Here is a 143389-nt window from a genome sequence, read left to right on the forward strand (position 1 = left end):
CTTCATTGATGAATCAGAAGGTATCTGAGCGTCTTAGGGTTCTGGGGTTCAGCATTCAGAACATCAAGCGTTACAGATGATAGATTCTTGGAAGCGCTGGCAAACCAAAACAAAAAAGTGGTTAATAACGATTTTGCATAACAGAAATTTTGACTCCTAAGAAATAGACCAAAGAAAGGTGAGCACTTGGGGCGCTGGGTGGCTTAGTCGGTTGAGTGTCCGACTCTTGATCTCATCTGAGCTCCTGATCTCATAGTTGTGGGCTCAAGCCCCACGTAGGGTGTGGAGACTGCTTAAAATAGGGGGGAGAAAAAGTTGCACACTTACCAGCATCAAACCCAGACTTCTCTCCTGTATTCTAGGTACATCTATCCAACTGCCTACTAACGTCTACACTTGGATATCTAGCAGGCATCTCAAACCTGACGTGCCCCCAAATGAATTCCTGATCCCCCCAGCCCTCGAAATCCATTTCTTCCACCAGTGTTCCCAGTCTGTGTCCTAACAAGTCTGTCCTTCGGGATGAACCCCAAGCCTTCCTTTCTAATCCAAGCCCTCAGAAAATTAGGCTGACTTTATTATCAAAATGCATTCAGAGTGCAAGCAATGCTCTCTGTCTCCTCATCCGGCATCTGGTCCTGATGCTGATCCTGGCCTGGACAGGACCCCTGGCTTCTGTCTTTCCCTCTGCTCAATCCTCAACATAGCAGACACGGTGATCCTTTAAATACATAAGTCAGATCATGTCACGCCTCTGCTCGAAATCTTGCACTGGCTCCCATTTCGCTCAAAGTTGTTACAATGGTATAAAAGGACTTGATGTGATCTGCTCCTGTCCCTTCCTGGGCTTCTTCTCCTACTCCAGACCTCTTGTTCATCTACTTCTAGTACAGGGGTGTCTTTGCTGCTCCTTGATGTTCCAGGCACCCCCTCCCGTCTCCTTGAGAATTTGCTCTAACTTTGCTCAACTGGGGACACTCTTCCCCAGAGACCTACTTGGTTAACTCCCTTACCTCCTTCAGGTCTTTGCTGAAAGTAGGTCTTCTCCAAGGGGGACACCCTAACCACACTACATGATTATATGGTGGTGCAAACTGCCTTCTCTCTGCCCCTGGCAAGCTCAGACTTCTTTGCTCTTTGTCTTTAAAAGGGTGGGGGGGCACCTGAGTGGCTCAGTGGGTTAAGCCTCTACCTTCGGCTCAGGTCATGTTCTCTGGGTCCTGGGATCGAGTCCCGCATTGGGCTCTCTGCTCAGCAGGGAGCCTGCTTCGCCCTCTCCCTGCCTCTCTGTCTACTTGTGATCTCTCTGTCAAATAAATAAATAAAATTAAAAAAAAATATATATAAAATATATATATACACACATAAACACACACATAAATTTATAAATATGAGTATATATAAATATATACCATGACTATCATCTTCCATCACATTTTATCATCTATCTATGATATGTATCATCTGAACTCCCCTCCTAGAAAGTAAGCTTCACAAGGACTGACATCTTTGTTTTATTTACTCCTGGATCCCAAGTCCCCAGGGCAGTGCCCAGCACGAAGGAGACATGCAATACATATTTGTAGAACAGATGAATGCAAGTCCCAAAGACGGGCCAGTCCCCCAACCCATCCACCTAACTCTGAGTTCGACGCATTTATTTGTTTAACTGGGAAAGCCTGTCACCATCCTGGATAAAGAGAGAGACAATAGGATTTCATTTTTTCCCAGTTAGTTTCTGCTGATTGCATGCAAGCTAGAGATCTTGAATGCCATACCACCGACAACCCCGGGAGCTGGAAAGAAAGTAGCCCTCGGCAGTTAAAAATTCACAGCATGTCCAGGACAATCTTCCAATATGGGCAGCAGCTGGTTTGTCCCACAGGCCAATCCTTCCAGAGAGCACAGTTGCAACCCACATCATTTTCAGAGGACTTCTAATGTGGTTAGAAACCCTGATAAGATGTTGCCTTTTACATCTTGTTTTTATTCCCTTCCCAGAGAGGGAGAGCCTGACATTTTTGTGGCTAACCTTGTCCTGAAACAAAATTTATGCACCATTCTGTGTTCAAGTGAATGAGAAAGTAACAAAAGGTATTGTGACTATCTCCTGGGCAGGTTAAGAGGGAATAGAACGCTATGCACAAGATTAGGAGTGTCTTTTGCGGGTATCGCCGTCTGTCCTACGTGATCATTGGAAGCAGGAAGGTGGGAAAGTGGTCCAGCCACAGGCAGGGCTGATAGCGGGAAGACAAGGTGAAAATGTATCAGTCATTGTCTTGCAGGACAGAAAAGTGAGCTCTTGGTGAAGCCCAGGAGGTGCGCCCTACTGGGTTCAAGGTCCGTGCAGGTGTAAAGTCATCTGTGTAAACCATCTATTAGAGCAACTTTGTTTAAAAAAATAATAATAAATAAATAAATAATAAAAATAAACAACAAAAATAAAGCAAAAACCACAAAAAATCAAAAAAAATAAAAAAATAAAAAACAAAGAAATATATTAATGCCTAGAAAAGAAAATTAAAATGCTAATAGCTTCAAAAATAGTCTTTGGGTGGCTCAGTGGGTTAAAGCCTCAAGGTCATGATCCCAGGGTCCTGGGATCAAGCGCCCCACTGGGCTTTCCGCTCAGAAGGGAGCCTGCTTCCTCCTCTCTCTCTGCCTGTCTCTTTGCCTACTTTGTAATCTCTGTCTGTCAAATAAATAAAAATCTTTTTTAAAAAACCCTATTTCAGGAACCCACTGCTTTGGGGCACCTGGATGGCTCAGTGGGTTAAGCCTCTGCCTTCGGCTCAGGTCATGATATCGGGGTCCTGGGATCAGGCCCCACAGCAGGCTCTCTGCTCAGCAGGGAGCCTCCTCCCCCCCCCCTCTCTCTTCATCCCTCTCTGCCTACTGGTGATCTCTCTGTCAAATAAATAAATAAAATCTTTAAAAAAAATAGTCTTCATAAAAATACTCTGTCCACCCATATCAAACTGAGTTTTTCATTCCCTGGCTTGATTTTTCTTGGTGTCTCAGAGGGCCTTGAGAAAGAATGCTTAGTGATGGTGCTGTTCCCATCATCTTACGTCTGATGTGTAGAACAACCCCAGATCCCAGGATTCCTGCTGAAATAGGAAGTCTATGAAAGACAATCATGTCAGCACGAGCTGTCGACACAGCCTGGAGAGCGCCCAGAGTCTTTGATCCGCTCTGACCTCCCCCAGATCTTCAAACAAACAGGTGTTAATTCTAAAACCACTGCATGGACGCTAACCAAGAATGGAAAATGGTTTCCATGCCCAGTGGTGACAGGACAGTGAATTAACGGGGATTCACAAGGGCAGCGGTCACGCACAGGGGTGTGTGTGTATGTGTGTGTGTGTGTGTGTGTGTGTGTGACACTTGGGTACGTGGATATTTAGAGTACCCTCGCTTTCCAAGAATAGACAAAATGGGAAGAACCTCAAAAGTCAGAAGTAGGAGTATGGCTACTGAATCTGGTGCGTACTTAAGATAGAATAATAGGCAACTGCTAAGAATAAGAAGGTCAGGGCGCCTGGGTGGCTCAGTTGGTTAAGCAACTGCCTTCGGCTCAGGTCATGATCCTGGAGTCCCCGGGATCGAGGCCTGCATTGGGCTCCCTGCTCAGTGAGGAGTCTGCTTCTTCTTCTGACCCTCCCACCTCTCATGCTCTCTCATTCTCTCTCTCAAATAAATATATTTTAAAAACTTTAAAAACGGGGGCACCTGGGTGGCTCAGTGGGTTAAGCCGCTGCCTTCGGCTCAGGTCATGATCTCAGGGTCCTGGGATTGAGTCCCGCATCGGGCTCTCTGCTCAGCAGGGAGCCTGCTTCCCTCTCTCTCTCTCTGCCTGCCTCTCCATCTACCTGTGATCTCTCTCTGTCAAATAAATAAATAAAATCTTTAAAAAAAAAACTTTAAAAACAGCAGAATAATAAGGTCAGTATACATGTACAAACATGGGAAGATATCCACGTATGTAAACATCATGGAGGGTAGGCTTTTTTCCCCTTGTTTTGTTCACTGACACAGCATCCACATCTAGGATAGTACCAAGACATAGTAGATGTGCAGTGAACAGCTTCTGAATAATAAATCTATTTCTTAGCCAAAAAAAAAAACCAAAAAACAAAAACCGGACCACAAAAGAACGCATACATTACAGTCAATTTGTGTGTGTGTGGGTGTGTGTGCATGTGTATAAACACTACACTCTATTAGGATAGGCTGGCTATGTTCCTCTATGTTATTGCCTAACAGACAACCCCTGAATGAAACAATTTGTGTTGTTCCTCACTCTGAGTTGTCTGGGAGCTGTGCTATGTATCACCTTCTGTCTGGTACTCGGTTGTTAAACCAGCTACTAACTGGAACATTGGTAGCTGACAAAGGCCCTGGAGGAATTAAATACTCGTGACTCATTGGGAAGAACTAGTCACGTGGCCTAACCCAACCATCCGCTAGCCAGCAGGTGCGGTCCTACTACGTGCCTGGGAAACTGGCTGGAACTCTCCAGCAGAGACCACAAACGACCCATCAGAAATACCCATGGAAGTGTTCAAACATAGTTACAACTGAAGTAAGAGAATTAGAGAAGGGTGGAGGGGTTAACTTTGAATTTTCATTTGGTATACATTATTTTTTTTTTACATTTTGCGACGAATTCGCTTTCTAGTGGAATATTTTTACAAGGGGGTGATAAATTTTTAAAGCATACATTAATACGATGAAATAGGCAGCAGCCCTAGAAATGTTGAGGACGTGTTTTTATAACGTGCAGAAATTTTTATGGTGTGATGTGAAGTGCGGAAGGTAATAGAAGCCTTCTTTATGTGGTTTCATTTCAATTGTCGAAAGAAACGCTTAGAGAAAGAAATGCTAGGAAAAGGTATGCCAAAATAGTAGTACTTCATTTGGGTATTTTTGGGTGGTGCGATTATGCCTGTTTTCTTTTCCTTTTCTATAATACTTCCTTAGACTCTGCAAGTTCGCCACAGTGATTAAATGTTGCTATTATAAAAAGAAAAGAGCATACACTTTAAAAAGGCTGATCTCCAGGGAAAGGATGACCTGATATGTCAACTTTAACTTCTAAAACATAAATGAACAAATGTGCTCATTACCAGAACTCTTCAGAGGAAAAAAAAGTTAGTAATAAGTGGACATTGCCTGTCCCAGAAAACCCTTGTGCTAGATGATTTTGCCCAAACCTTGCAAATAGGCATGGGATTATAGCACAAATCGTTTCTCTCCGGGGCTGTTCTTTTAATATAAAATGGGGAGAAAAATGAGTTTTTACAAGGATTGCTTTCCATTTCTGTTCTAAAGTAAGATTTCTACAAAACTTCGAATAACAAACAAGTGAATTTTCCGTGTTGCCAACTTAGATCATTGTTTTTGACTGGTCTTCCCGAGAACACTCAGAAACAGTGTCTGTGTCCTACTTGTCTCATATATGTGGGTGTAGCTACTTCACATATGTTGAATCAGAGAATTTTAAAACCGACAAGGCTCCCAGAAACAAAGCTCTGATTGAAGTGGGAGCTCGAAGAGATAGGAAATTGTACTAGGAAGCATGCATTGGGCACTTGCTATAGGTCATATGCCCACATAGTGGGAGGTATCACCTTTGGAACTATTGATATTGGAGTCTAGATGGTTCTTTGTTCTTGGGGGGGGGGGCTGTTCTCTGTTCAATTAGGGTGTTTTCGTAGCATCCCTGGCTTCTACTGACTGGATGCCGGTTGTATACCCCCTCAGTCATGACAACCAAAATCATCTCTAGAGGTGGCCACCTGTCTGCTTGGTGACCTTTGCGAACCAGTGCTGTCCAACACTTTTAAAAATCCCCAACAACAAAGGAGACGTTACGATGGCCATCTTAGAGAGATGAAGTGCGTGCTTCTAGATGACAAGCAAGTTAAGTACCAGAACCAGGGTTTAAATCCAGATTCCCCACAACTCCATGGGGTAGTAACTGGCCATGAGTAAACCTTTACCCTTGTCAAGCATGGCACAAAGCTCTTTACTCATACAAATGGTCCCCGACTTAGCCAGTGCGGCTTAACTATTTTTTGACTTTATAATGTCAAAGTCAAAGTGTGAAAGTAAGATGCGTTCAGTGGAAACTGGGCTCAGAATTTTGAATTTGGATCTTTCCCCGGGGTAGGGACACACTATAGGATCCTCTCTCGTAATCCTCAGTCCCTGGTCAGTGACACGATCAGGAGGGTAAACAGCCGATGAGCTGATGACCCTTCTGTCTGTTGACCGTAACCATTCTGTTTTTCACTTTCGGTGCTATATTCAATGCACAACCTATGTTATTTAACCGTTGCGTGTGAAATAGGCTTTGTGCTGGATGATTTTGCCCAACTGTAGGCTAATGCATGCGTTCTAAGCACACGTAAGGTCGGGACGAGGCTAAGCTCTGCCACTCAGGGCACGCATTTTTGACTTCATGAAATGATATATTCAGCTTATGATGGGCTTATCCAGATGTCACCCCATCAGAAGCTGAGGGGGATCTCTCCATCCTTGTGGATCCAGATAGCGATGGGCAGCGGTGGACGCAGGTAGGATTCCTGTTCTGTCATAGGAGCAGGCTAGGCTCGGCAAGTTCGTACAACTTGGTCCAGTTCACTGAGCTAAGAAGCTGCAAATTCAAACTAGAATGAAGCACGGTTTGACGTCACAGTGCACACTCTCGACCTTCTGCGGGAGCTTCTATTCTAGGACACGTGCTGCCCAGAGGGGGTGGGGGAATGGACAAAATATGATTCAAAAAAGTTTTTTAGGATTTATTTATTTATTTGAGAGAGAGAGAGAAAGACAATGGTGGAGGGGCAGAAGAAGAAGGAGAGAATCTCAAGCATACTCTGCCCCCCCCCCTCAGCTGAGCGTGGAGTCCCAATGGGGGCTCCATCTCACGACCCGGAGATCATGACCTGAGCCGAAACCAAGAGTGGAATGCTTAACCAACTGAGCCTCCCAGGCACCCTGAGAAAATATGATTTTAAAAGTAAGGCTTGCTGGGGCATCTGGGTGGCTCAGTCATTAAGCATCTGCCTTTGGCTCAGGTCGTTGTCCCAGGGTCCTGGGATCGAGTCCCGCATCAGGTTCCTTGCTCAGCAGGGAGCCTGCTTCTCCCTCCCTGCCCCCACCCCCACCCCCGCTTGTGTTCCCTCTCTCGCTGTGTCTCTCTCTGTCAAATAAATAAAAAATAAATAAATAAAATAAAAGCAAGGCTTGCTGTAATTAAGCTCACTGATTGTCCATTCATTCATTCATTCATTCACACATGCATACACCATATATGCCCAAACCTTGGGGTAGCTGTATAGCATAGTCCTAAAGAGCAGGGTCTCAAATCCTGCTCTACCAATTCCTAACTCTATGGCCTCGGGCGTTTCGCTAAAGTTCTCTGAGCGGCAAACCCCAATTTCTTCATCTTTAAAATTAGGGTAAGTGCCTACCTTTTAGGATTATTACAGAGACAGAATGAAGCAATGTGTGGAAAATGCAGAGCATGGCATGATGGGTATAATTTTTTAATAAACATTATTATTGTTGTTACTTCCCAGAAGGGATTGAGCTGGCAAAGGTCTACATGTGTGCAGGGTTGAATAATATGAAAACAGCCAAAGAAAAATCATCACGCAAGGGAAAGGCATTGGAAATGCCAAAACAGTCCTGAAGCAATCTAATATAATAGCATTTACCTGCTGTTGTATAGCTTAGGTTTGGGAAAAAACAAAAACAAAAACAAAAACACATTAACCCAAGTTTGGCATTAAAATTACAAAAAAAAAAAAAAAAAGATTTTGACTTTGTGTTAGCAAATGCAACGAGATATCCTTATAACACAATTCCACTCTAAAGAAACAAAAATAATTCTATAATTTTCTAAATATCTTATCATCGTTTTGCCTGTTTCTAGCTTGAGAATTTGGGGGCGAAAAAGAAAACAAACTTCTGTTGCTAGGAACATTCCAATAAATGAAGATATTCTCTGCCCACATAGATGCCCCCTGAACCAGTTCTCCTGTTCTCCCCCAAACCAAATTACACACAGATGTATGGTTATGTCTGAGGATGTTTATTAAACCTAGTCATTTCAGTTCTGAATTTAGTTACAGATTCAAGACACCACATGGGAGGGGAGAAAGGAATGGAGAAGTAATGTCGGTGATTTCTCCCAAGGAACCTGTGCTCTATCTGCTTTGAATCTAATTGTCTGTTCTATTTTATTTTATCCTTATGTAAATTGGTTGGATGTTCTAAAAATCATATGAGAAGGCCAAGTCTAATAGCTAGGGGTCAGGATTTCACACTGGAAGTCTGGTGGTTATTAGTCTTTCTCAAGGTACCCCTAACTAAAATCCATGCAACTAGTTCATTTATCCACCCTGGATCTTTCTGTTTCCAACTTGGGAGATTAAATTTAAAAGGATAATACATAAAGAAGAAAACACACTAGAGTCCATGTTAGAATAACCAGATTAATCTTTCTGAGGTATAACCAGGTTAGTTTGTCTGGGAAGGCAGTAAAATAGTGGTTAACTGTGGGGACATTCAGAGTCTGAAAAGACCGACTTCAGATCCTAGTTCTGCTACTTACTTGCTTTGACAGGCCAGGTCGGTAATGTCCTTCAAGGAGTCTTACCACCTGGCGTTCATGTCCCTGTGTAACTCTCTTCCTCTGGGTATGGACTGGTCTGGTGACTTGCTTCCAACCAACAGAATATTGCCAAAGTAACAGGATGCCACTTCTCTGATGAGGCAATGAACTCTGAGTTCTGTCTCACTAGAAGATTCTCTCCTTCACTGGCTTTGATATTATGAGCTGCTGTGTTGGAGAGGACATGTGCCAAAGGACTGAGGGCAACCCCAGCAGGGAACTGAGGCCCTCCGACCAACAAGCAACCATGTAAGAGCTTGGCAGCAGACCTTCCCCAGTCGAGTCTTGAGATGAAACCCCAGTCCTGATGGCACTGGGTGGCAGTCTGTGACAGCCCAGGTGCAGGGTTCCTAGCCAAGCTGAGTCCAGACTTCTGACCCTTGTTAAATATATGTTAAATAATATATAGTTGTTTTTTTAAGCTGCTAAGCATAGGGTAATTTGTTACATAGCCATAAATACTTAATATGGGGCTATCCCATCTTGGGTTAGCTATTAAACCTTTCTGAGCCCAAGACCCTCAACTATAAATCGGGGATGCCAATATCTATTTCTCAGGTTGGCTGTGAAGATTCCATAGGCTAAATGTTTAATATTATAGCTGGTACCTTGTGAGCTTATTTTAAAGTTTACTTTTATTTTATTGACAACGTTGTTTTTTTTTTTTTAAGATTTTATTTATTTATTTATTTAGAGAGAGAGAGACAGAGTGTTAGTGGGGGGAGGAGCAGAAGGAGAGGGAGAGAGAGTATCTCAAGGGACTCTGTGCTGAGCACAGAGCCCGACAGGGGTCTCGATCTCATGACCCTGAGATCCTGACCTGGGCTGACATTCAGAGTCGGACGCTCAACCGACTGTGCCACCCAGGCACCCCTATTGACAACATTTTTATATTCACCATGCACACCAATCTCGGAAATTAATTAATGCAAGGTACAGGAGATTAAAATAGCTAAGTCGATTTTTTTCATAGAAATCACACATCAAGAAATTCTGTTACAGTTGACATGGAAGAAAGCATCGTTCAGATTTCTTCCTCCTGAATCTTGGGCAGTGAGGGGTGGGGGACGCACTTGGGTATCCGTATGCCAGAGGAAAGAAGACCCCAAAGGAAGAAAACTGGAAACAAAAGTTCCATAGAAAAATCTAAAAAAGATGAGCACATACATACTTAATATGAGTGACATGATCTATCCATGGTTTTGTCTGGCAATTGTCAGGGAAGCTGGGGAGTCTCGTACAGAAGGCACTCTGAGAAACCCCATCAACGTTTCACATGCGTGTACTCTTTAGTCTATTGGCTCCATTTCTAGGAATTTATTCTGAAGAAATTATCGGGAGAAGTGTACCAATATCGTTGCAGCATTGCCGATAAATATTAGGTTGAAACATTAAAAATTGATGATATTTAACCATTTTGATGTATGAAAACAGCAATTTCACAGAGTTCTATTGAGAAGGAGAGAATGAAACCACCCCAGAACAGAACCCAAATGGAATAGTGGAACAATGGAGTTTTATACACACACAAACACACACTCTCTGTGCATGAGGGCGTCAACATAGTGAGTGAAGAAAGCAGCTTACAAAACAGCAGATCCCCCCATGACTCACCCCGAGTATTTTCATGGAGCTCTGAGGGTAGTGGAAAAGGCTCATAAACAAGCATATGAATGCTAATATTTTGTGCCCTTGCCCCCCCCCCCACCATGTTTCCTGGTGGAGGGACTTCCTGACTCTTCTCCATCCGACCCCTTATAACAGGCCAGGGGAGGAGGAAGGATTTCTCGGATTGGTCACTTGTCAAGGATGAACTGGGCATGCATAGTGGGCACTTTGTCTTCCTGGGTCAGCCTGGCTCCAGAGCTGGCCTCCTGTTATCTGCTCCCCACTAAGCCAGGCAAGGTTAGGGGAGCTGGTTCTGCAGGGAGATGTTGATCGTTGTCGAGCTAAGCAATGACGGGGTGAGCGAGTACATCTCATTCAGAGGCAGAAAGCATTAGAAAGCCCACTTGGTTACCTACATCAGCCATGTCTTCCAGATTTGCTTTGATCAGTGGGAAGAAATCGATTGATCTCCTTATGTATCCAATAAAATATCCTTACATACCTAACAAAGAAGATATTTCTTGGACACCCCCCCCGCGCCCGCAAATACCGAACACACACCATTCCCGTAAGCCTTATAAAGTTGAGCTGTATCTACATCAGTATTAATATCTATATATCTAAAACTGTTTGCTATAGGGATGTCTAGGAAGGATAGCAGTGCAGAAACGCTCATCTTCTCTTCATTGCTTTGCCGTTTTGTAAAGACCATAGCTCTATTAGGTAGTTGGACTTTTCCTGGGAAATTAAAGAGGGGCCGTAAATCTCACAGCTTACCATCTCTGTCCTCCATAACACTGGACTATCCAGGGAACAGACGAAACGTGTGAATAGAACAGCAGCCAAAAAGGGTCATCATGGGAGAAAAAAATTCCCTCACTTTCCACTTGTTCAAAAACTAATTCATTATCTCCCCACTGCCTGGAAAATTGGCTCTCGCCTCCAACTAACCTGTTTTTGAAAGCAGAATCCCCCCCCTTTTTTTTTTCCTATTTGCTCAGACTAGAAACCCAAACCTTTGATTTCTGCCTTAGAGTCCCTGTGTTCAACCCATCGCTGGGTTCTTTCTTTCACAGCATCTCTGTCCTACATTTTTTTTTCCTTTTCCATTCTGACTGCCAGAACTTTCTGCCTAGCCATTTCCAATTTATAGTGCTCTCTTCACATCCAGTTCCTTCCAACCAAAACCATAGTCTGCCCGTCTGTCTTACAGCAACTCGTCCGCTTCGTGTTCAAGGTTTTCCCCAATTTGCTTCTACCTGACCAGTCTTTCTCCAAACTGCCCCTTCCACAGATGTATACCCCCCTCTCTTCCTCCCCTCCCATGGTTTGTAACCCACGCTCACCTCTAGGGGGAGCCCAAGACTCTCCTCCCTCACCTCCCTTTGATTTTGTTGCCCAAAGCCAAGAAGGCCACCTTAAAGGGTGAAGTTTTAAGCTTTGGCACAAAATCAGAATTAAATTCTGACTCCTCCTCTCAGAAGCATCCTGGCCAACTTCAATCACTATGAATACTGACAACAGGGACAGTCATGACAGATACCATTTCTTGGAGAGCCAGTCCCATAACAGTTGGGGTGTTTTTCCTGCAGTGCCTCCCCCAAACTCTATGAAGTATTCCATTTTCAAAATGAGGACACTGTGGCTCCGTGGACCCTAGGGGACTTGCCTGAGGTCGTATGGCAAGTCAGTGATGGAGCTGAGATGCTAATCAGGTCTGTCTCCTCCTGTGCCCAAGCTTCTCAATCTGCCCACGGTGCTTTCCTACAGCCCCTGGGATAGATGATGGTGACTGGGCCCATGTCTAACTTCTCTGTGTCTTTCTGACTTCTTCTGTCTTCTCATTGCCAAATGGCAGTAGTGCAAATCTGTATTCGTTTTCTAGGGCTGCCATAACAAATTACTACCAACTGGGTAGCTTAAAACAACAGAAATAGAGGGGCATCTGGGTGGCTCAGTTGGTTGGGCATCTGACTCTTGACTTATTTGAGAGAGAGAGAGAGAGAGTATGTGAGCTTGAGCTTGGCAGCGGGGTTGGGGGGGGGTGTCAGAAGGACAAGCAGATTCCCCACGGCATGCAGAGCCCAACATGGGGCTCTATCCCAGGACCCCAAGATCATGACCGGAGCCCAAATCAAGAGTCGGACACTTAACCGACTGAGCCACCCAGGCATCCCCCCAGGACACTTTCAAGACCAATTCTCAGGCTTCAACCAAGACTTATCCAATCAGACACTCCAGGGCAAGTCTGGGAATGGGTTCTTAAAAAGCCCCCTGGGGCACCAACGCTGGTCAGATTCAGACTCCTGTATAGTCAGTGGGAAACAGAGCATTGTTACGACAGACATTAGCACACACAGGATTCCACTCACTCCAATGGTGCCCGGCAGGATAAAAGGCGGAAAAACAAAATGAGGGCAGAGGAAAGGACAGGTGTCGACAGTGTTTTCCGAAGACTTTACATTTGGTCCTGAGCCTCCAGGGGCAGAAACGTTATCTGGACAGGGCCAGGAACCACTTTGCAGTGACATTGCATGGACACATTATACATTAAAGAAAAGCAGCAGGGGGAGAGGCAGAGGTGGAAGTAGGTAGAACTCTGTTGTTGTTGCCATCACTTCCGGCCAACCAACCCAATACGAAGACACATGGATCAATAACAGAATTGGAAATCTGCCTTCAGGACAGTCAACGTTCGTAAGTTTAATTGAGAAGCAAGTTTGATTCAATTCAACACGTATCGGTTGAAGGCTTCCTGTGTTTTTTGGTCCTGTTCTGGATACTTGGTTTATCCCACTGAAGATACATACTCGAAGATACATAAACTCCCTTGGGGAGTTTACAGCTCTGTGTTGGTTCCCAATCCTCTGGCGAGCTTCCAGGGTGTAATCTGAAACTGGCCACCGTTCTCAAGGCTATGCTCTTGGAGCAGCCTCTGAGAGTAGGAAAGGCAAGCAGAACCAGCATTCTAAGGACAGGCAGCAAGTGAGAAGCGTCCAAGTGCCTCGGTCTAGCTCATGGGTCAGCTAGCAGTCACATTGTTTTGATGACATCCGCCATAGATGCAAGGAGATCAGATTGTATGCACACTGTATCATTGAGCTGCAAGGTTTGGAGCTTTCAGGAGAGCACTAATTCTTTTTTTTTTTTTTTTTTTAAGATTTTATTTATTTATTTGTGAGAGAGAGGGATTTAGATAATGAGTGGGAGGAGGGGCAGAGGGAGAAGGAGACTCCTCGCAGGGCAGGAAGCCTAATGCAAGACTCCATCCCAGGCCCTTGGACCATAACATGAGCCAAAGGCAGATGCTTAACCCACTGAACCATTCAGATTCCCGGGAGAATGCTAATTCTTGCTGAGAAAGGGAAAAAAGGATCTTTCACGGCACCAAGTAATTGTGAAATACTTAAATGGTTCAGGAGGCTGAGTTCATGATACAGTTGAATAAAATGAAGATTGGAAAGGAAGAGTAAGCCCCTACAATCAGGCCAGAAGATTATTTACAAGGAATGTGAAGCCATGTAGGGGAGATTAAAAAAAAAAGAAGAAGAAGAAAAAAGAAAAGAAAATGGAAGAACAAAAGCTTAAATGAGAAAATTAAATTCGAGCGTTCGGGTAAAAAAAAAAAACTGGAGTAATTAGTATTAGCTGCTTCAAAGGCCAAGAATTTTATTATAGTAGTTTGGGACACTTCTGGCTGTTCATGTTCTACATGCGCATCATGGCAGGTGGGCAGAAAAACACAAGGAATGGGGTAGGGTTCATCAGCTTAGAGTTCCTCCTGAAGGTTCTGAAGCAGTGCTGTCTGTTAGAAATTTCTACAATGATGGAAATGCTTCTGTGCTCGCCTAGCCCTAGCCAGAGATGATGCCCAGTTCAATGTGAATTCAGAGAGACAACATTTGACTTTTTTCTTGTAAGGATGCTGGGATAGGGGCACCTGGGTGGCTCAGTGGGTTAAAGCTTCTGCCTTCAGCTCAGGTCATGATCTCAGGGTCATGGGATCGAGTCCCGCAATCGGGCTCTCTGCTCAGCAGGAAGCCTGCTTCCTCCTCTCTCTCTGCCTGCTTCTCTGCCTACTTGTGATCTCTGTTTGTCAAATAAATAAATAAAATCTAAAAAAAAAAAAAGGATGGTGGGACATACTTTATCAGAAATTCAGATTGGACAGTGTGTCTTGCTCACATGTGACTACTGAGCACTTGAAATATGCCTCGTGTACCTGCAGAACTCTCATGGAAATGTTATTTAATTTTGATTAATGGATGTAGTTGCATGTGGCTAGTGGCTACCATAATGGCCAGCTTGATTTGAAGAAATAGGGTACATGAGAGGAACTTTGCCAGCATGAGATTTCCCTAGGGATGGCATTTGTACTCAAATTCCTCATTCTGGGTTCTACACATCAGGAAGTCCCACCTCGGTGTCCAAGAAGCACCCCCAAGGGTCCTGCCATGCTGGGAAATCTTCAGGAGTGTATCGAGAGAGTGGTGACCATAATAAGAACAAACTATTTATTGAGCAATTATTATGTGCCGTGAGACATACTTTAAATATGCTACGTCCCTGATTCCTGACAACAACTCTGCAGGTGAACATGATTACATTTACTGCACAGGTGAGGAACACGTATGTGGCTCAGAGAGGTTAAGTGACTTGCCTAAGGTCACAGAGCTGCTAGTAGAATGAGTTTACATTCAGGTTACATGACTGAACAGGGTAAAAGATGGCATCCAACAAAGACTCGTCAAACCAAATGGTAGACAGCAAGGAGTATTGGCACCAAATGGACATGGAAATTGACCATGATTGGCAGGAAGAGGCGTGCAGGCTTTGGTATTTTGGTAAACGGTGAGATGACTCTGGGCGTGTTACGTGGCTTCCTTGAAGTTCCATTGTCTCATTTTTAAAATGAGGCGAGACTATTTTATTTGAGGGATAACAGCAGAGATTATGTGTAACGACCTGGTAGGCACTCATAAATGATCAGTATACATGGTAACGTACATAACAGTTATATTTTCTTTCTGATAACGAAAACACGATCTATGAGCTATGTGGCTTACCCAAAAGAGTTGTGATGATGTCTAAAAGGTCTCAAGGACATGATTTAATTGTTTTTTTTTAAAGATTTATTTATTTATTTGACAGAGAGAGATTACAAGTAGGCAGAGAGGCAGGCAGAGAGAGAGAGGACATGATTTAATTTTTATGCTGGAGAACACAGGTACACCTGCAACATTTCAGAAATTCTCTAATACCTCGAAAAGGGAGAAATTGTGCAAGTTCTGTTAATATCAAGCCTGTGACAACTGTGAGGTCAATAAATTAAAAACAACAACAACACACTGACTTTGGAGGTCTGAAGGACACGTGGTATGTTGACCAGGTCCAACCTATTTATTCCGTTTTTTAAAAATGATAAACTACATAAAATTGACATCTTCATGGATTGCCCTTCACCTTGACCCCATTTCTTAGTCTATCACTCCTGAGTCCCTCCTGAAGAAGTTCAGGTCAGGAGTGGGTAAAAGTGAGGGGTACCTGGTGCTCACGTTGCTGAGTCATAATAGTGTGCCTCACATTTCCACATATCTCAAATGTGCTGCACTAGGATACTCTCCATCCTTCCAGAATGATGATACCAGCCTGAATTAAAGCGTCACTCTGGGACTTTAACACTTCCCAAAAAGACCTCTGACAATCTGTGTGAGTCAGGGTTCTCCAGAGGAACAGAAGCAAAAATGTGTAGATGTAGAGAAAGAGATTTATTTTAAGGCATTGGCTCACAGAGTTATGGGAGCTGGCAAGTCCAAAATCTGGAAGGTGAGCCAGCAGGCTGCAGAATTAGGAAGAGCTGGTGCTACAGTTGAAACTCAAAGGCCATCCGCTGGCTGAATACCCTCATGCTTGAGGAATCACTCTTTTGTTCTATTCAGATCTTCACCTGATTTGATGAGGCCCACCCACATTGCAGAGACTCATGGGCTCTCTTCAAAGTCCACCAATCTAAAGAACGCTCTCACAGAAACACATAGCATAATGCTTGACTAAATATCTTGACACCAGGGGCCAGCCAATAGGACATAAAACTTCACATCACACAGTCCGACCAGAAATGACTACATCAAGCCCAGGCACTTTCCTCCAAATGAGGCATTGAGCCCTTATGCCAAGACTACTGGCTCAAATCTGTAAATCAACCTGGCTCTTAATCCTAACAACCTTTGTCATCTGGTTTCCCAAACGTGGGCAAACAAGAAACAAGAGAAGGAGGTAGAGTGAAGACTCGCCACAGGCACATTCTAGAAACAGGCAGAAGTGAAAGCACACAGCCTGACAGTGAGGAGGCGATGGAAGATCTCTAAAAAGTAGATGGAAGAACAATAAAAGCTCAGCGGCACAGGGCCTTTGAGTGTTAAGACACATTGTTCTACTTGCTTCATGGAGTGAGGCTACAATAGAGCCTAGTACAGCAACTGATAATCTTCATTATATACCTGGGTCTCTAAGTAACAACACATTTGGATTAGCTGTTACAAGGGGTAAGATGGAAGGAATAGGGCCATTTTTAAAGGGTGGGGAGGAGGCATGGTAGTCACTGGCTGATATGCTCTCCCATTCTCACTCCCAACCCTCACCTGTGCCTGGGGAATACAGTGGATTCTCTGTTGGCTCTTTAAAAAAATTAGCCATTCTCCCTGTCTCAGGACAACTGGGGCATCCAGATCTCATTTTAAGAGAACTATGCTCTTTATCCCCAGACAGGTGGTTTGAGTGATATGGATAGCGCTTCTCAAGGGGTGATCCTTCTAGCTTCAGCCAGTCTAAGCATACCGTTTATCTTCTGACCTTGCTTCAAGAAGGAGCACATATTCAAACTGGCATTGCAGTGATGCAAATGGATGTTTGTCAGGGAGCTTTTGAGAAAAAGAATTTTTACACCTTCTCCTCTCTAGTGGTATCTCATGAGGGTGTGGTCTAGAACGATTGTAGTCATTCTGTTCCTATGAAGGGGGAACCTGGAGCTTTCAAGTGATGTGAAGGATTCCTCTACATGGAGACTGAAGGTAAAGCCAAAATTATACAAGGCAGAGAGTATAAATGGAGAAAGTTGGATTCTTATAACATCCTATGAGCAGCTTGATCAAACCTTACCTGAAGCTGATAGGGTTTTTAATTTATATACGCCAATGGATTCCTTTTTTGATTGAGCCAATTTGAACCGATTTTGAGTTATTTACTAGTACATGATACCTTACCGATAGAACATCTAGTCTTGAGAAGAGAATTTTGACTAGAAAAGAATGAGTTGAAGGGATAGTCTGAAAATAATAATAACAATATCGACTCAGAAAAAAAATGTACCAGGCATCTCGTATGTTCCAGAAACTGCCCAGAGCTTCACTGACTTTGCACAAAAGCAAATGAGGTTGGTGCTATGATAATCTCATTTTAAATGAAGATGTTAAAGCTCAGAAAGATTACATGACTTGCTCAAGGTTTGCACAGAAGGGAAATGGACTGAACAGGTCCAGCAGAGCATGTCCTACTGTCTAAGAATATGCTCTTCTCATGCTGCCAGGCAGAGAGCTGCACAAAAGAGAGTATGAGCTGCAAGAGCACGGTCAGAGGAGAATGGAACCACCAATCTGTACAGTGATAGGGGAAGATGGGGCAGGCAATGAGGCTGAGAGTTTGCTGGGACCCAGTGGTGGACAGGTCTGGTTCCCGCTGTTATTATCATTCAGTGATTCCTGTGTAGTTCTGAAGTTACTCATCATCATTACCAACAGAGCTATGCCCAACCACTGCCCAGGTTCAAATCAGGGTTATATGGTCAAGATAGCCATAATCCATTTATTCATGCAGCAGCCACAGGGGTGTCTATGCCTTAAGCACACTGCCTAGTGAGGAAGACAGTCGGGAAAGACATCAGGAAACAAATAATGACACCTGAAACAAACAAGTACACCTGTAAATAATCACCATGTGTGATGATAGCACCAACTGTGCAAAGGGCTACCTATAAGAGACAAAAACAGAGTGTTATAAAAAGAACGAGAATACCTGGTTTAAATAGGAAGAGTATGTCCAAGTGTGGGGGGGTAAAGCCTCTCCTTGGAAATGTGATTAAGCAGAGGCTTTGATGTTTAAATGGGCACATGCATCCTAAGCAGAAAGAACCACTTGTGCAAAAAGGGAACTTGATTTGCATGTTTAAGGAATCAAAAGAGGACAGTTACTGGGTGAGAGAGAGGTGGTGGTGGTGGGGTGTCTTGCAGGGTCTTGAGGCTCCCACTGGCACTTTTAATTCTTACTTTGTCTATCCCTCTTCTCTGTTTCCTGAGAATCCTCCCCAGGGCCAGATTATATGCAGGGAATAGGGATATGGTGATTAATAGTGATGATAATAATAATGCTTAATGCTCATTCGTTATTAGAACTCTTGTCCAAGATTGGAGGCCGAGTCTCCTGGATATAGGCAGCTAGTTGAGAATTTCCTAAACTTGTCAGATCAAAAGCCAGGAGTTAAAAGCAGACCCTTCTCCTGGAGATTTGGATTCAATAGGTGCAACTCCTCCTGGAATTTGTGTTTTTAACAACTTTGACAAACACTGCCCTAAAGCAGTGTCGCACAATGGCTTTATTTTTTTATTTTTATTTTTTTCCTTTTTCCTGGATGGATCCCAGTTTGGTCGCCTTGTGCAAACGGCTCCCCGTCTCTGAGCATCATCAATCTCCCCTTCTGAAAAATGCGGCCAATGACAGCACCATCTCCTGGCACTGGTGTGCAGATCAGGTGAGCTAAGATCCCTCGTGAACGATGATGACGACACTAACAGGATGATGATGAAATGCCACGTCATCAGTTGTCCTAGATCATGGTTGGGGGCTTGGAGAACCGTCCCGAGGCAGGGCCCAGTTTTTCTGACCTCAAGCGAGGGTTGTCGGATGACATACAGGGGCCCTGTGACATTGGAATTTCAGGTAACAAGGCAAAAATTTGAGTGTAAGTATCTCCCAAATATTGCATGGGCTATACTTATACTGAACAATCAATTCATCAGAATCGTTCATCAGAAATTCCAACCTAACGGAGTGTCCTGTATTTTTACTTATGGGATCTGACAAGGCCACCCGGGGGGAAAGAAAGGGACCCCCAGCCTGAGCCCCAAAGCACCCCTCCTGCGGATGCACGTGGGCCCCAGTCTAGGCGCCTCCACTGGCCAGGCGCCCCAATCGATCCCAGAGGGGCCGCTCACGCTTCCGCCCCGCTCAGGCAGCACCAGCGGCGCCCCGAGCGGCCGAGCCCCGCGCGCCGGCCCTGCCGCCCCGCCCTGAGCAGAGGGCGTCGCCCGGAGGGGGGCAGGACAGGCCCGGCGGTTGGGCCGTGTGGCGTCCAGCCGCTCCGTCCCACGGGAGGCAGAAACTCGCTCGCCATGTCGGCTGCGGAGGCGGGGGGTGTTTTCCGCCGAGCCAGGGGCAGGACCCTAGACGCGTTTCTCTCAGGTACTGCCGGCCTGTCGCTCGGAGAGGGGATGACTTGAAGGCTGCGGAACCTTCCGCAGGGGGAACCGTCGGTCTGGGGGCGCGCGCGCCTCCAGCCGGACCGCTTCGGGGGCTGCACCGGGGGGTGGGATGGGGAACGCGGGGACCACAATAGCGGCCTCACCGCCCGCGCTTCGGGCTTCGAGGGGACGCTGTTGAGAGTTGGCGGTGGGGGCCTCGGTGGCCGGGACCTGCCTTGTCTGAGAGAGGAGTCAGGCCGCAAAGGTGCTTCAGAGGAGCCTGGGCTGCGTAGTTAGACGTGCTTTCCTAGCCCTGCCTTGGGCACGTGACTTGGCAGGGCTCGGCCTCAGTTTCCCCACCGGCCCGCGGGGGAGACACAGACCGTGATCTTGTGTGCGGCGCTCCTCGGCGCTCGCCGCGTGTGACATGCGGCTGTTTTTCTGGCCGTGGCTCCCCGGGATGTGTTTTCTACTCCCCGGGCCCGCTTACTTCCAGCAAGTGGGGTCACCCCCCCCCCCCCCGGAATGCGCCCTGTGCCCATCGGGACAGCGGGGCGGGAGGGCAGCCTGGCCCGGGTCAGAGTTCAGTGCTTGGGGTTTGGCTCTCGTCCGCCCCGTGGTAAAAGTGTTGTGGGGTTGGTTGGTTTTTTTGTTTTCCTCCGGGGGAAGCGTGAACAGCTTAAAAGGATTTTTTCTAGGGGCGCCTGGGTGGCTCAGTGGGTTAAGCCTCTGCCTTCGGCTCAGGTCATGATCTCAGGGTCCTGGGATCGAGCCCCACATCCGGCTCTCTGCTCAGCCGGGACCCTGCTTCCCCACTTCTCTCTCTCTCTCTGCCTACCTCTCTGCCTGCTTGTGATCTCTGTTCTTCCAATAATAAATAAAATCTTAAAAAAAAAAAAAAAGGATTTTTCTAACCCAGTGCCCGGCATGGGCTAAATGAAGGTTAGCCGCCCAGCCCTAAGTCAAGAGGTTTCTGGATCCTCCCTGGCTTTTTGCTGCTGCCTGGAGTAAAGATTCCCTCCCAGGCACTCAGCAGTGCCCCCCGGGGACATCCCCCAGAGGCCCTGCACGATCTGGCTCCTGCTCACCTTGCTTGCTTCACACCTGCCATCCATCCTGCCCTTTGCCCTGTTTTCCTGCCACGCTGGTTTTCTCCAAGGCCTTTTTTTTTTTTTTTAAGATTTTATTTATTTATTTGACAGAGATCACAAGTAGGCAGAGAGGCAGGCAGAGAGAGAGGAGGAAGCAGGCTCCCCGCGGAGCAGAGAGCCGGATGCGGGGCTCGATCCCAGGACGCTGGGATCACGACCTGAGCCGAAGGCAGAGGCTTTAACCCACTGAGCCACCCAGGCGCCCCATCTCCAAGGCCTTTCTTTTTCCTCAGCTCCTATAGCTGATCGCTGGGCTGATAGGGCCCTGCCCTGTCTCGACCTTCCAACCCTAGTTAAAGTTCGGTCCCTGGCCGCGTTGTCCTTTTCCGTGGCTAGCCTAATGTAAGAAGCAGGTTCCTCCTCAAGGTCTCTGTCCTAAGACCTCCTTCTTTTCTCTCTCTGCAGCTCTTGGTGGGGAGTGGCAGGGCTCTGGGAGAGCCTGTGGGAGCCCAGAAATATAGCTGTGGCAGATTTTGGAAAATACAGTCTGCAGTAGTGCCCATTTTCTTTAAAAATTTTAATAGGACTTTTTTTCTTTTTCCCCCAGCATGAGGTTTTTGAGATTTATCTGTATTGATGTAAGTAGCTCTAGTTCTCCTGGGCGATACTCTCCTGTAAACCTTCTGTTGCTGGATATGCAGAGTAGCTTCCCCGAGGAAGGGGTGTGTTATCTGGTGGTGAAGGATGAGCAGGATGAGCGTGAGGAGGTCATGAGGCCCTGAAGGGAGGAAAGAGCGCTGTGGACAGTGGGTGGGTGGAACATGTGTCAAAGTCTGCAGCTGGGTGGGTTGGGAAGGGGAAGGATGGGGGGCCGGTGGGGGGAGTAATTGAGGAGTTTTGTCTCTAAAGAGTATGGAAGAGTTTTAAGGTGCATGCGTGAGGAAACCAGGACCCAGATCCGATTTCCATTTTGGAAGGAATCGTCTAGCGGCGGCAGTGACCGCAAAAGCCTTTCTACATCGGAGGAATTTGGGGTGCAATCTGGTTGCCAGCTAGAGCCCAAGGACTTGCCTTGAAGCAACATTACCATGCCCCGCGTTGTTCACTTGGGGTAACCGGAGGTGCGGGGGATTGTGGGGAGGGCTTCTGATGGAGTTTATAGGGAGGGATACGGGGGGTGTCAAAACTTCTGAACCCCCTGGAGTTGCGACAGGTCTGCCAGGGGGTCCAGAGAGTAGGAGAGTCACTCTCCTGGACAAGAACAGGGAGGTGGGGAGAGAGACTGGGAAGATCTAAGGACTGGAGGCTTCCCCTGCTGAGATAAGAGGGAAGGTGACCTTGGACTTCCCTTAGCAGTGGGGCCCACACCAGGTCTCCTTTCTGGGCGGATTGTCCCCAGCAGGAATGCGTGGTGTGGGCCATTTAGCGCAGGGCAAAATTTTAGAGGCCCTGCCTTGGCGGGTCGAGCTTAGAACACCCAGTCAGGTGGGTTCATGTCTCTGGGTGCTGAAGCCCTAGTCCACTGCCAAGGTGCCTCCATTGCCCTCACCTGGTTGTCGTCAAGGGTGCGTCTCCCGTGGGCGCGTCTCCCGTGGGCATCACTGGCAGCTTTGAGAGCTGCTTGTAGAGGGTCCACTGCCAGGCCCGGCCCTGTGGGAAGGTGAACGCGCTGGAGCTGGGAGGGTGGCTCTAGAGGCCGGGCCGGGAGAGAAAGGGAAGCCACTGGCCTTTGCCGGTCTCTCGCTGAAATACACACTGCCGGTCGGGTTTGGTTAACTGGCGCAGCAGAGCCCAAAATGACAGCCGTGATAACCCTCATACACTGGCTCCTCGAAGCCCCCTCCTGAAGTATTGAAAGTTAAGGAAAGCCTGGCAGGTGAAGGGAAGAGTGCTGAGTCTGTTCCGGCTGCTGTAACCGAGCCCACGCCCCGGGTGGGTTATAGACCGCAGACCCTTCTCACAGTTCTGGAGGCTGGACGTCCAAGATCAAGGCGCCCGTGGAAGGCGTGTGGGGTGCAGAGCTGCCTGGTTCACAGAAGACCGCTTCTTGCTCTGCCCTCCCACGGGGGGAGCGGGGAGGGAGCTCTCGGGGGTCTCTTCCAGGAGGCATTACTTCTTCTCACCACGAAGCCTTCCTGGTTTCACCAACACCACATATCATCTTGGGGTCTAGGTTTCAGCGTAAGAATTCGGGGGGCACACAGACATCCAGTGGGTGGTATGAACACCCTAAGACCGTGTCCCCCCCGGGGACGGATGGCAGTGGCAGGACTGCATTGTACTTCTTCAGTATCCTTAGTCATCCGTCCTCTGTTAGCACCGTCAGTGAGGATCCGTCTGCACACACTTACACAGAGTGAGTTGTACTTGTCTCATTTGAGAGGGTTCACATTCCTCAGGCATGTTCAGATACTCATTTTAATTAGGCAAATTGATAATTATATTTCCTTGACACATACCCTAATCAAGACTACTTTCTCCCAGCAAATAATTGTTTTTCTAAAAAGTTGGCAACATCTGTTTTGAAGAAATTCTAAAAAAGGAGAAATATCAAGGTAAAATAGGCATCAAAAATTAACCTTTTTATAAGATAATTTTTTTTTTAAGATTTTATTTATTTATTTGACAGAGAGAGATCACAAGTAGGCAGAGAGGCAGGCAGAGAGGAAGGGAAGCAGGCCCCCTGCTGAGCAGAGAGCCCGATGTGGGACTTGATCCCAGGACCCTGAGATCATGACCTGAGCCGAAGGCAGCAGCTTAACCCACTGAGCCACCCAGGCGCCCCCCAAAAATTGACCTTTTTAAAATTTGTTTTTGGGTCCTAAACTGTTCTTTTTTCCAGTTTTCATTTTACTACCAGAATATTTTCCCCCTTGAGGAATAGGGCTCTTTGGTGGTTTTCTTAAAAAGATGATTTCCCTGGACGTTTTAAATCTCTGAAGCTGTTTCAGAGATTTCGCCAAACCTGAATATTTCTCAGTCCCCTCTGGAAACCCTCTCACGTGGCAGAAAATAATTGGAGTTTCCAAAAACAAAAAAAAGAAACTTGCCCTATCTCTTCCAGGTTTCACCTAAGAACTCTTCTAGACATAGTAGACCTGCAAATGTGTATCCAGGTCTGAACGGGGTTGAAAATACTATAGTTTGAAAAATTGCAACAGATCAGTGAAGAAAATGAAAATGAAATAAATGCTTTTAATTATGCGGTATAGTTAGGCCACACCAATCATCTCTTACATGAGAAGGGCTTCTGTGACCAAAACAAGAATTTTGATTACTTACCCCACCTCAATATCACCATCATCATCGGTCAAAATTAGCATATAAAACGTTCCTGTCCTAACATTTCCAAAAGACAACTTTTATTTTTGAGCGCCCTTTATTTATTTTTTTTTTTTTGGCCTTTCTCTATTTTATAACTTTATGGAGGTACCATAACATTCACTCATTTTAAGTTCACAGTTCAGTGATTTTTAATCAATTTGCAGAGTCGTACAGTGTTGGGATTTTAGAACCTTTGTCTCCCCCCCAAAAAGAAACCTCGTGCCCATTTGCAGTCTGTTCTGTCTCCACTCCCTACACAGGCAACTTCTAGTTTACCTCCATGGCTTTGCCTTTTCTGGACATTTCGTATAAACGGAATCCCATAATCTGTGGTCTTTTGTGCCTGGCTTCTTTCCGGGAACATCATCTTTTCAAGAGTCTCTCCTGTCGTAGTGGATAATTGCACTCTGTTCTTTTTACTGAGTGGTATTCCATGGTACAGGAAACCACATCTTGTTCATCCATTCACCCATTGATGCACTTTTGGACTTTGGCAGACGTTCCCCAACTTGGACACTGGCTATTAAGAATAAAGCTGTTATGGACCTCCACATGCAGATCTTTGCATGGACATACGTATCATTTCTCTGGGGTAGACACGTGACGTTGGAGTTGCTGGATCGTATAAGTAACTACGTTTGACATTTTGAGGAACTTCCAAACTGTTTTCCAAAGCAGCTGCACCATTTTACCACCACTCGGGTACGTGGGTCCACGTTTCTCTCTGTCCCCGCCAACACTTACCACTTATCATCTGTCTTTTTGATTATAGCCAACCATATGTGTGTGAATTGGTATCTCATTGTGGTATTGATTTGCATTTTCTTAAAGGCTAATGAAGTTGAACATCTTTTCATGTGCCCACTGGCCCTTTGTATGTCTTTGAAGAAATATCTTTTTCAGGTCCTTTGCCCCAATTCTAATTGGGTTGTGTTTTTATTGAGTTGTTAAGAGTTCTTTATATATACTGGATACAGATCCCTTATCAAATCCATGGTTTGCAAATATTTTCTCCTGTTCTGTGGATTCTCCTTTTCTTTGCTTGATAATATCCCGTGCAGCACCAGGATTTTTAATTTTGATGAAGTCCAGATTACCACATTTTTCTTTTATCACTTGCACTTTTAATGTCCTAAGAAACCTTTGCCTAACCTTCACAAATTGTGAAGATTGACTTTTGCATTTCTTCGAAGAGTGTTCTAGTTTAAGCTCGTAACATTTAGGTCTAGGTCCATATTGAATTAATTTTTATGTATGGTATGGGGTAAGGGTCTAATTATTAGAAAAAACACTCTTTTTTTTATACTATAGTAGAAACCTGTAGTTGGTCAATGACTAGAAAAAAATTAGCCAAAGAAGGGAATTAAAAAAAAATTACACATTCTTTTAACATTTCCTTTTAATGTAAACGATAAATGTACATTCATTTACCATTCTTTTGAGGTCGGGCCAAGGACTTGTCTTGGAGTATTGGGTTTACAGATGGGCCTGCCATGGAGCCTTTCTTGCATAAACAGCACCCATAATGAATCCTTTCCAGTTTGGGTTTTTTCCAATGGAGTAGTCAGTTAGAAATCACTTGGAAAGCACTCCCGGGTAAAGAATTTTAGGTTTATACTTGCTTTTCCCTCTAATCTTTTACGCTTGTCTCCACAACACCTAATTCAATAGTACTTTATTTTCACGAGCTTGCCTTTTATTGAGTGTTCCTGAAGCGTCTGTCTTAGTTTTTATCGGAAGCAGCCCTTTTTACAATTCATATTTCCCTGGTTTACATATTTCCCTGATTGATTTAAAAATAAGCGCTAGCATGAACAGGTTCGGGGACAACTTCTGATGGATGTGCAGAACAGAACCCTTGAGGGACCTCGGGTGACAGTCCATGCCTTTGCAGAGGGCATGGAGAGCGTTGGTGGATCTGAAGGTTTGTTAAGAGAATGTCTCTTTCACAGAGAGGACTAACTGGCAGCTTTTTTTATTTGTGAAGCATAGGATTTTTCACTTTGCCAAGCCCTCCCAATTAGTTACAGGCGATAGCATGGGGCCCTGGCAACCGGAGCCTCCGGGAGCCCGAGAACCACTGTCAGCCTCTCTCAGGACCAGGTCTGATAGGTAGCCAGACAGTCAGGAAATATTTGTTGAGGGAAAGAACGCCCAAAGTCCCCAGGTACTTGTTTAAAAGAAAAAGGAAAAAAAAAAAAAACCTAGTCACGTTAATGCCGGAGGTTCTTCCTCATTTGTAAAATGAAGGCAGAGTGTTGGCTCGAGTTGTCTAAGGTGCATCCGTGGTTTGACTTATTTCACTTGGCCTCATCTCCATCCGTGTCGATGCAAATGGTGGGTTTTCATCCTTTCTGCTGGCTGAGTAATACTCCTTTGTATACATGGACCGTATCTTCATCCATTCGTCTGTTGAAGGGCATCTCGGCTTCTTGCACAGTTTGGCTATCGTGGACATTGCTGATATGAACATTGGGGTGCACGTGTCCCTTCTTTTCACTACATCTGTATCTTTGGGGTAAATACAATGGACTATTACTCAGCCATCAGGAGGGATGGATGCTCAACTTTTGCATCAGCATGGACGAGACTGGAGGAGATGATGCTGAGTGAAATAAGTCAAGCAGAGAGAGTCAGTTATCCTATGGTTTCACTTACTTGTGGAGCATAAAGAATAGCACAGAGGACAGTAGGAGAAAGAAGGGAAAAATGAAGCAGGAGAAACCGGAGGGGGAGACGAACCATAAGAGGCTGTGGAGTCCCAAGAAACACACTGAGGGTTTTAGAGGGGAGAGAGGCAGGGCGATGGGCGAGCCCGGTGGTGGGTAGTAAGGAAGGCACGGATTGCGCAGAGCGCTGGGTGTTACACGCAAACAGTGAGTCATGGGACACCACCTCAGAAACTAATGATGTACTGCAAGGCGACGAACATAACATAATAAAAAAAATTACCAAAAAAAAAAAAAAAAAAAGAGATGCAGCCATGGTGAAGATGGTGGCTTCATTGACATGAGGGCGTCTAGACAGTTGGTCACACTTGGGCGGGAGGGCCAAGAAGGGAGCGCAGCTCTTCTGGCTCCTGGCCCTTTGACCTTGCCACCGGAACATACTGGAATAGGACGGAACTCTTCTTCTTCTTCCCAGTCTGCTCCTCGTCCTGTCTCCCCCCAACTCCTGTTCAGCCAGAAGCCCAGGAGTCCACCCAGACCTCTCCTCCCCCCTTTCTTCCCACAGCCACCTCCTCTCAACCTCCAGAGCTCACCTGGGTTTTGGCCATCGGTCCCCTTCCCAGCCCCCGCCACTGTGACCCCCCAGCCACCTGCATCTCTGACCTGGACAGTCCCAGCAGCCTTCTGGATCTGTTCCCAGGACAGCATCCAGAGCCATCTCTTTGAGACAGAAGTTGGGCCCGTCATTCCTTTGCCATGGCCTTTCTCTTTCTCTCTCTTTCTCTCTCTCTCTCTAGTCTCTCATTCCTCAGGGAGCATTTTAGAAGAAACCCCTGCTCATCTTCCCATTCACAATTAGGGCCCTTGTTACTTAACTCCCTTCGCTCATTCTTCCTTTACGACCCTTACTATAGTTTGTAGTTGTGTATTTATTCCTGTGACTTTTATGCCTTTTCGTGACTCCAGACTATGAATGCCTGGAGGGCAGGAAGCCCACCCCTAGGACAGCGTCTGGCAGGGGTTGTCACTCAGTGGCCATTTGTTATAGAAAGAAATGAGTAAATGTGATCCCATTTCGGTATCTGCCTAACCCATTGCATACACCATGAAGCCTCGGGACAAAACAAAACAGAAACCAAGGTATTGAATCCATCCGTAGGATCCCTTGCAAACTACCCCGGGGTTCACGCACTGCTCAGAGGTGTCTGTGAAAAGAGGTTCTTGTTACCAGATGGGTACCCTCTCCGGGCCGCATCTGCCCTGGGGAGGGGGGAGGGGGGAGGGGGGCCTTCTCCTTGCATGCAGGGTCTCTGTTAGCCCAGCCTAGTACCTGCAGGGCACCTCTGCCCAGAGACAGCACCTTCTTCCACTTCTCCCCGAAGCACCATCTGGGCCAGCAGCCATCTGCTGTCTTGGCAGGGGAGCATGGCTAATGGTGGGAAACAAGTCATAGCGAGCATCCACCCCAAAAAGACAAACCCCAAATGGAGTTCTGCTTTGGAAAAGCAAGAGAGAGTTTCAGGAAATGTGTGTGTTTCTCCCCTCCGCGCGCCGCACCCCCCCACCGCTGCTGTTGTCTAGAATAGCATCGGGCAAAGCTGGTGATGCTGAAAGCCACCTGGCCAAGGAGCCCTGGCCTGTCTACTTTGCTCCTTCTCTGAAGGGTTGCAGATAACGATTTTGGCAGGTCCTTTATCCCCGAATGGCAAGCGTGGCCGCCAAGCTATGACTCAGAAGCTTTTGTGCGTCTCACAAACCACCTTTGGATGCATTTAGGCAAAGAAAAGAGAGGTTGGATGAATTCAGTTTGCTACTTAGGGAAAGCAGTATGGAGACTCTGAGGCTCTTGCTGTCGAAGTTAATTATTTAGGGGGAGGAGGGGGCCCCGAAGGGCACTATTTTTTTTTTTTTTTTTTTTTTTAAAAACAGCTTCACACACCATACAATTCACCCTTTTACAGGGTACAATTCAGTGGCACTTTATCTGTTCACAGAATTGGGCAACCATCACCACAGTCGCTTTTAGGACATTTTCATTACCCCAGAAAGAAGCCTGGCACCCCTTAGCTGTCATGACCGCCCTCCCCACCCCACCCCCACCACTCCAGCCCTGGGCAGCTGCTCGTGAATGGCACTATTAAATGGGGCATAAGATCTGGCAGCTTTAGGGTCAGGACTTTTGGATGGTTGGACCAGAAAGGGTCCCAGAGTGGTGAGGATTGCTTTGCTACTGTTGTTGTTGTTTTTAACCCCTAAAATAAGATTAGTCCCTGGAGGAGATGAGGGGAAGTGCTGAAGACACTGAGATCGTGATTCACTGGGCAGATGGCTCCTGGGAGAAACCGCAAAAATCCCATTTCGTTGGCATTTGCCCTTGAGCCAGGAAGCCTCCCAGGAGCTGAAAGGCTCCCCGTCTTCGCCGTTCTCTATCCAAAGCAGTCGCCCCAGTATGTGAACGGAAGGATGTCAGAACGGAAGCCTGTAATTGTGTGTGTTCGTGTGCCTGTGTCTGTATCGTCTAGTATTTTCTGCATGCCCTGTGAGCGGTGCGGATTAAATAAATGGGAAAGGTTTTGGTGGCTTCGTCTCTGCTCAGACAGGGGTAGGAGTTACCGTAAGTGAGAGTTCCGATCCTAGAAGATCAGGCTTGACTGCTTACAAGTGTGCTTATGGCGTGTAAATGCTTTATGTGTCTGCGCTCAGTCATTGGTCACAGCAGCCCTTCTTGGGGGTAGCCGTGTTCCTCTTACTTTACGGATGAGGACACTGACACCCCGAGAGGTTAAGAATTCTTAACCTGGTCATGTCACATGGGATTGGAGCCTGGCCTGCAAGCTTCAGAGTTGAGGCTGCCCTGGGACCCCATGAGGGCTTTGGGAGATGGAGACTTTAGGTCTTCCTCAAGCCCACATGTGCCAGCCTGATCTCTCCTCTGCCCTCCATTCCCGCTTGCCTCTGGAGGCAGGGTCCTGTCCTTGCTGTGCGCTCTGCCTGGGGAGCGTCCCCACAGCCACTCTGTGCCTGGCTCTCATGTCGCCTCACGGCTCTGTCCATTGCCAGCTCCCAGCCACCTGTCACCCTGTCCGTGATCGCTGTGATTGCTACCGCGGTGGTAACGAGCATAGTGTGCGGCCAGCTTAGGGGTTGAGCTGTTCATCATCCATCTCCCCACTGTTGTGTGAGATCTTAAGGAATGGGACCTGTGGCTTTGCTCACTGTCAAGTGTCCAGTGACGAGGGCGGGCCCTGTCACATGGCGGGTGCTCAGAACAAGCTCGCTGAATGAGGGAAGAGGGGACCGCTGCTGGAATTTCAGTCGTTTCTGTGCCCTTCTAGTCACATGGAGGCATGTGGACCCACCAGTCCCAATTCCTGCCTGATTTTGAGTCAGAGACGTCAACAGGAGCCCAAACACTGAACTTTAAACAGTGTAGCGACGTGCGGTTGTAGTGATGGGGCCTGGTTTGGCAGACTGCTTGCTCATCTGACTTCTTAACCAGTATCTTCCGAAGCGCAGACGAGATTTAGGAAATGAGACTTTGCTTTATGAGAATTAAACTGAGAGCCATTTATCATTGTTTCGCACCTTGAGCCGTTTGAGGTAGCCTGTGCAGGAACCGGTTTGGCGCACCAGGAGAGCACAAGCTGTCCCAGTATTGGGTGGAAATTAATGGCATGACGGACTCGCGTAGGCCTTTTTCTGGTTGCGTGATGAAAACAGTGACTCATTTGCTTGTGGGGGGCGCATTGATTACAATTAGCCATCGATTAACTGGTAATAGCAAAAGGATCAATGAAATTTCCAATTCTTGGTCTATGGTAAGAAGTCAGCTTTCATTGAGGGGGACGGATATGCCTGAAAGGTGTAAGAAAAATAAGAGAGAGGCAATGTATTGACAGAGACAGATTTCCGAAAACAGGTAGTTCCCGATGTGAACTGCAAAGAACAGTTGTCATCCGAACCTCTGTCTTTTGGGCAGGATATCAGCACATAAACAGTCTCGAAGGAAGGATTAGTAGCAAGGCGTGTGAGTTTTTAAAGGTTTTTAAGATTCTTCTCTGTGTATAGTTGCTTTGTACCCAGTAAATGCTAAAAGAAGACTCACGGGCCTTTACTGTCTGTGGTTTAATACCACCCAAATCCACTGTCTTTTTATTCCTCAGTGTTGAAAGATGGTTTCTATGACAGTCTCTCTCAGTTAGCAGAAATCTGCAAGTGGCCAGATCCTGATACTTTCTATACAAGGGCTGAATCAGATTCTTTTTCCTTTCCTTTTCTTTTTTTTTTTTTTTTAAGATTTTATTTATTTATTTGACAGAGAGAGAAATCACAAGAAGGCAGAGAGGCAGGCAGAGAGAGAGGGGGAAGCAGACTCCCCACTGAGCAGAGTGCTGATACGGGGCTCGATCCCAGAACCCTGAGGCCATGACCTGAGCCAAAGGCAGAGGCCTAACCCACTGAGCCACCCAGGCACCCCCTGAATCAGATTTCTAAGGCCAATTTTTTTTCTATAAAAATATTTTAAAATTGGTTTAAATTTTTATTTTTATTTAAACAAATTTTTTGAAGATTTTATTTATTGAGAGGGAGAAAAGAGAGAGAGCACAAGCGAGTGAGAGTACAAAAGCAGGGGGAGGGAGAAGCAGACTCCCCGCTGAGCAGGGAGATGTGAGGCTCAGCAGGGCTTGAGGCTGGAGGCTTGCGTGGGGCTCCATCCCAGGACACTGGGATCATGACCTGATGCACTGATGCACATCGTGACCTGATGGGATCATGACCGAAGGCAGATGCTTAATTGACTGAGCCAGCCAGGCGCTCCTGATTTAAATTTTTAAAAGCTAAATTTTAAAATTTGATTCAGACTATGGTTAATAAATTACCATAATTCAATATGTATGATAATATAATAAATAATATTTACAATAAATACAGATAGACCATATATATTATATATATAATATATATCTGACATCATTTGGACAGTCCTAGCTAGATAGGTCTTCTCTACAGTCTCACCTGTGACCACCTGCCCTGAGGGTCAGGGCTCTGGGGAATAATAGGCCTGGTTCTGCCCTTCAGGACTTGTTAGACCTCAAGCAGGATATTTAACCTTGACCTTGCTGAGTTTCTTCTTCTGGAAGCAAAATGGAAGCACTACCATAGATATTGCTTGTCACCGCACATGTCCACAGGGTCCCATGGTGCATGGGACCAGTCGCGGATCACGGTGAATTTGAGATCACATGCCCCCTTCGAGGAGCAGCTGGTGCTCGGCACAGCCAATCAGCATCCTCCAACTGGGCCTGGTTTGGCTGGATTCTCCAGGAGAATCCAGAAAACCAGGTATCTGTATGAAACTAATGAATTTAAAATGTTGGCAACAAATTCAAAATTTTAGAACCATTATGTGGGCCAAACAAAACACCCCTGCTGGCCAGACCGCAGCCAGAGGCCTGGAATGTGAAATTTCTGGAGAGGATCACCAGTTGGCATCCCATAGAAGGCGGGTGTTCTGGGCTCTCGCCTGTCCCCTGAGTCAGCCCGGTGCTGTTGGCAGGGACTGGGAGCATCACAGCCTTCTGGGGAAAAGCTCTGGGCCTTGCCAGCGTTATCTTTGTGTACAATCTTCTTATTTACCAAGATGTTCCATTCGAAGGAAACCTTTTGGAGATAAAAATGTCTTTATGGCGGTGGACAACTTGCAGGCGGGCCTGAGGCACATTCTGTCTCCTTGATGGCTCTCTCCCCTCCAGGCCAGCCCCCAGCATGGAGATTCTGAACAGTAGAAGCCTCTGCTCAGTAACTGTGTGATCTTGAACTTGAGTATAACTAAGATCCCTAGTCAGGCCTCGGTATCCCCTTTTGATTAAATAAGGGGTTTAGTCATTCTGCAAATCCCTCCCACACTGAAAATGTCCAGTGGTGTAGTGGGAAAAGGCTGGCTTCCATAAGGTAAGCCTTCAGCCTCCCTGGGACGGGCAGTAATCAGTGGGCTCGCTCGGCTCAGTCCGGGAGGGCCAGTTGTAAGTGGTGTGGTTAAGGATGAGATGCTAGGCCTTCTTTCATAGCACGCTCCGTGGCAGACAGACTCGCAGATGGTCCCGGTGATCCCCGCCTACTAGTATCCATGGCGTGGGTGATCTTCTGCTGTTTTGAGCGTGGGTTGGCCTACCAACTCGATTATAGTGAACAGAACACAGCAGAGCAATGGGATATCACTTCCATCACCATGTTTGCTAGCGGACACTCTCCCTTGCTGGCTTTGATGAAGCAGGTTTCCATGTTACGAGATGCCCTGTTGGAGAGGCCCACATGGCAAGGAACTGAGGGTAGCTCCTGGTCCACAGCTAGTGAGGAACCTCGTCAACAGCCCCGTTAAGTGAGCTTGGGAAAGCAGATCCTGCCCCCTGGGAGTTTTCCTGTGCAACCTCAGCGCTGGTGGACACTTTCCTTGGGGCTTGGGAGAGACCAGGAGCAGAGAACCTGGCTGAGTCACTCAACATCCCCAACCCTCAGACTCTGAGATCGTCAGCGTGTATTGTTTCAAGCTACTACATGTGTGTTCATTTGTTGTATAGCAATAGATTGCTAACACGCCATCCTGGGAATTTGTTACAAAAATTAACATTGAAAAAATTCAATTCACTGTGGACATTCTTATTTATAGAAGACTGAAGGTGTTTTCGTGAAATACCTGCAGGCTTTATGATGTATTAACGAGGTATTAATAGTGCGTACTCTGTAGACATTAACGGAAGTTTGTGTCAAATGTTTCAAAAGATCATAGTCTTGTTTTGTTCCATGTAGGTCAGAAATGAGGTCTTCATTTCATCAACCTCACTTGAAGCTTTAATGTATTCATTCTGCAAGTACTTGGTTTATCTCAGAATTTGACCTTGGCCTTATCATATCACCAGTTAGGGTCCCTGACTGTGTTCTTTTATCAGTTTTGCAAATTACGGGGCTGGACACAGACAGGGACCTAAAAATGAATCTGAACATACACAAAACAAAAATAAAACCGAACTCTCCCCCCCCCCTCCCAAACATCAGTAGGAACATATGCAAAACAACAAGTCCTCCAAGCCATTATTTTAATTTAGGGAAACAAGAATCACTTTGCACCTGTTTCTGATCAAACCCATTTAAGCAGTTCCTTGATTATTTATAGGTCAGTGCTTTTCAAACTTGGATTTGCATACCGATCATGTGGGCATCTGTTAGAAGGCAGACTGTGCCTCAGTAGGTCTGGGCTGGGCTTGAGATGCTGCCTCTCGAGCAAGCTCGCAGGTGGTGATGCTGATGCTGATGCTGGGCCAGAGGCCACACCTTGAGGCCTAAGCTGTAGACCCAGCCCCACTCCTCCCAGTGCAGTGGGCTTCACTGATGCCCTCCTGTCATATGCAGCTTCTCCCTTAGCCTCCACTTCCAACACTTCTGCTCATTTCTGGGGGGTTATCAGGCCTTTGCCATTCAACCAAGCAGTCCCATAGTTAAGTTCTTCGACTAGGAAGATAAAAACAAACAAAAAAGCTTGCTGGATGCCCAGGTGTCTTTCTGATTTTCCATAATAAAAAATGCTGTGATTGTGTATTGGGGTGCTTTGGGAGTGACCTCAGCATTCTGAACTTCTGTGACTCCCAAGGGCCAGAACCGTGTTCTCAGGGAGCCTAAAGAAAGCTGGCCTGTGCCAGGATCAGATGCATGCTCCGTCCTGCAGGGGAAGGCACAGCAAGGTCTCCCTGGCTCTCACAGGTGTCATCTAATGCCTGTGACCTACCCTGGCTGCGACTCTGGACTTGGGCAAAATAGTGTAAGGCAAGCGTGGTTAAGCATTCGCTTTCATAATATTTTGAGGGATGGGGGAGGTGTACATTTACAGAAGATTCCTCCCTCTGCAGCTCAGCACCAGAAGTCTCAAATACCCGTAATTCAGCCTTGATTAATACTAAGATGAGACTGAAGACCACGAGCTTCTGTAGCAGAATTTTAAGAGGACCCAGGTGCTCTTGAGAAGGCTGGGCTCCAAGTCAGCACCTTGCTCTTAACGACATAGATAGGGCAGGTGGAATAGTGATATGTGAGCTGGCATTTATTTCAGGTCAAATCTATTTATTTTGTACCCTGTCATCATAAAATTGAGATTCTGTCTTAAGATTTTACTAAGTGAACAAATAATAAGGAAAGATTTATTTTAATACCCCCAAGGACTATTGACTTTTTGAGACGATGACTGTTTGTTGTAGGGAGCTATATTCGTTAAAATGTTTGCCATGGAAAACGATTCATAAATTCTGTTGGTCATAGAAGATTGGTTTACGTGCCAACCTTGGAGTGACGATCACCTCCCTGATCTGGTTCTGATTAATTTACCTGGTTTAAGTAGCTCTGCACACTGCCTCAGAAATAAGAATGTTGCTAAAAGCTTCCAGTGTAAAACGGTTATTATGCAAGTAAAATAAATGAATAATGCTAACAATTAAATGTAAAACACAAATTGGAGTCCTGTTTGTTTTTTGTTTTTTTTTTTTCATGACACCAGCCTTCAACTCTTATAGAAGTCTTGCTGACTCTCTATCTTTAATGCCGGATCTCTGAGTATCAGTTATTACTTTGTAGCAGAGTTCCCTGAAACTTGACAGCTGGAAACGGCTGTCTCACAGGTTCTGTACAGATCTGAGTCCTGCCTGGCAGGATCTTTTTGCTGTAGGGTCTCCCACTGGGTTCAGGCACAGCGTCAGCTGGGGCTGTGGTCTCATCTGATGACCCGACTAAGGGAGAGCCCTTTCCCAAGCCTGCTCACGCTGTTGTTGGCAGGATTCCGCTCCTTTTTGGTTGTCGCGTGGAGTATCTCTGTTCTTCACGGGCTGTTGCCTCCGTTCCTTACCATCCATGTTGGCCTCTCCAGTAGGTGAGTCACAGCACGGCAGCCTTGACCTCTGAGAGAGAGAGAGAGAGAGAGAGAGAGAGCGAGCGCAAGATGAAAGACATGGTCTTTTTCTAGCCTAATCTCTCTATCTCTCTTTTTAACTATTTTATTAAAGCATGATTGACATATAAAACGCTGTAATATTTAATGTGTTCAGCCCCATGAGTTTGGGGATCAGTAAACCATCAGTAAACCATCAGAAACCATCACTGCCGTCAAGGTCATAAACAGACCTATCTCTTCCCAAAGTTTTCAGCAACCCCTTGATAATAATAATAATAATCATTATATTATGATATAATAATTGTAATAATTATAATTTTGTGTGTGTGGTAAGAGCACTTAACATAGATTCTACCTTCTTAGCAAATTTCAAGTATACAGTACAGTATTGTTAGCCGTGGACGTTATGCGGACAGGAAGTCTCCAGAACTTCTCTATCTTGTAGAAATAAAACTTTGTACCCTTTGACCATCACCTCTGCCATTTCCCCCTCCTCCCAGCCCCTGGCAACCACCACTCCACCCTCTGCTTCTAGGAGTTATTCACTCTTTTAGAACCCACATGGGGGTGAGACCAGATAGTATTTGTTTTTCTGGGGCTGGCTTCTGTGGCTCAGCCCTCTGAGTTCACCCATGTTATTTCAGACGGCAGGCTTTCCTTCTTTTTAAGCCTGAATAATATGACATTATCCAGATGCACCACATTGTCTTTGTCCACGCATCCATCGAGGTACGTTTCGGTTGTTTCCATGTCATGGTGTGGCCTCGTCCCTGAAGGGACATCCCATCACCGCATCCTGCTTATGAGAACCAGGTCTGTAGGTACAGGCCAGGCTCACGGGGAGGGCATGGTGTAAGGACATGAATACCGCAATGCAGGGCTCTCCGGGGCCTTCTCCGAGTCTTTCTGCCGCGCGTAGCGAGGGCTCCATAAATACGAGTTCGCATCCGTCATCGCGCTCGATCCCCGTCCTTAAGATGCGTCCTCCAGGACGTCATGCACTCCTTGTCCGGACTGAGTTCAGATTGGTTGGGCTTTGAGCAGCTAACGGTCGGAGCTGCAGACCCAGAACTGGTGGCTTAACTTGCATTACAGTTGGTTCTGTAGAGGATGTGCAGGGAGTTTGTATGCTTGCATTTTTAGGTTCTGAGAAAGGAACTGAGAAGGAAGGGAGGCCTAAAGCCAGAGAGCCCCTCGAAGATGACAGCAAGTGAGGCATGGTGGGTGGGAGCGTGGTGATGAAATCTAGAAAGGTTAGACTGGCTCATTGCCAGTGAGATCTCAGTGTAGGTGACATGCCCCAGGGAGAGGCTTTCCCTGTGCGTCCCGTTGAAATTAGCTGTTCGTTCTCCCTTCCCCTTCTAGAGCTGGTGCTCTGGCACCATTCCCTGCTCTTTTCTTGTGCACGGTCTCTCTCCCCCGTGAGGACCAAGCCCCAGGAGACCAGGGGCCTCGTCTGTCTAGGTCCAGCCATGTGTACCGTCAGCACCACGTATGGGCCCTGGCAGACAGTAGGCTCTTAGTAAATACTTCCCGAATCAATGAATGAATTGAGCACACAGACGTGAAATGACTCCAAGGAGCTTTTTGGAAATCGTCATATCTTCATGACTTCCAAAGGAAATGCCGCCGATTCAGTTAACATGCAAAATATACTAACTTGTTAAAGAGAAGAAAACAGTGTCAGAATTGTGGGGTAGTTTGTCCCTGCCACTGATGACTCGTGGCCGTCGGACCAGTCATGTGCCCTCTCTGGGCCTCCGTTTTCTCAGTGGTTACATGCAGGGGCTATAGGCTGGGTCTTCAGACTGCTCTGTCCTCAGATCCAGCGCAGGCCGAGGAGGCTCTGGTTTTCAACATTGGTCTACCATGGAAGATTCTGTTTGAAGAAAGGATGCTATCCCCAGGGGTGGGGTGGGGGTGGTTGGTTGACACCCATAGGGCTTCCATGCCCACCAGTGGCCATTCCAGTCTTGCAAAAGCATTCCTGGTTGCAGTCCTTTAGGCTATGAGGGGTAGAGACCTGAGGCCCACATAATTTAGGATTAGCAGAACCAATGGGAAGGGCCATAGGAAGGCTAATAATTTTGGTGCAAGCGATCCAGCGCCCTTTCCAAGAACATAAAAGCTCGCCTCTCTCTTCCTTCCCTCCCGCTTCCTCCCACCCCCTTGCCTCACACCTCGCTTAAGCCCACATCATGCAGCCTTTGAAATGTTAGCATCGATTTTTTTTTTCCCCCTCGTTGACTAACTCATTTCAAGATTTCATTTCTGGCACTGCCTTTCCTACCAGATAGCCAGAGCTTCCAAGCTCCAAGTTTTATAATTAAAATTCTGTCACATCCCCCGAAACGGTGCAAATTGTGCCATTACGCCTGGCATAAAAGATTTGAAAGCACTTCACCTAGTAATTTAAATATAATACTTCTGGTAGCTTTCAATTTCTGGTATTTTTAATTCTTAAAAACCTATCATTGCGCATTACTATCCGCCGTACAGCGTTGCTGGTGTGCCTCCGCGCTCCACTTTGGCCAGCTAGTTTTAAACAAACAGCTTGGCTGTGTGGCTGCTGCGGCCCACGTGGTCTTTCCTGGCCTTTGGGAATCACCAGGTCCCAGGCATAATTAGTATAAATCACAATCCTCTAGACTATGACAGGAAAATGGTATGTTTGAAGAGCAGCTTATTAAAATGACCTACTTAATTTAAGAAAAATATTGTATCCACTTGCACAATAACCTGGATGCTTTCCCTGACAGATTTCATAATATTTCTTCCCTCTCCTTTTTTTTTTTTTCTCCCCTTCCCTCTTTGTTTTTACAAGAAAAGGAAAGGGAATGGAAAGGCCCGTTCTACTTCATCCAAGGCGCAGACCCACAGTTTGGACTAATGAAGGCCTGGTCCACTGGGGACAGTGACAGTGGTGGTGACGAGTGGGGGCAGGAGATCCGTCTCACTGAGCAAGCTGTTGAGGCCATCAACAAGTTGAAGCCCAAACCCAAGTTCTTTGTTCTCTGTGGGGACCTCATCCATGCCATGCCAGGTAAGACTCGTGCTGTTGATGTCACCTTCTCGCCTTCCAGTCATGACTGCATTTGGGCAGGGGAAAGAAAAAGGATTTCTCTTAAGAGATGTTTTTGTTCAGTAATGGCCCATTCCTTCTCTCCATGGCCGCTGGAGTATCCATGGACATCAGAAAATGCACCCTCATTTTTACATTTAGATTTTGGCGAGATTAATCACAGTAATTAGGCGCAGCTACAGTTCTGATGATTTGAACTTAACTCTGAAAAGTGAAACAGACTCCCACAAGTCACCTTTATTTCTAGGGGACAAACTTGAACTTCTTTCAGATACCATATCCACAAGTGTAATGTTCTTTTATTTCTTCTCTTCTTATACTTCAGTATCACCTGTAATTGTGCTTCTTCATTTGCAAGTGACAGAAATCTAACTTAAACTGAATTATTACTATTATTTTTTTTTTTAAATTAAAGGTGCATGTTCCTTTATGGGACTGTAAAATCCAGGGGCAAAGGTGGGCTTCAGGTAGGGCTGGATCCAGAGGCTCAGAGGTTGTTACCAGGACTTGGTTTCTCTCGCTCAGCCCTGCTTTCCTCTGGGTCGACTTCCTTCTTACACAGGCTCTCTCTAGGTGGTGGTTCCTGGGAGCTCCAGGTTTACATCTTCTCACAGAAACCACAACAGAAAGAAAGTACCTTATTCTTGGTGGTCCATTCAAAGTCCCAGACTGACAGCTATCTGGCTCATGTGGCCTCTTAAAGCCAGGATGTGGGTGGGGTCTACAGCAGTGTGGTCTAAAGAGCAGGATGATTTCCCTCAAGAGACATAGAATGTAAAGATAACAGATGCCTTCTAGAACTCTCTTACATTTTTGTTTCCTCCTCTGATACCTTTTCCCCCAGGCAGGAGTAACGCCCAGTGACCACATATACGCAGGTAGAACTGTGCCGGCCCATCAGAGAGGTAGAGTAGACCAGTAGACCCCCATGGCCACCCTTAGTGGACCAGCGGTCTCTTCCTTTGGAGCAGTAGTGGGCCTGAAGACCATTGCCGAAAACACCACGGTGGCCATGCATGTTTGCTTTGGCTAACGCTGTCCTGTAAGCCTGTGCTCTGAGTCCTGGCGATTTCCAGTGCCTTTAGAAGCTGAGGCACTCTATGGTAAGCTGGGGTGCATTCATTCTTCCCCATGACTTCACTTTTCTGGCAGCCTGCCTCTCCAGAAGAATCCCAAAATGAAAACGTGAGAGTGGGAAAGGGGCTGCCCAGAATCACAGTCCCCAAGGTCCAGTGACTGTAACGAGCAGGAGGAACCCTCCGACCTGCTCTCATTCTCTGTTGATACATATTTAATGCAAAGTCCTGAATGTGGACGTGCCCATGTCATTCATTGGGTACCACTGGAGAGAACCCAGGGTGGTCATCCCTGGAGAACCTGTTCTGCTTTTGGGCTTATGCAAAAATGGCAAGGTGGGGAAGTAGGAAAATAAGGCAGTGGACAGAGACCTCCACACCTGGCACTGATGTGCTGGGTGGACTTGGACAGACCCCTTCCCTTCTCCGAGCCTTTGTTTCTGAGCCAGGAGCCCACCGATGTAGTAAGCATTCAAAACTTTGACCCCAGTGAAGAAGGGTCAGATAGCCCTGTCTCTCTGTGCAGGTGGTGCACGTTTCAGCAGCTTGGTACAGAAGCACATGTCACAGCGTGGTGCTGTTTTGTTTTGTAGCGAGGTAAAATCTTAGCTGCCTGGGAACTGGGCCATCCTTGGTGACCCTCAGCCGAGGGTTTCCTGGTGCTGGTATTATACACTGCTAAAGGCAGCACAGAATGCTCCAGTTTCTAAAGGAGTTAGAAATCATAGCAGGACTCGGAGTCTTGGTTTACCTGGTAAAGCCAAGGTAATCTGCTAGTTGACCAGGTTAATGCTGCTTCCAAATGGTCTGATCTGCTGTTATTTTGGATCTTTTGGCCCAATATGCACCGTAGCATCAGCTAGATCTCTCACTCTGGACCATCCAGTGAGCAAACTTATGCTTTTATTGGACACTTGAAGGTCAGATTCCAGTGGCTTCTTTTCTTTGACAACAGAAAGATAGGGGCACCTGGGTGGCTCAGTTGGTTAGGTGTCTGCCTTTGGCACAGGTCATGATCCCAGGGTCCTGGAATCAAGCCTCTCCTTGAGCTCCCTGCTCAGCAGGGAACCTGCTTGTCCCTCTTCCGCTCTGCCTGCTTGTGCACTCTCTCCCTCTGTCAAATAAATAGATAAAAATCTAAAAAAAAAAAAAAAGCAGAAATGTTATAGGACTCACTAAAATTATATAACATGTTTTTGTAGCTGTTTACCGACTCATTCTGAATTATGTTAATGTATTCAGTCATATTTCAAAATAAGATTTAAAATGAAAGCCCTCTATGCAGTTTCATTGCTTCTTGAATAAAAGATACTGAGCATAGTAAATGAAAAGATACGGTTTTTCTGATCAACTTTTTCCATTGGTCAGAAGACCTTGTAAATGTGAACCGGCAGTCTTTTGAACACATAATTTTATATTCAGTGTGACCCGAGCAGAATTCACATCTGTTCTGAAGAGTTGGACTGTTTGGTGGGGTTGTAACTGAGCCAGTGGAAGGACTGTAACTATTTTGAATATTGTGGTCTGAGATTAAACAGACTGTTTTAAAGCTAGTTACCATTTTTTAATATGCAATTAGTGGCTTCCTCCTCATTTAGCTCATACGCAGGGGCAGACACTAGAAAAGTAATTATTTGCTTTGACTGCTTAGCACATTGTTAATTATCAGATGCATGTATTAATAGACAAATAAAATCAGAAGCATACTTTTAATTCTACCATAAATAATATCCCGGGCCAAGTAGTTTTAAGTTCAAACTGGAGGAAAAAAAAAAAAACTTCATGAATAATGCTCTCTCTAATGGAAGTCATAATGGCACTTTTCCATTATACATATTCATCACAAAATTTGTTCATTTACAAATGCCTTCCGTGAGCCCACTGAGTGCCAGTTAAAGCCTTAGGTGCTGTGGGTATGATGGTTGGAAACGAAAGGGCGGCCCGTCCGTGGAGCTTAGAGTCTGGTAAGGGAAGCGTGAAACCATGGACGGCGAGGGGCCCTTCTGGTACCAAGCCCACCGATTTTCACTACTTCACACTGAAGCCCAGGGTGACCGGTCGGTCGCTCTGAGAGGCATTGACCCACTGGTACTGTCCCCAGGAATCTTCTGAGTCTTCAGCAGGTCACGTGAGGACTTGACAGATCGGAATGTGGTGATGCAGTCCGAGTACAAGAGTTCCTTTTACACCGTAGGATTTAGTTCGTTATGAATGTGCGCGTCTGGCCCGTTGATGAAAAATTGCCACAAGCACACAAAACAAAGAGTGCAGAACAAATTCTTCCCTGGGTATAAAGGCTCCTTGAAGAGCTCTTTGTGTGTTGACTTCCGCTTGGGCAGAATCACGGTTCTGTGATTCCGTTCAGTTCATGATTCAGCCTCCAGAAGTCCTCTGTTCCGCTAACCGAGGCAAGCCCGTGTTAGCATTATTCCAGTGGATGGTGTATGAGTACCCCACGGCTGCTGTAACAAATGACTGTGAACCTCCTGACTTAAACAGAGACTTGTTCTCCTGCAGTCCTGGAGGTTAGAAGTCTATAGTGGGTCCGTCCTTCTAGAAGTTCCAGCTTCTGGAGGCTGCCCATGTTCCTTGGGCCATGGCCTCTTCCTCCTATCCTTTTCTTTTAAAGATTTTATTTATTTATTTATTTATTTATTTGACAGAGAGGGAGACACAGCGTGAGAGGGAACACAAGCAGGGGGAACTAGAGAGGGAGAAGCAGGCTTCCCGCTGAGAGGGAGCCCGATGCAGGGCTCCATCCCAGGAACCTGGGTTCATGACGTGAGCCAAAGGCAGAGGCTTAATGACTGAGCCACCCAGGCACCCTCTTCCAGCAGCGCAGCGTCTTCTCTCTCCTCTGACCTTTGATCCATCTTCTCGTATTCTATTAAACCTACCCTCCTGCTGCTTTCTTATAAACACCCTTGCGATTATTGGCCCACGCCGATAACCCAGGATAAACTCTCCATCTCAGTATCTATAACTTTATCACATCTGCAAATTCCTCTTTTACTGTGTAAGAGAACATGGTCACTGATTTGGGGGTTGGAGTGAGGACATCTTTGGGGGGCATTTTCAGCCTGTCACAGATGGTATGGGGTGCGGTTGAAGGTGTGTATCTGCCAGGACCGGTGTTCCCAGCTCACCTACCCTGGAGAGTCCTTTGTTATTTCCCTTTTAACCGATGGTGGAAACTAGGTCAGAGCAGTTAAGTACTTTTCCTGGCTTGTAAGTGGTGGAGTCAGGATCTTACTGATCCTGCTGTTTTCACACCTCACGAACACCTCACACCCTACTCTAAGGGCTGGCCCCAGAGCAACCGTCAAGCGCCTGTTGATCTGATGACACAGAATCAGCATTTTAATGAGATCCCCAGGTAAATGAATGGACGATCAAATCTGAGAAGCTCTTGCTAGAGAATAATGTGCCAGGCCCTCTGTTTTTTGTGTTAGGTACACTTTTTGTATGTACACTAGTAGTTTGTGGACATTTCCTTCAACTCTTAATAACAATGGTGTTTAACAAGGAAACTATTACTCCTTTAGACTTACCATGCTCCACTGTCAAAGGGAAATGTTTTTATGGCTTTTATTTTGTTTTCTTTTTTTTTTTATTTTTAAGATTTTATCTATTCATTTGAGGCAGTGGGGAGAGAGTTTGAGAGAGAGAGAGCACGAGCGGCTGGCAGAGGCAGAGGGAGAAGCAGAGTTTCCGTCAACTTGGGAGCCCAATGTGGGGCTCAGTCCCAGGACATGAAGACCATGACCCAAGCTGGAGGTAGACGCTTAACCATCTGAGCCACCCAGGTGCCCCTTAGTTTGCTTTCCAAACAAGAGTTTGAACAACGAGAGTGGAGTGACCTGTGCCATGCAGGGTCAAAACAGAACTTGTCCAGAATATTCAGGAAAACAATCACACATGCATGCTTTTATGTGGAATGGTCAAGAGAGGCAGAACAGGTTGCTTTGACTTGGGTCATGTCCATGTCCATCCCTTATCTGCTATTCCAAAATCCAGAAAGCTCTGAAAGCTAAGGGTTTTTTCAAGTTTGAAAACTAACTCAGTTGGCGGCAGAGCTGACCTGAACGGACACAATTTATAATCTCCCTTTATTCCTGCTTAGAATATTCATCTGTTTCGCTAGTGAGGTACTACTGTGTTCCAAAATGGGATGTCACCTGAGACCCAGCTCCGGGTGTCATTTAACAGGTGCCCCGTGCCCAATACTGCTCTTTCCAAATTTACAAACCTCCCAGTTTCCAAGGAGGCCTGGCCTCTGGGATTTGGGATAAGAACATATGGATCTGCAGTACTGATACTTTTGGATTTATGGATGAAGAAGCCCTTTATCACTAGAAGCAGAAGGCTTTCTCCTCCTTCCTGTGTAACTTTCTCTCGAGATAACATATGCACACCATTGCATAGGAACCACATTTTAGTTTCACTGTTAAAAATGATCCCAGCCAGGGCGCCTGGGTGGCTCAGTGGGTTAAAGCCTCTGCCTTCTGCTCAGGTCGTGATTCCAGAGTCCTGGGATTGAGCCCCGCATCAGGCTCTCTGCTCAGCGGGGAGCCTGCTTCCCTTCCTCTCTCTCTGCCTACTTGTGATCCCTGTCTGTCAAATAAATAAATAAAATAAAAAAAAAATGACCCCAGCCATCTTGTATTTGAATTTTGGGGCACCGTTGTTGTTGGGATCAAAGGGACTGAGTATGACCGTGGACTTAAATTCAGAAATGACTCTTTGACAAATTGAAGGAGAGGGTCTGTACACCATGACGATGTCAGCTGCAGGTAAGTGTGGCATCGTCCACTAAGAAAAGTCTTAACTTGCAGCAGAAAAGGGCCAGGTGTCTGCAGATAGGTCTGTCAAGGTCTGGAAAGTGAAGGAATCAGCAGAGTGGTGGTTAGGGATCGGGGGATGCTAGGGGACCATACAGTAGAATTACTAGTAAATGGGGATGGTGGCTTTTTGAAAAACCCGATTTCGTCTAGTTTGGTAGCACTTTCCCTTAAATGAGATGTTAATGGCTGGGCCAGGGGCCACATAGGAGTTGCCATGACCAAATGACCATGGAGACGCCGTCCCCACTTGGAGATTTCTCATTCTAGGATGAAGGGATGGAACTGGGAAATGAAGCCAGATGGAGCAAAGTTGGAGGGTTTTGGTGCGCCGGGCTTCAGGCAAAGAGTAAGTCAGGTGTCCTTGCAGCGTTCACGTCATCCAGGAGGGTTGGTGTTCGTTTTTCCCCAGCTGGGTAGGCGCCAAACACAGGAACAGAATTCTGGTACAAGACAGACTATGATAAGCAAAGCCTCGGAGGCATTGAAAGACAAAGCCAGGATTAAGGCTCGGGCCAGGAAACCGCCTTATCTCATCCCTGCAACCTCGACAAGTTCACCTTCCTTGGAGCTTAATTCAAGTTCCTGCCGGGCAGTGGGGGCTGGGCTTGGATCCGTGGGTCTTTTCATCCCTCGAGCGACGGCTGTTGGGCCGGGGCAAGGTGTTCGCTGAAGGCGGGTCAGATGGATCGCTCCCGTGTTTCCCATGATGCACAGCAAGTGGCCACAGGAGGCACCGGCACACATTTCTGGATTCAGTGAACAACAGTCAGTTCATTTCTTTACCAGCGCTCTACTGAGTAGCTTAGTTTGTGCCAGACCATGTTCTGGGCGCTTGTGCTACCTCTGTGGTTAAAACAGACAAAAGTCCTTGCTTGACCTAGAAAAAAGAAACAGGGACACGTGGAAACGTGACATTCTTTTTTGTGTGTGTGTTTGTGTCAGTCTCATCTTTTGTGGTAGTCAGTGGGTAGGGATGGATTTTATTATTATTATTAGATTTATTATTATTAGCTTATTATTATTATTAGATTTTTAAATTACATAATATGTCAATATGTTTCCTTTGTAAAGATTTAGAAGAATAAACTGTGCGAACTTGCCCAAGTCTCCCTTAGGGTCAGTCCATCTGTGAGCGCCCGCGTCTTACGTAAATGTCATTATTCTGTGTTCTGGGCCTTACTTTTTCCCCTTCCATGGACCTAGAAAATCCTTTTATGTTTATCCAGGGAGGTTTCTGCCAGGCTTTTAAATAAGTGCATTGCATTCCGTGGGTTAGATATCGTAATTGGTTAATCACACCCTCCCCCCCCAGCCAAAAGGAGGAGTAGGAATCTCCTCAGGTTGGAGCTAATGTAAACTGCTGTTATCAGACTTTCTTCCGTGCACCAGTCAGTTTTTCTCGAAGTCAGAGGCGTTGTCTGGGTTTGGGATCTGCTCCAGTCAGTTTGCTGTGTGGTTCCCCAGAGGACATCTCTCAGGGATCGGCTTCCACATTCCCTCCTTTGTGCCACCAGCGTCTCAGTCCCTATCATACACGCGTAAGTGTCTGCACTGCCCACTGCACTGTAGCTACTCAGAAGGTATCCATTGAACAGAAACCCTCTTGTCCCTATCACAGTAGGGTTAGTTGTTGTTGGTTTTTTTTTTTTTTAAAGGCTCAGTTAATGTGTGTTCATTTCCTCACCTGTGTGATTCGTTAGCCTTGAGTTTTTAATATTAAGTGCTTACTCCAGGCTTCAAGAAATGCCGAGATTTGAAGACGCTTTACCATACAGCTTAACGTAAAAGGGGTGATGTGAGTGCTAGGAAGTGACATGCCTGGGTGCCTGGGTGCCGGTATCACCGGGCCTTGGGGATGGGCGGGGGCTTCCAGCCGGCTGCGTGTGGCTGTGCGCCGGGCGGTGGTGACCCGCAGCAATCAGCTGGGCCCCACGGCTCCTAGATCCTTCACATCCATTAGAAGCCTGTTAAGGCTTCCAGGCAATCAGCAACAATACCTTCCTTCTGCGGTGGCTGATTGAAAGTGGTTTGAACTAATTTACCTAATATTACTAATTAGGGAGCTTGGAGCATTACTTGAAAAGTTGTTTCTGATTGTGTGTGTGATCATCCCCGCCATAACCCCCCCAAACCCCCCAGCACTTGCTGCGGCTGTGCTTGCTGCCGGCTGTGTCAGCTGATTGTCCCCACTCAAGGCGTCTTAACCTGTTCTGTGCCGTGTTGGCAGACCACCTCTGGACCACCTCTCAGTAATGTTTTTAAACACCTAAAATAAAAGGCATAGGATTTCAGAGGAAACCAAGCATGTTGAAATTCACTTATCAAAATACCTTTCAATTATTTGATAGAGTAAAATACATACTTCTTTGTTGATGTGTTATACAACCCAGTGTCCCAACAGGGCTAATCACTACTGTAATTTCAAAGTGGTACTGAGCTTAAACGGTTTTTCACGAGGGATCGCTCACAACTGTAACAGGATATGAAAAGTCCTTGTGGTTTCTGTTGGTGACACCGTCGTCACAAGAGGCTTAATAATACCCCTGTGATTTTCCGCTTAATAGGAGGAGGAAATGCTCAGTGACAGAGGTGAGCGAAATTGTAGGGTTTCCCCGTGTCGGCTCACAGGCTCACAGGCTCATGGGCCCCAGAGGAAGAGCCCTTTTCCGTGCACAGGTATGGAGGTACTCTTGTTTGCCCTTCGGAGCTGTCCGGTCCTAGTCGACCTGTGGGTATTACCATTGACCAAAGAGTTTATACGTTTAATTAGAGGCTAAAAGGCTGGTTAATTGTGGCTAGGAAAATGTGAATGTTTGATTATTTAGTGAAAAGAAATGGCTGGAGCTGAATAACAAGAGCCAGCAAACAATTGCCTCTTTATTAAGGGGGGAAAAATAAAGAAAGAAACCAACCCTTCGGTAGTCTTTGTCTCTGGTTTCCAGTGTTTGGAACAAAAAGTAAAAATTGAGAGCCTTGTCATATTGGTTCATTTGTTCCATAAGCGTTTGAGGAGACTTAAACAGAATCACACAATTAAAAAAAAAAAAAGTAAGAAATGACCAATCAGGACCAAAGAAAATCTAAGTTCATTGACTGAGTAATGCCCTGAGGGAGGGGCAGAAACAAATAAGCCGAGTCCAGGACCTCTGTGGTGATCCGATGGTAGATTAGCCAGAGAGATAAAAAAGAAAGTTGTCAGAGAAACAAAACCAAACCTATCTCTGAGAGGGGCACAGCTTTCTTCTAGAATGCCTTGGATTTGAAAGAAAAATTTTTTGAGGATTTCTTTCTGGGGCGCTAAGTAATATCATGTCCGACAGGGGTACGTCTGGGCCCTAACCCTGAGAGTGAGGCCTGGGAATAGGCTTTGTCCAGGCGGTGAGCCCCGTCAAACTGGGCGAGAGCCGGTATGTTTGCCTGGGTGCCTTGGGGAGCAGAGTGGGGAGAAGGTCTGTAGCTTTCATCAGATCCTTCGAGGGCTCCGTGACGCAAGGGTAAGGAACCTAGGACTTGCATGCTTCTGCCTTCGACTTCCGCCTGAGGACACGTTCTCTCCTGATCCGCCGAGGTCATAGACGCCATTAGGCCAAGAACCTGTGGCGGTCTGCTCTGGGGCCCTCCTCTGCCCTCTGCCTCATGCTGGGGGCTTTCTGGGATGGTGGAGGGATGCTACAGAAGCGGGCAGAATTCCCTGGCAGACTGGTATCGTAGAGGCCAAACCAGTGTCTTTCTAGTTTGTGTTTTGCTGATTGGAATATTTATCTTTCCTTTCATTGTTTTTTGCTCTGAACACTCATTTCCTGGAATTGGGACATTTCACCTCTCGGATGGGCCTATTTTCTGCCACTAAATGAAATACTAAAAAGGAGCATGATCCCAGAGGCGTTCCATTATCAGGTGATTGGTCAAGTGATGAGAACGTGAGATGCAAAAAAATAACAAAAGCCTGGAAACGTGGCACGTTTAAGTGCCAGGCTGCTGAGGGGGCACCTGTTCTGTAACCCTCAGAATTTAGAAACTCACCTGCATGGTTGGAATTCTAGATTGTTGAACATTTATATTCAGCACTAGTTCCTGAATAGCTTATTGGAAAACCATGGTAAGTTCTTTTCAACGCATATTATTTGGGTTGTATAAAATATTTACTCTTCCTTCCTTCCTTTATGTGTTATTTGGGTGAAATACTGCTGCTATAATCCATAAATATTCTTGGGAAGAAATTTTGTATTGATCAGAAAGGTAGCAACCTCAGAAATTTTCACGTAGATAATATACCTTCCTTCATCTTTTTTTTTTTTTTCTTTTCCAAAACACCATAAGGCATATTCCATATTGTACCAAAGCCGCCAGTTACGTCAAACATTTTATTAATTATATCCCATGTTGGCTTATGGTACGTATTCAGCAGTGAATTGCAGTAAGTGGAAACAGCCAGTGTAATAAGCTGTAGCTGTTAGATGCAAAATTAAATGAATTTTGTCTAATAACATGTATAATTTAAAAAGCGGTAGAACCTGATTAAGCTTGATCTGTTGGCAATATGACGCCGGTTCCCTACATGAGTAATGCCTAGGCTTGCAAAGTTTTAGATCAATGAATTGACGCACCTCAATTAATTAGGGAAAGATAATGGAAAGGATTTGAGATGGAAAGGATTATGGCTCTATAAATTCTTTGGCACTAGATGAAACTAAATGCTTTTAATTGACGGAATAAATCATTTTCTTAAGCCCCACGCAAGGCTGCCTCTGCCACGGAGTCCCCAGTTCTGGGACATCCCAGAGCAGCGTCCACCTGCTCGCCGGGTCTGTGCCAGCCTTGACCGTTGGCTATCAGAAGTCTGGTCTGACAGTAGTTCATTTACTCATGTGTCTGATCAGTCCCGGCAGCGAGCACGGAGGCCCCCGTTTGTGCACGGTGCCTTAGCAAGGGGCAGGCTCAGTGCCCGGCCTCAGGAGGCATCCAGGCCTGTCGAGGAGAAAGGCTGTACTTGGTGGTCTTAGGGAGGGAGGTGGTTCGGCCCGCAGCCCTGGTCTGGCGTGCTGGCTTATGGCGGCCTTCGCGGAGCTGCAGTGGCCCTCGGTGACCCGCTGTGCGCGTGGTTTCCCCAAGCAGATCCCACCCAGCAGGGTCAGAAGGTATAGCAGAAAAAGTCTGCCCTCCTGCCACCACAGATGGCCTTCTCCTCAGAGAACACTAGTCAGTAGTTTTTCACGAAAATGAGAGAACATCGTCAGGCTTATGTACGCTTGCACACATAGCATTTTGTAAAACAGAAGGGGAGCCAGAAAGACACAGCGTTTATGTGTGTCATTTTTGTTGTCTTTAGTGGCAGCACATAGGGGCTCCTATCCTGGTGTTTAATGCACGAGATACCAGAGTGCGCACCGTCGGTCATCTGTCCCCAGCTGGGGGACATTCTGTTGTGTCCCCCGTTCCGTCACGACCCGTACTTAGGGCCCCAGTGGGACCCCGCGCTTTGGTGCATGTGCGGTTAGGGATGTGGCTGTGAAGTCAGGGGCCGAAACGCAAGCCCCACATCCCTTGTGCACCCGCTGAGTGACCTCCGGTGGGTCCCCTCTCTGCGTGGCCGAATTTCCTAATGTGTAAAGTGCAGGTAATTATGGTACTTCTCCGGAAACTTTCAGAAGTGTGTAGGATGCTGTCTGGAATTTGGTACCGTACAGTAGCCACAATGACTTCTAGTAGTTGGGTTTTTTAAATGAGAGCTTTTTGTTGAGATGAAATCCGTATACATTCCTTCCGTGTAACTGTATTCAATCCGAGTCGTTCCGTATGACTGAGCCACTAGAAGTGGACAGATCGGTGGTTTCATGACCTTCACAGAGCTGTGCAGCTGTCACCACTGTCTATCTCAGAGCGTTTTTGTCACCCCCTGGAGAAGCTTTGTACCCAGTAGCAGTCATTTCCTGGTTCCCTCCAACCCCTCCTCACGCCCAGCCCTGCACAGCCACCAGCGCACCTTGTGTCTCTCTGGGTTTGTGTGTTCTGGACCTTTCCTCTGAATGGCGGCTGTCACTGAGCATCGTGCTTCCAAGGTTCCCTCACATCATAGCAGGTGTCCGTGCCGTGTTCCTTTTCATGGCCGAGTAATATTCCATGGCGTGTCTCTACCACATTTTATTGATCTGCTTGTTGTTGTTTATCTGTGAGGTAAATTCCTAGAAGTAGATTGTTGAACCAAATGGTGATACTCAGAAAAGCGGAAATTGGGCCTTTGTCTTAATAATATGGTACAAACTAGTCCATTTTGGTATTTTTTATCCTGTTACTGAATGGTAACCCTGGCGGCCCCAAAAGATCAAATTTACTGTCGTCTGTGTCTGAGCCTCACCCCGCCTCCCAGAAAAGTAAAAATAAAAGAGAGGGTGTTTGTAATGTGGAAATGAAAGTCCAGGGCACTCAGTGCAAGGGAGGGCGTGGAGAGTGGCCCGACTCTGTGCCTCAGGTCAACCCCAGTTCGCCGTCTGAAATGGATGAGAATCAGTCTGTTTATTATAAGACTCTAACTCTTCTCCACAGTTTTCTTTAAGGAAATTTTTGTCTGGACACGAAACCCAAACTTTTAGAAATTAATAGCAAGTTCACTAAGTTGAGTTGAGTTGAGTTGCTGGTGTCTGTAACTTTCTTTTCTTGTCCTTTTTTTTTTTTAAAGTAATTACTTCAAAAGTGGTCTGTCCTGACTCATTCCATATCATTAGGTCAACCGAAGTGACCACAGAATTTGGGAAGAGCTTGTTATGGGAAACAATCGTGCTCATAGGAGTAGAGAGCCACCACGGTGACTGTGTTACTATGAGATCATGGTGGTGGTCTCCCTTCTTCCCGATGACCAAACGGTCAGGTCTGACAGCCTTCCCAGCACTGCGCAGCTGGTATGGGATACTGTGGCCAACCCCTATTCTCAAACTCAGAGGGCACGCTCCTTTCACTGGACCCTCACTGGGCACCGACGTCCTAGAGTCAGCCCTTCTAGCTGCCATCCTCCGGTGGGCCAAGGCTGCATAAAGACTTGGGGAAAAGGGCGAAGGCAGGTGGGGGACAGGGGTTCTCGACTTGAGTTTGGTAACAGCTCAGTTTGGGATCTAAACCTACAAAATATGGAACGATCTGTCTCTGTGTCCACATAAGGGCGAGGCCGTGCGGGTGTGTGCGGGCAGAGACAGGTGTGGTCTAGTTGCAATTTAGGCCGTCCCGCCAGCCCCTGGCCACATTAACACTGTCAGCTTTAGGTTAATAGGATGATATTGTCGTGGGAATTGCTTTTCTTTGTTTAATAGACCAGGGCAGCGGTACTCAAAGATGTCACATTTTAAAATTTCACTTATCAGTAAATTAAAAATGGTCTCCAGAGTCTGTAACCCAGGGACCTCCAGACCGTTGGCACAAGCTGTGGGAGATGTGGAGATGTGCAGCGATTCCGAACAGAAGACGGCTTCCTTATTATTCCCAGTGACGGGGCCTGCTGACAGCCTGCCCCAGGACCATTGGGCCCCCAGCAGCAGAAAAAAAACTAAAACGACCACATCATTAGAGCAGCCCCTAGACTCCCCAGAGGTGAATGCAACTGTCTTCTTCCAAATCTTAGCATCACTGTGTTAAACTCTCTTCTGAGACAGGTAAAGGTTCTTCTGCCTGTGAAGGGCACACGTAACAATCGGTTATTTAGAAAAGACAGAACCAGATGTTTTCAGGGGATGTTTGTGCTTGGCCTCCCAGTGCCTTGGAGGGAGGCAGAAAACATCTGCTGTGACGGAAGCCAGAGGCCCAGAAGGCCTAATGCTCTTTCCAGCTTCCCTTGCAGCAAGGACTCGGGCATGTGACCCGGTGTCAGCCACTCAGTGTCACCCAAAGTGGATTTTGAATCTTCAGCTGTAGACACAGAAGACCCAGGGCCTGTCCTGGTGCGGGGTTGACAGCTACACCCACTTTCCAGAGGCAGCACTAGGCAGGGTCCTCATGTTACTAGCATCCAGCGTGACTGTGGGCAATGTCACTAGGCAGGCGGGGACCAGGGGGCGGGGTGCACCCAGTGTTTGTCCCTGGAAGCATTTTTGCACGTGATTTAAGCTGCTTCTACCCTCTTAGCCTTGAAACCTGGTTCTCCAGCTTTCTTTGATTCAGAGCTACCTGGTACCCTTTAGTAAATTGCTTCTTTGCTTAAAGGAGCCAGAATCACTTGTTTGTGACAAAGAGCCTGACCGGTGGAAGCTTGCGCATCACCCCTTTTCTGTGCTTCCCAATTACTCACTTGCTCCCAGGCCAGATTTCACTCTGTGCTTCTGCCTGCGTGTCTGCCTGGTGGGTGCCCTCGCACCTCACTTCCATCATGGGAAAACCGAACTCGCTCTCCTAAGGGCTTCCTTTCCATTTGGTGGTATCTCCTTGTTCCTTCAGTCACAAGGATGTGAACTTTTTGGATTCATTCTCGAGCCATCTTTCCTCCCCGCCCAGCCCCCCACCCAGTGTGGCCCTTTCTCCCCAAAGCCTGGCCTGACCTCTGTTGTATCCGCCCCGGGTGCCCATTCCAGGACTTATGCAACTCCCTGGTGGAATTCTCTACCAACAGTCTGGCCGAGGGGTCAGCTTGCCCCTTCCACGGGCCGCCTGGTCCACCGCTGCCGGGTCACATGCTCAGCCCGTCACGTGCTCAGCCCGTCACCCGCACGGTGTACCTGTTAACAAACGGCCTCCATCCTGCGCCGCTCCGAGCAGCCCATCCTGCGGTGTGACTTTGCCGCTCTTCCCCTTGGGAGGCGGCGTGTGTTTCTCGTGTTCTCCACCTCTGCTGGCAGAGGGCAGTCTAATGGTGGAGGCCACAGCAGCCATCCTCCTGGCCTGGGTCCCAGCCCCCGCTGCCTCATGTCATGGCCCCGTGACCTTGGGCCGCCTCTGGAAAATGAAGCTGATCATGGTACCTGCTTCCAGGGACTTGCTGTGGGGAAGGGGCAAGGTAAAGAGCCTGGAAGGGCTGGCACGAAGCACACATTGGATACGTGGTGGCCGAGCCTCCTCCGTCCGTCTTGTCGCTGGTCTCGTTGTCCGTGCCCGCCCTTGTCATCGGCACGTCGGACCTTGCAGCTCTAGTTCTGCTCCCGCTCCGGTCTTCTTGAAGACTTCTCTGGAAGTACCAGTTTCTAGTGGTTCCTTCTAACTAAACCTGGTGCTCTGCCTGTTTCACGAATGCGCGGAGCCCAGCCTGTCACCGGCTGCGCTCGTCCGACCCACGTGGTCCAGTGAAGACTCTGGATCTTGGAGTCGGGGGACATGACTAATTAACCTGTGACTTTGGTCTGGTTACTTCATGTCTGTAAGCCTCAGACTCTGGACAGCTGTGGGAAATAATAAAAGTGGAAAGCAAGAGCTGTATCAGGAGTGGCCGAGGTAATGCCGGGGGGACATTTCACACGATCTCTGGCACCTGAGGTGCCCTCAGTAGGGGTCCCACCTGCTACGGTGTGGCTGCTCATAGCCCCTCCCAGCGTGGGAGCCTCTGGAGTTCTCTGCCAGTTCTCTGTTTGCACCCCAGCACCCACCACGGTATTGGACACACTGTAGGTGCTCAGAGCTTAGATGCTTTTTGGAGACAGATTAACCTGAGTCTAAAACTTGAGTCCCTTAGGAGCTGTTTGTGGGTGAGTCCCTAGACCTTCCTAAGAATCTGCTTCCCTACCCGGAAGCCGAGGGTGGGGATGTCTCTGTCCTGGGGTTGTCTGGAGGATTGAACGAGGTCATCAATTACAGGGCCTGTGAAGGACCTTGCTGGTGGCAGTGATGGAGTGATGTCCTTGCTGGTTTTCCCTTTGTCCTCACTTGACACCATGCTGGACCGAGGGGCGAGCTCCTCCTCCACCTTTCGTTGCCATGTATTTTGCTCTGTTTTAGAGCAGGCCTAGCTGTCTACCAAATTTATTTGAAAACATGGTATTTTTAGCCAAATGCTCTGACATACCACCATTTCCTGTAAATAATTACACAGTGTTTTAATCTGGTATCGTTTGAGAGCATGCTCAGGAGACCTTTTATCCTTTCTTAGCACGTTGCCATTGGGCTTGGGTTTGGTAGATGATCTGGAAGGAATGAAGCCCGTCATGTATACAAAGTGTTACTCGCTCACAGGACCTCTGCTTCTAAGACCCCCGTGTGGAATGTTAATGTCTCGGGCCTGGGGTTCTGTCTATGAAAGAGCCAATGCTCAAAGGGAGACCAGTCAAGGCATTCAGTTTTGTGGGTTTTATTTGGAAGCGTCTGAAGGCCCTTCCATACAGGTCAGGTAGACACCCCCTTTAGGCAGCCTGTGTCTCATGGGGCCCTTTGCACCTGCTAATGTTTGTAGCTAGACTTTGGAGTTCTGTGTTATCCCAGATCAGGGCGGCTGCCCAGCCTGCTTTGCCTGGGACTGCCCTGGTTACACCACTAACACGTTTCATGTCCTGGGAAACCCCTGAGTTCTGGGCAGACCGAGAGGGTTGGCTACCCTCAGCGTGCTGTCATACAGTCTTTCTATCCCCAGCCTGTTTGTGAACATAAACACTTTTTAGGGCAGTGTAACGAAAGACAATAGATGTGAAACATGGAAAATTGTTGATAAGTGCATTTCATATAAATGCTTACAACCCACCAGAAACGTATCTGGGGAGAGTGCTGTAGTCAAGGTCTACAGCTTTGGTCTCGAGGGTTAAAGTTGTACCCTGAACTTAAGCTAAGCACCCTTTCATTGCTTACTTTTGTCCGATTTATTATTTTGCTGCCAGGCTTTCCTGGTATTACTCAGGAGAACCACCTGCTGCTGCTAAATACATACGCCCCCGTGACTCCTTCTCCTAGAGCAGTTTGTGGATCACCTTGTTCTGTCGCAGACCACCCCCTCGCTTGCGGTGACCGCCCTTGTGACTTCCTGCCCGGGGGCTCTTGTTCAGAACCACAGCTGTCTGTGGACGCGGCGCGTCCAGCCTCCTGTCCCATGGACACAGCATCATACCCATCTCAGAGGCTCTGCTGCCGAACCAACATCCGCTTCTTTGAGGCACCCTGCAGAGCCTGCAATGCAATTTAAATATGTCACTTAACCTGGATTGTATGTCACACCACCCCAAACATATCTCCCAGATTCGCTGAGTGTGTCTAGCTGTTGTCCTATGACAAGGCAGCAGAGAATGAATTCATGTTGTTATACGGATAGGAGCCTTCTCGAACGTACTGATGTCTGTCGTAAGAATGATCTAATATCCGAGCCTGTGGTTGCATGAAAAGATAGATTGAAATGCTCGCAGGAGGGTCACCCTGAGAGAGTTCCAGCGGTTAACCCACGAGGGTCCTAGAAATGATGCACTTCCTTTGTCCAGAGACACCCCTCAGGAGGATTTCACCCCATTGTTTGCTGTCTCCCACCTCAGAGAGGGAAGTCTGTCCCTTGCCCTGCAGCTTCGTGGGCACAGGACTTTGATCGTGAGTCTCAGCCCCCTCCCCCACAGTTCCTGCTGTATGTTAACATTTGCTCTGATCTGGTCTAAGGTCCAGGAAAAGCTGGTGTTCTCCCCGTCGGCCTCTTCCTCCCAGGAGTAGAGAAGGTCCTGTGCAAATTAGATTTTTAAAAAATAGACTGTGTGCGGCAGAGAATCCTGGAGGTCTCTACAGTTTCTCCCTTTGTAGGCGAGGAATCCGCGTGCGTGTGCGCTCACCCCCTCGGTTTAACCAGGTGCCTGTGGATCTGGTTGAGAAATTGTGTGGCCCCTCTCGCCCCCGCAGTGTATCGAGAACAGTGGCTGTTAGTGTGGTGGGAGGAGGAATGGCCCTGGTGTGTGCGTGTGTGCCCATGTGCGTGCACAGCGGACCCAAAACCAACAAGCAGCTGCTTGTGAAAGTGGCCTTAAATGATGAGGTTTGGGTTTGGCGTGAAAACGTCCCGTCAGAATGATCGAGGGACAATGCAAGTCTTAAAACCCATCTTTACTAGTTCATTTGTCCTCCTCCAGAGACTGCAGACCTCACGTGGGTGGGTTCAGAGACTGCAGGGCCCCTGGGTATGGCTCTTCCTTACCGAGATGCTCTCTGAGGACCAGATACCTCTCGGTCTCCAGCCTGACAAACCTGCCACCCAGGAAATAGCCAGAGCTGGAACTGACAGGCCACCAAGGGGGAAAGCCAGAAAGGACCCCAGGGAGGTTGCACACGTTATAGGGGAACGAACTTGATGAACTTTACAGTGACCCAGAGCCTCGTTCAAAGTGTCCGTTTTGGTCCGTCCTTGTCCAGTATCTTTATGTCCGTGCAGGAGCAACAGCTGCTCTTCCTCTTTTCCTGGGTCGGTCCCCGAATAGGGTTAGACTTCCAGGGGACCAGGCTCTGCAGGAGTAGCACGGGTGGGTGGGGGGCTCCCACTGGGAATGTGGTCCAGGGAATAGGAAGGAAGCAGAGTTCTTGTGAAAAATTGGAAGCGTGTTCAAATCGCCCCGTAGAGCAGGGGAGGGGGCTTCTGGAGGAAAGGGGGGTTTATGAGGATCTTGAAGAAAGGCAGTTCTCTTGTAAGAAACAGAGATCTACTCAAGGGTGGGAAAAAAAAGTGTGTCGGGGGGTGATCAGGAGGATTTCGGCGAATAGGAGGGCAGGAGTGCGCTGAGAGCCAAGCAGAGGGAGCCGCGTGGGTGCAGAGCCGGGAAAGGCCGCAGCCACTGACTTGCCCTTTCCTGGGTCCCCATGGCATTCTCCCCGTCCTTCTTCCCATGTCTGGAGACCAGCTTTCTCGATCTGGGCACACATACAGGATCATCCCCGCCCGGCTTTCATGTAGTCTCCTAGCTCCTCTCCTGAGTGAGATGCGTAGATAATAAACGGTCTGATTTCCAGGATTTCCAGCGCCCAGAAGAGAGCATGTGATTGGCTCAGGTGGGATCGGGTGTCTCCTGAGACCATCAGCCATTGCCAGTGGCGGGGGGTCACACTGTACAAACGTGACTGCCGGTCTCATCCGACTCCGTGTGTGCGAGTGGGGGCAGGAATCTTCTAGATGCATCTCTCCCAGAGGGGAATGGAGGGTCTTCTGGATGCAAGCAACAGAATTGGACTAATTGAAAAGATTAGAGGTGGTTCAAGGATTGAAGGAGAAGCTGAAAAACAGGCATCTGGAGAGGAGAGGGCCCTGAGTGGCCCCGGGGGCCGGGCAGGCAGAGGTTACCGCCAGATCAACCCCCAGCACCGCTGTCCAGGCGCATCCGCCGCTGCCAGGCTTCATCCTCCTGTCACTCCACTCAGGAGTCGGTGCCGGGGTCGAGGGGGAGTCGGAGCGGCCCAGTTGATGCCCACTCCCACGCCTCTGAGAGGAAGAGCACGTCGTCCCGAATGGCCGTCCCGGGGGGTCTGTGAACAGCTACTCAAGTTGGTTCTGTGAATCGCGGGGCGGCGCAGTTGTCAGAAGGAGAGACGGGATGCAGGGCAGGTGGCGTCGACAGATGCCGCCGCAGAGAGGCCCGTTCTGAAACAAGACGCAGGCGTAGGACAGCCCCGAGCTAGGGGGCTCGCGAAGACCTGCTTGGCTGGGTCGGACGGGATGGGGAGAGGGTGCACGGACATCGCCCACTTTTCCCAGGCAGTAACACACCTCTGCCTTCTGGAACCCATTTCCCCGCCACCCAGAGTGAGGGCAAGGAATCCGGCCGCTCAGGGAAGACACTGGAAGCCATGGCTGTGTCCGGCTGGTCTGCAGGTTCACTCTGCCATAGTCCTGCTTGCTCCCTTCATTCTCCCCGGCCCTCCGAGCTCACCCTGTGCCAAGCACCAGCGCTACAGTGGCTGCCGGCCCTGGGCCCTTGTGCACCCGTGGGGTGAGGAGCAGCAATCCTTCTGGTCCGACTTGGGGTTGGTGGTAAGCATCGAGGGGGCGGGAAGAACCCTGAACAAAACAGAAATAAAAGCTGTCCTATAGAGAGAGTTTTCAGGAGGTAACTCTCAGCACATCCAAATGATTTCCTTTGTTGGATTCCTAACCCTTGTGGAGTTTTTGAAAGCGCTGCATTTGTGATGTGTGTGTTCGTCTGCTCAGGCTGCCGTACCAGATGGCCCCAGACAGGCAGCTATAACCCCACGCAGTTCCTTCTCATGGGAAGTCCCATATCAAGGTCCCGGCAAAATCTGGTGTCTGCTGAGGGGCCCTTCCCGGTTTGCAGGCTGCTCCTCGCGGTATGCTCGCACAGAGGGCGGTGAGAGAGGAAGTAAGCTGGCCTGCAAATCTCAAGGGCGAGAGAGGTTGGAGTTGATAGTGCTGCCCCAGTAGAGAGAGACAGACAGACACATACATGTAATTTCCATACCATTGCATACACTTTCTCTCTGTTTATTCATTGGTTTGCCTGCCAGGATAGCCCTCGAGTAACCGATTTTTAGAGTTTAATAAATGTGATTGACTTGAAACCGACCAAACGGATCCATTCCCACCCACGGGAAGACCGCTGTGGTTGACCAGAAGGCAGTCAGGGAGAGTCACGCGAGGGCTGTCAGGGCTGAGCAAAGCTTTGCCGTGCGTGCATGTGGTAGAGAACCAGCAGCTGTGAGTCACCCAGCACGGCAGGCCCTTCCCAGCAGAGCAGCGAGCAGCTCAGGGTGCACGTCTGTGTTACAAACCAGCATCAGGTAGGCCTTCCAAGACCTACAGGGCGCTTCTCACCAAAAATCCAGTTCCAACCCGTGACCTTCTGCTAGTAGGGTTTCACTTAAAGAGAGAGCCTCTTCATAATAGCCCTTTCCCTGTGCTCTCCCGTTGCGTTTTGATTTCATGAACCAGAGCCGCTTTATTAGGAGAGACTTTTATCTCCAAGACAGAGCCGCTGAATGGGCACTGCTTGGACCTTGGACGCTGGCACTCCTGTCTCGGGCTTGCGGACTCTGGGAGGCCTCCTCTTTGTTTCTGACTCCAAACTCTTCGTTGAGTTGCTTCAAAAGACATTTCTCATTATCCCCGAGTCTTTAACTCTTCCTGAGGATTAGGTATTGGGCTCTACATTTTTAATGTTTTCCATGTTCCAGCCTTAAAAAAAAAAAAACCCACAAAAAACTGAAAAGCATAAAGAATGCCAGAAATAGTCCAAAGATGAATATAAGGCATGTACATGCGTCTGCCAGCCAGCTTCTGAAGGAAAACGTGAGCACTGCGCTTGAAGCCGCCTGCGTGCCACTTTTGTTAGGGATTAAGGGCCTGTGACACAAAATCCCAAGTAAGCGTGGCACACTCCGTCTCCGGCGACGAGAAGTTTGGGGCTGAGCATTCCAGGGACCCAGGCTTCTCTAGCTCTGTGCTCCTCCGTCGTCAGGGGACAGCCCTTGTCCCTGGTTGCATAGCTCTCCCGTCGGACATCCGGGAAGGAGGGAGGCCAGTGCAGCAGGGCTCTTCAAGAAGGGTCTCCTAACGACGTCCACTTCAGAGGCTGGGCTTGCCCTGGGAATTATGGTGGTGCAGGAGCCGTTAGGAAGGAAGGAGAGAAGGGTAATGAGGCGGGCAGCTGGCAGCTTCTGCCCTTGAGGGAAACACTGGCCTGAGTTGGGAGCGTTTTAAAATGGGGTCTCTGGGTGAGCCTGGGTGGCTCAGTGGGTTAAAGCCTCTGCCTTTGGCTCAGGTCCTGGGATCGAGCCCCGCATCCGGCTCTCTGCTCAGCAAGGAGCCTGCTTCCTCGTCTCTCTCTGCTTGCCTCTCTGCTGACTTGTGCTCTCTGTCAAATAAATAAATAAAATCTTTTTAAAAATAAATAAATAAATAAATAAAAATAAAATGGGGTCTCTGGGGCACCTGGTGGCTCAGTAGGTTAAGCCTATGCCTTCAGCTTAGGTCATGATCTCAGGGTCCTGGGATCAAGCCCCACCTCAGGATCTCTGCTTGGCAGGGAGCCTGCTTTCCCCTCCCCCCCGCCCCCCGCCTGCCTCCCTGCCTATTTGTGATCTCTGTCTTTCAAATAAATGAAAATCTTAAAAAAAAAATAATATATTAAAAAAAACGGGTCTCTTCGTGTTTTTACTGTATGCATATGACCCCCCCGCCTGGAAGACCTAGGCTTATTTTAAAACTTGATGTCGATGTAGATGGGAGCATGACCTGTGTGTGGCGTTGAGCCGTGCGTGGGAGGCCTCTGCATTGACAGGAAGCACGCTGGCCTGTTTCTGTCCACTGTGAGCGCGCGTTCCCGTGGGCGAGCATGGCCCAGCTTACTGACCGTCCCCCGCTGTGCTCTCGGTGGACAGGTCAACAGGTCGACAGGGGTTTTGGTCACTGCGTTTCCTCTCTCCCCTTCCGTTAGCCAGAAGGGTGATTTTCCTCCTCCTTTGCATTTCGGGTTATTTTGGGTTGGACGTCAGACCTAGTGGATTTTACCTTGTTGGATGCTGGATATTTCTGTCTTCCTATTAATATTTTTGAGCCGTTCTGGGGCACAGCTGTTTGGAACAGTTCAGCCTTTTCCGTCTTGCTCTTAAGTTGATGGGCAGGGCCCGCCGGGCCGAGTTTGGTTTGGGGCTCATTTGTCCCCACCACTGATGCAAACCCCTTCGAGTATTTTTCCTGATGGCCCCCGAATTATGAGGTTTTCCCCCTCCGGCTGGTGGGGATGGCAGTCGTTCCCGGCCTTGTGTGGACACTGAGGACTGTTCCCTCTGCGAGTCTCGGGGGTTTCCCTCCTTGGCCTGAGATGGCTCCTTACCTGCGCCGATCTGTTCTCACTGACCGCTCCGAGGGGGACCCTGGAGTTCTCTGTCAAAGCAGCTCTGCCCTTGCTCATTCTCTGCCCTCAAACTCTCGGACCCAGTGCCCGGACTCTTAGCCCGGAGACCACGGCTCTCTGCCCGGTCTGCTCCGCCTGCGGCACCGCCTGGAGACTGTGCCCGCGGCGTCTGGGCTGTGGTACAGCCCCAGCCTCACTTGCTCAGACCACCCCCCCCACCCCCAACCTCGCGTGCTCACCGGCGGCTGTGGCCTCCAGGTTGGTGAACTGAGCACCAGAGCTTTGTGGGGTTTTCCAGTGTTTCACTCATTCCAGGCAGGAGGGTCAGTCCCGGGTGTGTTCCTCCTCCTCGCCTGGAAGCAGAAGTAGGTCCCCGTGTGCGCGTTAATTTCCTCTTTGTAATTGCTGGAGAGGTGAGGCGTCTTTTCGGATCACGTGGATTTCTTCTTCCCTGAATTGTCTGTTCTTGTCTGCCTGGTTTTTTCCATTGAGATTATATATATATATATATGTATGTATCTTTTTCTTAGTAACTTGGAACAGCCCTGTATGTGTTTCACAGATTAATCTTTTGTCAGCATATATCGGTTGTTGCTGTCTTTTCCTAGATTAAATTATCTTTTCATTTAAAAGATGATGCTATTTTTGATGGACCAAAGTTTTAAGCATTAGTATAGTCCAGTTTTGTCAGTTTCCTGTACAGTCAGTGCATCCTTTTGTTTTAAAAAATCATTTTTTACCCTCAAGTCATTAAGATATTCTACTATATTTTCTTCTAAAAGCTTAATAAGGTCCTTGTGTTTTGGACTGTAATTTATTTGGAACTGATTTTAGTGTGTGGTGGGGTAGGGATCCAGTTTTATCTTATGGTTTTCTCGTTGTGAGCGCCACTTGTCCCAGCCCCCTGTAGTGGTTCGTCTGTCTCTGCAGACGAGAGTTGGGGCCGGGGACGTGCCCACAGGAAGGCCTGGCCACATGCCAGGCTGGCATCCAGGAACCAGCATTTCGGAGGGGGGCGCGTCCCAGAACTGAGCAGGTCCTCCCTGTGCCTTGACTGTGTAGATCACATGGCTTACACTTCTGTTCTGAGTCTGGAATGCTTTATGTGCCCAGCAGAGGCTTGACACGGGGTCTCTAAGGTGTTTTCTTGATAGACAACATGTCACACATGTCGTCACAGCTCACTGCCGACGGCGTTAAGCATGTCCTCTGTGCCTGCCCCGGGAGAGGTCTCTGGGAAGCTGGTGGCTGATACCCTGTGCCCTTGGCCCTTCTGCTGCTTTGCCCTTCTGTTCCTCTGCTGTGATAAAGACCCAGCCGTAAGCACGACTGTGTGTAGAGTTCCGTCCTGTGAGCCCTCCTTAGAGTCATCAGACCTGGGAGCGGTCTTGGGGACTTCTCAGGACTAGATACTGGGCAGTGTTCGTAACCACTCTTGGACATTAGTTTTTTCATCGAAGCCCCTAAGCTCCCTTCCCTTTTGGGTGGTTCATACAATTCCTGGCACGTACACTGTGCCACTCAATAAATGGTAATTAATAACCCTAAGAAAGGAGCAGGTAAAGTCTATGGTAGCTTGGAGGAAGGTGTTAAATATTCAGCAGTAAATCTTTCAAGCAGGTATATTTTATATTTTTGCAATTAGTGACATAAATTACGACTCCCGACCGTAAATAGATACGGGGAAAAAGTTTTTTTTTTTTTTAATCATCTTGGAATATTTATAATTCTTCTAATATTTTCAGTAAACAATTTTCTACCTCCTTCATTCATTTCTGAGAATTTAAAATCCCAAGGTCATTTAGCATGCCTGGCATTCCCACCGTTGTGCGGTGCTATGGCCTGAATGTTTGCATCTCCTGAAGAATTCCTGTTTTGAAGTCCTAGCTCCCAATGGGATGGTTTTAGGACGTGATTGGATCCCATTTGGGAGGTGAGTGGGATTCGTGCTTGATAAAAGGGACCCCCCCCCAGAGTTCCCCGGCCCCTCTTACCACCACGCGAGGACACAGTGAGAAGTCGGCCAGCTGCAACCCGGAGGAGGGCCTCACCAGAACCTGGCCATGCCAGCACCCCGATCTTGAACTTCCAGCCCCCCGAACTGTGAGAAAGAAGTTTCTGTTGTGTCTAAGTCACCCACAGCTCTGTGACACTGTGTTAGAGCAGCCCACAGTGAGACGGGTCGCCGTGTGATTTCTAACACAGCACGCCAACTCTTCAACGGAGTTGCTCTCATTCATACCGCTCCTTTAGGGAGCGGTTCGTTACCGGTGAATCGCTGACATCACAGGTGATTCCATGCTTCATAATGTTTTGAAAGACCTGTCTACGGTAATTTAAAATACTTTTTCTCCAAATATTATCATTTCTATTTCTCTATTCATGTGTTTCTAAGAATGTCTCTATTTTGTTGTGTCTTTAAGTTCTGTTGACTTAAGTTGACCTAGACACAAGGTAAGTGCACACAGAATGATTGGCCACATGCTCTAGAGGTTGTGAGCTGCCACACAGTTAATTGTGAATCTTCCCCTAAAACTAGAACACTTGTCCAATTTGTCTGTTCAGTGTCTTTGTCCCTTAGAAATCCATGTGTGAGACCAGCTTTTCCACAGTGGGTTTTTCTAGTGGCTTCTGTCAGAAGGGTCCGACTAACTTTTCTCCCCTCTTGAAGGGAAGCAGATTTCAAAGACTGCTGTAAATTGAGTGTAATTTTTTTTAAAAAGATTTTACTTATGTATTTGATAGACAGAGATCACAAGTAGGCAGAGAGGCAGGCAGAAAGAGAGGGGGAAGCAGGCTCCCCACTGAGCAGAGAGCCCGATGCGGGACTCGATCCCAGGACCCCGAGATCACGACCTGAGCCGAAGGCAGAGGCTTTAACCCACTGAGCCACCAGGCGCCATTGAGCATAACGTCTTGAACCATACCCGCAGGGAGTGGAGATCCCTTCATCGCTCATGATGATTGCCATCTCTCTCCAGCCCTTAATTCTCCGCAGCTCTCCGTAAACAGGTCTCTCTCCATTCACTTACTCTAAAAGAAAGTGTCCAAAGAAGATTGTCTTTTCTGTTCGCGTTTTCAAGTCTGATATCACACTCTCCAGGGGATCGCTGCTGCCACCCACGGTTTCCTGTCTGCTTTCGTGTCCACTGTATTATGAGTTACTGTCGCGTTTTGTCATCATCGGGTCCCATTAAAATTCCCGGGTCGGGCGGTTCTCCCGGTGTGGAAGCGGGAATGTTTCCTAGTGCACTGCTTTTTAGACTGATGAAGCAGATGACTTACCAGGCATGTTAAACGGGTGCAGACCCTTTGCCTTTTCTCTGTAGATAGCAGGTGCTTCACCTGGGAGAGTGTTCAGCTACAGGGAACGGCCTCCCAAGTGTCGGCGGCTTAAACAAGATTCTGCAGTCCGGCAGCCCGGCAGGCTCTCCTTTCTCACTGTAAGCCCCATCAGTCTGAGCATGCTGGCTTTCATGCTCCTGCTTGTTACCGTCTGGTCTCAGCATAGGGTTCCCCTCTTACCAGGAAAGCGAATGTGTCCCTAGGGTTACACCCTCAGCACACACCCCCACCCCACCCCCGCCAGCAGGTGGAATCCTGGGCTCCAGGGAGTCTTAGAAAACAGGGAAGAAGAAAATGCTTGTTGGCATGGTGCAGTCAGAGCCATCACCAGGGCCCAGCACAGTACTGCGCCAACCAAGATTAGGTCTTTGTCGGCAAGGGAGAAGGGAGAAGGGGTCCTGCGTACACCATATGCCACAGATAGGACTTTTCCATCTCTGTCTTTCTCTCGTAATTCACGCCCCACCCCCCAAACTGGTAGATACCAGATAGCTATCTGGATTCCGTCTGAACATTCCTGCCCTTTGCCAGACTCACTCGTATACCTTCCCCTTGCTCTTGTGGGTTAAACCCTATCTACTTATAAGAAATACAAGGTCCAGAGGTCTGGCCCGTCGCGCCTCCCACGGCCCGACCTTGCTCTGTGCCGTCCCTGCTCCCCGCATCCTCTGCCCCAGCCCACGGTCCTGTTCCGTACCCTCCTCTCCGGACACGGGGTGTGCACCTGCCATGCACTTTGCTGAGCATTCTCTCCTTGGTCCCCTTCACCCCTGACCTTCTCCACAGGCTCAAAACCCCTTAAGTACAAAGGATGGAATTTCAAGTACCCCCTTCTTCATAACACTAATAACATAACACTGAAAACATTAACATTCTAAGTTTACATTTATATGTGAGCCCCTTTTTTGTCCTTATCATTAGTAGACAATGAGGTCCACAAGAGCAAGGACCAGACAGAGTTACACTCACGATTTGTATTCTTTACGAATGCTTTTGGCTGTGGGTTCTGAGAAAAAGTGGCTTAAATAAAAATAGGGCTTATTTTTCTCACATAATAACAAGTCTAAAAAAAGTCGACACCTGCTGGCATTAACGTTGCTTAACACTGTCACGATCCATGTCTTTGCTGTTCCTGTGACTCTCCTCATGACTGCAAGATGGCTGCTGTGGCCCAGCCATCCCATCCATGTTTAAGAGAAGGAGGCGTTACCACTGACCTGTGACCCTGTCATCAAGGAAGCAAAAGTTTCCCAGGAATTCCCCCGCCCACCGCCACCAGGCACTTTCTTCTTGGGTCACCTTGTTACTTTGCCCCTTCTAGCCAGAAAGGAGCCTGGAAACCACCTGTGTAGCTTTTTCCAGGCTCTCTACTGGAGGTGAACAAGAGAAAAAGGGAAGAAAGAGGAGTTAGGCCAGCCTACCTATAGTGATCCGCCCACTCCTTTCCCTGCACATTTACCTGAACAATGACTTTGGTATTAGTGGACAAGTAGGAGGAACTCACTTGCTTTGATTATTTGTACATTCATTCATCCCTTGTCTGGTGTGAGCCAGTCTGAACACTCGTACCCTATACACACATTTTTTTTTTTTAATTCTCATAACAGCCCTAGCAAATAGACATTATTACCCTTATTTTGCAATTAGAAATGGAATCTCAGGAAGAATAAGTGACTTGACTGAGATTGTGCAGCTCAATAAGGGGCAGGACCAAGCCTCAAAGCCAGACCTCCCTCCCAACAGAGCCCTCTTGCCGTCCACAGCGACACCCCGCTTGCTGGAGTCCTTCCAGCGGATCTCCTGCGCTTGACCTTGTCCTGCTGCAGGGCACGGACTGTTGCTTGCCAGAGTTTTGCTTCTACATTAAACAGTTGGTTAATAATATTGCAGCAGTAATGTGGGGTGATTGTATCTTTGGGGTCTGATAAGGTGACTTTCATTCCCTGAGCAGAGTTGGAATTTTTAGCGCGGGGCCTGGGATGGTGGCCTCCTTAATAGGCCTTTACCCGGCACTTAGTCCATACTCTCGGACTCTGAATCATTTGTATAATCTTGCCGTTTAAGTAGGTGAGCTCTTTTGCCAGGAGCTTTTTGCCCTTCATTATTCCCCAAAATCCCAGCGTTCTTGTTTCAGAATAAATGAAACCGTGATCATCTATATTCATGCCCTCAGCTTAGAGCGATGCATTTATGAACTCAAATACTCAGACATTTCATCCCTGCAACGTGCTTTTTAATAGCGTGGTTTTTGTGTGTGTGTGATTGTAAAAGTAATAGATGCTCAATTGAGAGAAATTAGGGAAGAAGAAGAAGGAGAAAAATTACTCATAATTCTGTACCACCAGAGGCAATAACTATTAACATTTTTGGCATATTTCTTTCTAATCTTTAAAAAAAATTTTTTTTTCTTTGCATAGCTGAGTTCATACATTATTTGCAGTTTTCTGCACTGTGATTTTTCACATAACGTAAATAAGCCTCTTTGTTATTACAAGCATCATTGCGAATGGCTGGATAATGTCCCTTCATTAAGAATACGCCATCTTTCATATTTTTTAAATGTGCACTAAAATAAAACAGAGCCCCTTAAGTAATAAATAATAAATAAAATAGAACCCCTCGAGTAAAAATACTCTGAATATTATTTTCTGTGCCTTAGGACAAACATTTTCTTGATAGATGTGCTTCAGCATCCGTCTCTTACTTTTAAGATTTTGTAAGTGTGTTTTGTGGTGTTGCATGACGAAGTATGTTCCCCATTTCGCTCATCTCCTCTTGACTCTGGCAGTGTCTGGTCTCTTTCTGAATGCCCAGGGTCTTCCTCATTTTATGGCTCACGTGGTTGGTCTCTGTTTCCTGGGCTATTCTTATAGGGCTTGATCTCTTCCTGCCCAGCAAGCACGCGGGTGCTGGCCTCAACTCCAGATTCACCAAGACAACAGTGTGAAAGTTTGCGTTCTCTCTGGCCACCCCCGTTCCTCCTTTCTCCCCAGGAGATATGGAGTGCCAGGCTGCCTTCTGGAAGTCTGAGCCACCGCAAAACGTGTTTGGGGAGGGATTTTACTGTGATTTCTTCCGTGGCCAGGTCTAATGCTCAAGTGTATATGGAGATGGTATTTTTTGTCGTGTGTGTTTTGGTTTTGCGTTTCAAGGCCTGGAGAATAATTTATTCTACTCCCTCAAGTAACAGGTGCTACAAATATATAAGAACCCGTCAGAACAGAAGTTTGGGTTTGAATTTTTTTTTTTTAAGATTTTATGTATTTATTTGACAGACAGTGATCACAAGTAGGCAGAGAGGCAGGCAGAGAGAGAGGAGGAAGCAGGCTCCCTGCTGAGCAGACCCTGGGATCATGACCTGAGCCAAAGGCAGAGGCTTTAACCCACTGAGCCTCCCGAATGCCCCTGGATTTTTTTTTTTTTTTTTTTAAGATTTCATTTATTTATTTGAGAGAGAAGAGCACAAGGAGGGGCGGGTGGGCAGAGGGAGAGGGAGAAGCAGGCTTCCTGCTGGGCAGGGAGCCCAAGGTGGGGCTCAGTCCCAGGACTCTGGGATCATGACCTGCGCCCAAGGCAGATGCTTAACTGACTGACCCAGGCAGGCGCCCCTAGATTTTTTAATTTTTAGAAGAATACATTTTGCGTATTTTTTTCAGAAGACACCATTTCCTCTTAAGTCAAGTGCATAATTTAGGGGCGCCTGGGTGGCTCAGTGGCTTAAATCTCCCTTCAGCTCAGGTCAGGATCTCAGGGTCCTGGGATCAAGCCCTGCATTGGGTTCCCTGCTCCCCTCTCTCTATGCCTGCCTCTCTGCCTACTTGGGATCTCTGTCAAATAAATAAATTAATAAAATCTTAAAAAAAAAAACCCAAAAAACAAAAAAAACCCAAAAAACCCCACAAATGCATAATTCAGGAGTGTTTTTTCCCCCCAGCAAGGTGTCTTCCAGCTCTGTGTTGTAAGAAGAACGGAGAACTGGTACCCTGTGTTCTCCTTCCAGTTCCAAGCGCTCACCTGGGACCTTTCCTTTCTCTATATGTATATGAACCTGCATGTGATTGCATTGTGATTGTCAAAAAGCCTAAAATGCTTCTGGGGTTTGCACATGGCTCTTCCCAACACAGAAATCAACCGGGACTTGAGTCTGACAATTTCTCCGCAGGTGATTCACCGGCTTGTCTGTGCCCAGGAGGCCTGTCGGTCTTAGAACGGCATGGTGTGTGGGAGTCCAGTCTGCGGGCCCACGACGGACGAAGCCTTGGCAGGAACTTGAGGACCCCCTCCCTGTCTTGCTCTGTGGTGCCCTGTGGTGTGAGGATGCCCAGGCTGCTCCAGGAGGCTGGTCTCTTGGAGACTCCCTGACTACCAATGAGCCTTGCATTCCTCTCTTGTGGGGAAGAGGAGGCTGTGGGTCTAGGGGTACAGGGGCTGCGGCCCGTGTTGTGATGAGGAGCACGGTCCGAGGCTCTCCTTACTGCAAGTGAGCACAGCCTTTGACTTGCACATTCCTTTATCCTTGCTTTCACCTCTACGTCGGGCTCTTTCTAGAAAATTACTTGTAATGGAAGGGGTAGCGTTCCATGTCCGTGGCTTCGAGAACCATCTCCCACCAGTACATCCTTTATTGAAGGGTGGTGTGTGGGTCACCTTGTGGACACCATGATGTGAGCCTTGGATTGCAAACACTTTCTTTTCTTTTTTTAAAGATTTTATTTATTTATTTGACGGACAGATCACAAGCAGGCTCCCCATTGAGCAGAGAGCCCGATACAGGGCTCGATCCCAGGACCCTGGGATCGTGACCCGAGCCGAAGGCAGAGGCTTTAACCCTCTGACCCACCTAGGCGCCCCAGGATTGCTAACATTCTGTAGAGGAAGAGCCACTCGAAATCTGACCCATCTGCGCACAGGTTTACCTGCATCAGAGTCCACGGTCCCCGTTGATCATCGACGACCATCGGTCACTCTTACTGTCATGGTGACTTTTCCTTGGTAGAACGAGATGCCAGCAATGTTTATATTTTAAAAAATGACCAAATCCTTCAGTCCTGCGGCAGGCGTCCCCTGACACTGAGAGGATGAATACCAGGAAGCCAGAACGTGATCTAGGGGTTCTTCCTGCCTCCCCCTTCTGCTGTTCTGTATCTGGCCACCACACCAGTGGCCTCGAGCCCCTTGGCTGCCCAGCTCCCGTGTCCCTTTTCTTCTCACCACCTGGCCAGCCGGGCAGCCTGTACAGCCCGACATGGTTCGTAGAAATCTTCAGTAAGGTTGCGGGGGGGTGGGAGGCTCTGCAGACTTGCCCTTTCATTCTTCATTTCTTTCTTCTTTCATTCTTCCAAAAAGTTGTGGCCAGTACAAGCCTTGCTGCCAGTGGGGTGGGTTGAAACCTCCATCCTGACCATGCCCATCCCTGCTCAAAACCCTTCAGGGACCCCCGCCCCCATTGCTCTTAGAGTCCGGACAGGTCTCCACCGTGGGCCACAAGGCTCTGCCTGATCCCGCCCCGCCTGCCCCGTCTCCTGTTGCTTTCCTCCCAGTGGGCTTCGCCTCCCGTCTGTTCTCACACGTACTGTTCCCTTCCCATGACCTCCTCCCCTTTCTTCCCGTGCCCGAGCTGCTGCTGACCCTCCGGATGCTTGTCACCCTGGCCTCAGGCCTTTGCTGGCACGTCCCCTTTTCACGGAGATTGTCCCTGATTGTGAAATTGCTTTTCCTCCCATCCTCTCCCTAACCCCCACCCTGGGGTAATTTCCCCATAACACTTAGTGCCTGGTAACATCCAGCACACCGTCCGTCCTAGCTGTGCTGCGTCTCTCTGCGCTAGTGGGTGAGTTCCGAGAGGGCCAGCGGTGTGTGTGTTCTGCGTTCATCTGCGCTCTTAGTGCCCAGACAGAGTGGGTGTCCAGGAGATGTTCGTTAAGCCAATGGGAAGAATACTGAGCCTAAGTCATTGCCCCGTTTCCTTTGTAGTTTTCTCTCCGGGTTACAATTCACTTTCTTTTAATACAGTAGCTGGAAGTTTCCAGACACCGAGGGCCAAGATCGAGAGGTATTTAAACCTCCTCCTCATGTGGGGAGAGTGCTAAGCAGTATTTCCTTGTGCTGCACCCAGTTTTCAGACCTTTGCTGGCATCGGGGTTGGTTTTCTGAAGGTCCAAGCCACCTTAGACTGAACAGGGACCCCCTCACCCTCCACCCCATATGCCCAGCTCACTGCAACAAAGTGAGAATGCCGGCAGGCAAGCTCAGGCACACTACACGGGCCCAGGACATCTCGTCCCAGATGCCAGGTGCTCTGGTCCATTTACACGTCCCCTAACGCCTGAACACTGCCGGTAAGGATATCCAGGCCTACATCTCCCCCACTACTGGGGGCAGTTTCATCTACATGCGACTTCCTTTCCTCAGTGGGGCACCAAGGAGGGGCAGGTCCCTTTTAAGTCTGTTGTAGGACCCATTCCTCAGCACACGAGCACAGCTTCTGGACAGAGACTTCCCACTGTGCCTCTGCAAAACACCATGTTCTCTTCCGTTCCTTTACTAACATCACTAATATTTATATAGGGCTTGCTGTGTGCCAGGCATTGTTCTAAGTGCTTTGCAAAGATGAAGTCACTCCATCTTCCTAACGACCCTATAAAGCAGGCAGTATAATTATACATATTGTTTCACCATGTGCAGTTCATCTTTGGGGAAGGGGCACGTGGGTCTTGGTACAAATTGCTTTACAGTCAGTGCCTGCTCATTCTGTCTCTTTGCCCAAGGGATGGAGGGGGAGAAATAGTAGTTGTTCAGTGGAGCATGCCAGAGGGGCAGATTTTCAGGCCCTTGAAAAGGAATGGGGTGCCTGGGTGCCTCAGTGGGTTAAAGCCTCTGCGTTCGGCTCGGGTCATGATCTCAGGGTCCTGGGATCGAGCCCCGCGTCGGGCTCTCTGCTCAGCGGGGAGCCTGCTTCCCTCTATCTCTCTGCCTGCCTCTCTGCCTACTTGTGATCTCTGTGTGTCAAATAAATAAATAAAAGCTTTAAAAAAAAAAAAGAAAAGGAGGTGCTCCCCGGGTCCCCCAGACGTCCATATACTTGCCGTGGCAGCGACCCACATCTCCCCAGCTGTCCCTCCGGACAACACTCCCCGCTTCTCTGCCTGGTGGCAGGGCTCACCCCATTTCCTGTCCTGCATCTTCCGGCCTTGCCCAGTGTCTGAAGTCCGGTGGCGGGCAGGGGCGAGCAGGTGAGCACAAGGTAGGACCGAGGAGCCGTGTCGTCTCTGGCCCTGGCTGATCTCTGCTTTGAGGCCGCCTCTTGCTTCGCAGTCTTCGTGGGGTGCACACCAGGGTTTGTGATCCCCTGTGTTTACCCCCACTACCTCATCTGCTCTGATGACGGGGCCTCGCGAGAACCCCGTAGCCACTCGGGAGGGGATGAACTACATTCTAGACATGGAAATACCTTTGGGACAGGAAAGTGATTTTCTTAATTACAAAAGTTATTTGTTTTTAAGATTTTATTTATGTATTTGACAGAGAGAGAGATCACAAGTAGGCAGAGAGGCAGGCCGAGAGAGAGGAGGAAGCAGGCTCCCTGCTGAGCGGAGAGCCCAATGCGGGGCTCGATCCCAGGACCCTGAGATCATGACCTGAGCCAAAGGCAGAGGCTTTAACCCACTGAGCCACCCAGGCACCCCACAAAAATTATTGTGTAATAGTTCTTACGGGTTATGGAATTGCTATTTTACAGTGACCCAAAATAGTGCTGTGATTTAAAGTCTTGCTTCTCTGGTTCAGTTTTTCATCTTTGTCAGCATTATATAGGCATGCAGATTAGGGAGTCAGATCATTGTACACAGACTGTTATGAGAAGGGCAGCTCACAGCTCTTGACCTGGTCGTGGCTCCCTTCCCAGCAGCAGCACTCGTCAGTGATTTTGGCTAATGATGTTGATCACCAATCTGTAGTTCCTAAATAACATGCTTATGTTACCATTTCTGGATCTGCCCTTTGTTATTTATTGAATCTACATCTTCATTAAATTTTAATTTTAGTTATATCAGTATTTGGCATTTATAGTAGTTCATCTCTTTACGCATTACCTTAAACATTATTCACAACGAGCCACATTTGTATGTCCTGATGATTTTCCTCCCTGCAAATTCTTTTTGCGTTTTTAAAACAAACTGGCTTAGGGCACCTGGGTGGCTCAGTTGTTGGGCGTCTGTCTTCGGCTCAGGTCATGATCCCAGGTTCCTGGGATTGAGCCCCACATTGGGCTCCCTGCTCTGCAGGAAGCCTGCTTCTCCCTCTCCCACTCCCCCTGCTTGTATTTCCTCTCTCGCTGTCTCACTCTCTGTCAGATAAATAAAATCTTTAAAATAAAGATTAACTGTCTTAATTTTTATTTTAAAGATTTTATTTTATTTTTTTTAAGTAATCTCTACACCCAAGGTGGGGTTCATGAGATCAAGAGTCACATGATCTACTGACTGAGATAACCAGGTGTTCCAAAATGTCTTAATTTTAAAAAATATTTTATTTATTTATTGAGAGTGAGCAAGCAAGAGAGCATGAGCGGGGTACAGGGGTAGAGGGAGAGAGGGAGAAGCAGACTCCCCATTGAGCAGGGAGCCTGATATGGGGCTCAATCCCAGGACCCCAAGAGCATGACTTGAGCTGAAGGCAGACACTTAACTAGCTGAGCCACCCAGGTGCCCCTTAATTTTTTAAATGTACTAATTCAACCGCAGGTGAAAGTGCACAGATTTCCTGTCAGTACATTTAAAAATATTGGGCACTCTGTCAGCTTCAGCTTTTTGAGTTCTGTCTAGGACAAAGTTCTCTGTTTTGTGTCTGGTTCCTCTAAGCCTGCAAAAAGCTATTGTCTTGAGACTCCTGCCCTCATTCTAGAAACTGACTACCTTCACCTCTGTCATGTTGGACCCTGTTTCCTTCCTTGTTAGGTGGGTGACAGGCTCTTGTAGCTTCTGGAGAAGAATTTATATTTGAAATACCCTCATTGTAGCCTCACATGAATTGGAGATCGTGGTAGTTCAGCTGGGTATAGAATGTTAGGAAAGCAGTCGTTTTTCTCTCAGCATTTTGGAAGCTCAGCTTCCTTGCCTTTGCCCATCCAGTGTGGATTTTAAGAGGTTCAATTCCCCTCTGATTCTTGATCCCTTATATGAAAGGAGATATATGAAGGATCTTCCAGTGGTATTCAGGGTTCTGGATATAACAGTGTGATATACTGTGGTGTGAATCTGCCTTATTTACTTACTTAAAGTCACGGCCTTTGGTTCTGAAATATTGTTGAATTATTTCAGTGATGATTTTCCTCCTGAGATTTTTTTTTTTTTTTTTTTTTTTTTGGTATACTCTCCGCGCTTATGTTCTTTAGATTAGTTAGACTTCCTATACTGGCCCTCAAATATTGTCTCCTTCCCCTCTTCCCCCTGCCCAACTTCTTTGCTTACTCTACTTTCTGAGGTATTTCTTCAACTTTATCTTCTAAGCCTTCTGTTGAGATTTTTATTTCCACTACCATGGTTTTAATTTTCAAGAGCTGTTTTGGTCATTACTCCTATAATTGTTTGATGGGGATACAATATCTTTTCCTTCCCTGAGAATAGTGAAGATGGTTTTTTCTTTCCTTCTCCAAGTAATATCTGTTTTCCCTTGTTTTGGTTGTTTGGGGTATCTTTCTTTTCTTTTTTTTTTTTTTTCTGTAATGACACTTTATTTTTTCTTTCCTATTTTTTAAAATTATGTTATGTTAGTCACCATACAGTACATCATTATTTTTTGGTGTAGTGTTCCACGATGCATTGTTTGCATATAACACCCCGTACTGCTTGCAATCTGTGCTCTCCTTAATACCCATCACTGGTTGAGCCCATCCTCGCCCCCCCCCCCCAAAACCCTGTTTGTTTCTTAGAGTCCGCAGTGTCTCATGTGAATAACGCTGCTATGAACGCTCTTAACTCGTGTCTTCTTTAGACCGGTGCACGCCCTTCTTCGGTGACAATCCTGGGAGTGGAATTGCTGGGTCATCAGGAGAATGGAGGTTGAGCTTCAGTAAATCTCTCCAGAGTGTTTTCCTTAGGGTTGCACCAAGCCAGTTGCTCTTTTAACCTTTCCTACTTTGAGCTGATTGTTTAACTTTCTGAGTGAGCTAAGCCCCCTTGTTCACCTGCTCTTGGGGTTCCGCATTTCTGTGGCTGTTCTTCCTCACCTCTTACTTAGTCCTGGAGCGTTTACTGTCTTTGCAGTACAGTGTGTGGAAGGAACAGAACTAAGTATGTGTTTCTAGTCCACCATCTTTAGCTCTTAGGGCTCGAAGATGGCTTTTAACTCTCAGTCTCACCAAACATGATCACTCTTGTGTCTAAGTCCTTTCTGCCAAAAGGGTTGAGAAAAGCAAGGTTGAGGAGGGGCCCCAGTGTCCTGGCCAGGCAGGTCGACTGGTCACATAGTGGGGGTTTAGTACAGTAACAGGTGCATCAGGATGCGGTAACGCCCATGCTTAGCACATGGTAAGAATTCTGTGAGGGATAGCAGACTTCATATTTATGATTTCTTCTCATGGAGTGAGCTTCTGAGTCACCTAGGAGAGTTATTTGCTTTACTTGGTTAAACTCGAACTTTGACCTTGGCTGACCTCACTCTTTCTTTGGGGTCCCAAGAATATATTCAGCCTAAAGACCCTTCATCTATATTTCCTCTGCTTCTTCATCTATCAGAGATGTGTTACCCCCAAACCGCACTCATTGAGTACATTTTTCTTCTATTAATGTAACCAGTAATATCTCTAAGTATAGATAACCACATCATTATTCCTCTGCCGAACCTCTAATCAGATGCATCCAGTGTACTCATTACTTCACATGTATATTCCTCTCTTCTAGTATATTAAATTCCCTTGTAATCGTTGTTATCTGTGGCTATAAATAATGGTTAGGTTCTTGTGCTAACTGGTAGCAGCATTTTTGAAAGGAAGGAAAGACCCAGAAACTGACCACACTAACAGAAATCCCAGATATTTTTCTGGGAAGGTAAACATTGCAGGTGGGAAGGGAAGCATGATTGTAACTTTCGCAGAGTTCAGTGAGTGCGTTCATCTGCGTTGGGGATTAACTAGGTCACTGTGCGTGGCCCTGAGATCTCATCGCCAGTTACATAGAATGTTATTTCTGTGGCAGACCCTAGTCGTTGCAGTCCAAGCAGCTCGTGTACAAACCAGCTTTTTCACACAATACATGGGCAAAGTGAAAACTCTCCTCGAAGTTTAAAAATTTTTATGACTCTAATGTCTTTCCCCCTTGAAAAAAAAATACAGCTAGATGCTCGTAGGGGATGATTGATCAAGCAGCAGACCTTTGTGGGTGAATGTATCGTATTGTAATGTTTTTAAATACAGTATTGGGATGAACTTGGAAAGTGTAGAGCATTGTCTTTATTGAGGAGCTGACGTCACTCTGCCCAAGTGGAAGGCTTGAATGCAAGTGGCGTTGCTCTCCAGTCCCCCTTCCAATTGCAGTGACCTCCCTGATGCCTTTGGCAGCTCTGATGATTTGGTCCAAGAGTCTGCTGCTGTGTCCCCCTTCTTACCACCAGCTGGAATGCCTGTCGGCGTGATTGCCCTGGATACTTTCCAACAAGTCGAGAACTCCTCGATAGCTGACACACTTTTGAATGTCCTAACTGTACCTCCTATACCCAGGGGTCACGTTATTTGTTGTCATAAGGCTCTGAGAGTTCTTTGCTCCTTGTCGTCGGTCAGTGGTTCCCTGACCGGTCCTGACGGGTCCTGGAGGGTCCTGGGAGGGTAGTCCGTGACGTCAAGTGGAGGTGTCCTCCCTCTCCCGGCACCGGCAGCAGAAGCCTTGGGTACGCATTCGAAGCTCTGTGAAGAAGGAACTGTGTTTGTCCCCTTCAGCACGCTACCCCGGGTACCCGGCCCCATACGTGGGACATCATCATTTTTGTTTTCCATTCGTTGAAAATAGAGCAAGTTTCTGCTGCTGCTTTATGCCTGGACAGATTACACCAGCGCATTGTTAGGTACAAAGTGTCATGGCGACAGGACGATGATCTTGTTGTGGTCCTTACGTTGGTGCCCTGGCAGATAGAAACTCCCTAATGGTGGCAAGGGGCATGTTCGTAACTGAAAAGAGCACAGCTGGTTGGTCACAGAGTGAGGCTGAAGACCCCTGTGTCCCCCCTCCCCGAATCCTCTGCTGGGAACACCTCCCCACACACACACATAGGCCAGTTCCCAGTTCTCAGACCAGCCCTCCGGGGTAGAGCCCGGGGCTCCATGCAGCTCAGCGCTGGGTCCCCATTCCCCGCTCCCTTCCCTTAGACCGCAGTAAGCCCTGGTGTGCCCATCTGTAAACCGTGGTAACAGAGCAATGAACTGATGCTCTGTGAATCCAAAAGAGCATGCTACCCACCCCCCCCCCAAAAAAAAAAAGAGAAAGAAAAGGAAAGGAAAGAAAGAAAAGCCTCTCTGTGCTTTAGCTTTGAAGTCATACACATCCCTTCAAATTAAACATTGGTCAGGAATCATGTCCTTTTAGAGCTGGTGATGAGTAAATGCGAAACTGTATGTTCTTGGATAGTTGGGGACACTTGAGCTAGCAGGCTGAAATCCTTCCCCGTCACACCCTGGTTCACCCTCCCCTCCTGCCCCCGGCCTCCGCTGGGGAAGTGCCTGGGTTTGCGAGCGGCCGCTCAGCATGTGCTTACCGGAGCGCCGCACTGATTTTGTTCTCTTCGCCACTGCCTGGTCGGACCCGGGAAGCTCCTTGTCCCCCCAGAGTGAGCAGCCCGTTCAGTCACCCGACTGGGCTCTGTGCCGGCCAAGGTTGCCCCGCTACTTATTTTACATTTTCCTGGCAGCGGTGGAGTGTATTATTACCAGCTCTCATTTAAGTCTTTGTGCCTCCACGGACCAGAGAGCGTGGAAGTCTCGTTTTGTGTAAGCGACGTCCTTCCTGGTCGGTTTGCTACAGAGAGCGTTGGTTTGCTTCTTGGGGAAAAAAAAAAAAAAGAAATCTTCTTGCTGAACCAGTAAACAGATTCATAGCACGGTTGAAATCTCTGCATGGCATCTGTTATTCAGATAGCTTCCACAGAGAAGAGAAGATTTTGAGGAGGTCTCCAAGGTGGACGGTTCTGTCCAGTAGTTTCTGGATGGAATTCTGCCATCACTGCGTTTTTGCTCTCCAGGATGGGGATAGTGGAAGGGGAACAGAAACATGTGGGTTCCCTGTTTGTTTCTTGTTCTTTTTTTTTTTTTTTTTTTTTTTTTTCTGTAGCTGGGTTATAATCCCCAAGGCTTGGAGGCAGCTTCTGTTCTCCTTAATCCCCAAAGGGGAAAACAAAATAGGTCTGTCGTGGTGTTCTGCGCTTGGCAGGTAAACACTCTGCTTCCGTGGTATGTGCCTGCACTTCTGGCTGAGAGACGGACTCGGAGGGAAGCCCCGTGATACTTTCCCTTCAGAAGATGGAGCCCGAGTCCGTTGTTGACGTTTAGGAGTTCTCTGTATATTCTGAATATTAATGCCGTACCTGATGTGGGATTTTGCAAGTATCTTCTCCCACTCTGTGGTTGATACTCGCGTCTGACAATGCACAAAAATTTTTAACTGGCAAGAAGTCCATTTTGTCTTTTTGTCTGCCGTTTCCTTTTGTCGCCTGTGTCTCTATCAGTACAGCACGTTTTCAATTTTTGCTTCTAATCTGTTTGTTCCCCACTGTTTTCCATGTCAGTAAAGGACATGACTGGCCTCCCAACTCCTGAGACATGGAGAATGATTTTCTTTCCTTTTTTTTTTTTTTTTAAAGATTTTATTTATTTATTTGACAGAGAGATCACAAGTAGGCAGGGAGTCAGGCAGAGAGAGAGGGAGGAAGCAGGCTCCCCGCTGAGCAGAGAGCCCGATGTGGGGCTCCATCCCAGGACCCTGAGATCATGACCTGAACCGAAGACAGAGGCTTAACCCAATGAGCCACCCAGGCGCCCTTGGAGAATGATGCTCAAGTCCTTCCTCTCTGTTTCTACCCCCTACGTATCTTTCAATTATTTCTCCTTATACCTCCAATTCTCCATTGCTAGTCTGTAGAAATAGAATCTTTATATATTGACCTTGCATCCAGCCCCCAAGTCAATCCCCCTTACTAGTCTAGAAACTTTTTTTAAGAAATAGATTTTGTGGGGGGTGGTTTCCATGAAGACAGTCAGTTTTATTTTCCATGAGAACAGGCAGTTTTATTTTCTCTTTTCCAGTCTGTGTGCTTGTTTTCTTGCCTTAGTGCAATGGCTACAGCTTCTGCTGGGGTGCTGAATGCAGACAGTAGGGCAGACACCCTTGCTCTGTCTTCACTCCTGGGGGAAATGCATTCAGACTTTCACAACAAAGTGTGACTTTAGCTACCGGGTTTTTGTGGACGTACTTTATCTGGTGAAGCATGTTTATGTCTCTTCCAAGTTTGCTAAGAGATTTTTATCTGGCAATATATTTTAATGCTGTTCTCAAAACAAGAAGATAACCGTCTCTGCCTTAATACATATTAATAGTGATAGGTTACGCATTCCGTGGTATCCCATATTATTCAAAATTCAAAATTAATGAATGATATAAATAACTATTTTGTAATTCTCTCGATAATGTTTGTTACCTCCTGGATTTATCTTAAACTCCTTGCATTTAAAAAAATTTTTAAAAATACATATTTTGAACAGGTCACAGCTTTCCACCCTGCCCCCCTCAGTCCCATCCAGACTTCTCATCAGTCAAGAGGTGTGTGCAGACATCAGGGTCCATGTTTTCTCAGGAACCACTTTTTGGCAGCTGCCCCTCCTCCACCTTGGAGACCTGCCCAGAGCAGTCCCCCTCCTCTCATCTTTTTGTTTTTTATTATTTGTAGTTGACATGCAGTGTTATGCTAGTTTCAGGTATACAGTATAGTGATTGAACAGTCCTGTTCATTGCTCAGTGCTCAACATGGTCAGTGTGTTCACATTCCCACATTCCCTCTTCCCGCCCAGCCTCCCCTCAGCAACCACCAGCTCTCTGTGTTTAAGAATATGGTTTTTCACTTGTGTCTATTTTTGTTTATTCACTTATTTTCTTAAATTCCACATTTGAGTGAAATAATATGGTATATGTCTTTGATTGACTGGCTTGATTCACTTAGTATAATACCCTCTCAGCCCACCCATGTTGTGGTTGCAAAAGCCAAGATTTCATTCTTTTTTATGGCTGAGTAATATTCCTGTGTGTGTGTGTGTGTGTGTGTGTGTGTGTGTACCACATCTTTTTTTTTATCCATTCATCAGTCAGCGGACACTTGGGTTGCTTTCATATCTTGGCTATTGTAAATAATGCTATAATAAAGCTAGGGGTGCATGTATCTTTTTGAATTACTGTTTCCTTTGGATAAGTTCCCAGTAGTAGAATTATTGGATTGTGTGGTGTTTCTATTTTTAATTATCTGAGGAACCTCCAGACTCTTTTCCATAGAGTCTGCACCAGTTGCATTCCCACCAACAGTGCAAGAGAGTTTCTTTCTCTCCATATCCTCAGCAATACTTGTTACTGCTTGTCTTTTTTATTTTAGCCATTCTGACAGGTGTTAAGTGGTAGTTCATTATGGTTTTGATTTGCATTTCCCTGATGATAGTGATGCTGAGCATCTTTTCATGTGTCTGTTGGCCATCTAGATGTCTTCTTTGGAAGAATGCCTGTTCATGTCCTCTGCCCATTTTGAATTGAATCATTTGGAGGTTTTTTGTTTTTGTTTTTTAAAATTTTATTTATTTATTTATTTATTTGTCAGAGAGAGAGAGAAAGAGATCATGCACAAGCAGGCAGAATGGCAGACAGAGGTGGAGAGAGAAGCAGGCTCCCTGTAGAGCAAGGAGCCTGACGCGGGACTTGATCCCAGGAACCCTGGAATTATGGCCTGAGCCAAAGGCAGCAACTTAACCGACTGAGCCACCCAGGTGTCCCTGGAGGGGTTTTTTGGTATTGTATAAGTTCTTCATATAATTTTGGATCTTAACCCGTTATCAGATATATCATTTGCAAGTATCTCCTCCCTTTTTGTAGATCGCCTTTTTGTTTTGTTGATGGTTTCCTTCACTATGTAAAGGGTCTTTATTTATTTATTTATTTATTTTTAAAGATTTTTTATTTATTTATCAGAGAGAGAGGGGGGGGGAGAGAGCGAGCACAGGCAGACAGAATGGCAGGCAGAGGCAGAGGGAGAAGCAGGCTCCCTGCTCAGCAAGGAGCCCGATGTGGGACTCGATCCCAGGACGCAGGGATCATGACCTGAGCTGAAGGCAGCTGCCCAACCAACTGAGCCACCCAGGCGTCCCAAGGGTCTTTATTTTGATGTGGACCCAGTAGTTTAATTTTGCTTTCTGTGTCTCTTGCCTCAGGAGACATATCCAGAAAAAATAAATTACTGCTTGTGCTCTCTTCTAGGATTTTTTGGTTTCAGGTCTCATACTTAGGTCTTTCATCTATTTCGGGTTCATATTTGTGTTTGGTGTAAGAAACGAGTGTAGTTTCATTCTTTTGCATGTAGCTGTCCAGTTTTTCCAACACGATTTATTGAAAAGACTGTCTTTTTCCCATTGTATATTCCTTCCTTGTTTGTCATAGATTAGTTGACCATAGGAGTATGTGTTTATTTCTAGGTTTTCTCTTCTGTCCCATTAATCTATGTGTCTGTTTTGGGGTCAGTTCCATACTGTTTTGATCACTACAGCTCTGTAATATAACTTGAAGTCTGAGATTGTGATGCCTCCAGCTTTGTTCTTATTTCTCAAAATTGCTTTGGCTCTTCAGGGTGTTTTTTGGATCCATACAAAGTTTAGGAGTATTTGTTCTAATTCTGTGACGTTCACACAAACAAATGGAAGGATATACCATGCTCATGGATTGGAAGAACCAATATTGTTAACACGTCCACACTCCTCAAAGCAATCTACAGATTTAATGGAATCCCTATCAAAATACCAACATTTTTCACAGAACTAGAACATATAATTCTAAAATTTTAATGGATTCACCTTCTCTCTTCTGAGGCATTTCTTGCAGTTTTTCTTCCTTCACCAAAGTCTCGTCTCTTCTTTCCCTGCCTCTCTTTCTGTCTTGCCTTTAAAATGCAGAATCCCACTCGATCCATAAGACACTCAGAGAGACTCTCTTGCCCTTGGCCAAGTTAACATTGTTTCTATTCCTGACGCCAGGTAGGTTTGGCTTTGGTCTTTGCTGTAATATTATGACTTCCTTAGGAAGCTGTGCTAAGGTGTACTATGAGCTATGCTAATAACTAATAATACTAAGGGATTATTGATACTCTGACCCTAAAGAAATTCTGACCTACACAAATGAAAGTGTGTTGAAAATAATGCAAATGTTTTCCTTAAACTTGGCTTTCTGCAGTTGAGAAGTTACTCCTTCACTTTTAAATTCTTACCTAAAAATTATTTATATCCCTGGGGAATGTTTTCTTTCCTTCAGAAATGATTTATTGATTGCTGTGTGTGTACTATGAGTCACCGGTCAAAAAAGGGAGAATTCAGTACATTCGGGTGTGGGGGTGGAGGGAAGACAGCTAACATTTTTGCATTCCTGTTCATACCGAACTCTGGAAATCATTATCTTGGTATGAATCCTGACAGTTGCCCTCTGAGATATGGAGCCTATCATCTTATTGCACGCATGAGGAGACCGAGGCTCAGAGGAACTAAGGGACTCACCAAGGTCGCATGGCCTGTAAGGCGCAAGAGGCAAGGACCAAGCCCGGGTGTCCTAGACTCCCCCTCCACACCATGCCTCCACGTGGGGGGGGGGGGTTCAGAAGGTTCTAGAAAAGCCTCAAAAGAGAGGCTGATATTTGACTGAGGGTACCTAGCAAAGCCATGGGTTTCATCTTTTTTTTTTTTTTTAAACAGGTTATTGGGGGATATTTGTGATTTCCTCCAAAGCAGAATCCCTCTGAAGTTTGGAAACAAACATCCTATTACTGTGTGTAATTCACAATTCTACCCTGTAGCTTGCTTGTGGACAAGGTCTCCTTTCTGAGTTCTGAGTAAGCCTTTCTTTTAAGATGCTTTTTCTAGATGGTCATTAACTAATTGGACGTTCTTTATGTCTGCTCAGTCAGTATAGGAAGCCTCATGGTAAAATGCCCTTTGAAAATCAGGAATGGGATATGCCGTGCACCCCAGTGTGTTGTAAGCCCATGTCCTGTGGATCAGGACAGCTGAGAGGAGTCACCCAGGAAGCTAGGACCTTAGTTTGGGGCCAGGACACTGGATTGAGAGACAGCAGTCAGAGCTGGAACATTGAGTTCAAATCCTGACGTCCCCACTGGCTGTCAGACCGATTAATATGGGTACAGCTCTTAGAACAGTGCTGCCCATGGTAAGTGCCAGGTTAGTGTTGGCTGCTCCCAAGTAGATATGAATGGAAAGACGGGAACATTGGTGGCAACTTGGGGGTTTTTAGAACACTGGTTAAGGAAAGTAGTGATGAATTAACCTTGGTTTATGGAGTCCCTTTGAAATGGTTTATCATGCTCAAGGCCATAAAGAATTCATCCTCCCTGTTTGTTGACATGGGAAAAGACCTAGCCAGGGGGTCTTAGAGGGGATAAGATAAGTCAACACAGATACCCACAGTTTGGGCCGTCCCAGACCAGCGAGGAGGTGGATGCTGGAGGTGGGCAAATGGCCAGCACCAGTGGGGAAGGGAGTCCTGGTTCCTCGTGCCAGGCCAGACCTGCCCTGCCTCTCCGGAGCCTCAGGTGCTCTTCCTGAGTCAGCCGGCAGACACCTTTTCCAGATTCCACTCATCTGAGATACTGGGATCACTTGAAAATGCAGCTTCTTGACTGACCTCCCGAATCTTCTTTAAACCTCGGGAGCTTGAGGCTAAAAGCCCCCTTTTAAACAAACAAACCAAAAAACACCAAGAAATCCCCTTTAAAAATAATGGAAATAGGGATACCTGGGTGGCTCAGTCGGTTAAGCCACTGCCTTCGGCTCAGGTCATGATCCCAGGGTGCTGGGATCAAGTCCTACCTCAGGTTCCTTGCTTGGCAGGGAACCTGCTTCTCTCTCTGCCCCGTCTGCTTCTCTGCCTGCTTGTGCACTCTCTGTCTCTGACAAATAAATAAATAAATAAAATCTTTTTTAAAAAATGGAAATCTTATATAAGTTTGGAAAAAGGAAGGAAGGAACTTTTAAAATGTCATATAAAGGGTTTTAAACTGAATGTGGAAGTCCCCCTCTCTCCTGTTTCCCAGACTTAACCAGAGTTACCATTTGTGTTTGGAGAAGTTTTATTCACAGTAGATGAATATCTATAAGCCTTTTAAAAATTTACATGTGGTTTTTTTCCTCCATGTCTTACCTCTTCAACTTAGTATACTAATGATTTTTCTAGAGTATCAGTGTAGAGATACCTCTTTCTTTTCTTTTTATTTATTTATTTTATCAGAATGAATTATAAAACTATTTCAGTGAGATAGGGAAATTCTGACCTCTTACCTCATACCACAGCGAAAAGTAAAATGCACACCAACCTTGGCATCATTACAAGGAGAAATGGATCTGTTCACAGTTACAGTGGGGACTCACAGGGCTCCCTGAAACGGACCTGGGTCAGAAGGCCACGAGCAAGGACACATGACACAGGAGACCTGAGTCGCACCGTACACAGGCGGGAGGGAGGGGAGGTGCACGGGTACATCAGAGAATGCACATTTCTCTACAGGCTCCCACGGGCCATTTAGAAGAACAGAGAAGGGCAGAGACTTGGCTGGAAAGGAGATCTGGCCACTGCTGGCTGCTTCCAGTTGTAAGTTCTGAAAGAGTTTTGCCTCTCTCCTCTGTTTCTTTCCTGAGTTGGTTCTGCCCATTCCTGCTTCATGCCCGCCTGTTTTATGACCATCTCGACTGAATGCCCGTCTGTGTTAGGTCTTCCTCCTTAACTACAGTTGCTCCGTAAGGACCTTTTTTGTCGTCTTTTACATTCGTGGCGGACGCGGACTGTTAGGTGTAATGTTCGTCTGCTCATGGCAAGGTTTTTCAGGTGAGTTTTCATCCTCCCGAGGGAAGCGGGGCTGCTCTCCCCTCTCGTCCTTTTCCTTGTGGCGTCTGTGCATAACGTGGAGCGTGTTCCTCGGGACCGACGTGGTGCAGCAGTTCTGTCATCTCCCCACCTTGCGTTTGTCAGTAATGCTCCGTGAGCGTCGGATACGGACAGATACGGACTGATACTGCCCTCGTTTGCTGGATGGGTCGGTTATCTGACTCCCCGCCTGGGAGGGAAGGGTCTGTGTGTCTGGCTTGCCGCTCGCCCCAGTAACGAAATCAGTGCCTTAGACGTAGTCAGGACCCGATAAATATTTGTTGGGTAAGTTAGCGCGGAGGAGCTCAAAAAGCAAAACAAAGGCTAAAAAACCAGATTTGGAATTGAAGTGGTCGTTTCAGATCCCATCCATTCAAGTTTTAATACGTTATCTCCATACTGAAGCCTGGGTGTCTGCAGTGTGGGGGGGTGTGGGGAGACACACTTAATATTAAGACATGGAGCCCTTGCATTTTTATACACCGTTACTGGAATACAAAGTACCTCTTCCCCTGTGTGGGCCGGGGCGGGGGAGATGTGGCAAGGTGCATGTGCCAGTTGATCTGGCCCTTCAGATTCTAAGAATTTTCCCCATAAGGGTGCTCACACGGTCAGCAAGGCCGTAGGTGTGGTCAGAATAGAGGCGCCTGGGTGGCTCAGTGGGTTAAGCCTCTGCCTTCGGCTCAGGTCATGATCCCAGGGTTCTAGGATCGAGCCCCGCATCGGGCTCTCTGCTCAGCAGGGAGCCTGCTTCCTCCTCTCTCTCTGCCTGCCTCTCTGCCTACTTGTGATCTCTGTCAAATAAATAAATAAAATCTTTAAAAAAAAAAAAAAAAAGAATGACTATAATAGCAGTTGGTTTGGGACTGGTGTTCACAGCTGGGTCCATACACGACAGAGGTGCGTATGGTGACCCACTGAGATGGGACAAAAAAGCGGCAACTGTGTGTTTATTTTCCATCTGCATAAAAGAAAGGAAGCCTCGCTGACATTTAGTGTTAGAGTAACTACGAACCAGCACTCGGGCAGCACCGCCGGGTCAGATGGCCACTCGGACACTGAATTTCCAAGGCATCCTGAGGGAAGGGGGACAGACAGAGGCTCCCACCGACGTTACTCATTTGCTTTTAACGCACAGCTGCCGTTTGCAGTTTCCGCGCACGGGTGCAGTGTGTTTCCAGACTGTGCTCTCTTACCTCACGTCGGTGAGCACAGGGGTGGCCCCGGCCATCTCAGCTGTGACCCTCCCTCTTGCAGGGATGCCCTGGCGGAAGGAGCAGACCGCGGACCTGCAGCGGGTGCTGGCGCGCGTGGACCGGGACATCCCGCTGGTGCTGGTCAGCGGCAACCACGACGTGGGCAACACCCCCACGCCCGAGACTGTGGCAGAGTTCCAGCGGACCTGGGGGGACGACTATTTCAGCTTCTGGGTCGGGGGCGTCCTGTTCCTGGTCCTCAACTCCCAGTTCTGGTACGATGCCTCCCGATGCCCCGCCCTGAAGCAGGCGCAGGACCAGTGGCTGGACCAGCAGCTGCGCGTCGCAGGCCGGCGCCACTGCCAGCACGCCATCGTCTTCCAGCACATCCCGCTCTTCCTCCGCAGCATCGACGAGGACGACGACTACTTCAACCTCACCAAGTCCGTGCGGAAGGAGGTGGCCAACAAGCTCACCAGAGCAGGTAGAGACCCGGGGCCCCAGGGGTTGGCTGGGAGGTGGAGGGGAGGCTTCCAGATCCTTCTTCCACCTCCTGCAGCCTGGCGAAGGGTAGAGAAGATGGGGATTTGGACCCAACTGGGTTCTGTCCCCAGCCCCGCCCCCCACAGACAGTGTGGTCTTGGGCAAGCTGCCTGGCCCTCCCAGCCTCAGTGTACTCACCTGTAAAGTGGGAGTAGCAGTAGGAGCTCTCACGTAGAGTGGTCGTTAGCGTTCAGGGAGGGGGGCTTACAGATCATTACAGTAGCCCCTGGCCTACCAAGTAGTGAAGTTGTAGCAGCTGCTGGCAGCCGAGGGTGAGGTCCTGCGGGTATGCAGTTAACGGAGGGTAGCGGGGGTCTGACTGCTGTGTACTGGCCCCGGGAGAAGGGCTAATGCCAGGGGCATCTGTTCTCATACCTCTGGGAAGTAGGCATTCGGTCAACGGCAGGTGATGTTTAAGAGCTGGGCTTTCCACCAGTGTTGGCTGTAACCCTGGGAGGTCCCGGGATGTGCAGGTCCTGGAGGCGCCTCCTTGGTTTTCCCGGGATGGGGACTGAATTCTCCTCCAAAGCCAGGAGTTTAACCCACTGTCAGTTATCAGCTAATCACATGTTGACACAAGCGTGTGCACACACACATGCGCGCGCGTGCGCGCGCGCGCGCACACACACACACACACACACACGATGGCGTACCAGTCTGCACACCCTCCAGCTCCCTTCCTGGCTGCCCCACCATGTTGCTGTTGAGAGATGGGTCTTTCTCAGCTGATTCTGTGCAGGGCCATTGACTTGGCAGGATCCCATTTCTGACAACTGTTGTGTCTCTTGTTTTTGTTTTAGTGCCTCCTTTCAGATCTTTCCAGAGTGTACTTCCTGATACGTTTCTAACATTTAAATACATCCGTTTATTTGTTAGGAGATAGGGAGAGGGAGGTGGTGGCCCAACCTGGTAGCAAGCGTTCATTTAAAAAAAAAGTCTTGACACTCTTCTTTTCATCTTCGAGCGTTCAATGTGTTTGCGTTTACTTGTGAAATGTACAATAGGCCCTTTTGTATTTTTAAGACATTTTACAAAAAGCTCGCATAATTGGAGACATTTTCCAGCTGTTCCGTGGAGATGAAGTTGGGAAACTTCTATTGAGGTCTTTGAAATTTCGTGCCATGCTTGAGCTGGTGCACAAAACCGTTTCGATGACAAGGAAATAAAGTGTCAGGATGGCGTCAGTGCCACCGTGGAGACTAGCTGTCACAGAATAATGCCAGAGAGAACATTTAATGCCAATGAAATGAGTCCTTTCATATCAAATGTTAAGTGACGCAGATGCCATCCCCGTGACTGCTCTTTGTTCTTGGCTCTTGCTGGCCACCTTCTCGAGTGGCATGTGGCTCTGGGCTTCCCCTCGTCGGAGGAGCAGATGCAGCCCACAGGCACCACCAGATACGGAGACCTGTAGACCCATACAAAGAGAGAGCCCACAGCCCTAACAGGGCAGCCCCTCGGGGGATGCCCGCTGCCCGCCCACCAGGGACCTGGGCTTGTGTCTGGGATGCACCAGCCCCCTCCCCGTCAGGCTCAGGACAGATTCGTCTGCACATCCAGAGCTGGCCTGTGTCTTGGGAAGTGGGCTCAGCCCACAGATGGATCTCCACCACCCAGAGGCCCAGGGATTGATTGGAGTGAGACTGGGACCCTCCCCTCAGCCCCAGGGGCAGAGTCTCTTCCCATGGGCTGAGCGGCCTGGGAAGCCAAGCAATGATTGGGAGCTCGCTTGCTCAGCGTGAGACAGAGAGGAGGAACTGGCGGTCTCATGCGGCTCTCCCTGGCACCAGGCTCCAGAACACTGGCTGAGCCATCTCCAGGAGGGCCTCCTTGCCCAGGATACTCGGGTATTTCTAGTGCCTTTAACATCTCTCGGGACTGTCTGCTTCTTGGGGCCACCTTCTGGGTCATCACGGCAGCTCCATGATGCCCCTCCCTTCTGGGGTCCTCCCCCAACCACCAGGACGAGGCCAGGCTCTCACTCTCCCCCTGGTCTCCGCCTCCTCCATTTCACCTAGCCTGGCTACTGAACTCCAGCACCTTCCGTAGGAGGGGCCCGCAGCCCCACCCGGTTCTTCCTCAGCTTCCCCTGATCCTGGCCGACTTGTTCGCATAGACCCATCTCAGTCTCCCGCTAGGCTCGGCCCCTGGAGCGTGGGGCTGCTGCTGTGGTCAGCTCTGCGTTCAGGACACCTGGCTCGGGCCTTTGCTCATCAGCAGCCGCATCGGTGTTTGTGGAGCGAGTGAGGGACTGACACGGCCCTTTTATCGATGCAGCACCAGACCAGGTCTGCACTCGGGGCTTCCAGGCCAAGTTTTCCAAGGTGCATTCCCAGGTCCCGCAGCATCCAAGCCCCTCGTTTGTGGGTAAAGCCACTTGTGTGCCTCTGCCCTGATCTGCGTGCTGGCTGTCCAGGTCACACAGCAGCCTGTTCTCTCTTCCCACGCAGCCCCCTTCTGTACCCACTACGCACCTTCACGTAGGAGAGGGCATCCTCTCGGTCTCTGGCCTCAGGATCTTCCTCTGAGCCTGCTTAACCAGGCTGTAGCAGAGAGATGGGTGCTCTTCCTGCTGTCGCCTTTCAGTTTTAGTGGCTTCTCAAACCAGGCGTGTTGCTCTCTGGCCTTTCAAACCCAGAACGGACCAAGGGCAACATTGGGAAGAGATCGGAGACCAGATGTGGACCGGCTCGGTGGCAGGCCGAGCGAGCTGCTTGCTTTGGCAGCAGGGGTAGGTGGGCGGTCGGGGATATGCGCACCCACAACTCAGTAACGCAGGCGGTTGCTCGGGTGACAGAATGTAATTCTCGGACTCGTTTGGGAAAGCCAGAAGTTCCAGTGACATTCTGTAAAAGTCATTAGTAAAGGACCAAGATAAAATCGGGTGACGCCGCGGCTTCGTGTTGCCTCCAGCTTCTCCCCCCGCAGCTCTGTTCGTCCCTAGTCCTGCTCCGGTCTCATTTACCTCCTCGTGCTAAAATGCCAGCGCTCAGAAATATGTCAAAAGCTCATCAGAATAGCAGGGTAGCTTTTAATTATGGTAATTGTGTTGTTATAAAATATCCTTTTAAAGAGTACCTCCCTCCACAAACCACCGTGGAGGTAAAACCCAGCTTCCTTCCAGCAAGCTTCATGAATAATTCTGAATCATCGTGTGGGATGAATAAATGATTTAATAACGAGCATCAACAATCATCTCTCATTGTTGCATTAATTTTTCAAACGGGAGGGGGTGAATGAGGAGGAGGGTGTTACCGTACAAACGGCCGCCCTGTGCGCGGGGACACATTCTGTGAATCGGAGCCTGTGCACTTCCCTGGTCAGGTTTCCCTAGAAACAGACGCATTCTGTTTTCGCATGTGAAGCTCGGTGAGAAACCGTGTTTGTGTGCTACAAAGGCATCGTCGGTCGTCAAGGGACGCAGCTATCAGGGCGGGACAGGCGCGCAGATGCTGTACCCTTCTTGTCGCTCTTCCTTTCCTCTGCCCGAGGATAATCAATGTCATCACATCCACGGGATGTAGAAATTGGTTTTCCCCTTCATTCACCTGATACCGGGTTGAGTTGCAAAGACAGTAGATAATGAAACCGTGGCTGAACCTGGCCATTGTCTCTTGTCCCTCAAGCCTCTTTCAGCAAAAGGTTAATATGTGACCCAGTTAATACAGATTCCAATTTAAAAACTCAGTCTTGAAAAACAAAAGTCTGGCTCTTTAATGGACCCCATCTCCCTTGACATCTCGATACCTTTTCCTTTTTTCATTCTCAACACAGAGATGAGAACCCTGTAGTCGGGAGCCCAGAGCGAATCTGGCAATTACGGTAACTTCCAGTAAGTTGATCTTTCCTATAAAAGTTAATGAGTAATTTCACAGAAATAGCTTCATCTCCAGTATTGATGCTGAAAAGCAAAAAACAACTAGAGAGAAAGAGCCCATGGTTATCGTTTTAGAATGTCAAAGTTTAAAAGAACAAAAAGGTCAGGTTTTCAGGGTCCACTTTATAGGAAAAATAAAACCTCAGGTCCTACTCTAATGTCTCACTGAGTTGTATTGAAATTATTTGTTTATATCCTGATTCCTCTAAGAGACACAGCCCCAGCTTCCTTGGCCTCTGTGAGCCCAGCCCCTGGCCAAGACTGTCTTGTAGTAGCCCCAGCAATAAATAAATGTTGGTTAAGTGGGATGGAATTAAATTTGATTTACATACTTACCAGCAGAATCATTGGTAAGGTCTGGGTTACCTATGGATTGGTGATTGCCAACTGGCTTTTGGATAGGAGCCGTATCATCTAGGAGCGGTGGTCGGTAACCGTTTTCGGCGAAGGGTCACACAGTGAACAGGGTGGACGGTAGGCCCTGTAGCGACCGTTGAGCTCTGCCATTGGAAGGCAGAGGCAGTTACAGACACACGAAAGCAAACCGGCATGGCTGTGTTCCAGCAAAACTCTATTTACAAAAGCAGGCGTGGGTCCGCAGACCCGACTTTTCCTGCCCTTGGCTTAGAGAAGTCTTCCTGTTGCCATGCAACACCTGTGCCCTCCCCTGAAACCCTGTCCACACTGTGCGTGTGTCTCCCTCCAGCTCCCGGTGACCCCACGGCGGCAGCTGCCTGACTTACTGAGGGCTCTGCCCAGCGCAAGCCTCGGGCTCCTCAGTAGAGAGTTGGCCTGGGAGAGGCACGTTCCCCTGGAGGCCCACGACACGGCGTGGGGAGAGGGGGTGGGAGGGGTAAGGGGGCGCTTAGAATCTAATATTTAAAATCTCACCCTAAGATCTATTTTCTACACGCGTTAGAAAAAAAATGTAAGTAGCTCTTCAAGTCAAGGAAAAATACTCAGGAAGCAATAGCACTGGCAGCCTGTGGGCGAGGCAGAAGTCGTGGTGCAGGGGGACATGCGGGCGGGCGGGCTGAGGCCCTGTCACAGCACGGCGCAGGCAGGCCTGGGCTTCAGGCAGACCTGGTTCCGATCCCTTGGTGCCACTTCCCCAGCCAGGGACCTCGCAGAAGCTGCTCCGCATCTCTCTGCCGTAGTTTTCTCGCTTGTTCCGTGGGGCATCTGGGTCCCAGCCTCCTAGGGTTGGTGTGAGAAGCAGACACAGTGAGGCGGGGACGTGGGGTGTGCTCCGGGCAGGGTTGGTGGTCGTTAGATGACCCCGTTTTCCAATCACGAGCCCAGGGCAGGCAGATCTGCTTTATGCGGGTCTGGCTTTCTCCTCCGGGAAGCCCTTCTCCGCCCCGGGGCAACGGCAGGAGGGGCAGTGTCTTCTCGAAAGGGGATGTGCCAGAATTTCCAAGCAAGGGGAGGCATGTCCACTAACGGGAGTTTATAAGTTGAGAAAGAAAGGAGTTAGCAAACCGCAGGAAGTGAAGCCAGACAGAACATCTCTTAGCTCCTGGGATGTGCTGGGAGACAGACTGTGTCTCAAGGAGTCTGGGATTTTTCAGCGCGGATGAGGAATACACGTTATTTTTAGTTGTATCAAAAGAGGGTACTAGTTTAAAAGGGGGCGAGCGCTCAACTAGATGGAAAATTCCTGCAGAATTTGGTGACAGCGTTTGACTCCTCATTACGTTTTCTAAAGCACAGAGCACGCGAGATCGTGTGTTGGGAAACACACCAGTGAGGGCATAACTGCAGTCCGGCTTTCTGAAGCTAGCCAGTGCATCTGCGAGACAGTGGCGGTTGTCTTACGATGCCCTCTGTTTGAAGATTTTTTTTTTTAATTTATTGAGAGAGTAAGAGAGACAGAGCTCGAGCCCTTGAGCAGAGGGAGGGGTGGAAGGAGAGAGAGAGAGAATCTCAAGTAGACTGTGCTAAGCGCAGAGCTCGACGCAGAACTCGATCTCACGACTGTGAGATCACGACCTGAGCCGAAATCAAGAGTCCCATGCTCAACAGCTGAGCCACCCCAACGCCCCCCAATGCCCTCTGTTTAAGAGGCATTTTGAAACGCTATCTTAGTCGTTGTTTTTCAACCAACTCTCAAGCGAGACCTCATAAACTCTACTTGAAGCATCCGTCGACTCCCGAGTTGCTGGGAGGCTCTCTGCTTGAAGAGATTCACCCTCTTCAATTTCCATTTGGTCCCGAGCTCATGTTCCCAGGCTGGGTCTGTTTTCCCATTTGACCAGTCCGTGGTAAAGACGAGCTGCTCTCACGTAAAGACGAGCTGCTCTCACCATTCAGTCGATGCCTGTGCCTCCCTCCCCGCGAAGCCAGATAAAAGACCAACTGCCGAAGCTGCATCTGGCGGGAAGCGATGGATTCCGTTTCTCACTTCGGAGGTATCCTTAACAGTTGGGCTCATTAAAGGCGAAATCAAGTCCTGATTGTAAATATTTATAAACCGAGAATCTGGCGCGTGTTAGTGTGTGCTGCCGGTTCCCAGAGTTAAGTCAACATTTACCCGTTGCACGCGGAGCACGGGCCCTGGGCGGGGCACTGAGGGTGGGGGGGAGCGGGACAGGCAGAGGGTCCCCCCCCACCCCGCCCCGCCGGTATCGGAGACACCACCCTCCCACTGAAAATGACCAGTCCCGCTGGACACTCCCATTGCGACATTGCAAAAAGGAGGCCCAGCGCACGGGAAACCGCAGTGACTGTTTACGTTTACAAAATCACAATATTAACTTCTTCTCTTTTTAGGTCATGTTTTAAAAATAGCAATTAGTGTCACTTTAAAATGAGCAGTGGGATTCCTTTGTAAAATTGAAATAGCCCTCGTTTAGCTAAACACTCTGACTTCCTACACTATTCAGGTATTTCTGAACTTGCTTGTGTTTCAGAGGCATTTGCTCCCCTATGGCCAGTGATCTAAGTGAGGATCTAGAATACCCTTCTTTAAAGTAAGCTAGAAATTGCTTTAGTTTTATAGTTTGTTGTTGTTGTTGTTGTTTTAATTTGACTTAACAGAAATGTTTGCATGTGGACGATTCACTGGGAAAGGGAAGAATGATTCCCCTTTGGGCAAGCCTCCTAGGGCAGATGTGGGGCTCTGTGCCCCTTGGCACAACGCCGAGGAGCCCGTGACCCTGGGTGCCACCTAAGAGAGGAGACCAGCACACAGACGCTCTCTGGCCCTGGGTCCATTACAGACACGTAAGAGGAGAGGAAAGAACTTCTCGCAGCTGTTTCTTTTCCGAGGGGCGCTCTTTTGTGCACAGTGGGTGGTCAGGTGGGGAGGTCCCTGCAGGAACGTTGCCCAGGTAGAAGGGGGCACGTCCAAAGGCAGGTGCGATGCTGTCTCGCCCAGGAACCTCCAGCAGGGCCACCCTGCCTGGGTCGGGCCTCATAGTCTGTGCCTGTCTCTCCGTTGAGGCTATAGCCTCCCTCCCTCCCAGATGCCACATCACAGACACCACACAAAGCAGCTTTTTCCTGAAAAAGGGAAGATCTGAACGAGGTTTTTGGGAGCTGTGGCTCAGGTTCAGTGTTGCTGTTACGGTCTGTCAGCAGCTGTGCTCTGTGTCAGCACAGCCTCTGCACAGGCAACCCGACGTCTAGCCTGGGGTCCCTTGTTGAGGTCGCAGAGCTGAGGAGCGGGCATGGTAAAGACTCCGGTGTTCCTGGGGGATCCGGCGGGATAAGGCAGTACTGTGACACGGGGTCTGGTTCCTGGGGCATGCCCAGTACGAACAGTGCTGCTGGTGTTACCCGTCTTCCCGCCGCTGTCATTACTGTCCTAAAAACCTGGTGATCTGATGAGAAAGAAGTGGGTGCGTGAGGAACATACTTCCTGCTTTCTGCAGGTTCACGCCTCTGACCCACGGCTGGGTGGCTGGAGTGTCGCCTGAGTTGGGACCCTCGTCTTCCTAAACATGTTGTCTCTACTGCTCCTCTTCCCATCACGCCGGGATCCCGTGTCCCTGAGTCAGCCCCACAACATGCCACCGGCGGGTGCTAGAAGCCACAGAGTCCCCGACCCCCTCCAGTATCAGTTTTACTTCCTGAGCCGTTTAAGACGTAATTGACACAACACTCCTGTACTAACATGACCACTTACTAAATATTACAGTACAGTACTGTTGGAGTAATAAACAGGCCCGGTCCCCTGCTCTGATTTATAGACAAGGAGGAGAGACGCACATCTGGGATGCAGCCGAGCGGGGCTCCTGCTCTAGGGCCCTGACGTCTTAGCCATGCGGCTTATGGGGGTGATGAGTAGAACCCCGTGTGGGGCGCTGGTGTAGACGTGACGGCAGGGTGCAGGCTGCCAGGCAGGCTTGGGTGGGGGTGGGGCCCACCTGCTCACCCACCCCATCTGCCCTGCACCTGTCCTTCTGCGCAGGCGGCCTCAGCAAGGAGCTGGTCCACCTTGCCAAGGAGGCTCAGAGCCACCGTGTCCGAGGGGTCTGCGGAGGGAGGCTGCAGGAGCGCCCCCAGGGTGAGGAAGGCCCCTCAGGCCTCAGCCAGAGTGAGCCCCTCAGCTGGTCCTTTGATCTTGAGTGTGCGAACCACACCTTCTGCAGACCGAGATGCTGTTGGAACGCAGGGAGGGATCTGGACGCGCCCTGTAGACTCAAGTCCAAGGCAGCTCTCAGCCAAGGATCATGGGCACCAGAAAAAGCTTACTTAGAACGTGGGGACTGGGGGCGCCTGGGTGGCTCACTGGGTTAAGCTGCTGCCTTAGGCTCAGGTCATGATCTCGGGGTCCTGGGATCAAGCCCGCATCGGGCTCTCTGCTCAGCTGGGAGCCTGCTTCCCTTACTCTCTATCTGCCTGCCTCTCTGCTTACTTGTGATCTCTCTCTGTCAAATGAATAAATAAAATCTTAAAAAAAAAAAAGAATGCGGGGACTGTAGCTCTTAGCAAAGAGGGATGAAATGAAAGGAAAGGTTGGCTTGGGGCACCTGGGTGGCTCAGTCGGTTGGGGGTATGACTCTCCATTTCAGCTCAGGGTTCTGGGGCTGAGCCCACGCTGTGGGGGGGGGGGGTCCTGGATTCTCTTCCTCTGCCCCATCCCCCCCAGCTTGAGCGCAGACATGCTTGTACGCTCTGTCTCTCAAATAAATAAATCTTTTTTTTAAAAAAAAAATAAAGGTTGGTTTGAGACATTACCTTGCAAAAAGAGAAATCATGGCAGTCCGTTCACATCAACCTGTATTTGATAAAACATTAGCGGTTACTGCAACGTGCACCAGCTCTTACGATGAATAAAGAATGAATCAGGTGTTAACTTGGTTTCCTTGGTCTAAACAAGTCTAGAATAATTGTTCAACAGCATTGTGTGCGTTTGACAGCGGCATCACCGAGGGTCATTTCTGCACAACAGAAAAATAATTGCAGGTTTCATCAGTTTTCCTAAGGGTGTCTTTCCGAATCTATCAGTAATGCGATTATCGCCCTTCTCGGGAACTCTCTTGTGTGTACATCTGTGCGTTTCTTCTGCCAGAGCCTTCCGTGTGGATGGCTTCCCCTTCTCCCAATCCCAGCCCTTTCCCACGAGTCCTTTCATAGGCTTTATGAAATCCCTTGTCTTTAGCATAATCTGTGACTCAACACAAAGGGGCCTCTGCCAGGTTGTACAAGTTGGGTTTGGTTTTGTTTTGTTTTTCTGTCCTAGGGGGCTTTGTTTATAAACAGCCTATTCATTAACATTTCCTTGTTATTAAGGGGTTCCTTCTTTTCATACAGTTGAGATCTTATTCTCTGAGCATTTTTTTTTAAAGATTTTATTTATTTATCAGAGAGAGAGAGGGGGAGAGAGCGAGCACAGGCAGACAGAATGGGAGGCAGAGGCAGAGGGAGAAGAAGGCTCCCCGCCGAGCAAGGAGCCTGATGTGGGACTCGATCTCAGGACGCTGGGATCATGACCTGAGCCGAAGGCAGCTGCTTAACCAACTGAGCCACCCAGGCGTCCCTCTCTGAGCATTTTAGAAGCATATGATGTCGTACACAGCATTATCGTGGGTTGTTAAAAATGTCCCCCAGACCACCGCTGTTTCATACTACGCATAGACATACCGACCGTGTTCATTGAACTCTTGCCATTACTGGGCACTTAAGTCATTTCGCTTTTCTCGGTGGTAACAACTCCCATCACAAACTTCTTTGTGCACAAACACGTCTCAGTCTTCACCTAAAAACGCTTGCCCATTTTTTAAATTTATGGAACCGATGCCTGAAATTGGTCTTGGTAAAACCAGATGTGACCTCCAGTTCCATTTCGCTGAAGGTGCTTAGTGTTCTGATTGGAAGAGTGACAGGAGCTCCTGACACTGGTTCGGGTGCTTTGCCTATCATCACAGTCACCTTTACACGCAGTTTGCAACCACGGGAACACTGAACGTTAAGCATCAGTCCTATCCTCTGGACGCTCAGTCTAGGGGGAAAAGTCAGGGAAGCTACTGGAGAATTACAGTCAACCTAGGTGACTTGGAGAGGACTTCCTGATGCATGGATGTTGGTTTCCAATATTTAAATTCCTCGCTCTGTAGTTCACCTTTGCAGCTGTGCAAATACTCGGCTTGCCACCTGTTTGATAGGGGCGTGGTTTCCCATAAGAACGTGAGAATTGTGTCATCCCTGTTGCTGTGGATAGCCTCCGTATCAGGGACATTTCTACCCTTCCGTATCCTTTTCTCTTTTTTCTTCCTTCATTTCATTGATAACTACCTTTGCTTGATGGCTGCGTCTTCATGAAATCACTCCATCAGACGTTTGCTTTGATGGGGGCCCCTGTTCATCCAGTAGATGCTGGGGGCTGGCTACTCTGTGCCAGGCCCATGTATGATCACAGAGACGGCTTTTAAGGGAAAGAAGTCTTTTCTGTACGATCAATCCATTAGCACACGGAAGTGCTGTACCCCCTGTCCCCGTCTCCTGGGGTCCCATCAAGGTGAAGGAACAGCCTTGCCAAGGCTGGTGATCCTCTGGCCAGAGGTGCCCATCCTTAAAGCTAAAGCCAGGTGCCTCTGGTGTAGCAGGTGGTGGTCAAAGGGGGCGTGGGCTATACTTGTATAAAAATCCTATAATTACAATTTTTTCATTCTTAAAAACTGTGAAAGCAGATCTTACAAGATGTTACCCGTGGGCGGTAGGAATATAAATGTTATTTTCTGTACTTATCTGAATCGTCCCAAAAAAAAAAAAAAAAAAGAATCTCTACAATGACATCTAGGTTGGGGTTGGCAGACGGTTTCTGTAAATGGCCAGATAGTACATACTAATAGACTCCGTGGGCAAGGAGGCAAAATTAAGCGTATTACATAGGTGCTTATGTAAACCTACCTAGAGGCGTGTAAAAAGCGAAGAAGCTTTCTTACTGCGTACATCTTCTGGGAGAACAGACAGTTGGCTGTAGTTTTCCAGCCCGTGGTCCAGGTGCTTAAGATCGATCACCACTGACACTTACATTTAAGGATAATAGTTACAGAGCCATTGGTTTGTTTCAGAATTATGCCATTTAGCATTTTCCACAATTTATCTTAAATGTGCAAAGCTCGAAATCTAAGGGAGGGGGAGATTTTCCTTCTTTGTGTTTGACTGACCGTGTCTGGGTCTTGGGATGACACACACGTGCCCCCAGTGTGTGTCACCTGTTTCTCACTTCCAGATGGCTTCTGAGTCGTCAGACAGACACGGCCCGAGGTGACCGAGCCACACTGGCCCCTCTTCTGTGCCACGCCATGGCCTTGGGTCCACACCTCTGTCCCGCTGAATACGTGATGCTTGGGAAAGCAATTTCACAAGCCAGAGAAGGGATGTTGAGAAGGTCACGGACAAGATAGTGCTCTAATGGAGTCCCGCCCTATCGAGGAACCGTCCTGGGACCTGTCGGAGAGCAAGTGAAGAAGTCCATTATTTTGTAAGAGCTTCCACAAGCTAGTTTATGTAGCATTTAAAAGTGGATTATTGGTCACCCCAAAAGGAGAGCTACTGTTCTAAAAATGCTTAGGGTAATATTAGTTCTTGTTGGCTATAACAGGAAACTCAACTCGCCCAGTGCAGAGAATAAGGAAACTTACCTCTTGTGTCCTAGAAGCCGAGGCACGTTCAGGCTCTCAGCCAGGCCAGCTCCGGGATCAGGGATCAGGTTCTTGATGTGATTCCGCTCGCTGCCCCTTCTCACGTGGCTACCACAATCCTGGATTTGATGCTCAGAATTGACAGGGTGTTTTTTTTTTTAAAAGAAATAAAACCTTTCCCAGGACCCTAGCAAATGTCTTCCCACAGTTCCATAGCCAGACCTGGGCCACAGACCTGTTCCCAGTCTATAATCCTGGTGGCCTTAAAAGGAGGATTGCCACAGCTGCCTTGATCCTGGCGGTGGGGATGAAGACTGTGACCTCCCAGAGCCTGACATTTCCCAGAACAAAATTGGGGTTTTATTCAGCAAAGACAAAAAGGAAGGGCATGGCTATCAGAAGGCAGCCAGCATTGTCTCCTGCGGCCAGGAAAAAAGAATCCCATATTCACGTCTTATTTCAGAAACTGCCGAAAAGCGCTGTGTTCCCCTTCTGCACCAAGCCTGTGCCGGGGGCGGGGGCGGGGGTTACACACATCATCTCTGAAACTCGCGGCAACTCCGTAGGGGATCTATTATCTGCCCCTCTTAAAATTGAGGAAACGGATGTTCAGGGAGACCGAGGACTGTGTCGTGTGGCATTTAAGTAACAGACAAGATTCAGAATCAGTGCTCATTTCTGTGTCCTCCTCTTGTTAGCAATAACCAGGCCTGCATCGACAAGGAACCTGGTAATTCGTTTGTAGTGTCAGGAAGCCCTGGAACTCCCCTTTGCCTTAGATAATATTGACAAAATGAGGAGATCAGCTTCTCCTCCACGGCACGAACCAGCATAGAGCTTCTGAGTTGCCTTAAGTTTCATAGACTCATTCACTGTCCATCTGTCCATCTGCCTGTCCATCCATCTGTCCATCCGTCTGCCAACCATCATTTATAGAGCAGCAGTTCTATTCTCTTCATTCAGAGGCTGGATATCCAGTTAAATAGATCTGCTCTCTGCCCTCACGGACCAGTCGGGGGACACCAGGGTGGGAAGCCAGGAAGCCCAGGACAAAAGTAGACAAATGTGCAAGAATCAGAGGAGGAAGGAGAACCAGCTTGGTTCGGCTGGGCCAGGGAGAGGAGGGCCAGGAGAGGAGCAGGCAGGGTCTTGAAGGATGAATAGGAGTGCACCAGGCAGATGTGGGCAGGATGGGGAGCATTCGAGACCTGGGGCGGAGCCTGAGCCAGAGCCGGCCTTGAAGCCACTCGTGAGCAGAGCCGGACTCGGGTGGTTCGATGGCAGGAAACAGGAGCCAGGCCACTGTTACAGAAGGTGTTACAGAAGCATGGAAAGGCTTTTTTCTTCATCAAATTTTGCATTTTAGAGAGAACAATCTTGCTCAGTCTACCCAGGATGCATTTTCTCTTTCCCTACCAGGTTTGGTTCAGGAGGTCAGGCTGGAAACACTCCTTTCCGGACCCCCTTACACCTGGTGTGGCCACTGGTCCCAGCACTGGGACTTAGCAAGTGGGGCTTCCTGCAAAGCTTTTGGTTGGTGCTTTTCTCTTGTTCCTTCCTGGAACTTGGACACAGTGGCTGGAAGCCCTGCAGCCACCTTGCAATCTTAAAGACAAAGCTACAAGCTGAGGACCGCAGAGCAGAAAGACAGAAGGAACCAACGTTCTTGGTGAAATCCTCGAGCAGATCTGTACCCATCCTGACCACCTTCTGCTTTCTTTATATGGGGTGGATAAATCATAGGTCGGTATGAGTGTATACTTGTTCAGGCCACTGACAGCTGACTGCTGTCCTGATGCATCGGGGGGTAGAAAGTAGGGCAGCTGGGGGGGCAGGGTGAGAAGAGTGGGAAGTCACAGAGACTGTCCTGAGAGCGGGGAGCTGAAAAGGCCGTGAGCGGGCTCTAACAGAAAAGCAGTGGGACGTACAGCCTCTATCCTTGAGCTGGTGACCGGTGCACTGGCCCAGGGAGGCCCACCAGAGGAGCAGACCTTGGGGGCGAGAGGAATGAGTGAGTCTGGAGGAGAGAGGGCTTGCAGCAGTCCAGGAACTCAGGCTGGGAAATCGCTCGGAATCATCACAGGTGGCGTGGCCAAGGTCAGGTGGAGGCAGTGGCCATCCCTTGGGAAGACAGGAGTGTGGACAGAGCCCAGAGCAAACCGACTCGGGTGCTCGTGGAAAAGCACTCTGGTGGGCACGTGCTGTCCTGCAGTCTGCCTCATTACCGCCTTTCTTTCTCCGGTTCCTGAAGTGTGAGCTGACTTTTCAAAGGTCATCACATTTCAGTGGCAACAGCTCCCCTCCAAGACCTTCCCGGCTAGAGTCCAGGCTGGAGCCCTCTTTCCTCAGTACATTTCATCTCCGACACCCTGCAGAACGTCTCGCTTCAGCAGCTCACTGCCACCTCTGTCTACCTCCCTCAAGTATTTTTGGACGGATTTCCAGTTTGATACATGAACATGCCGTCAGTCAAAACAATCTTTTTAATGAGCCTCTTGTCCTGACAGCTGTGTTTAAGATAGGGCATGGAAGCTGGGTACTGGAAATCTAGAAAATTGTCCATTCTGGATTGAAACCTTAATGCGTGCCCCACGCTGCATCTCACACACAAGCCTGCCATCTTCTCTTAAAAAATAAAGAGGAAATTATGAATAGTGAAAAAGATGTGATTTGTGCAAATGAAAAAAAAAAAAGATCTTCTGATCAGACGCTTAGAGAAGGCTGAGAGGAAGGATTAATTATTGAACATGGATATATTCCTGCCACACAACCTTGGCCATGGCTCTGAGTGACACCCTCGACCTTCATGGTGACCAGGGGGTGATTGTTACTAATCCTACCTTCCACGTGAGGAAACTGAGGCTCAGGGAGGTTGATGGATATGCTGCGCTCACTCAGCTTGGTAATAGCTGACTGTGGTTCAAGCCCGCACTCCCCTGACCCTTACCCCCAGCTGCCACCACTTTTTTCCAACCATTTATTACTATGAATAAAACAGCCCTCTTCTCACATATGCCACAGAGGTTTTGAATTTCTGCGTCATCAGGAAGGGGAAAAATTAAAACATTGAGCATACAGGGCCTCCCCTGTAGATAAATAGGAAGTGAGCCTGAATTTTGTAGGAGCACCATTAATTCCGGAGCCCAAGGCGGGAAGTGGGGCTCTACTGCACCCATCCCCCTCCCCGGGCTTTGGCTGTGTGGACAGCTGGGCACCTGCAGGCCTCCGAGAGGAGCGGTTTCCCAGCAGAGCTGCTCCCTGCCCTGGATTGTGCAAGCTCAGGGGCTCTCAAAGGCAGGGGAGGCTCGTGTCCTATAGAAGGCTTAAGTGGGTCCGGTGGACAGAAGTGGAAACATCATGTTATAAATGGGACCCGGGTCCCCCTTGTCTCCGCTGGGTGTTGGCACAATGACTCTGACCGGCGGCTCTCCCTGTCTGCAATTCTTCGGGGCTTTTGTGGCCAAACCACTTCCGTCCTGATAAAGCTGAAAATGCCCAGCCTTGGTCCTCTCTGGGCCACATCTGTGCCATTGAGAATTATAGTCCCATTCCCCCCTCCCAACCTTCTTGTAGTTTCAATTAAGAGGAACAGGGAACAATATAATTTTTGTTGATTGTTACGGAGTGGAGGCAAGAAAAATGTGATTTCTTTTTCTTTTTTTGAAGATTTTATTTATTTGACAGACAGAGATCACAAGTAGGCAGAGAGGCAGGCAGAGAGAGAGAGGAGGAACCAGTCTCCCCGCTGAGCAGAGAGCCTGATGCCGAGCTCGATCCCAGGACCCTGAGATCATGACCCGAGCCGACGGCAGAGGCTTTAACCCACTGAGCCACCCAGGCGCCCCAAGAAAAGTGGAATTTCTTGAGGGGAGGAAATTTTGTTAAAGAGAAAGAGAAATCTCTCGTGGTTATAGAGTATGGAGGAGTTGGCCTTGGGTGAAGGTCAGTTCACCAACCGGGCCATTAATGCCTACCCAATCCAAAAGAAAAGAGAGAAGAAAGGGAAGAATCCCAAGAGGAGGCTGTGGATCCTCAGACAAGCCAGATGTTTCACGTCACGTGAACCAGATGTCTGGGCAGACGCCCGAGGTAACCAGATGTTTGCGAGCTCCATAGGGCCCCCAGGAGAGGCCGAGGCACGAACCCAGGCTTCCAGCAGCGTCCCCGTCCAGGAACGCCTGTGTCCCCCGGTAATGAAGTCCTCACCAACCGTCCAGGGCCGCTCACCCCAGCAGCAGACTGGGTCCCCGCTCCTGCCGGAGACGAGGCAGCTCTGCGCCCAGGGCAGGTGCTCCCTCTACCTGGGAGTCTCTTGCTGAGCAAACAGATAGAGGTGGGCTCCTCCTGGAGTGGTGGGCTATGAGACTTCTTCCTCCCAGGAGTGGTTTCCTCCCAGGTTCCCGGGGCTCTTTGAGAAGCTCTGCTAACTCTCAGTTTCTCCATGTGCCCGAGCAGTGTGCAGAGCTGAAAGGCACAGAACCCACCTGACATCCTAATGTCGAACGATCATCTGACAGCCTAGATTTTGACCTACTGGAAATACACTTTTTCCGGGGCTTATGGGGTGGTGCTGAGATAGAGCTGTGTCTTCTGAGCGGAACAATGAAAAGATAGTGTTGAGTGACTAAAAGCAGTTAGCACATCTGTAGATAGCAGACCCTGTTTTTGTGAAATTGTTCATATTTGTACATACATGTATTGCTATAGACTGTATCTTACACCCATGTTATTAGCACAGACAATTTAAGATATCTGGACAATACACACGGAACTAAAACGGGAAGAGAAAGTTCATTTTTTTTTTAAACAACATCTGATCTTATTTCAGCAAGCATCCCTGCTTTTCTTTCTTCTGAAATTCAGTAGTACCTTATTCAGAAATATTTCAAAGCTTATAGAAAAGTTGCAAGTAAAAAGAACACCTATATTCATTTTACCAGATTTATCTGGTGTTTTATCCCAGTTGCTTTTTTTTTTTTCATATCATTTGTGAGCGATATTGCAAATATATATATATTTTCTGATCTATTTGAGGGTACACCGCATGCATCATGTGTGTTTGTTTTATTATCCCTTCTTACACAAAAGGAGGACTACTGTGTAGGCTTTTTGCACTCCATTCACATAATTTTTCCTGGCTGTCATTCCATATCCGTTCGTGGAGCTCTGCCTGACTTTCCCTCACCAGCTGCGCTGTGTGTACCATAGCTCATTTAGCTGCTTTCCTGAGGCCCGTTACTTTGGAAGGTAGAAGCACAATAAAGATAAAGAGTGGAGAGGAGACTTTAAAACCACAGAAAGAACAAGCAGCAGCTCTTAATAGAAAGCCTTTGTTATTTGTAAAGTGGGTGGGGCCGTGGGAGAGGGCAGCCCGCAGGAGCCCTTGGGGTGGGGCCGTGGGAGAGGGCAGCCCCCAGGAACCCTTGGGGGACCTTGGGGCTCACAGAGTAATAGAGGTGTCTGGATCCGTAGGACCTGCTTAGGTCAGTGTCTGAGGGAGGCTCCCTGGAGCAGGGAAGTGAGGACACAGGACAGGGCCAGGAACAAAGCTAATAAGCAAGGGTATGGGCTCAGGATTTCAGCCTGATCCCGCCAGACCTCCACGGCACGAATCACACCACACACACGTCCAACCTTGAGGCAGAGGGGCCACATCCTCCCAACCCATACATACAATAATCCATTAGAGGCGTGGAAAAATTAAAAGTAATGCACACAACGAGCCTGGTTTACAGTGCCTGCCTGGCCCATCGCAGAGCTTCAGAACATGGGAGCTATTACTATGAGGGTCCTCATTCCCTTTCTTTCCCTCCCCCACTGCACCATAACAGCTTTATTGACAAACCATCACCACCGACATACCATACAGTTCACTTATTCAAAGTGTACAGTTCAGCAGTTTTCAGTCTGTTCACAGAGCTGTGCATGCACTGCCACGGCCAATTTTAGAACATGTGTGTGACGCTATAAAGAAATCCTGCACCATTCTGCAGCCACTCCCCATTCCTCCCTCCCTGCCCTAGAAATCTACTTTCTCTCGCCGTAGATGTGCCTATCTGTTTGGGATATTTTGTAGAATAGGAGTCCTCTGCTACACAGTCTCGGGGCTGACCTTCTGCATTCACGTGTCATTCATACATTGGTGTGTGTTGGTTCAGTTGTTCGGGTCTCGGGAGCAGCGAGGCTGTGAGCAGTTAGCAGCCAACCCTCCCAGCAGCATCTGGGTGTACCAGCATGGAAAGTGGCCTAGCAGGGACACCAACAGCAGCCACCAGCATAAATTGTGTGCAAGGGCTTAGTTAAGAGTTAGAGGACAAGGATTATCCAGCATGATTAAAAAACAACAACAGCAACAACAACGAGAAAGGAGAGCAGTTATTCTGGATAAATGTGTTGTTCTGGACAGTCTCCCTTTTAATCTTTGAAAGGTTCTGCCTCATTAGATCACCAAGGAATGAAATTTCAGTGACCAAACTCTCACACCCTTGGTGGGAATTTTAATTGCTCTCTTTCCTTAAAGATAATTTGACAGTCAGATCCAAAGTCTAAACTTTGGGAATATGGAAGACTAAATTTTCCCCCTGAGATCAGGAAAAAGGAGACCTTGTCTGTTTTCACCATCCTTTGTAACAGCATATTGGAGGTTCCAGTCATTACAAAGTGCAAGAAAAAGCTTAACAATCAGAAAAGAAGAAATAAAACTGTCCCTATTTGCAGATGAGATGATTATTAACTTAGAGAATCCCAGGAATCTACAAAACAATTACTAGCATAAATGAATTTAGCAAGATCTCAGAGTATCAGGATAATAGACACAAGTCAAGTATATTTTTATATACCACCAGTAAACACTTGCAAATGAAATTGTAAAACTAAATGAATTTGCAATAGCAACAAAAAACATAAAATACCAAGGAATCACAAAGGACATGTAAGGCTTTTGCCCTAAAAACTATAAAACAGTGCTGACGTTAATTAAAGATCTAAGTAAATGGAAAGATAGACCATGTTCATGGATTGGAAGACTGTTGTTAATGCAGCATTTTCCCCAAATTGATCTATAGATTCAACATAATCCCCATCAAAATTCCTGTAGTTTTATTTTGGGAAGAAACTATAGGCTGATTCTAAAATTTCTGTGGAAATGTAAGTTACCTAATTGCAAAATGATTTTGAAAAAGAAGAACAAAGTTGAAAGACCTACCCTACCTGATTTCACAACCAACTGTAAACCTCCAGTGATCAAAGCTAATATTTGGTATTAAAAGGTAAACAAATTAATGGAACAGGAAATTGAGTTTAGAAATAAACCCAAACATATATGGTTAATCACTTTTCATCACACGTGCTGAGGCAATTCTGGAAATAACCCCAGGGCCCATCAGCCGTCGAACGGGTAAACAAATTACAGGGTATCCATTACAATGAAATATTACTTAGCAATAAAAAAGGTGAACTCTTGACACATCCAGTGATATGGGGGAATTTTTGAAAATCATGCCTTCATGATTCTTTCATGAAAAATTTCAAAATCTCTCAAAATCGTGCTACCTGAAAGAAGGCAGGCCAAAAAAGAGCACGTACTATATGATTTTAGTATATGAAATCCGTATTAATCTATAGCAACAGGAGACAGGCCAGACGTTGCCTGGGCCAAGATGGAGGAAGGGAGTGACTCCCAAGGAGCACAAGGAAACTTTTGGGAATAGTAGGATGTGTTCATGATCTTGATTTGGTGATGGTTTCTGGGTGTGTACATGTGTTAAAATTGACCAAATATATGAAGTTTATGCTTCTTTAATTATACTTGATGCCGTACCAAAAAAAATGGAGGTATTCTTTGACCCAGAAGCAGTTCAGCTTCCTTGTAAAATGTGGAAAGTGTTGAACCTAGAGCTACCTTCTTTGTTTGACGTGGTGTGGTTAATTTTGCTCTGCAAAAGGGCCTTGTGTTTGTCATATGATATTAATAATACAGTGCTTCTGTTAAAGAAATGATCAGTGATTTACAATTGATATTATAATGGCTTTCATTCATTAGGAGCCTACTGTGTGCCAGGCACAGTATAGCTGTTTCCAAAGAGCAGCAAGGTAGCTGTGTCTATCTCCCATTTTTCAGATAGTGAAACTAAGGCCTTACAGTTACAAAGAGCCAATGCTGGGATTGGATTTCCACATCTGCCCGACTCCAGAATGGCTCTGATCCGTGTAGCCGTTACATGTGGCTGGTCCAGACTGACGTGGGCTCAAAGTATAAAATACACACTGGATTTTCCAGACTTGGTGTGAAAATAATGTAAAATTGGTAATATTTTATATATGATTATATGTTGAAATAATATTTTAAATAGTGAGTTAAAACACATAACTAAAACTAATTTCACCTCTCACTGTTTCCTTTTTTAAAGGTAGCTACTAGGAGGTTTAAAATTACCCAAGAGGCTCACATTCTGTTTCTCTTGAGCAGGACCACCTCAGAGCCCTTTCCATTTCACATCGTCTTTGTAAAGGACAACTAGAGGGCGCCTGGGTGGCTCAGTGGGTTAAAGCCTCTGCCTTCAGCTCAAGTCATGATCTCAGGGAGCTGGGATCGAGTCCTGTATTGGGCTCTCTGCTCAGCCGGGAGACTTCTTCTCCCTCTCTCTGCCTGCCTCTCTGCCTGCTTGTGATCTCTGTCTCTCTGTCAAATAAATTAAAAAAAAAAAAAGGGCAACTAGAACGTTAATTCAGCAATGTAGATTTATATTTATTGAGTGTAAACTTTATGGTGGTTGAATTTTATACTCTCTCTTATTGGTACATGTGTTAACTCTATAAGCCCATTAGACATTTAATTTTAAGCAAAAACTGTCAGCACATGGTTTTTTTTTTAATGTTTTAGATCAGAGTTTTTTTTTAATTTTATTTTTTTATTTTTTTTAAAGATTTTATTTATTTATTTGACAGAGAGAGATCACAAGCAGGCAGAGAAGCAGGCAGAGAGAGAGGGGGGGAAGCAGGCTCCCCTGCTGAGCAGAGAGCCCGATGTGGGACTCGATCCCAGGACCCTGAGATCATGACCTGAGCCGAAGGCAGCGGCTTAACCCACTGAGCCACCCAGGTGGCCAGAGTTACTTTTTTAGATGAAAGGATGTAGACACTTTTAATTTCAAGTAAATACAGAATTCTCTTTCTGACCATTGGTACAAATGCTTTGAATTATTTTATAGTTGAGTAATTGTTTATGGAACAATTTTGAGTTCATCAGAGCATTGTTCTCTGTTGGGCAGATACACTTGTTTCCCCTGGTCAGAATGGCATTCATAGTTTTACAGACTACACCTTACTGTTTTATTTGTGAGAAGTACAGAAAGAAACTTCTAGTTTTTGAAGAATTGAGAAACTGTGGCTGAATTTTGAGCACCCAAATGTTTTGGTTTTTTTTTTTTTTTTAAGATTTTTTTTTTCCTGCAATTACTGGAGGTGGCCCTCCTCTCTTTTTTGTTAATAAAGTTTTATTGGATCGCAGCCGTGCCCACAGGTTTACATAACTGTGTATGATGGCTGCCCTCATGCTATGAAGGAAGGCAGAGTTGAGTAGCTCACGGAGATAGCGTGGCTTTGAAAGATTTACTTTCTGACCCCTTACAGAGAATGTTTGTAGATCCTAGGTCAGTTAGGTTACAAGCCGTCCTTGAGAGAAGTTCCATGAAAGTGTCTTTAAGACCCCACTTAAGTTAATGGGAATTTGGGAATGGGAAGGTTTGAATTGGTGAAAGGCTAAAACTGGCAGTGATGGGGTGCTTGGAGGCCCCCACCATGAGGAGGAGGAGGATGCAGGCTTGCGCCTGGCCCCTCGCTTGTCTCCATTCTGGCCAGTCAGTCTGGCCCCCCTGCCCTCCAGCTGAGTCGACTCTGATCTGGAATCCTGGTACGGCCACGCGCTCCCCTGGAGAACTCGCAGAAGAATTTCTCCCATGTCACACGTCTGGAGAGGATTCAGAAGCACAGAGAAGGACCAGGGGCTGCCCGTGGGTGGTGGTGGGTCAGCAGGCGCTGTCTGATGGTGACTTTCTTCACTCACGTGGCCCGTCTCTCCTGGGCTTTCACTTTCCCTCCACTTGGCAGGGGTTTGGTTAAGAGCACCGACTCAGGGGCCAGACCCCTGGGCTCTGGTTGCAGCCCTGCCAGGGAGGGGCCAAGCGGGGCAAACATGGGATGTGTCTGTGTCTGTTTTCCTCATCTGCCAAACTGGGCTAGTAACTATGCCTTCTTCATAGGGAAATGGAAGGGCTCACATGATTTAAAAACCTGTGATGTGTTGTTCTTCAGAACAGTGTCGGATAGTGAACACTCCATAAATATCACTTGTTATCATTATTACTACCACAAGAAGACTACCCTGCTCCAAGACCCAAGGCAGATGTGAACACAGAACGGGCAGAAGTGCAGGGTGTCCCTTAGGTCAAAGCCACCCCCTCCAGGAGGCCTTCTTACTGGCCCTGCAGTGTCGTGATCCTTGACACTTTGTACCTCTAAGGTAATGGATAGAGTCAGCCTGATCCAGGTACAAATCCTCGCTGTGTGACCCCAGGCAAGTCCCTTAACCTCTCTGTGGCAACCAACTCAAAGCCCTAACCCAATAGTAAAGAACCTCTTACTTAATGAGTCATGTGGGCTGTACCCTGATTTTGGAGCTGCTGGCAGGGACCGCCGTCTTAGGGACCCGCCTCTCCACGACCTGCCTGCGAATTTCTTTACCTGCAACATGGATTATTTGTACCTGTTTTTTCTCCGTTCGCACCAGTTTTTGTTTTTTTTTTTTTTATGAGTCATGTTTTTTTTTTCCCCCTTACCATTGAAGCAGAATAAATTGAGTGACTCATGATTTACAACCCAGGTGTCACTGTCACAGCTGACAATGTGAAGGTGCACACCATTTTCATAAATGTATACTCAGGGTAAAAACAAAAGCTGTCCAATTCAAATTTGTGTGCACTCTCCAGGCTTAAGTAACACTAGCCCATTAAGGAAGCCAGTTTTTAATATTAAAATTGCACTGGGGTCCCCTCCCGATTTCCTGATTGATTTGAAGCAAGCTTCCAGTATTAGAATATTAAGTTATATGGAGATTGCATTGCCATCCTCTGATTGATTCGAAATGAATTTGAATCAAGACAGCTCAAAAATAGCTTTCAGAGCATCTTTATGACTTGATACCATGGAGGAATAAATACGATGCTCACGCCACAGACGCGGTCCTCTGTTGATGCACATGGGCTGTCTTTGGCTTGGGAATTCTTCTGGGGGTAATTTAAGAAGATGCTTGTCATCTCCTTACAGCGGTTCATAATTCAGAAACAATCTATACGTAATACTCAATTAAGGAACCGTAGAGGCATGTCGACCCCAGATGACTGATGAACAGCCAGAATGGAAATTCTGCACAACTCTTGAAAACAGTGCTAAAATCAATCCCCCGTCAGGGAAACCGTAGTTTATTAATGCATTCCTTACCTGCATTGAGTTGCAAATCAATGCGTCCCCATCAAAACCTCATAGAAAGCAGAGATGGGTCCTCGTGCCCTGTCAGCGTGAAAGGGGCAGGATTGTAACCTGGGCAGAGACTGCATCGCCGGGTCCACCCCTGGTGTCTGTGTCTTCCCTCTAGCAGTCGGCTTCGGGCAATGCCAGGAGGAAGACCTGAGGGTTGATGAGCACCTGCTGGGTGCTGGGTGCTGGGTGCTGGGTACTGGGTGCTTGCTGCCCAGTTCTGTGCTCTCCTTCAGACCTCTCTGCCATCCGTGAGACAGGTGTTAATCATTATTCATCTCACAAGGGAGGAGGTGCCCACAGAGGGCAGCGGCCTGCCCGAGGCCCCCAAAGGACAGAGCCAGAGTCTGTAAGGCCAGTTCAGCCCTTGGGTGAGTTTTCCAGATGCATAACTTTGTTTCCTCTCCCGGCCTCGGTTTTCTCATCTGTAAAACAGATGATTCGAGTCTCCGTTGGGAGGATTCAGCGAGATGGTGCTTGGAAAGTCCCAAGCTTCTACCTCTGTCCCCCTTCCAAGCCATCCCCATTCCCCGCTGCCTCAGTACTGCCCCTACTTGCGGGAGGACTTGGAGGACAGAAGCGTGGTTCAGAACTGCTGGACGTCCCAGGAGGTGGGCGTAGAGGCTCCCGCTGTCAGCCACCAGGCTGCTCTGGCTCTGGCTCTGGCTCTGGCTCTGGCTCTGGCTCTGGCTCCAGCCCGGGAAGAGGCTCCCTCATGTCCCTCCGCAAGTCTCATCCCTCGGGTTTCGGTTTTCACTGGGCCCGCCAGGAATAGCCCAGAGCCCCGAACTCCGCCCTAGAACCCCGCAGAACGGAGAGTTATTCGTACCCTCCTCTGTTTGACCGTCCCTTAGTACACTTACTCCATGGCCATTCCACAGGGTCTTGCTCAGGATCCCAAGCCGTAATTACGTTCCTGAGTGTAATGGTGGGGACGAGCGGAGCTCTCTTGCCAGAGGGGAGCCCATCCTGAACACAGTGGCCCCACTCTCTTTCATCTTTATTGCTGGTCCTCTTAGGTCTCCTTGTTAATCCACAGTCCTCGTTTGGTCACACTTGCTGTGACTTGGGACATTAACAATAAACGGTGAGCCCTGAGAGGTTTGGGGCGGGAAGATGGATAGCAGGCACACGGCGGACCGGCGCAGCTGTCCCGGGTCCCCCGAGATCCGCTTTGAAAGTTCTGCAGGTCACTTGAAGAGCCCCATTAATGCCCCTGTCTCTATGGACGCCTATAAATATGGCGTGAAATTTGGACATAAATGAGTTTTTACAGCTAATTACGGCTAATGCGAGCCATTTTCAAAATTGCCAAACATTCCTTCCAGAATATTAGTTCGCAACTAGGAATTAGGCATAAAGAGCCAAATTCCATGCACATAATCTAGTACACAACAAAATAATAACAATACTAAGTGACTTCTGTCTGGCCACAAGGACGTCCCCGAGGCCCGTCTAACGCACAGGCTCCCACTGAGCCTCCAGTGGCACCAGCCGTGAAGCTCTGAAACCCCAGGAAGGCCTTGGAGGAACCAGTCAACTTCCACGGTCCTCTGGTCTGTGTGGTCAGGGCTGTTCAGCTCGCCAGCTGTGATGAAGACCATTCGGGCGTCCACCCCGGGGCGTCAGCTGCAAGCTGCTGACCCGCCCAGCTCGGGCCCTGGCATGGTGGCACCGCCATTCTGTACCTTCTTCCCGCCACCCCCGTCCATCTGGCACGTCCCTTCCACGCTCTTCACAGCACCTTGATGCTTGTGTCCATGACCGCTGATAGCATTATACCACAGTACAAAAGAGGACCCCCACATTCCCCATGAAATCACCAGTAGGAGCAGTGGGCATGTATCCGAGTTCAGCTGGGGGGGGGGGCTTCAGACACATGTGCACACACCTTCTTGAGCATACGCTGTCTTTGCTTTACAAAGCCAGGACCACACAATACTTTCGTAACCTCATGTTACGTAACCTCTACCACTTTTTAAAAACACACCTGCTGCGATTTATCCAGACCTCCCGTAAATGACCATCACCACCAGCGGCTCAGTGAACGCCGTACCCGGCCTCTATGCCCCCAGACGCAGCACACGTACATTTGACTCCTCGTCAAATGCAAACCAGTCCATCGCCACGGGGATCCCTCCTGCCGGCCTCCTATAGCCCTTCCCACCCCCGACCCCCGCCACCACCATGCCTGACTCCTAGCAGCCGTATCTAGAATTTCCTCATTTCGGGCATGCTACATAAATGGAATCCTACAGGATGAAACCTTTGGGGTTTGGCTTTTTCAAATGGGTGTCATGTCCTTGAAATCTCTTCCAGTTGTCCGCATCATTCGGTCGTCCCTTTTTTGTTGGGTGGTTTTCCATGGCATGGATAGACCACCATGTCACTGTAGACCCCACTGAAGAACTTCATGTTGCCTCCCATTTCTGGCTGTTAAATCCACGTACAGATATTTGAACCTAAGTTTTCATTTCTCTGGGATAAATGTCCAGGAGTTCTGTTCCCAGGTCATACAGTAAATGTAAGTTTAGTTTTTTGAGGAATTCCCACTGGCATTGCAGGAGCCATCCGGTTTCTCGGCCCCAGATCCAGCGTTTGGTGTCAGGGCCTTTTTAAAATTTCGTGTTTGATTTTTTTGTTTGTTGTAGTCATTCTAATTCCCACTCATCCCACCCCCCCGTCCTGCCTCTTTGCTGATTGAAAGCTACATATTCCATTTCAGTTCTTTTGGAAATTATCCGTACTTTTTTTTTTTTTTTAAATTTTAGAACAATTTCAAATCCGCATAAAAATTACAAAGACAATACAGAGACTTCCCATATACCCTGCCCCTAGATTCCCCTGTTAATAGTGTCTTACACCAGTATGGTACATTTGCTGCAAGTAATGAACTGATACTGACACACTTTAATCAACAAAAGTGCATAATCTGGTTCCTTTGCTTCTTACCTAATGTCCTTTTTCTGCTCTGGGGTCCCCCCCAGCATAGCACACCTGACTGAGGCATCCCACCTCCTTGGTCTCTGCGCTGTGAGAGTTTCTCAGAAATATGGACTCGTGGATTTATTTTTTATACTTTGGGTTATCATTCAACACTAGTTTATTTTGGTGCTTCAGTTATTAAGGTTTGGCTGTGGGTTGATTTCTGTGTCCCTCTGACACACCCCTATCAGTGCAAGTGTTTGAGCATTTCCTCCCTTTCTGGCCCATCAAGATGCTCCAGGCTCATCTTGTATATTTCCCACCCCAGCCCCACAGTCAGCCAGGTCTCCAAGGAGCCTTTTACTGGAGAATGGTATTAGAAACCAAGATCTGGACACTGGGGGTGCTCATGGCCTGCGTGTGCCCTTGCTTCTTGGTACTGACAGTGGACTGAGCGAGGATATGGGTCTGCATACTAACCTGTGTCTGTACACATCTGTAAATGTTTCCCTGGGTCTTTCTCTGTCTTTAACTTGGTATTAAGGTAAATATGAGTTTGTGCTGATGTCTCCACCTCTGATCTCTACCACATAGGTTATTCTGGCCTCCTCCCCTTCCCGTTTTTGTGTTATTTTTTTTTTTTTTTGGTTTTTTTTTTAATTGAGCTATACCATAAAATTTGCATTTTTTTTCAAATATTGATTATTTATTGAATGACTTTTCTATAGCTTTTGGGTATTCACTATATTTTTCCACTACTTCTGTTTTTTTTTTTTTAATTAATTTCTTTTCACCGTAACAGAATTCGTTGTTTATGCACCACACCCAGTGCTCCATGCCATATGAGCCCTCTCTAATACCCACCACCTGGGTCCCCCAACCTCCCACCCCCCCACCCCTTCAAAACCCTCAGATTGTTTTTCAGAGTCCATAGTCTCTCATGGTTCATCTCCCCTTCCATTTTCCCTCAACTCCCTTCTTTTCTCCATCTCCCTATGTCCTCCATGTTATTTGTTACACTCCACAAATAAGTGAAACCATATGGTAATTGACTCTCTCTGCTTGACTTCTTTCATTCAGCATTATCCCTTCCAGTTCCGTTCATGTTGATAACGAAAGTTGGGTATTCATCCTTTTTGATGGAGGCATAAAACTCCGCATAGTATATATGGACCACATCTTCCTTATCCATTCGTCCATTGAAGGGCATCTTGGTTCTTTCCATACTTTGGCGACTGTAGCCATTGCTGCCATAAACATTGGGGTACAAATGGCCCTTCTATTTACTATATCTGTATCTTTGGGATAAATACCCAGTAGTGCAATTGCAAGGTCATAGGGAAGTTCTATTTTTAATTTCTTAAGGAATCTCCACACTGTTCTCCAAAGTGGCTGCACCAACTTGCATTCCCACCAATAGTGTAAGAGGGTTCCCATTCTCCACCTCCTCTCCAACACACGTTGTGTCCTGTCTTGCTAATTTCGGCAATTCTAATTGGTGTAAGGTGTTATCTCAATGTGGTTTTAATTTGAATCTCCCTGATGGCTAGTGATGATGAACATTTTTTCATGTGTCTGATAGCCATTTGTATGTCTTCATTGGAGAAGTGTCTGTTCATGTCTTCTGTCCATTTTTTGACATGATTATCAGTTTTGTGTGTGTTGAGTTTGAGAAGTTCTTTATAGATCCTGGATATCAGCCTTTTGTCTGTACTGTCATTTGCAGATACAGTACATTCCGTGGGTTGCCTCTTTGTTTTGTTGACTGTTTGCTTTGCTATGCAGAAGCTTTTGATCTTGATGAAGTCCCAAAAGTTCATTTTCACTTTTGTTTCCTTTGCCTTTGTAGACATATCTTGAAAGAAGTTCCTGGGGCTGAGTATAAAATTCAGTGGTTTTAATATACCCATTAGCAGCCACTACTGCTTCCTTCCTAGCAAGCCACCCCTTGTCCCCTACCTCCCTCAGCCCCTGACAAGCAATAATCTTTCCGTCTCTGCATTTCCCTACTCCGGACAGACAGTTCCTATAAATGGAATCCTACAGTGTTAGGCCCTTTGCATCTGACTTCTCTCACTAAGCGTGAGGTTTTCGAGGTCAGTCCACGTCAGCGCACGTTGTCAGTGCTCTTCAGTCCTTTTGACAGCTGCATCAGCTTCCATCATAGGGATGGGCCCCATTTTGTTCATTCATCAGTTCAGATGGACATTTTAGGTTGTTTCCGCTCTTTTGGCTGCTATGAATAATGCTGTTGTGAACAGCCACACACAGGTTTGTATGTGGCCGTGTGTTTTCCTTCTCCTGAGTAGATGCCTAGTCGTGGAACTGCCGAGTCACCAGTCGCTATATGTGTAGCACTTTAAGGAAACACCAAAGTGTTTTCCAGAATGGCTGCCCCCCATTTTACATTTCCACTAGCCCTCCACACGGGTTCTGTCTCCAAATCCCTGTGAATCTTTGTTATTTTCCATCTTTTTGATGATAACCATCTTAGTGGAGATGAATTAGTGGAGATGAAGTGAAATCTCATTATCGTTTTGATTTTCGTTGGACTAATGGTTAGTGACATTGAATATTTTTCATATTCATCTCTTCATATTTTCTGGATGTTCGACCTTTATCAGATAGATGATTTGCAGATATTTTCTCCCATTCCATGGGTTATCTTTTCATATTGTTGATGGTGTTCTTTAATGCACAAAAGTTTAAAATTTTGGTGAAGTACAGTTTGCCTCTTTTTAATTTAGTTGCTTGTGCCCAAACATTTTTAAGAAGCATGTTTAATTATGCATTTTTTTCTAGCAAAATATAATTATTTTCATTGTTTTCATCTCCCCTCCAAACGTGACAGTAGCTTTTATGGGATTTAATTATCCATTGACCTTCCCATCTTGATGTTCTTGAGCTCTAGTTTTACATTTAAAAAATAGAGGTTTTCGGGGCACCTGGGTGGCTCAGTGGGTTAAAAGCCTCTGCCTTCGGCTCAGGTCATGATCCCAGGTCCTGGGATCGAGTCCCGCATCGGGCTCTTTGCTCTGTGGGGAGCCTGCTTCCTCCTCTCTCTCTCTGCCTGCCTCTCTGCCTACTTGCGATCTCTGTCAAATAAATAAATAAATAATCTTTTTAAAAAATAAAAAATAAAAAATAGAGGTTTTCAAAGATAATCAGTAGTTAATAAATTTACCAAAATATTTTTATCAGTGTTAGCACATCAGCGTTTTTTAATAGTTCATCCTCTCCTTGCTGAACCATATCTTGTAATCATTCTTTCAGCAAAGGTTTGGAAGTAGTAAACTCTTCGTCTGCATATGCCCCAGCAGATATTTCTTTTGCCCTTTAACTTGAATGATGGTTTAGCTGGGTATAAAATTGGAGGTTCACAGTCGCTTACCCTTAGCACTGGAAGGCATTACTCTTTCATTCTGTTACTGCTGGGGGGCCTGATGTCTAATTTTCATTCCTTTATAGTATTTTTGCCACATCTTTTTAGGGTTTTTGTTGTTGTTGGATGCTCCACAATATCACCATGATATATATATATATATATCAGTACAAATTGATTATTATTTATCCTACCTAGTACTTTGTATCTGAAGGCCCAAATATTCCTTCGTTTTGGAAAATCTCCAGGAGTTGTTTCTTCAAGTTACTCCTACTATTATTTCCTCCTTTCTCCTGTTGGACCTCCTCTGAAGCATCCATTGATACGTCTTTATCCATTCTTTGGGTTCTTTGAACCACATGTTCTTATTGCTTATGTCTGAGTCTCCATGTTGTCTTTTGGTTGGTTCAGTGCCTCCATTCTGTCTTTTAATTCACTGATTTCCTCTCTGATTAGTGTCCAGTTTAGAATTTATCCCATTTATTGAGAGTTGTCTTTGTGTTCCATTTTAATGGCTATCTTTAATGGCCACTGTTTCTCAGCTTTCCCTACCAGTTATTCGCATTGAAATTGTGCCTGTTTTGTTTCATAACACCTGGTTCTTTTTTTATAGATATCAGATTTTATTAAGGACTTCCTGATGCCCTAAACATAGTCATTTTAAATACTTTACAGGCAATTTTATATCCTTCATTTCACCTGGCGTGAATTCATATTCCTGATTGAGTCTGTAGACTTAGTTAGTATGAGATTTCTTCACAAGGTGTTGGTGTTGTTTTATTATTATTATTATTATTTCAGATTCATTTGAGTAAGAGGTGATTTCAGCTTTGGTTTTTCCTTCACTTTCTGTCTTGAATAACTTCTCTTTGTCTAGTGGTTTGGGTCTCCTTCACCCTAACCCCTCCCCGGGGCCAGGTCTTAGAGTAGAGCTTGAGTGCCCTTGCCCACAGTAACACTGAGAAAACATGTCTCATTTTCTAGACTTGAGCCTGTGTCTGTCCTTCATTCCTAGACCCACAGATCGCTACCAGCTCTCACCCAGTGCTCTGCCGGAGACAGTTCCTGCCCAGTTCATGAAAACCAGTTACTAAATTTTAAGGAATGTTGTGAGCTCCTTGTGAAACAACCATAGTAAACATTAAATTCTACAAAATCACCATTAAATAAATTATATTAAAAAGCAGTGGTAATAAGTACTGAAACCTGATTATTTTCTAATTTTCTTGCTACGTGTTGCCATTACCCTGCTGGCTAGGCAGCTCGCGGCTTCTGTGTCTGTAGCAGAAGCACTATAGAACAGCATGCTACCAGCCATCCCCTCCCTGGTCGGGGCAGTGACATCACGTCGGCAGTTGAAAATGAGCCACCCTCAGAGCACTAATCACGGGAGATTAGCAAACATTATAAATTGGTTCTCTCTTATTTTCTAGAGGACTTGTAAGAAACCCCTGCCTACCGCGGCCCTGGCCCCAGGCAGCAGGCGGCCGGGTTTCCTGCATCCCCTTTCCACAAACACAGGTTCCCATGCCTGCCCTCTTTCAAGCAGGGGCCGGCCTTTATTTCCTTCTGTCACAGACATTGCTTTCAGCCTCTCTCACCCTCCAGGAGCTTTGCTCACAGCAGCACCGTGATCCTGCTCATTACCCTGCCTTTCTGCCTTGTTTCTCATGCATGGAGCTGTTGGTTTTTATTCCGAGGCGACTTCTGTCCTTCGGTTTTCTCGTGTAGATTTTAGCCATCACGGCTCTCGAGTGTGGAGTGGAGGAGTTACCTTAAGTGCAGAGCTTGCTGTGCTGTCTTGATTAGAGCTCCAGGGACGTCGTTCTTTGTAGACCTTTAACTCCCATCAGATGGCTGTTTACGCAGGCCTCAGAATATTTCCTTCTGTTTCCCGTATCTCACCCGAAATCAGTCCCTGTATCTTCTCTCTTCTCGCTCCCTAGCCCTTCCTTGTACTACTTACAACAAATGTGTTAAGATGTTGTATCGATGACTTATCCCTCAGAGGATCCTGGATGTCACATTTGGAGTCTCCTTGCTTATTATGCCCTGAGTGATATTAATGCATTTGATTTCACAACATACCATACTGGTCTCAGAAGGAAGGCCCTCGCGGAGCCCGCAAATTCCCGAAATGGAAATCCTTGGCCCCCTAATGGCTTGTTCCCTCCCCCGCAGGTGTCACAGCTGTGTTCTCAGGCCACTACCACCGGAATGCCGGAGGCACCTACCAGAACCTCGACATGGTAGTGTCGTCGGCCATCGGATGCCAGCTGGGCCAAGACACCCACGGGCTCCGAGTCGTGGTGGTCACCGCCAAGAAGATCATTCACCGATACTACAGTTTGGATGAGCTGAGTGAGAAGGGGATAGAAGCCGATCTCATGGGCCTGATGGAGGAAAAGTGACTGCCACCGACAGTCTGTTCATGGTTCACTTCCACTGGTTTCTTAGTTTGCCAGGAAGTGCGGCTGCGCACAGCCCCCTGTTGAAATACAAAAGTATTCTAGGCATATCTGTGTCCTTTTGCATCATTCAGAGAGCTGAGTCCTATCATCCTACCCTAAGTTATATTAAAAATAGAGCTGCCCTCCCTTTTAAAAAGAGGGGAGCGGGGGACGCCTGAAAACAAAGGAATAAATGGTGTTAGAATCTTGCTGCCTCGGTGTTTGAGTCAGTCCTCCTAATGATGTGTTTCTCAGCTCCGCTTGGGAAATCAGTTGCTTCCCAGTCGCTACTGGGAAGTGTGGTAAAAGTCTACCTGTCACCCTCCATTCCACCTTGATATCCAGGTGTGGTGTTTGATAGTTCTGTGAACAAACCGTGTCTGATTGTGTTAGTTTGTGTCCACGACTCCTAGGATGCCAGACAAAAACAAAGGTTATCATCTTTCCTTCCTGATGAAACAGATCACTGTGTCCCATTAGCAGAGCCACGTGGGTTTCTTTGTACGAGGAACTGAGTAGACAACACTTGCTATTAAATTTTGACCTTCCTGCTGTTGTCACGACGCTGTTGATGCTAGTCCGAGTTGAATCTGCCTTCTGGGAGACGAGAAGAACCTCCTTGGCCCACACATTGGCCGTCTCTAAAAGCTTCCTCCTAGAGGCGAGAACCGAAGTCCCAAAGAGCTGCCTCTCAGTCCATTTGGAGTTTGTTCACGGTCACGTCCAACAGCGCAGGAGGTCCACAGGTGGGCATTCGTGTGCAGTGGGAATGGCCCTCCACTTACAAGCCTCTTCGCCATGTCCCCTTGGACAGAAAAGGGGCCATGGAGGCGGAGTTCTGAATAGAAACAGAGCAGAAACCCTGGTGGGGACAGAAATGGTGCGTTCAGCCCCGTGATCTAAATTAGCGCCAACTTTGATGATATGAACAAGGGGGTACAGTGCCCCTTGACAAAGGAGCAGGGGTGGTTTAAAGTCAGCACTGTTGTCACCAGAGCTCCCCTGCGGCCACTTCTCTGCACCTGCAGAGAAGCGTGTGAGCGCCCCTGTTACCCCACCCACGGGGACCCTCGAGCATTCCCTCCTGCCGGGAACATCTCCGCACCAGGCCGTGCCAGCACTGTCAGACCCAAACGACCAGCTACAAACGAACTTTCAAAGTCCATTAAATCAGAAGACTTCCTTGTTAAGGAGTTTTAAGTCGATGTAGCAAAGCCATGAGACATGAAATAGAAGGATAATTGGATATGTAAATTCATAAGGAACAAAAGACAGGAAGTTAATTATGCGACAGGTCAGTGATGCACCCGAGCTCGTTGTGTTTGGCACAGGAAAATTTTTAAAAATTTCAAAATTAGACCGCCCCTGTTTTCGTATTTTGCCACAGTCTGGCTTCTCATTCATTTTTCTTGACCACAGGTGTGGATGGGAGAGGCCAGGAACAGGAGTTCAGTACAAGGTAATAAGCCACGCATCTGGGGCCTGGCTTGTGCTGACTTCCAGAGTCAGACGGCAGAGTCGTCTGTGCAGGTGTGGGGCTGCTGGGGGCACAGGAAAGAGGAATCCCAAAGGACCGACGGGGCCCTCTGCGTTGAGTGACGTGCGCAAGGGGCTCAGCAGACTGGGGCACTTGAGTTGCGGGGAGCAGAGTGGAGAGAATTCAGAGTAACGGAAATGAAACTTCTAAGTCCCCTTCCCCACAAACCTGATACGTAAAAGAAGTGATTCAAAACACGGCGAAGATACGCGAAGAACAGGGGACCATACGAAATTCTCACCATTTTTAAAGTAACCAGCGGTATTTCCTGATGTCGGTGGGTTCAGAAAGAAAGGATTTTGGAGATGAGCGTGTACTGTGTATTGTTCTGATAATAGCTATTTACCAAGGCATTCACTTACGATTGCTTTTTCTTTAAAAAAAAAAAAAACAAAGCACATTAAATAGTAAGTGCCTTATGCTGTAGAAATCAATAAAATCCTCCATGATCCTAAGCACTGTGGTGTTGAATGTTTATTACGAGCTAAGTACTTTTTTAAGTACTTTGACTCAGAGAGGCGGGGCCACTTGGCTGAGATCACACCGCTGGTCAGTGGGGAAGCAAGGCAGTCCAGCCTCGAGATGCCGGCAGTCCAGATGTCCAACCCATGCTCCTTAATATGACCGTCTCTTTCCTAGAAAACCTTTTTCGTGGATGAGAGGTTTGGACCAGCTCAGCCTGTGGCAATATTACAGTATTCTGCACCATTGACCAACCTGACTGGCCGGCAACCCGTGTGAGCTAGAAGCCCTGGGACTTGATCCCTGGGATTGCAAAGCCCAGACGCACCCAGTCCAGGGTGGCAAAGCCCGTCCAGATAGTTAGAGGCAGAAAATATTCCGCAGCAGAGACTGGAAGACTGAGGTGAACCGGCAGTGGACCACAGGACCCGGCTCTTCCCACATCCATAAACACTTCGACCCGTGATGCCTGCTCCTTGCTTACAGTTCCCATCCTCGGGAGTAGGTAGGACCCCCGCATCTCTCTCAAGGCAGGTAGTGCCACCCAACGCTCCCCTTCCAGTTCATTATTTTATTTCATTTTATTTAAAGATTTTATTTATTTGACAGAGATCACAAGTAGGCAGAGAGGCAGGCAGAGAGAGAGAGAGGGAAGCAGTCTCCCTGCTGAGCAAAGAGCCTGATGCGGGAGCTCGATCCCAGGACCCTGAGATCATGACCTGAGCCGAAGGCAGAGGCTTTAACCCACTGAGCCACCCAGGCGCCCCTCCAGCTCATCATTTTCATTAGGGGTGGAAATAGGGGGGCTGCTAAAAGGAAGTTTATTTAAGGAGACTTAAAATTGAGTCGTCAAAACTCAAGTAGGCTTTCGGACAGAGGTGGGGAGATTCCTAACGGCGTTCACCTCTAACAATAAGTAAGTTTATCTCTAGAATTCAGTCATGTTTCCCCTGAGGTTGGAGAATAAGGGTAGTAAATGTTACGGAACTAAGCAAACAATGTTTCATAATATCTTGTGGTTTCCAGCATTACAAGGTTATCAATCCCTGATAGAGACTTGCAAGGCAAACCCTAGTTCTAATCCCAAATAATAACACTAGGACCATTTCCCTTACATGCTACAAAGGATACCGAGTTACATACAACTGTAGGACCTATATACACATAATACAGCTGAATATTATAGTCTGTATTCTCATTGAAATCTTTTGAGAAAAAGTACCAAAAACACCATTTGCATTCGCTTGAACTCTTAATCCTTATTCCCCAAGTAGTGCCTAAAAAACAGCTCTGTGCTGTTGTGAAATTAAGCAGCAATACTGTATTGAGCTGGGGGGGGGGCGATGGGGAAGATTTAGGAATAAATTGTCAAGGCAAGTTCTATTAAAAGCTTTCTGTAATAGACACCAGGGATATCTTGATTTCTTGTTCACGTAACCCTACAGTTTTGGTTACACATGCAAGAGATAGTACTTGACAGGTAATATTGATTTTTTTTATAACTTCATAAAATACTGTCTTATGTCATGAGAGAGTTCATAGAGATGTGTGTGTGTGTGTGTGTGTGTATAAGATTCTTGGAATAATAATAATAATAATGACTTCTAAAATCTTTCTAGAAAAGATTTTACTGACTAAATTCTTTCCTTCAATGGGTTTTTTATTGCCATTATTTCTTTACCATTAGATATTATACAGATTTATACAGATTGGATTTTTTTTTCCTTTGGATAAAACCTAAAAGACCTATGTAGGTAAAGGAAAAAAAAAAACTCCTATTTAAATAAAGTTGACTAATCACAAGTCACCCTTCATTATCTGTTCTGATCCTTGTGTTGAGGAAGTCAGTTTCTTCACGAAGGAAGCTTAGCACCTATGTGGACTCCAGTTCGGACTCCTTCCTAGGGCTGCCCAGGGCCCCTTCCCTCTGCCCCACACCCCCTTCCAGCTTTGTACATCCCACTTGGTCGAACATCGCACACACTTTATACTGGGTGTTTCCTCTCCCGGGAACTGGCTCCCCTCACATTTTGATCCTAGCTCCACCATCACTCCCCACCGTGCTTTCTTCTCACCACCTTCTCTGTGGTTATCCCCTTATCCCTGGATGTGGCCCTGTTTGTGCCCCTTGTAGCATACACACACACACACACACAGATTTTCTGGCTTCACGATCCTCATGAGCATTTCCCTTCCAGCATGCAAGCTCCAGAGCCCTGTGGGTCTGATGGGACTGGTTAGCCATTCTTCTCCCAATGCCTAAAGCCATGCCTGGGGTGTGGGGTTGGCTCAGTGGATACTTGGCAATGAATGTGGAATGAATACGGTGAGCAAGGATATACCATAATATCATCCTCAATGCCAACACTCAACAGGGGCGGAAGGAGGGGGAGGAGGCCACATTCCTAAGCTACGGTAGTTCTGTCGGTAGTTCTGTCGGGATTGTCCTCAAAGTCAGGTTTTGTCAATTGGCAGCATCACTGTTCTCTTTGGTTCCCCACTCACAGTGAAGGAATTGGGGGTAATGATCAAGTATCCCTGACTCTGAGTAATTCTAAGCCCAGCTCATTGAATGAAGACTTTGCTAGTAACCAAAGCAAGTTAGCCCAGAGAAGGGTCTGATGCTAGATGAAAGGTTACGTGGGAAAATGTGAACGAGATGGCTGGAAATACAAGTCTGGGACTCAGAAGAGGTGAAAAGTGCCTCTTGGAGGTGCTGCCGGAAGAGGTTATGTTCTATGAATGACATTCCTGACCAAATTTGGCCACCTTGGAGAGTAGACCTCCAAAAAAGTAGACTTTCAGGGAACATTTTGGTTTCGGCAAAAGAGGCAAAGATGGAAGTCAGCAAGTCTTGCTGAACAGTTCAGACTGCTGCGCACTGAACAAACAGGGAAAGGAATTGGCTTTACTCGCAGTTTAGTGCTTTCAGCTCCCCACAGACCAGCGCTCTTGCACACAACTACAATCTCTAAAAAAAAATCTACCTGGTGAGTTGGAGAGTGGAAAAAAACAGGGAACTCAAACGTTCCCCTCTTTCCTCCACCCCACACTTTTTGTTCTTTGTAGAGCAGCATGTTATGGATGGATATCTTTGTTATTTAAAAAAAAAAAAAATTCACCATCTACGTACCAGAGAAACCAGGGAGCGAATCCCATGTTGCTGGAGAGGGAGGAATCCCAGAGGGGAAGACAGCTGATAAGGAATCCCCTAGTTCTGCATGTGAACTTCACACATATCTCTGGCTTACCCCTAAGTGTGCATGAACAGAACTAACAGGGCAGCAAAAGCCCAAAGAATTGAGTGTGATTTAGACAGCTGCCCTGAGCAGGCAACAGAGAACTCAGCACGGAAGTCTAATCAGGTTAACTGCCTGCTGATGCAAAAATAAATGTCAACAATCTTCAGAGGAATATAACAGAATCCCAGTTCCCTGCAACAGAAGGTGCAATCCAAAATCACTTGTGGAAAATAAACAAAAACAAGAAGAATATGTGGGTTACTCTCAAAGGAAAAGACAGCCAACCCCGAGATGCCCCAGATGCTGGAATTATCGCACTAGAACAGGAAGCAGCTATGCTCTTGTTCACTTGGCAGTGGGACATATGCTTACATTTCCAAAGCAACTGGATTGAGTGTCAAGGAAGTCTATCTCTTCTGAAAAATAGATGTATAAAAATAATCAAGTAGAAATTTCAGAACTGAAAAAATACAGGATCCGAAACTTTAAAATTCTCTGGATAGGCTTAGTATCAGAATGGGGATGAGTGACCATGAAGACAGATGAATAGAAATTAACTAATGTAAAGGCAAAGAGAAATAGAGTTGGGGAAAAAATCCTCAGGGACCTGTGGGACAATGTCAGAAGGTCTAATATACAGGTCATATGTGTCCCAGAGAGGTGAGAAATACTGGAGCAGGAAAATATTTGAAGAAATTAAAGCCAGCAACTTCCCTTACTTGGTAAAAGACAAAAAAGTCCACAAACACAGAAAACAGGAACTGTAAGACAAAATATCACCCAACTGGATTTTATAAAGACTCCACTCTTCAAAAGACACCACTAAGAAAATGGAATGCAGGGCGCCCGGGTGGCTCAGTGGGTTAAGCCGCTGCCTTCGGCTCAGGTCATGATCTCAGGGTCCTGGGATCGAGTCCCGTATCGGGCTCTCTGCTCAGCAGGGAGCCTGCTTCTCTCTCTCTCTCTCTGCCTGCCTCTCCATCTGCTTGTGATATCTCTCTGTCAAATAAATAAATAAAATCTTTAAAAAAAAAAAAAAAAAGAAAATGGAATGCAAGCCATGGGCTGAAAAATACATTTGCAACACATTTATCAAATAAAAGGCTTGTATCTAGAATGTGTAAAGTGCTCAGAATTCAATTTTAAAAATAGTTAATAAAAAAAAGTGGGGAAAATACTTGAACAGCTACTTAACGAAAGAAAATATAAGCACATGACCAGTGCTCAGCCTCACAGCCTCTCCCATGTGGCTGTTCCTGAGTTATATCCTCTTCTAAGAAACTGGTAATCTAGTAAGTGAAATATTTCTCTGAGTTCTAGGAGCCATTTGAGCAAAATAACCAAAACCCACGAGCAGGTTGTGGGAACCTCTAGTTTGTAAGTGACCAGTCAGAAGCACGGGAGACAAGCTGGACTTGCAGCTGAAGTGGGAAAGGGGACAGTCTTGTGGGACTGAGAGCCCTAGGCTGTGGGATCTGAACCATCTCCAGGTACAGAGTGTCAGAATTGAGGTGATTTATAGAACACCCAGCTGGTGTTGCAGAATTGCTTGGTCATGGGGAGCAGGAGGGGGGTGCAGAGGAACGAGGTGGGAAACCCACACCCTTCGTAAAAGAAGCTTCTGGAGTGATGAGTTCTGTGAGTGGTGAACCAAGGAAGAGCGTCTCCTACACCTGTACTCAAATGCATTCTTGTTGAAAATATTAAGGGGTCCAACCGTGTTAGACCATAGTTTGGCAATTAAAAAAAAAAAAATTCACTGGGGTGCCTAGGTGGCTGAGTGGCTTAAGCCTCTGCCTTCGACTCAGGTCATTATTCCAGCATCCCGGGATCCAGCCCTACATCGGGCCCCCTGCTCAGCAGGAAGCCTGCTTCTCTCTCTCCCACTCCCCCTGCTTGTATTCCCTCTCTCCCTGTGTCTCTCTCTGTCAAATAAATAAATAAAATCTTTAAAAAATAAAATTGCACTTCTGCCTGTGATGCAGCCATTCCACCGCTGGAGATTTGCCCAAGAAAAATGTGAACATATTTCCATATAGAAACTTGAGCCTAACAGCTCACTTGTAACAATAACCCCAAACTAGAAACATCCCAAATGCACATCAGGAACTGAATGAACAAGCCAAAGGTGGCACATTCATTCGATGGGATATGACAGAGCACAAAAAGGAAGGAATTACTGATGCCATCGCGTGAGCAAAACCCCAAGTTACCATGCTGAGTAAAAGAAGTCACACCTTCTCCAAACATTTTATCAGTTCCACTGACATCAAGTCTAGAAAATGCAGACTAACCTATGGTGACAGAAAGCAGATCAGTGGTGGCTTGATAACGGGGTGGAAGAAGGGACGGCCGGTAAAGGTGGCCAAAGGAAAGTTTCAGGGGAATGGAAGTGTTCAATGTCCTTTTGCATAGTTGTTACACAGGTGGATAATCTGCCAAAACTCACTGAAGATTTCAAATGTGTACAGCTCAGTTTATTTACATAAACTGTTTCTCCACAAAGTTGAGGCATTTTGTCATGGGTGACACTTGTCTCCAGAGCTCCTGTGCCTCTGAAGACAGACCCAGGTTCGAATCCAGGCTCTCGGGTTTTACTGTGGACATGGGTTCTTTCTATATGGGTTCTCTCGCAAGACTCGCTATCCTCCCGAGACCTCAGCTTCCTCATCAGTAAAAGCACACATTCCATCGGTTGGAACGCTTCTAGCCGATGGTAACACTATCAGATCAGAAGGGGCGAGATAACTAAGGGGGTTATTTTCCTCACACCACATTGGTCCTGAGTCCTGACTTTGGTGGCTCTGGGATGTTTGAGAAGCTCAGTGGGTCAGCTGTGTGTCAACAGCTCCGTGATTCCTACCTCCCGACAAGATGGCAGCCCAGCTCCAAGCATCATGTCCTCACAGAAGTGTGTTCCAAGATGGGAAGAAAAGGCTGATGGAGTGGGTCTCTACCTCCAGAGTCACTTTTTCTGTCAAGAGGAAATTATGTCCCAGAGGCCCCCAACAGACTGTCCCATCATAAGTCCCATAATGCCAGAACCAGAAATGCCAACACTACAAACCCACGCCCACAGCAGTCACCAAAAAAAGACCCTAGGATGAGGGTTCAGGCCCACGGGTAGTTGTAAAGAGCATCTCGCTGGTACACGAAAGCCACTTTACAAGCTGCTAAATGAGTAGTGAGAAAGGAACAGGAATCAGCAGAGACTCCTCTTTCCAGAGAACTCAGGTGGGGAGTAGGCTGAGAGCAAGCGGAGAAAGGTTTGTGGGTCAAGCAGTCTCGAGCGAGAACAGGGTAGAACGTGGACATGGAAAAGGACATTGGAAGGGCAAAGAAACAGGCTTGGGAGTGCAGCCTTGGCCATGAGAGAAGAATGGAGGGGACGGGACGGGTGATAAGGCTGAGAGCGTGGATGGGGTCACGGGACGACCCACCAGCACGCATTTCCTGCCTCCCGCTGATGCACATCTCAGAGGGGCTCCCTGTGTGTGCTTCCCTGAGAAGTGGGGGAGACTCTTCTGGACTGATGCACCGTTCACCTTCGTCTTGTCAGGCGAGACCCACGCTCTCAGGAGGACCAGTCGCCACCCGGCCTCCAGCTGGGTTTTAGACGTCGAAGGAGAGCAGGGTGTGGCTTACGACTATGCTGTAGACACGTCTCTCCTTGGGTTTTGAAACTCTTCTTTCCAGCTTTCCCAAAGAAATGAGATGATTTCATCTCGTGTAACATCTTTGAAGGACTCTGGATTTGCTTTTTTTAAAACGACCAAACTGGAACGCCGTGTGCCTTAAGCACCTATTTTAGCTGTCACAGATTTTGAAAATCCATTTAAATGAAATTGTACTGTACTTAACCATGTAGTCCTGGGCTTTCCTGATCTCCAGTGTTTGTCAGACAAGATCACATGCTCCTGAGGAGAAGAACATTGGCCAACGAGACACTCTGTTCTTGCCACCTGGCCCAGGACCTGGTACCTCTTGTACGCATGTGTTTACATACTCCACTCAGCAGCCCTCCGTACCATGAACCTTCCCTCCAACTATTCGTCCCTCCCAAAGACGTTTGCTAAGTGGGGACCACGCCCTGTACCAAGCACCCACAAACAGAAAGCAGCCTTCAACGTGAGCGAGACAGTTTAAATATTGATGTTCCTTGCGTCCCCGACAGTCTCTTCTGCCCTTGGGAAGCATCAGGACCAACAGTCCAGCTCCATTATCACTTTTTGTGATGACCATCGCTCCATCCACCATTTGTAAGACGAGAGGAACGCCTGAGCCTCCAAACTGTATACTGCCCAAACCAACTGGACAGCGAAACAGTGTCCCCAAGGCAACTCAGAGCCCTTTTCAAAATCAAATTCATCTTCCTTCAGCAAACACTTTCTCTTCTATTTTTCCTTGTCTCGGCAAGTAGCAACATTCCCCAGCCATCGGCCTTGAGTCAGAAAGCAAGCCTCAACCTTTCCCTCTGCTGCAGGCCCCATGTCCAGTCTCTCACAACTGCTAGTTGTGCCCCCAGGTCCTTGGCACGGTGGGTGACAGCAGGGGCTCCTCAGGCAGACTCTGGACCCAGATCCCATCCGGGCCTCCGATGGTCGGCTGACGTCAGCGTTTTTAACCTCTGCAAGCCTCACCCCCACTCTTATCTGTAAAAGGAGGACACCCGTGGTACCTGGGTGAGGATTAAGTGAAACTGTGTGTGGAGCTATTAGCCAAAGGCCAGGCACGCCATCAGCAAATGTCGTCCGTACTGCCGCAGCTGCTACTAGTTCCCCAAATCATCGTCATGGCCTCTGGCCCGTCTCCCCACTTCTAAAATGTCCTGCCCCTTCCAGGCCAGGGAGGAGAAGTTGTCCAATAACCCTGAGGCCTTGGGCAAGTCATGTCCTCTTTGGGGGACTCAGTTTCTTGATCTATAAAATGGGTACTATGGAGATTAGTCCTTAATGCACTGGCATACCGTACGTGGGGGCAGAATCTGTACACAGTAGGTGACGACAACATGCTGATCGTCGTCAAACACCACATGTTTGGTTTCCCTCCGCCACCCCCACCCAGGTCCTGGCAACGCATCACATGGGGCCTACCATCCCCGACCCTTCATGTGTTTTGCCTCCCAGATTGTCTCCTTAAAAATGGATTTATAGGAGCCCCTGGGTGGCTCGACGCCCCTGCTCAGTGAAGCGTCTGCCTTCGGCTCAGGTCATGGTCCCAGGATCCAGGGATCGAGCCCCATGTCGGACTCCCTGCGAAATGGGAAGCCTGCTTCTCCCTCCCTGTGCTTGGGCTCTCTCTCTCTCTCTTTCTCTCTCAAATAAGATAAATGAAATCTTAAGAAAAATAGATTTATATTCCCGTATTTCTGGGGTAACAGGGTTGCCGATACTTACAACAGGTGGTGAGTCTGGCAGCGGGAGCAGAGGAAAAGGAAGGCAGGTGTGACGGGGAGCAGAGCAGCAGGTGGTGTTTTTAGGGTTCATCCTCAAAAGGAAACCAGAAACTGCCCTCTGGTCAGCTGTGCAGGTGGGGGCAGGAAGCTGAGGCACGGGGGTTGAGGGGGGACCTCAGCTCCACGGCCGGCCGCTCCTCGTGCATGAGCTCACTGAGGGCTGCCGACAGCGCCCACCCCCCACCCCCGCCCACGGTAAGTACTTTTATCCCCGTGTTATGGAGGAGGAGACTGAAGCACAGAGACATTAAGGAACTTGCCCAGCGTCACACAGCTGGAGAGTGGCATTGCTAAGTCAAACCCTAGCCATACGATGGGAGCCCGGGACCCCGACGTTGTACCAGCCTCAAAGGGGCCTGCCGGGTTCTGGCACGGGGCAGGCCCCAGCCCCTTGGCTGGAGGGTATGGAAGCAACACAGGAGCCCCCATATCAGCACAGGGCCGAGCATGTTACCAGCCAGGACCCCGGCCTGTCCTCCATCCAACGTGGGGCCCGCCCACTTTGTTCCTCTGGGAATCACAGACTGGAAAGCAAATTCCTTCCATCCCCAAACTACACCTCCCCCCCGAACAAACAGAATGCAGTTTATCTATGTAATTATTCGATCCCAGTTTTCGGTCTCCAAGGAATTTCGGCAATCAAGTCCTTCCCTGCGAGATCTCTCCGGCAGAGGGCTTTCCGGGCCAGCCTCACCTGTGGAGTCTCTAGCTTCTGGCACAGACGAAAAGAAAGTTCCATTAGCTTTATTTACTTCTCCTGACACAATTGGCCAGCTTAGTATGGACGCTGATGTCACGTCTAATTAGCGGCGGCCTCTGCCCTCCTGGTCGCGGTACCCCGTCTGGCTTGTTTGTGTGGATGGAGCAGTTTCACAGGGAGAATCTTTACGAACCAGCCCTCCCATGGAGATGCTCTAATTATCGTTCAAGGAAACAAGCTTTCTGATGCTGTGCAGACAGTTCAGCGACATCTTCCCAACAGGGCTGATAATTGTAACACCCTTTTGGTGCAAGATTGGGCATTTCTGAAAGTGACAACACTACATCCTAGGGAACTGGAAATTTGGAACGCAGCGCTGCTGCCCTCTGTCCTGGACCCCTCGCCGTTCTTGGCCGCCGTTGGGTTCTTCATGGGCCCTAAGGCTGTTTGTTTGCGTTGGGATGAATTTTGCCAAGCGGCAGAGATTCTGATTGAACCGCTAGTGCAGTCATCATGCCCCCCGAGCACCTCTTACTGTCAGGAAATCAAACCGAGCAGAAAGCGAATCGGTTCAGTACCTAAAGGATTAGAGCAGGTACAACTAATAATTGATTCTGATCAATTTCACAATGTGCTTTTGTTTCAAAAGGAGAAAGAGTAGGGGAATAATTTGATCTCCCCAGTGGCAGGATTCCACTGAGCGGTGGAGAAGTAAAAGACTTTTAACAAAATTAATTACAGTCTGAAAACGTCTGTCTGGCAACAAAGCATGTTATCCAGCCCCAGGAAATCTGAAGGAGAGAAGCCATGCACCGTCAGAGGACCAGAAAGGCCCATTCCAAGTTTTCTTAATTGCTGTAATGTCGTTGCCTTTTTGACTTGTCTTTGCCCCCTGCCCCTCTGCAGCCCATCCCTGCCGTGATTTTCTGTACCTCCTCGCCCTCTCCCTGTCCATATTTTTTGTCGAAGCCCCTGGTGCTCCTGTTTCTCTTAAATAAATCTGCCTACATTTTCAACCACTTTGGGGGGCTCAGACCGCCCCCCCCCAATCCCGTCGGCCACAGCTGACCAAGCAGGACCTGGCTTTGCCTGCAGCTCCCTCTTAGCCTATGCTGCCCCCTCCCATCCGGTTCCAGGGCCTCCAGTTCCCGCAGCCGAGACCAGTGTGCCCCCAGTGACCCACTTTGTCTTCCAAGCCCCCTGCTCCTACATGGCCTTTCCCTCATTCATTGCGCGAATTCTTGGCCACACGCTCTGTTCCGGATACCTGCCTCATGGTTCATTGTCAGTGAAGTCATCTCCCAATCTTCTGGCGACCCATCCCTCTTTTATGGAAAATGCTGGGACCTTATTAATAGGCCTTCCTGTCCGCCCCAAGTGTGACCTTCATCCAGGGTGACTTCATGGGCCAGTGAACCACCCACCTGCCACGAGCACCTGTGACTTACCCTGTACAGCATCCACTGCTGCTTCTGATTTTACTTGGTGGGGTCTCCTCTCCCCTACTTTAGATTATGTTGTTCAGGGGGTGGTTAGTCCCAGTCCTGAGCTTTGCCCATGGTGGAAGCAGGGTTCTGGTGCCGGGGCACTAGACAAGGCCACACAACCCAGATCAGATCACGGAGATATAATCCCAGGACTCCTGCTGGAATTACTGGGAGGAGAGGCTCTTTCTGCTGGGATGCTTCACCTGTAACAGAAGCTACCAGTAATGAAACATCATACAGGAGCCCAGAGCAGAGAAATACAGGGATAGGTAGAGAGAACAAAAAAGAAGACCAAAGTAATAAAAAATGAGCTCCTGGGTCCAGCCATGCCTGAAACCAACTGATACCTGGGGCCAGTCAGTGCCTGGCCGCTCTTTTATATGAGCCAGCATCTCCCTTCTTTGCTTAAGTCTGTTTCCTGTCATTTACAAACCAAAAGAGACCTGATTGAGATACCATCCCACAAGCAGACCTCAACTCCCTTTGCCTTCTGCATTCTAACTCTGCAGCTTATTCCCATAAACCAGAGCTGGAGGCTGAAGGCTGGGATTATAAGCATTGCAAGGGAGTAATGCATCTTGACCGGTCAGAAGGCCGCACAGACTCACAGGAGAGTTACCAGGACTTCAGGATGAACCTGTCTGGGAGAACGAGCCAGCGGTTCCTGGATGCACATTGGCAATGCTCAATTAATTCTGCGAATATTTACTGATGGCCCACTACTCTCCCAGGCCCACGTCCAGGTCCAGGCTATACCAGAGGAAAAGTAAGATGGAATCCCGGCCATGAATGTCTGTTACGTCAAGTCCACTGGCTTGTATGTGACCAAAACCCTCATGTCATCGAAGAGCCTCCCCGTTCTACTCAAGCATTAAAAAAAGATAAAAGTCCACAGGTTTTTTCATTACACCACAAGGTTTCCGGTCGGGTGGCCTTAGCTCTGCCAAATACAATAGGCACTCTTATATTTCTCAAAATCTACGCCATTTAAGGTTTGAACCATTGCCCTGGTTCATAATAAGCTATTCAATAGCATAATAATATTCCTCCATCTGGGGAGAGCTGGGTGGATTAGGCATGCAGTTGAGTTTCAAGAGATGTCTAGGTACGCAAAGGAAAACCTCAGCATTGTGCTGTGGACTGAATGCCTGTATCTCCCCCACATTCACATGTTGGGAGTTCCAACATACAAGATGGCGGCATGGGGAGGTGGGGCCTTTGGTAGGTGATCCGAGTCATCTGTGAACCAGTGAGAAGAGCGCCCTCACCAGGAGACCAACCACGCTGGCATCCTGATCTTGGACTTCCAACCTCCAGAAGTCTAAGGAACTAAATTTGTTGTCTGATTCATTGACTCAGCCCAAGCTGACCAGCATATGCTATGATAAAATATATCATATATAGCAAGAGAATAAGCCTTGCACAAAGGAGTATGTGTTGTGCATACACTTTTATTATTCCATGGGTATGGTTGAATCTAGAAGGTAGAATAATATTGCAATACTGGCAATATTGCCTCTGGGGGTGGGGCCAGGGATTGACTGGGTTGGGGCAGGAGAGAATTTTCTGTGGATAATGATGTTTGCTGTCTTGATAGGGCTTCAGATCACACAGGTGTGTGCATCTGTCACAGCTCAGGGAATATACAATCAAGATCTGTGCACTCCCCTGTATGTAGACCGCACACCAAAAGAGGTAAAGACTGCACACAGACATTGGACTCGAGTTAATGGTAGGCATGCCGAGGTATTTAGAGGTCAAGTATATGAAGTAGGTAACACCCGAAATTCACTTTGAAATGTAACAAAAATAAGATGTGTCAGTGGACGGGTAAAGGAATGGATGGATGGGCAGCGGAGTGATAGAAAAGACATCAAAAACGTTAGTGGTAGAATCAAGGTGGTGGGTAGGTTTCCAACCTTTCATTATATTTGAAAATTTGCCATTTAAAAATATTACGAAGTGGTGCGTGGGTGGCTCAGTTGGTTAAGCATCTGCCTTCGGCTCAGGTCATGATCCCGGGGTCCCCTGCTCACTGGAGAGACTCTTTTTCCCTCTCCCTCTGCCCCTCGCTCTCACTTGTGCCCTCTCTCTCTCTCTCTCTCTCAAATAAATAAATTTTTAAAAATAAAAATATTAGGAAAAAGATAACAGAATTCAACAATCACGTTTACCCCCATTAAGAAACTTTCCAGCCGTCGGTAGGCACGTGTGGAGCGGCAGGCTCTGCCCTCTGAACTTGACATTCAGATCTTACTTCATTTTCCCTAGAATGCCATGCACGCATTGTTTGGTACTCTGGGTACAGGGGCAGAAACAGGCTTTTGATGAAAATGGGTCCAGAGTCTACAGATGGCATATGTCAGAGCAAGTGTCAAAATCGCGAAGTCCAGAGTTGTCCCCACTCTGCTCTCCTGCCGTGGACAGTGCTGGGAACTGGCGGCACTGAAATTGTACCAGCTCGCTCGCTGTCTTAGCTTGAGCTGCTGGAACCATAAGCTAGGGGACTTAACCAGCGATTTATTTCTGGCGTTTCCGGAAGTCAGGAAGTCCATGGTTGAGGGGCTGTCAGATCTGGTATCCAGTAAGGGTCCCCTTCCTGGTTGGCAGCCAGCCGTCTGCTGGTGTCTCTCATGACAGAGAACGGAGAGAGGAAGCAAGCTTTCTCCTGTCTCTTTATAAGGGCACTAGTCCCATTCACAAGGGCTCTAACCTCATGACCTCCTCACCTCCTAGTTTACACGTTGAGAAGATCACTCTGGCTCAGGTTGGAGAATGTTTTGGAGGGGAGCCCAAATGTCTATGGGGCCACCGCTCTGGTGTGTTGGGACCACGGTCCTAACTTTAGCAGAGGATGAGGGCTTGGACTGAGGCAGTGACAGCAGCAGGTGACAGAAACGTGGTGAGCCAGGTCAAGAGTTGTATGTCACCAGTTCTTGGGATGCCATCAAAAATACTTTATTTTGCAAATAGGAAACAGGTCAGGAGGTGATGGGGCTTGTTCAAGGTAATTTAATCCTAGGAAAAAGCAGCAGAAGGCAGGAGAACTGAGTCATGGTCTGGGTTGTGGTCTGAATGATAAAGGAGACCAGAGAGGGAAGAGTTGGCTCAGTTGGTTAAGCGTCCGACTCTTGGTATCGGCTCAGGTCATGATCTCAGGGTTGTGAGATCGAGCCCCCATTAGGCTCCACCTGAGAATCTTCTTGATTTTTTCTCCCTCTTCCCCACCCCTCATTCATGCACTCTCTCTCCACCGCCTTCTAAAATAAGTAAGTAAAATCTTTAAAAAAAAAAAAATATCCAGGGGCACCTGGGGTGGCTCAGTGGGTTGAAGCCTCTGCCTTCAGCTCAGGTCATGATCCTGGGGTCCTGGGATCGAGCCCTGTGTCCGGCTCTCTGCTCGCCGGGGAGCCTGCTTCCTCCTCTCTCTCTCTGCCTACTTGTGTTCTCTGTCAAATAAATAAATAAAATAAAAATCTTAAAAAAAAAAAAAAAAAAAAAAGCCAGAGAGGAAAGGGAAAGAAAATGATGATTAGAATATCGGGCTAAGATAAAAGTCACATCAAAAACACCCAAGTGTTCAAACAAGATCAAAAGGTTACTGGTACATTGAAGAATAGATAGTGTAATTATAAAGCTGTCTGAAATGCCAGCCAGGGTCAGCCCCGTGCCCCATCCCTCCAGGCCTGCCGGGGATGCTGGGAGGGCTCTAGGAACGCTGCCAGTCTTCCTGACCCTCGGCTTCTGCTCCACACCCCTTCCCCCTTCCCCCGCAGCAGAACCTGTGGATTCCTCTGCAAGACAACCACAGGCCTGTTGACAGCCTGTCCCACCTCTGCGGTCACATGGTAAAAGGTTATCTCCAGCATCCCACTCTTAGCCGCACATTAAGCCGAAGGGGTCCTTCCCTTTTCCGTCGGTAATGACCCCTTGCCTCTGAAGAGGTGGCTTTTCGATGTTTTCTCTTGAGAAAAAGAGAAGGTGACTCACATCTCAGAAGCCTGAAATCATTAATTTCAGGGCATGTAGATATGGGTGAGTACTTTCAAGTTAATCCCTCTAATCAATAGTCTCTACATTTATCGGGAAAGGAGCAGGTGGTGGGAGGTTTTAGAAGGAACACAGAGACGGAACAGAAATATTTCCATTACATCGTGCGTTAGGCAGATCATTTAGTGGGTACTAAATTCTACTGAAGTTTTAGGGAAGAATATGTAATTCTGGAATGTTAAAGCTAGAAAGACCCTCTAGGAAAATCAAGTGTACCCATGACCCATCATCACTGCCCTATCACACCCACACCAGACATCAGTAATCAATCACACCACTACTGCCCTCTGAACTGCCTCCGGAGACATGCCCCAGGCCCTCACTGTCCATCTTGGTTGTCACCCTAGGTCTGCATTGTCTTATGAAGCAAAATTTAAAATTAAATTAAAATACAGCTCTCAGTCACATTAGCCACATGTCAGGTACTCAGTAGCAACACATGGCCGGCGGCTACCCTCTTGGATGGCCCAGAATACAGCCTTTCAATCACTGCGGAACGTTCCACCGGACAATACTCTCTAGATCACTGTTTCCCACACGTTGGGCAATCAAGTGCCTGGGTGGTACGGTCCGTTAAGCGACCTACTGTTGGTTTCAGCCCTGGTCAGGAGATTGAGCCCCACGTCGGGCTCACTGTTCAGCAGGGAGTCTGCGTCTCCTCCCCCTCCACCCCGCGCTCTCGCGCTCTCTCTCAAATACATAATAAAGAGATATTTAATATGGGAATTGTGCGTTACCAGCTGAAATGGAAAACCAGCAATGCTTACCATAAGAGAGGAGGTAACAGTAGATACCGCCACTCTGAAAGCCAAACTATGTAACTACACAGTGCATAGATACTGTTGCTTCCAGAATGTTCTGGCCCCGAAGACCAGCCTTGATGGCAATGACTAGACAGCTTTATAATTACGCTAGTGGTTCACCAGTTATCAGTGTTCACTGTGAGGCCCTCCCTCCCAGTCCTCTTGCTTGTAGGGGAGGTCCCGTGGCAGTTTGGGCCGATAGAAAGTGAAAAGCAGCAACCCATGGCATTTCTCCGTGCAGCTCTGAAACCCTCAAGCCCTCCCCGCCTCGTGCTGTCCTTCTCCGCCTGTCCCCTGCGGTAAGATCCCTCTGGGGGCAGGGGTGTGGCTTGATGGCGCCAGTGGACTGGACGGAGGGAGGTTGGAGGTAGGGGCCTGAGTGACTGGGTGAAACATAGAAGAAGCAAAAAATAAGCCCATATTGAGTTAAGACAATGAGATTTTTTTTTTCTCTTCTTTCTCTTTTTTCCTAAGCGTTCATTTAAATTCCAGTACCGTTAACATAGAGTGTAACATCAGTATCAGGTGTACAATACGGGACTCATCCCTTGCTGACCATCTACCCGGTCCTCACGGACAACAGGTGCACTCCCCCTTCATCCCCATCACCCCTTTCCCCCCGCCCCCCACCCCCCTCCCCTCTGGTGGCCATCAGTGTATTCTCTACACTTCAGAGTCTCTTTCGCGGTATTTCTCTCCGTCTTTCCTTGTCTCATTTGTTTGGTCTCGAATATTCCACACAAGTGAGATCATATGGTGTTTGCCTTTCTCTGACTTATTTCGCTTAGCGTTATACCCTCCAGCTCCATCCCTGTTGTTGCAAATGTCAAGATTGCATCATTTTTTATGACTAATATTCCATTGTATATATACGCCACCTCTTTACCCATTCATCTAGCCGCGACGCTTGGGCTGCTTCCGTGTCTTGGCTGTTGTAAGCAATGCTGTTAGAAACATAGGGGCGCATGTATCCCTTTGAATGAGAGTTTTCGTATTTGTGGGGGGCAAATACCCAGTAGTCTGGTTGCTAGGTCTTAAGATAGTTCTATTATTAACATTTTGGGGCACCTCCATACTGTTCTCCAGAGTGGCTGCGCCGGTCGGCATTCCCACCCACGGTGCACGAGGGCTCCCCTTTCCCCGCAGCCTCGCCAACCCCTGTGGTTTCCCGAGTTGTTGGCTTTTAGCCGTTCCGACGGGTGGTTTTGATGTGCATTTCCCTGGTGATGAGTGATGCCGAGCATCTCCTTGCGTCTGGGGGCTACCCGGACGGACGCAAGACAGGAAGATTCTGGAGTTGTTACTGCCGCTAGGCTTCCTGATCCTGACGACCCGACCCCGTGTCTGGGGTTGACCATGTGTCCGGGGTTAGCAATGCGCCACACCCGGGTGTGAGCGGAAGAAGTGGTAAACAGTCACTTATCTCAGTAAGTGAGGTGGTTATGTCCTGTCACACGTGAGTGCCACCTGAGATCCTGAGATGTGGGACGAGAGACTATTTCCTGCCCCTCTGACGGGACACGCCCCCTACCGTGGGGACAGCTGTCATAAAGGAAACCTATTTCCACCCCATACATAGTCTTACCCTTCCCGCTTTCCTAGAGGAGCAGCTTGTGCCCAGACAGGAAGAGGTTTCCTAAAGCTTCAGCTCCTTAGTTGCCAAACTGGGATTAGAGTCCGCAACTCCAGACTCCTGTTCCAGTGCTCTTCCACTGTCCCTGCTGGGCCTCGAGATCTCCTGCACCTCCACACCCCTCCCCCCAACAAAAGAGAGAGAGAGAAACCAGTTCTTTGAGTAAGATTTTTAGATGTTGAGCCCTTGTAAAGAAAAGGTTATTATTTCAGCTGTCTTCCTATATTAAATGGGCTTAGTGGGAACAGAGCATTGTCTAGGTTTAAAAGAAAAGTGCGTTTAGCAGACTTCTTCATTTGGCTGCGTGTGTCTTGTGATGCCAGTGAATTTAAGGGATTGTGGGTTTTTTTTTATCCGCTCTGGAAGCTGCTGATTAGGGAGCCTGTAAAAATGATTCAGTAGCTAGTCTTCAAAGATAGCTCCTGGTGACCCAGGCTGCTCAGTGTTCAGGACCCGCAGAGACCCCCTCCCCTTGACTTTGGGGGTGGTCTTGGGACTCCTTTTAACCAAGGGAATCAGGGAAGGACTGACGTCATGCTAGTTCTGAACCCAAAAGCCTTCAGAAGACCTGGCATCTGCCACTTTGGTGAGTTTGGGATCCAGCTGCCATGTAAAGAAACCCAAGTCCTGTGAGGAGACCCCGTGAGGCCCCGCCTGCCAGCCATCCCTCCAGGGCACCAGCCATAGCAGCGAGGCCATCTTGGTCCCAGCTGTCACCCCCAGCCATCACCTGGCAGCAGCCTCTCATATCACCCCAAGTGAGACCAGTCACAGAACCACCCAGCCGAGCAGGCTCCCCACAGACACGTGAAAGATACTATGAATGCATTTTGCTGAGGAGGAAAGTAAGGCAGAGAAGTTCAGCAAAAAGTCTTTGAAAAAACTTAACCGAGGGAGGAAGGCCCATTGGTATTCACAGGGGAGACCGGGAGGGAACCATGTCATTCAAGGAGCCTCTGTGGGGACGGTGGCATCTGCTGAGGCTGGCCAGGGTGGCAGCCTCCAGATCTTGGAGAGCCTTCTAGATCACATCGGTGGCTGGATTAGGCATGGGCATGGGACCCAGCTCTGGCCAGCGAGATGGGACGTCCTGTGGGATGGAACCTTCACACCGTGGGCTCTGCGCTCGCTCTGAGGAGGGCCGGGCCTGACCTGCCCGACGCCTGGCTGCTGTGGCAGAGATCTGCCCGCACGCGAGAGCCACCCATCAGCAGCCCAGCCTCCTGGTTACCCCAGCCCACTGTTCCGTTCCTCTGCGCACGTTAATGGGGTCCTCTACAAAATCGGGGTCCTAGTAGCTACATCATCGGGTTAGAATAAACATTCAGGAAGGTAGTAAGTGTGGGAGCATTTTGAAAAATAACGACTAAATAACACGTGGTCCCCTTTTCCGGTTCGACTCTGAGTCACTTGAGAACAAAGACTCTTTTACCTTTGAATCCCCCGTTCTCTTAATCCCCCGTTTTTAATCATTTTAATCCCCCGTTCTTAGCCAAGGATTTGATATTGACTAGGGGGCTTGACGGATGTTTGTGAATGAAATAAATTGCTGATATCTGGGTGAGCTCTTAATACAGACTATCTCATTTAACACAGCCCCATGACATACACAGCTATGATTATCAACCCCCTCTCACAGATGAGGGAAGGAAGGCTCAGAGAAGTTGAGGAAGTTTCCCAAGGCCACACAGTAAGAGGTGAATACAGGCCTTGAACCATGCTTTCTGCCCTCTGCACTGCCTCTCAAACACCACATTCAACTGCACATGGGCTGGGCTCCCAGACCCAGGAGCCACTTCATAACCCCAGAAGGAGGCGGCCCCATAGCTGTGAGGTCAGTCGGGCCCCATGAAAGCCTGGAAAGAAGCTCAGAGGCCTGGGAGCCCGTGGATTGGACTGGAGCTTCCCAGCCTGTGCGTCAGGAGCCCTGCTCTGCACATGCTCCGCACGCAGACCTCTGGCTGCCTCGGGGACGGGTGACAGGTGCATCTCAGCCCCGCCAGCCCACTGCAGTGGGAAGAAGTTGTCAGGACCCAGTAGCATCACCTGGAAATACCACGCAGGGCACAGGCCACACCACGCACTCCGCAGGTCGCTGCCACCCCCTGTAGCTAACATCTCATTAATGTTTATTTACTTCTCCGTTACTAAGTTCTTTTTTTTTCTTTTTTTTTAAACAAACCAGGTAATACATCCACCAGGTAAAAATTATAAACGGCACAAGAAAATATACAACAAAAAAACAGATCTTTTTGCCCCAGACCCCGGAGGCTCTCTCTCCACAAGTCACAACTGTTTTAACCGTCTCTCTGTGTCCTTCCAAAGTGTTTCAGACGTCTATAAACCTGCGAATGGACAGTGACCTCTAGTCCTTTAAACCACACGCACACGCGGTTTTTGTCCAGTGCTGAGGCCTTTGGGCATTTGGGCCAGCTCTTAGCCTCACTCGATGTGAATCTGGCACATTCCCTTCACGGCTGCCCGGCCATCCATGGAATGGCCCCTGTCTCATGTTGATGGGCATTTATGTCCTATTAATCCAAGCAATGTTGAAGCAAGCTCTTTAGATCATCCAGCTTTGCTCTCTGAGCAGGATGTCCACAGGAACCCAAGTCCTACTCGTGGAAATGCTGGGTCAATGCCTACGTGTAGCTTTCATTTCAACAGTTACCGCCTCCCATTGTAATGGCCCTGGCTCGCTCTTCCCCACAAATGTGGGAGTCTCTGGGGCAGACACCCCCTAGCCCCTGCCATGTGTCCCCCCCAGTAGACTCTCTCTTGGGACACAAATTATAAACCAAAATCGTGAGGATGGCCGGCCTTTAGCAGATTTTTTAAAAAACCATGTGGATGCTATAACTAAGAAATGTTCATGTAAGTGATTGAAAAGACCTCCTCGTGCGAAGAGAGATGTTTATGATGTAATATTAAATGACAAATACAGAATACAAAGATGATTCTTTTTTTAGAAAAGATTTTTTTTATTTATATATTTGAGGGAGAGAGAGAGCCCAAGCAGGGGGCAGGAGCAGAGGCAGAGGGAGAAGCAGACTCCCTGCTGAGCAGGGAGCCTGACTCGGGGCTTGAGCCCAGGACCTGGGATCCTGACCGGAGCAGAGGGCAGACGCTTAACCATCTGAGCCACCCAGGTGTCCCTGTGTCCCCAGGATGATTCTTAAACTGTATCAGCGTCGCTGGGAACCAGTTAAAAATACAGATGCCGAGTCAGTGCACTTGGGGGGGAGCAAAGACAAGGGAACTGTCTTCTGAGCAAGTTCACCGAGAGATGCCGTGTACCCCTGGGAAGTTTTATATTCACTCTAATCTCAAACATGATTGGGGCGCCTGGGTGGCTCAGTGGGTTAAGCCTCTGCCTTCCGCTCAGGTCATGATCTCAGGGTCCTGGGATCGAGCCCCGCCTCGGGCTCTCTGCTCAGTGGGGAGCCTGCTTCCCCCTCTCTCTCTGCCTACTTGTGATCTCTGTCTGTCAAATAAATAAAATGTTTTTGTTTTTTTTTTTTTTAAAAGAGAAACATGATCAAAGAACAAAAAAATAGGGAATTCATCCAAGAGTGAGCACTGCCGGTCTGGGTGGAGTGAATCAGAGAGTAGTTTCTTCTGTGGGCTTTGCTGTGTTTCCCAGCATTTCCTCCTGAGAACCTTGGATGTTGAGAAAACAGAGTGTCCTCTAAAAATCTAGACGGACCCTTCCTCCCACTCTTCCTCTCTCCCTCCTTCCTTCTGCGCTGGCTAACTCAGCCCACATGGAAGGAGACTGGAGATGACATTAAACTTGGTTTCAACGCGTCATTCTGGACTGGGTGTTTTCCCAGCAAAGAGCATGTTAAAACTTAAATAAGTTATCGGGTTAAGAAGCATATCGGAGCTCTTTGTTGTAATTTGCAACTTTCCTGGAAACTGGAAACTTCAAGTCCTCATGGAACCAGCTCATCATCACCTTGGAGAGATAATAATGCTTTTCTGATGCTTGAATCCTAAGGCATTATAATATGCCTTCTAGCACCTAAAAAAAAAGTCGAATATCAATGATATCTAAACACCTTACAGGTGGAAGTCCCCACTGCCTCCTCTGTTAAAAAAAAAAAATACTTATCAAATCAGCAAATGAACATTGATACGGTACTCTGATCTATATGGATCAGTTTTTCCCAAAATGTCTTTGACATACTTTTTTTTTTTTTTAAGGTTTTATTTATTTTTTGACAGAGTTCACAGGTAGGCAGAGAGACAGGCAGAGAGAGAGGGGGAGGCAGGCTCTCCGCTGAGCAGAGAGCCCGATGCGGGGCTCGATCCCAGGACTCTGGGATCATGACCTGAGCCGAAGGCAGAGGCTTTAACCCACTGAGCCACCCAGGCACCCCACTTTTTTTTTTTTCCAAAAAACAAAAAACACCTCTTTCCCAATGGTTCAGGATCCAACAAGCCAGGATTACATACTGCCTTTGGTGGTCATGTCTCTCTCGTCTTCTTTGTTCTAGAACATTCCTCAGCTTCCTTTGCCTTTCATGACCTTGACATTTTTGCAGAGTGCAGCTAATTATCATGTAGCGTGTCCCTCAGTTTGGGTTTGCCTGAAGTTTTCTTGTTATTAGATTCAGGTGATGCCTCTCGGGCAGGAAAGTCACAGATCGATCTTGGGGTTTTCTTTGCACGTCGGATGGGGAGCATCGGCTGCTGGCCTGTGTCACTCCCATGTCTTTAACTCCCACCACTCAATTAAGATGATACCCGCCGCCTTTCTCCACTTAAAGCGGCTATTCTTTCCTTTGTCATCAAGGCCTAATATGTGGGGAGTTATTTTTGAGACAAAGTGAATATCCTATTTCTCGTCAAACCTTCACACTTTAATTTTAGCTTCTACCGATGACGGATGACGAGCATCACTGTTGCCAAATCTTCCTGCCCGAGAAGTCCAGAAGCAAGTATGTATCAAAGGACTTTGACCTCCCGGTTACATTTCA

At 47.7% G+C, this 143389-nt stretch overlaps 1 protein-coding gene across 5 annotated transcripts; it reads left to right on the plus strand.

Moving 5' to 3' along the window:
• The first annotated feature begins 19614 nt into the window (after positions 1–19614).
• Positions 19615–119247, plus strand: CPPED1 (calcineurin like phosphoesterase domain containing 1). 5 transcript variants are annotated; one of them, XM_059415291.1, is made up of 4 exons: positions 19622–19807; positions 38647–38865; positions 86298–86720; positions 118770–119247. In XM_059415291.1, exons 1-4 carry the CDS (start codon positions 19738–19740, stop codon positions 118997–118999), a joined length of 942 nt encoding a protein of 313 aa, XP_059271274.1. In that variant the 5' UTR covers positions 19622–19737; the 3' UTR covers positions 119000–119247. The 5 variants fall into 5 exon arrangements, with proteins under 5 accessions (XP_059271279.1, XP_059271276.1, XP_059271274.1 ...); XM_059415292.1 differs by having other exon boundaries at positions 19720–19807; positions 38652–38865; XM_059415296.1 differs by lacking the exon at positions 86298–86720 and having other exon boundaries at positions 19615–19807.
• Positions 119248–143389: the final 24142 nt, after the last annotated feature.

Source organism: Mustela nigripes, chromosome 11, assembly GCF_022355385.1.
Source record: "Mustela nigripes isolate SB6536 chromosome 11, MUSNIG.SB6536, whole genome shotgun sequence".
Taxonomy (NCBI): Eukaryota; Metazoa; Chordata; class Mammalia; order Carnivora; family Mustelidae; genus Mustela; species Mustela nigripes.

Excerpts from the sequence above, each read along its gene's own strand:
- CPPED1 (XM_059415291.1), top strand. The coding sequence starts at position 19,738 with ATGTCGGCTGCGGAGGCGGGGGGTGTTTTCCGCCGAGCCAGGGGCAGG. Across the intron at positions 19,808-38,646 it reads CCTAGACGCGTTTCTCTCAG|AAAAGGAAAGGGAATGGAAA; the intron begins GTACTGCCGGCC and ends TGTTTTTACAAG. Across the intron at positions 86,721-118,769 it reads CAACAAGCTCACCAGAGCAG|GTGTCACAGCTGTGTTCTCA; the intron begins GTAGAGACCCGG and ends CCTCCCCCGCAG.